A 121,896-nucleotide genomic window follows, 5' to 3' on the forward strand; every position below is an offset into this window, starting at 1 on the left:
CGAGAATCTTTTGACCGGCGTCGAGGTGTTTTGACTGCCGCCGTTCAGCACAGGTTTTTTTCCCGGAGCATTTTGCATGTACAGAAGGATCAATGAGGCGCTGCCTCTTCATCCTCAGTTCAGCTGGCTAACAGTTCCCTTTTGTGTCATTTAGGTGATTTCAATTTCAAACATTCCCTGTCTTCTCCAATAATCCCATTCTTTTGAGGATGTAGGTGCATGGTGGGGGGGCTTGGAAGAGCCGCCACCCACTCATTACCAGTACGGCTTATAACAATACATACGCGCCTGTCTCGTCTCGGGGGGAAACGATGGGGGGGGCCTCCGCGCTCACATGTAACGTAGACTTAATGGGGAGAGTGGGCGCTGTGTGGGAGGCTCATCTGAGATATGACGCTTTCATTTCAAATGAGCCCTACAGACACTTCAATGTAAATACACACGTGTCTCCATCAACGCTGTCTGCTTCCTCTCTGCTCTGTGGGATGTCAGTTACGTATCCTGTGCGATATGAGTCACATGCGTTCGAATGCAAGAGTTCATGGAGAGTGTGTTCATGCAAGCGTGAGGTGTCGGCGACTGGGCTTGGGGCAAGAGGAAGGTCATTTTTTCTTTTTCTTTTTATGAATATTCAAATCTTGTTTGTTGCAAAACTGCTGGGCACATGGTGTTTTGTCCACTAAAAGGGCCGGAACTCATTGTGCACTAGAGGCTTGAAGTTACCACCATGGTGCTGCATGTCGGACTGTGATCGCTCAGATTTAAGCTGACCTCATTCTGCACTGTGAAGGTCAAACATCTAAGTGAAGAAACTGGAAGCAAAAACACATTTCTGAGTGGAGCGAGAGTTAAGAACTCAACAGCCAATCGACCAATCGATCGTTTCAGCACCAAGTATTGTCCATCTGTTGAACAGTTGGAGTCAGTCATCCTGTCTTACAGACTTCCTATAGAACACTGTATCTCACCGCCGGTACAATGAAAACTATATCTTCAAAATTTGGCAGTTTTAAATTTGTCAGATAACTTGAAGAGAAAGAAAATTCTCCAAATTCGTATAAAATTCTTTAAAAAAAATCTCATCAAAAATGTTCCGGAAGTTCCTTGAAATGCTTCAATTCTTTTGAGAGGGCTTGTTTTTAAAAGAGCAGAAACAATCTGCTCAAAATAGCAGTGATTCGGCAAAAACATCGCTATTTGCATTGAAAAGCCCACATTAGTGAAGCCGTGAGTTGTGGGTGTTTTCACCGGTGAGCACCTGTGCGCACGAGTATTTCATGTGCGTGCTTTATTGAAGTCAGGTAGCCATGCGCTCCGTTTGAATTCATCACGGTGTCAGCTCTCAGCCTCGGGTTTGTAGGAATTCGTTAAAAAACAATCCGTACCTGGAGGTGGTGTGTAGAGCGGGATATCCAAGCTCCTTTGAAGAGAAGCAGAGAGGCAAGGAGAGGACTGGAGACGCAAGAAGAAAGAAAACCGAGAGGCAAGGACCCATGGATGAGGAAAAAGGAGCAGGGATGGAGAACTGGAGGGGGGGTGGAGGAAGCACAGAGGGAGGAGTGTTAAAATGAGGTCCTGAGAGGCGGTGACAGCAGAGAGTGCAGTATAACAAGGCAGTAAGAGTCTGAAGGAACCAAACAGAGCGGTGCAGAGACAGCGAGAGCTGCACAGTCATTGACAGCCACAGAGAGAAATTAGCACAGCTAGAGACTGAGAGGCACAGGGAAGTAGAAACAACCCCATCCAGTGCGACAAGCAGGTGGAAATGAAGAAAAATAAATAATAAAAAGGAGAGTTAAAACGGAGGAAAAAACACAACTTAGAGACGAGGAGGGAGGCAGCATGGCAACAACAAGACGGAATGAAGAAGTGAGAGCAGGGAGGGAAGACGAAAAACGACAAAAAAAGTGCTGCGGAGAGTCGATCAATTGTGCCGGGCGACGGGAAAAAAAAAAATATATATATAAACTGGCAGGAATATTACATGTAAATAAATAACACACCTCCCACCCGCAGCATTCCTCCCGCTGGATTCAGCCGCAGCGATCTCAAAGACAGAAACAAAACGTACAATTAGTATTTCAACGTGGCCTCCTCCATGCTGTTTTGTGTTGCTTTAATCCCTCTTCAAAGGCACCGAGAGAGGCAGAGAAATAGATTAGACCAGCATTGCTGCTATGGGTGAAATATTAAATGGAACTCAACACTCACGGGTTACATGCAGATTCATTTTTGAGTGCCTCGCAAGCTAAGTGGAACATGGATGGAGTATTTACAGATGCTGCAAGGCAGCGTGTCAGAATTCATCCGTAGAGCCAGCGGCATTGGCATGTTGTTTTTTTGTGTGTAAAAAGGTGCTCCAGTAAACTCCTCACACGATCCACCAACAACTAATGAAAAACAGGGAAGGTAGGCTACAGCTAATAGAATTAAAAACAAACAAAGCGTTAAATTGGCGCTAAGCTCCCCTTGAGTTTCCACCAAAAAAACAATACAGCCATGTTTTCAATTTTTTTGTGCGTGCATATGGGGTGTGTTGAAACTGAACATGCCCCGGCATCCATTTTACCGGAGTCAGAAGGCTTTCAAAGTGTGAAGATTTTTTTTTTCCAGAGGTGATATGTGTGGGGCCCCCTGAGAACCAAAGGATTTCTGAGCGGAACAATTTGTGTTGCCACAGAGTCGGCCTTGACCTTGCTGGCCATCTCTGCTGCTGCGGGCTGAATCTCTTTAACCGTTGATCTAACGATGTGCACACACACACACACACACACACACACACACATGCACACACATACAGGAGCAGACACACAGAGCGCAGACGCACACGTACACAGGCAGCAATAAACCTCAGAGAGAGAGAGAGAGAGAGAGATACAGACGCACACATCAATACAGCACACTTGACCTTGCGGCTCCGTGTTTAAACTGTGGGGAATGGAGGCAAAAGAGCTGCAAAGAGGCGGGATTGCACATTTTGAAGACGAAGCAGGGCGCTGCGGTGCCAGTCCTCACCTCAGAATGACGTGTCGGATGGGAGGCGGGTGGGAGACTGAGTCGAGGAGGCGGGGGGTGTTGGGTGGGGGGGTTTAACAGCAGATTAGGAAGAAATCGAGTCAACAGAGGGAGCTGGAGGAAGGCGTTAGGAGTTAGTTAAAAAGAGGCTGAGAGAGAATATGCGATTGCAAAATGGAGGAGAGGGCAGACAGAGGGAGGAGAACGTGCCGATGAACAGAGGGAGGGAGAGATAGAGAGAGGCGAGGGCGGGGACAGGCGAGGGAGAGACGCGCGGGTCGTTAGCAGCCTGCAAGTCGGGGTGCCGACTGAAGCAGCCAGCTGCTTATCACTGCTTATTTACTGTCAGTCCCACAGAGACCCCCAGCCATAAAAAAGATTTCCCTCCTTCTCCCATTCTCCCTCTATCTCCCGAACCCCCCCCTCCTCCTCCTCGGTCCACACCCTCACCCCTTCTCAACGTTAGCCGCTGCCTCTCTGCATTTCATTACTCTCTCTCTCTCTCTCTCTCTCAGTCTGATCTCCCCACACATGTCCAAATATGCAGGGCAGGGAGACACACAAGCTAAAACGCAAGTAGATGCAAACACATACACACACACACACACACACACATAGAGCCTCCCCAACCCTGTCCCCCGTCCGCCTCGCCTCGTCCTCGCTCTGGTTGGAGTCTGGAGGTCAGACGGTGTGTGTTTTGTTTGTCTGTGGCTCTGACTCAGACCCAGGTCTGCCTCATTCAAATTCTCACACAGACACACACGCACACACACACACACACACACACGCACACACGTGTGAAGACACACAGATATCCAGGAAGATACATGCACACATAGAGTGAGCCATATAGTAACACATTCATTTTCAATTGCTATGCTATTCTATGGTCTTTCGTTCTATTCTCCCCTCTATATACCCCCCCCAGCTCAGTTATTTACTCATTACCTATTGTTCATAATGAATGTACATATTGCTCCTAATGGATTTTTGATACAGCATGCGAGCAGGGCCACAGTGTAAGTAGCAGGTAATTGAAGAATTTGCATAACTCTCTCCAGCACAGGAGCTCCTCGACTCCACTCTGCAGCAGTGCCCCCTAACGGCCAGAGGCTAACGTTCATGGGAGCCCTAACTGGTGGCTGCAGGTCGAGCGTTCCTTGAAGTCAATCGGCTCGTCAAAAGCTTACCATCTGCTACAATGAGGGGCCAATTAGAAGAACAGGAAAAAAAGACGTCGAAAGTCTTGTCATCGGCTCGGCAAATCAGACGTGTGATGACTCAATGGAGGCTCGGTGTGTTTTGGTTTGCGAGAGCATTCATATAGCCACCGATGCGGCGAAGAAACTTTAAAAAACAAACTGCCATAATTCCCCGATTTCACAGCACCTCATTTCACATGTATACTGAATTTAATAGCACGGATATAATAAAGTTGGATCACCAGACGCAACACAAGGCATGTCACAACATCGTTAATAGGAATACAGCAGTATCCCCGATTCAGGAGGTTCCCCTTTTGAGGTCTGTTTTCAGGGCGCTGTGAGCTGTGTAAGCCTGCTATTTGTGCGCCGTTCATTCCTTCTCTTACCTGGGGGACAAGCGAGCTCGCGAATGTGTTAGTTTGCCGTTATTATTTCCATATGCTCTCACTTAAAACGGCTGGCTAATCCTCGGTCACACGCCAGCAGCGCGCCCAGGATTATCTGTGTTTGTTTTCTCACGCCGAGGAGAGATTGTGTTAATCTCCTCACAGGGAGAAAAAAGAGAGAGAGGGAGAGAGAGAGAAACCAATGTCTTGCTCATGAGTAGAAAAAAAAGGGAAGACATGGGACATCTGAGAGTGCAATAAGACAGAAGACAAGACAAGTGACAGAGGGAAGGGATGGCGGGCAGAGGAAGAACAAAGTCAAAAGGGAGATTTAGAGGAGTCTTTGTTCTCCCGACTCTGCAGTTGTGCTTGTTGGCAGAAATGTCCAAAGCTGCATTTGTCATCAGACAAATGTGATGTGTGATCTTGATTTAGAATGCACAAAATCAAGAAGAACTCGAGCTGCCAGGGACAGCAGGGTGCTGAACACACTCGAGCACGCTCACCACTCGCGCGCGCACACACACACACACACACACACACACACACAGACTCATACTCGTAGGTGAGCACAAGCATGCAATCTTCTTATTATACATTATGTATTGAAGAGTCACCACCTCTGTGATCTGAAGCCTCACCCTGCAGTAATGAGCATTTACTGTAATGCATGCACACACTCACACACACACACACTTTCTCAATAGAGCATGCATGCCTATGGGTCGGCCTCCCTGAGAAGAGATGTATTATGTATCGCCAGTCTAGCATGCAGGTTAGCTAATTAATTTCTGCTAACTGTGAAGCAAATTTGAAAGGGAAATTGTATCGAGAAATTTGAATTTCAAAAAGGACATTGGAAGCATCGCAGGACGGGAGAAGGTTACACTAGTAGAGTGCATGTGTGTAAGAGGAAGGCACCACTCAATAGAGATAAGGGAGTGTGTCAGTATGTACTGGGCTTTTTCTATAAATAATGTGTGTTTTTGATTTTGAATTATTTATGTCTGTAAAAAGGTTGGAAAACAGTGAAAACTAGAAAGGTGCAATCAGTGCAGTGCAGATCTTTCCCAGGTGTGTTTGCAAAGACCGCTGCTGTATTTTGTGATTAAATGAATACAACCTACAATTGGCTAACCCGCCCTTTAGACACCAATGGGCTGTAAGGTGTAAAGCACACCTTATTCATACTCAAAAACAGGCGGCTGAGATGTCGTTTAGGCATGTCATTGTAGCAGAGGCTGAGTGGCGGCGATTTACTCATCAGTGTGTGTACTAGTAGTCCGTTAGCTGTTAGCAGTTAGCCAAACACACAGTCCAAAACACTAAAAGTGAGCAAACTGCTTTCCCCGACTGTGTCTCTGGGCGCAATGGTGCAGCTGTTGGTCGGCGATGCACTCAGTTGTGTTATCACTAGCCGACCCTACCGGCTGGGGGCTGTTAAGAGTGGTGACAGAGGGGTCAGCAGGAAGTCAATGGATACAATGGAGTACAAAACAGGCAATAAAAGGTGTTTTGAGAAAGTGCAAGTCACCACAACCACGAGAGGTCCTAGAGCATGCAGCCATAAATGAGCACCCGAGATATTATGCGGTTTGCTGCAACAGGACGCGAGAGTAGCCGCGGACAGACACAGAGGTGCACACTCACTCACGAACACGCGCGACCGGTCGCATGATCCTCCTGGCTCAGGTTATAATAAAAATGCCCAGCACACTTTTCTAGATGGTTTGGGTCGCCCAAGTAAAACGTGGGCCGTTACCGGTCTATTCGTTCTTGACCATCAGATGTAATATCTACGCATCAAAGTGGCTGGATGTTGTCGGCGAGTTCAAATGCATTACATTTTTGAGAAAGCCTGTTTTCCTAATACCCAACTTATAGACTCGTGGTTGCAAATGTAGCAAGGCGCGCTAACACCAAGCGGAAGCTCGTTCCAAAACGACAGTGAATCTGGGGTTGGATTGGCGAGCACCCTAAACCGGTCTCCATGCGGTTTACAAACTGCAACTGACAAATCATACTCATTCTGCCCTTTAAGGTGTGTGTGTGTGTGTGTGTGTGTGTGTGTGTGTGTGTGTGTGTGTGTGTGTGTGTGTGTGTGTGTGTGTGTACAAGTTCCACACGAGCCGCCAGAGCACTTGTGTGCGTGTGAAAACGTTTTGTTCACACACGTGCATCGGACAGAAAACATAGAGAAACAATTGTGTCGCTGTGTGATAAGTGCTTCCTGTGTGAGGGAGAAAGATGGGTGTGTGCTTTGCGGTTTGTCAGAGCTGGACCCTGTCGCACACACACTAGGGGGGGAAAAAAAGGATGGTTGGGGGGATGGCTTAGGGGCGGGGAGGGAAGCTGGGTGATGGAGTGTGTGAGACGGCGGAGGAGGGGGAGCGCAGTGATGGAGTGCTGGAGGGAGGGCGGGTGGGGGTGATGAGTGTGTGCTCACAGTGTAAGTGACACCTCTCCTCCTCAGACAGATTGTCTCTCTCTTTCCCTGTAATGGGGACCCCGTTAAGGAACCCTTTCCCGCCGTCTACCCGCCTAAACCCCTCCATCTGCACACACACGCGTGCGCGCTCTCATCTCCACACACAATTCCTCTCGTTTATTTATCTTTCCTGCAGAGATATTCCCCCAAATTGCCAACATTTCGATGCCTTTCACTTCGCACCTTTTCTCCGCGTAATCTTTAATCAATCTTCTAAAACTGCTGATTTTCTGTAAAGCAGTTTACTCTGCTTTACAGCTCAGAGAAAAGGGAAGCAAAGAGACGAGGAAATAGAAAAAGGGAGATCAGAAACAGCGCGAGCGAGAGGATATCAATATTCCCAGTGCCGCTGGGAACCTCACAATGATTTTCTTTTCTTTTTTGTAATATTCTGCATAGCCTATTTATCCTCTGTCCAACACGGTTCTCTGTGCCAATCCCACTGAGGGGATTCATATGCACACTTACTGTAAGAGCACACGCACACTGACAGAGGATCTGAGGACACGCGGGCTCAAAAGAACCACTTGTACTTGTCCCCAAGCCCACACACCAAATACCTCAAACAAGTACCCAGACATGTTACATTTCTGAAATGTTATCAACAGAAGGTGTTTGCCAGTGTGTGTGTGTGTGTGTGTGTGTGAGACAGTGGATGCCGCTGCGTGTGCCTCTGCCCTCGCTAACAATCATCCAGGCAAACCCAATCAGAGGGTATCTTTTCGCTTCACAGGCGACCCGCTGGTGGGAGCGCAGCGCCGCAATCACACCTCAGACAAATAGGCTTCATAACTTCCCCGTAACAAACAATCACTGCGGCCTGAGCCTCTATCCCAAATGAAATCTCTTCCACCTGTGTAAATGCGAGGAGACAAAGGAATTTTTTAAGGCTTCTCGTAGCCAGGTACGAGTCTCCATGGTGATAGTAGAGTCTCCATGGTGATGGAGATGATGTTCTAAACAAGGGCTTTTTTCTTTTTCTTTTTTAATCTCTGTGGCTCTGTTTTCAGTTTCAACGTAGGAAAATCTATCGCTCACGGCAGCTGTGTGTCGACATCGAAGCTAGCGCCTGCACTACCTCCGAAAGATAAATCCGTCCTGTGTGTTCACAAAAACAAGTTTGTCCAGGTTTTACTCCCACGGTGTTTCTCAAGGTCTGAGACGACTCCTACCGACACGTTTGCAACATTAGAACAGAACACGCTACCTGCCAGGTATCCACCAACACGGTTCCAAGTGGGTTGCTGCCACTGCAGCCGCCGAACAATGCAGCGCGAGCTAGATGCGAATGCCCCAAGTACCCGCGGTGGTTACTTCCATCTGTGCTGCATGTAGATAGCAGGCACTAATCTTACACAACTCCTACGGAGACGGCAGCAACATTCAACTCCCCGGCAGGGAAACCCTACATTTAAATGCATCCTCCAGTCATTACGTGTCAAGAGTATCCCGACATCGACTCCGGGGCGATATCAAACCGACGTCCAATCATGGAGTAGCTTCATTGTCGGAGCTCAAAAGAATCTTTTCAACCTTTCTTGAGCGTCGGGGAATCTCATTGGCAATGCTGTAACATTTCCCTACTTCACACGAGCCCAGCATCTAAGCATCCATCCAGAACAACCTTCAAAGGATCACTTCAAAAACGCAACACCATGCATGGTAACCATGGGAGCCTTATTTACGCCATACTATTTTCGGCTGATTTTGGATGTGACCATTCTTGAGCCTCTGTGAGATCCTATCTGTTGGAATAATTCAATTTTTGCCATCCCTTTGCTTTTGATATGTAATTCCTCAGTCATCTGTGGAAATTGTAGTGTGAAGATTGGACCAAATGAAAGCACAACACAGTTCATTGGATTCAACATTTGCATAATTTCTTGCCACTAAAGATTTCCCAGTACTGTACCTAAACCTTTGACGATGATATACTTCTACATTAAATATCTTTAATCCTGCTAACTAGCCCTCCTCCGCTGTCCTCCCCAGGCGGTCGACTATGAGAGCCGGAGCTCCTACTCCTTCTCCGTGGAGGTCCTCAACCCCATAGTAGATCCTCGCTTCTTGCGTCGAGGCCCCTTCAAGGACCGGGCCTCCATCAGAGTAGCAGTGCTGGATGCAGACGAGCCTCCGAGATTCTCCCGAGCCCGATACCACATGGACGTGTCCGAAAACTGTCCGCCGGCCTGCACTGTGGGCCGGGTCAGCGCCGTCGACCCCGATACGGGTCTGACCAATAACATCAGGTACAGTAGCATCTTTCCTCATATAGCATGTAAGAGTTCAGTACTATTGTTATGTTTTTTATAAGTAGCTGAGATTTGAGGGTGAACTCAGATAAAGCTGGTCTACTTTACACTGCGTCCTCTATTATACTCTTACTGAGGTTTTTATTAATCAAATACTTTATGATAACTATGCTTATTTGCTTAATTGCTGAAAGTTAGCCAGCCAGCTAGCTTGGCTCTGTTTGTACAGGTTAAACAACGAGATAAAGTGTAAGTGAATGTGCTACAGAGGTGCTGGGAGGTGTTTTCTGTTGCCTTTGGACAGAGACAGGCTAAATGTTTGCAGTCTCTGTGCTAAGCTAAGCTAACCGGCTGCAGACATGTGACATCTACTATCTCTCAGGAAGAAAGTGCATTCCCCAAATGTTCCTTTAGTTATTGAAATAATCAATTCTGGCTTTGCCTACAAATATATAACAAAAATCAAGCACATGATGTCGCTGCGAGTTGAATGTCTTTGTTTATTTAATGTTTTACATGCTAGGATTTGGGTTTGTTTGTTTTTTAAATATTGATTGTTTTAAACAAGGCATATGTAGTTTTTGGGATTAAAATGCAAACTCAGCTCTTCAATTAAAAGAAACAAGACACGAGCGTAAGAGCTAACCAAATAAAAATAAGCCAACCAAATTCCCACTCAGTGTTCCCCCGAGCCGACAGTACCCACATACGTTTTTGTGGTCCAATCTTTCCACTGCTGTTTGCAGTAGGTTTTTTTTTTTGTCTGGGAGGCGAGTGATTTGCCTGTAACAAACCACACACAGCCGCGTCCCAATTAGCAGCGGTAAAAGTGCTAAGAGTGAGTGTGTGGGGAGGGATGATAGTTGGTATATTCATAGAGATATTTAGATAGTCGGTGGCACTTCAAAAGAGCTCCTATCAGCTGCGATAATCTCCCTATATTAATTCTTTGGCCATTTGAATTCAGACTTCCTTATCGCTCCCTCACACACTCGCCCCGTGTGCTTCTTTCACTCGGCACCCCACTGCCACCTCGGCTTGCTTCTTCCCTTCACTTATTCTTTTCTGTGCTTTTCTGTGCCCCCTTCCCCATTTCACTTTTATTCATCTCCCTTTTTCTCAACTATCTCCCTCCTCCCGCCCTACTTACCCTTCTCCAGGTTCTCCATTGATCCTCAGTCGGACCCGGAGGCTCTGTTCCGTATCACCCCAGACACAGGCCTCATCACCACAGCCATGGAGCTGGACCGGGAGCGCGACCACTGGCACAACATTACTGTCATCGCCACCCAGAGAGGTCAGAGGTCCCTCTTTGCACACCACTTAACACTGTCACTAGAACTCACCCATTGGATCAGTTCTCTTATTCACAGCTGAAACTCTTAAATGGGACCAGCATTTTACCAGCACCGACACCTGCTCCCCCTGATGAGCATGATGGTGTGAGAGGTTTAAGTAAGTGTAAACCGTACACGGCTCGGTATCTGAAAAGCAGAGTATCCAGTGTGTGATGCAGTCCGCTAAGCGGCTTAGCGTTCCAATCATCGAGCCGTGAGGGGAATGCTGTTTTGGCGCCACAAATTGTTTGTTACAGCTTGCCGGCGGATCAATTGATCCACGCGGCTTGAGTTATCTGATGCTGCGATAGGTCTGTTTAATAAGGATTCAACTGCAAACAAATAATTAAAGCAACAAATCGAATGCGACCGGCACACAAAGCGGTAGAGACTGCCTTATAGTTTCCGAGCGAGGAGTTTCAGCGAACGCCGAGGCACTTCACAGGCTGTATTTCAATCAGAGAGAAACCGCGAATGAGCAGATGAAAGGACAATCACAATGTCTGTTCAGTAGCTGTTCTGCAGCTTTCGACCATGGCCAAGGTGAGGTTGTTTTTGTCAGCTTTTATTTCCAGGGTCAAGGATGAACTTTGAAACTTTATATACTTTATAACAATAACTCAAGACGCGTTGGTGTTGACCCTGTCGAATAGATCAATTCATAGTGGTAAAACCCTATAGGAGCCATAGTTGTGGCCTTGATAGTACGGATGGGGGGGGTGGTAAAGAGCTTAGACTGCAGTGAAAGCATGGTTTTAATGATAAGGCTGGCAGTATTGTGTGGTTTTTTTTTTTTCATGAAAAGACCAAAACTAACAATGCGTAGGTGCATCTCCCAATACTCCTAATCTGTCTGTGGTACTCATTCTCGAGCCCATTGTTTTTGAACGGCTAAAACATCTCCTTAATCAGCTGGGAAATGTGTTTATTAGTAAACATCACTCAAACAAATGAAAATAGTGCGTTTGTTTGGGACTATTTTCAGGCTGCAGATTAACATACGTGGTGCTCTAGTGAGTATTTGGGGCAGCAAGTGTATGTGGGACTGACTAAAACTACACCCCAAGCTCCATGTTATGGACAGAACATATCAGCCAATGGAAAAACACAATGGACCGATATGGCACAGCGGAATATAATATATTAAGCTTTGAATACACAGACTATATTTGTTAGCAGGATCAATTCATTGTAGATTTTGGTCATTTCATGAGATTAGACGATGCCAGATCAGCAAATGCTCATCAATGGCAATAACAAACCTTTTTTTTCCTTTTCAGCCTGGTATGACTTTATTTAAAAATCAAGACCAGCCTCTAACAATTATTCTTGGCAGGCTCCAGGCCATTATTTGGATCATCTCAACTAGTTGGTGTAAAAGTGAAAGTTCTGCTTAAGAATGCAGTCCAGTGGCCGCTGTGTATGCGAGGAGAGGAAGTTGTCTTTCCTGCCAAGTCTTGCTCCGGACAAAGTTAATCTTTTCTTAAAATCTACTCCTTGTGGCAGCAAGTGTTGGTAGGACTCTGAGGGCAGCACAGCCTGTCTTGAATAATGAGCTCCAGCTAACAAACTACGCTGTCGGAGGCTGTGTTGACAAAGACCACAGTAGGAGCCCTGCCATGCCACGGGCAGGCCAGCTCACCCAGTGGCATTACAGCAAGAGCTCATTTTTCCGGTTGCTGGTTTGAGAACATGGTGTGGGCGTGTGGTCATTTACACAACAATGCCCCCCTGCTGTGTTGCAGGGTTGCCTGCTTAGATGCCTGAGTGAAGATGTGTGCTGGATTGTGTCCCCACACAAGAGCAGCCTCAGATGTTCCGGTGAATGTTCAGCTCAGAGTGTGACGTTTCAAGCGTGATGGAGATGACTTCACGCTCACAAGTGTGTATGTTTATATATATATATATATCCAAGCAAACGGAGTGTGGGAGACCCTCTGCCAATCCATTTAAACTACGCCCCGGTGTAACTGCATGCAGATTGACTGCTTTCTACATCCCTCTTCTGCTCCGTCTCTCTCTTTCTTAGAAAACACACACAGACACACAGACACACATGCTTTGGCGAGGAATGCAACAGTTTGATGTGGAGAAATCTGACCGATGTGGAAGCATCAGTTGCTCCTCAGCCGGGGAGCCTGTGAGCTGTAACACGAGCCAAATGAAACCAAATGTACGACTGTATTTTTAGCCGACTGTGTGCTCGCTAACCTGATCCGAGTGCCGTTGAAGTTTCTGGACAAAAACTGAAAAGCTCGACCTCGCCCATGAGGACAATCGACTGAGTTTGTTGGAGCGCACACACTCGGGTTCGTTGCATTTGGGGAATTGTATTCATGTGTGTTTTTTACAGTACAGCTGTCTGCCTGCTTCTCAGAGTGCTGTATTGTAAGCTGCCTGTTTTGTGATTGGCTCTTTCAGACAATCCCAGCCAGGTGTCCAGAGTTCTGGTTGCAATAGAGACATTGGACCTGAATGACAACGCACCCGAGCTGGACAGGCAATACACAACGGCCATGTGTGACTCATCCTCCATCGGGCAGGTCAGTATGTGTTTAAGAGGCCTCTGATGTCTGATAGATGGGTTGTGTTTGCATGAAGAGTTCCACTCCAAAAATACAGTTTAATACCGCTATTTGTAAAGAACAAAAAATATTCAAAGAGTGAAAATTGGTGCAGTCTATTTGTCCTCTTCCACTGCAGGAACATGACAAAACACAATTTGATGCATGTCCATTGTCCCAGGTTCTGCTTTTGTTTCCACTCGCCTTGGGGACAGGTCTCTGGAACTATAATATTATATAGTTTATATATTATTATATATTACTATATTTATATTATTATATTATATATATTATATTCGTTTTTCTCTCTATAACAAGGAGATGCTGCTATCATCTGACAAATGCTGCTGTTAAGTGCACTAAAACTTGATTTAGTTTACATTCATACGTTCTTTCTTTACAAAGTTTACTTTTTTGATTACCTCTAGGTGTTTATGTTTTTTTAATTTTCAAATATGTGCACTGTAGATTTACTTTAGTGAACAAAGACAATGCATCCAATAACAGTGTTAAATAAATCTTCATTTTAGTACAGCAAATTATTATAATTTGGATGCAAAAAATAGAAAAACAGCATTATATATTGTCTATTGGCCGCCCGGAAAACCCCCATATCGGTCGAACTCTAGGCGGCAGTGCTGGTGAGGATTGTGATTTGTCAAGAAGGCACAAGATATCACAGTACCGGATCCTCACACAGTTCTTAAAAAGTGCAAGTTGTCAAGTTCCTGAATTGGAAAAGGGCTGTAAGTGTTGCTGAAATATCTCAACTTTTGGATGGATGACATTTTGTACAGACATTCATGGTCCCCAGAGGACAAACTGTAATGTAAACCTTCTTGATCCCTTCACTTTTCATTTAACACCATCATCGGGTACTTGATCTGGTACATGATATTCCCATCAGCCTCAGCTGTAGTTCCCGTTTTCTGCCAGTCATCTAATGTTAGCATGCTAAGATGCTAAGCTAACAACAGTGACGTCTCCTATAAAAAAAACCTCACTTCAAAGCAGTTTTCATTCAATAAGAATGTTATACAAAACCATGGCTATTCAACTATAGGAGCATATGAAGTTCACTAGTACATCTATTCAGATACGGCAGCGTACGGCTACAGTGTTCCCATTCACCACTGAGGCAGGTCAATCCCCAATGGCCCGTTATCGGAACGCAGCAGCTATTCAGATTGTAATTAAACTCGAGTCTGCTCTCAGACTTTCTCCCTCCTTCCTGCCATCAATTTTTTTGTGTGCTTCTATTCCTCTGCATCATGGTGTTCTTACTTGATCGTCTCAATTATAGAAATCATCTCTGCGCTCCTCAATCTCTCCCTGGAAGCCATCCTTTGCTCCCCCCCTCCTCGTCCTCCATCCTCAGTATTCCACGCCGGCTCCATCGCCATCATTTGGTGTCTTGGCCCATCTGTTGTTTTTTTTTGTCTTTTGCTGGTGTTTGTTTTTTTCAGCGCTCCACTTGTGTCTTTGTTGTTTCTCGCCACTAAATCTGTGATTTGGTGGCAGCGACGTTGATTTGTTTTTTCCGTCTGTGACGTTGGTGTTTGTGTTTGTGCACGACGTGATGCACAGACAGTTCAAGGAACAGAGATTGTGATATCGTTGAATGTGTTTTGGGTTTGTGTGCGTGCACGTCTCTCTGTCTCTCTGCGTGACTTAGTCATTAGCCAACACGCGTTTGAATATTCACACCCAGCAACTGATAACATAATGTGACTGCACAGAACAAATGTTCCCCCGGCCTGCAGACACTGACTAACTCAACGAGCATGCGGCGCCCTTCATCCCCACGTTCAGTCTCGTAACTAGCACTCGAAAGCATTTCAGAGAGGACATCTTGCATAATGACGACCAGACTTTTTCATTAGAAATAAATTACCCATCAGCTTAGGCTCCGGGGGAGATTCTTCTTCATTTTTTTTTTTTCAGATTAATTTCGTTACGATCGCCACTGTAGGATTCCATTACCAAATTGAAAGCCACACTGCGTCGTATTTGTGAACGGCGGTTCACGTCGGACACAGTTATTTATTGGGTGTGAGTATCAGACCCGGTCCGCCTGTGTCTCTCGGCGGCTAATTGTTTGGATTCCTGCTGACGTCGGCTAATGCTTTGGAGCTAAAAGCACTCTCTGTGTAACTGTTTCTGCCATTACCTTCTTTTTCCCCCTCTACCACCCCACCCCCTCACACACACACACACTCACACCCTCCCCTCACCCTATCTCGTCTGCTCTCTCTATCTCTGGGTTTCAGGTGGTGCAGGTGTTGCGGGCGATTGATAGAGATGAGGGAGGGAATGACAGCACTGTGTATTTCAGCATCCCTCCGGAGTCCAGCTCTGCCCTCAACTTCAGCGTCAGGGACAGCGGTGGTAGGCACTCAATCTTCTCCTCTCTCTGTATATCTCTTAATACCCTTTTTTCCCACTCCCCTGACAGACACACACTGTTTCTCCCCTACTTTGTTAAGGCTCTTAATCCCACATTTTCTTTTCCGCCTTTGTCTTTCCATCTTTGTCTTTTCCCCTATACTCTCTTTCCTCTCCCCTCCTCTCAAACCCTCTGCCTCTTCCCTCCACCTCCCCCTTTCCCTATTTCTGTCTCTGCCTCTCTCTTCCACCATCCATCTCCCAACTCCGGTGGCCCAATTTTTTTGCTTTGTTATGCTCCTCTCTTTTATTCGTCCCTCCTGTTTGCCTTCCCATGCCCTCCACATCCATCTCCTCCTCCCCACGACCAGGTATACTTACTGTTTTACAAAGAAAGGCTTTTGAAGAAATCAGAGCTGCTTCATTTAATTCACTTCAGCTCAATTGAATTTAGCTACTTAGCGTTTGTTTCTAGTACATACTCGTTCTGTTCCGCTTTCTTTGGCCCATTTTCCTCCGCAAAGACACACACATACTGCATGTACAGTGCAAGTACACACTGACAGACATATAAAGTACAGCACAATCATGGAATCACAGGCGTTCTGGCTTCTTAATTCAAGGAAGTGATGTACTACTGATTTTTTTGCATCAAAGCACAGAGTTAGGGGTTATTTTTGCTGAAAGAAAACTATAAATAAAAAAGAAAATGACATTAAAGTTTCTGCATGCACCAACAAGTATGTACTGTGCTACATTTGCAACCCTTTTGTATCTTTGATCATATTCACATTCACATTGCTTGTGCATAAAGCGGAAATTATTTGTCCACAAATGTCTTTTTCTTTTTTCCCCTTTTGCTGTTTTGCTACACTTTCTGACACATTACAGGACTGTTGATCGGTGGAACACCGTGAAACTGAGGGAGGTCTCCAGCTCACCTGCACTACACAGTTGCATTACTGGCAGAAATGCCTGTCCGAACATTGCTCCAACAGTGGTCCTATTTATTTGGTAGAATGAATGTGTCAGGCAAGCTATAGATGTCAGTCCTTTATCAAGACGTATAGCAAGTCGATTAGTCCCGTAAACTGTATTTACCTCTCATAAAATCATTTAAAAAGATTCATTTTGAGTTTTGGGCCTCTTTGGGCCAGTGAACAAAACACTTAACACAATATTAACACATTATCATCTACCATTGGCATTTATCGGAAGTCAAGTCTCCGTTCACCTGATGAATGTTTGCTTTGTTTTGGTCTCCGCCATTTTCCAAGGGAAAGCTTTGGCTCTTTGGTAGCTAAATGCTGCGCCCCTTTCACCTGGGTGCCATGCCATTGTTCCGGCAGCCCATTATTCTAAATACCCAACAGTCCAAAAACTGTCCGGTTGGACCCAAAAAAAACATTTGTACGACAGCCCCATCATCCCAAAAACAAACGGACATTGCTCCAAAGGCCCATTGCTCCGAAAATACAAAATTTCTGTGCAAGAAATACAAGAACATTGCTAATTATTATGCATAATAAGAGGCAGAGTGGTGGGTCATGCGTTCGCCAGCAGAAAAAAAAAATCTGGAAGGTCTGTTGAGGTCATTCTGCATAATAATTAGCCATGAGCTTTTGTTTGTTCCTTTTTCGGAGTAATGGCCGTTTGTTTTTGAGATAACGGGCTGTTGGACAAAGGGGCTTTCGTTCCATTGGGACCTTTTTCAGACAATTTTGGAATAATGGGCCTTCGGAAAAATGGGCAGTCCCCGTAACCAGCTATTTGCTAACTGTGTTGTTCTTCCATTTTGGTGCTGAGCAGGTAGAGTGCAGTGAGTTTATCTGAGCTATTTCACTAAATGAGGTTGATGAGAGTGGTGGCAGCGAACCAAGCAATAAAGTTGCGGGCCACAAAACCAAAGCGCTTAGCTAAAATACGCAAAGCATTCCGGGGGAACAGCAGAGTTGGGTGGTGGGTTGGACAAGCGACCTCTTCTTCACACTACGCAAAGCTATTCGACCCATCTTTAAGATAAAGAGTATTGATTAATCACGTTAAGTTATCTTGATATGTGTATTCAGTCCCGTATCCTGACCTGCTCTGGTTAGACTGAGGATCTGGAGGATAAACTCGCTTGACATGCGGAATCAAAGGCCTCTTTGAAGTGTCATCCAACAGCAGAACAGAGAGAAACAAGAACACGCTCTGTTCTCATTTGGACAGCCCCTCTGACAAAGGCTTGCTGCAGCATTTGCTTTGTTAAAAAAACACTAATGACTCAATCTGTGATTCGGATCAGAGAAGATTGTTTTGATAACTGAGTCTGTTTTATATATATTTATACAAATTTGCAGCACCTTTCATGCCGATTAAATATTTTCCACATAACGTTTGTGAGCTCTCTTATCTGCCGCCTTATTTTTTTGTAGCTTTGTACATTTCATTTAGAGGGAATCTCTCTCCTTGGCAGACACGTCACTGCTCTTTTGTCAGACCAATAGAGACCAGAGCTTTGTTGTCGTTGCTGCTGTTGTGTGAGCCGTTATTGCTGAAATGATAATAGATGCATGGGCTTATGATGTGTTCCATGTGTGTAAACATACCTGCTTCCTTTGCGGTATAAATCAATCCCCTATTGATTGGACTCGCAAATTTGCAAACGCGAGCACAGTGATGTGTATCTATCACTTCACAATCGTGACCTCCCGCTGCCATTCAGCACAGGATAACAATGGGAAAATTGCACCGTGCAGTTATCAACGGATTCATTTTCTCCCTTCAGGCCCCACGGCGAGCCTGGTGCTGCTGTCCCAGCTCCAGCCGCTGTCCCGCTCCGGGTACTCCACCCTGACGCTCCACGTGCCGCTGGTCCTGAGGGACGGGACGTCGGGCCTCACCAGCACCGGGACAGTCACCGTGTCCGTCTGTCCCTGCCTGAGAGGAGGGGCACGGGCCGGGGAGAAGGAGAAGGACAAACAGACGGAGGGCGAGTGGGACTGGGAAAGAGAGGCGGTGTGTCTCCCTCAGCAGTCCACACTGCCGTCCCCCGGGCTCAGCACCGCCGCCCTGCTGGCCATCCTGGCTTGTGTCGCCACTCTACTGGGTAAATACTTTGATACATCTGACGTCACCATGAGACGATAACAACAGTGGAAATTTTAAAAAGTGTAATAATAATCATTTTCTGAACCCCTTACTTTTATAACCAACATCATGTTTTCACTACAGCATTATTCATGAAGTTATATCATTAAGATGTTCTGCCTATAAAGGAGTTTGATGCTAATCTAAAAAAATAAAACGATGAGTAAATAGTGTTTAGGGCTGTTTACCCTCCACTTCATCCCTGGGTGTTTAATCTGCATATAAAAATAATGGAGGCAGCAGCGTAAATATTTCCCTTGGTCACAGCTGCTGAATAGTGGGGTTTATTTTCCCTCGCAATTTTGGTCCAGTCATCTCCTCTGGCAAGGTCGGCACTAATCACTGCTAAAATAACAATTCTGAGTGATTATCCGGGCCCTCCGGTTTTTGATAGCGGCATAATAAAATGTCACTGCCACCTTTGCAGAAACTCTCAAATGCTCAATTGGATAATGTGGAGGTGCTGAGAAGGCTTTGGCTCGTGGCCAGCATCATTGTCATCTCTATTCAGCCTGTTGGATCACTACTCATGCCTTGTTGATGGGGGCATTATCATTCTGGAAGAGGCCAGTTCAATCAAGACGGAAACGCAACACGGCGTGAAGGTGATCATGCCGAGCGTGTCTTTTGGTGGGAGTTTAGACTTCAGTTCTCCAAGTGTCAAGGGCAACAACCACACCGGGAAACACACACAACTTTATAGCATTCGCCTCAAGTCTGTGGCCTTAAAACAGAGCTAGAGCTTTGTGCCAGGACGATTTTGTCTTTCACATCTAAAATAGGTTGATGCTAATCCCGAACAGTATAACTGGGCCCCTTCACAAAATGCCGAATGTTCTTACAGAAGCTCAGACAACAGCTCCGTCAGGATCCCAGCTGGTTATTAGAAAGGGGCTTGGCATACATAAGAGGGATATCGAGCCATTTGGTAACCACTCGTCGGGCCCCGACGAGGAGAGAAATACATGTTACTCATGGCGTAAAGGTGATCCCTCAGATTGTTGTGAACGATTAGAGATTTCCCACTCTTCACAGGAATCATCAGATCAGGTTCATGGAAACCTAATAATGCAAAGCTCCGACAATATTAAGGCCGTGGATTTACTTACTGCGGCAGCTTAACCACCTTTGGTGCATCCACAAGCATGGAGACGCAAGCACATTATTATCACAGTGTTTATAACGGTGGCAAGTGTGCAACACCCGTCCCTGAAAGCACAGTGAGGTAAAGAGAAGGTGAACTGAACACAGCGAGATACAATACGGCACACATTAAAAGCTCTCTTAAAGATGGTGAAGTGTGGAGCAGATTTCAAGTGGTCAGGCCTTCGAGTTCCAGGACTTTGTTCCTTTCACAGAAAAAGCAGTCTGAGCAAAATATGTTTTAGCAGAATGGAGCCTTAAAATTGCCACTTGAAGCTGCTCCATTGGATCTGCTGAAGCTCTGCAGTCTCTTGATGTGTTTTCAGAAAGGCTGAGGTCCATTTCAACATCACAAGCGTTACAGAACGCAAATCAATAGTTTTCATGGAGCTCTAATAAGAGACATAGGCCTACTCAGTACCTCAAGAAATTGGAGCATTGGCATTAACTTATATATAATAAATGATTTATATAGCACTTTTATGAAGTGCTTTTCAGAAACAAACAGATAAAAACCAAAGACAACATGAAAACAACAATAGAATGAAATACAAACAGCAGATCATAAAAACATGAGGGGATGAAATATATAAGTTCAAAAATATATCAAATGTATGGTTGTATAGAGGTCTATGAGAATTATTACTGATTATTACATCAGTAAACATTGCAAACATGAGTTTATGGTTTCAGTCCCTAGTTTCAAGTCTTTTTCAATACAGCACGATGCTCATTTTGTAAATTATGGTCCATTTAAAATCAGATTGGAGTTGGAGTTGTTTGCATTTTCGTCTTACTTTAACTTTACTCTCAAGTGTTTTAAGCTCATAAATGATTATTGTAACATTTTGATTGCCTAAAGAATTTGTATTCAGCAATGGCTTGTACTTAGCTCCACCCTCTAGTGTCACTTCTGGTTGCAAAAAACCAAGATGGCGACGGCCAAAATGCCAAACTGCTTATATACAGTCTATAAGTGAAACGTAAGGATCAGTTGATTATTCTCAGGTCTTTTTTGGGTAGGTCCTCAAGGCCCCTTTTTGATCAGGTGTCTTTTAAAAAAAACAACATTTCAGCAATTCCCTATATTGACTATATACAAGCAGAATATTTCCACATTTTATACACGATACACTTATTGGGTTTAACGAAAAATCTTGTCAAATAGCAGAAAGAAATCCATCTTTCAGGCTGGACTTCCATCACAGGTAGCCTTGTGGGACGAAAGCTTGCAGAGCTTGGTTCTTTGCCCGCAGTCCTTTGTCGAATGTAGCTCTCTGCTTTGGGAATATGGAATAAGAGTCGCCGAGTCATGGGAGAATAAAGCGTCCATTTGCCTGACTGGAGCTCAAAGTCGATTACACAGTGGAGGCATGTAGCCTGCTGATATGATACACCAGCCCTCTCACCCTAAGGCCTCTGCTCTATTTGTTTTTGTCTCTGTGTCTCACCTCTTTGTCTGACTGAATATGTCTCCCTTTGCTCACTCTCTCCTCTTCCTCCTTCCCTTTATTTCCCCGGCGACTTCTGCCCCCTCCTCCCTTGTTAATCATTTTCTTTTTCCAATTTCTCTCCTATGCCTCGGCATCCTTCATTCCCACCCCTCCGCAGCGGTGAGCGCCCTGTCATTGTCGCTGCGCCGGCAGAAGCGCGACTCCCTGTCACCGCTGGAGGAGGACGACGTACGTGAGAACATCATAACGTACGACGACGAAGGCGGGGGCGAGGCCGACACGGCCGCCTTCGACATTGCCGCGCTCCAGAGCGCCCCGCACAGCTCGCGCTCACGTGGCTATCGCACGCTGGACAGCAGGAATGTGTAAGTAGGCTGAGGGAATGTGTGTGTGTGTGTGTGTGTGTGTGTGTGTGTGTGTGTGTGTGTGTGTGTGTGTGTGTGTGTGTGTGTGTGTCTGCTACATCAGAGAGCGTGCTCACATGTACACATGTATAACAATTGTTGTTTGATTACATCAAACATCTTGGCTGGCCTCTTATCATGTGCTAAAAGGAAGTTAGGGAGGAAACAAATTTACCCCCTTCAGAGTAAAAGCTTTCATCCCAGTCCAGCACTTAATTGATCCACTTTAGTAACGGATCGAGTCTTAACTCCCAGATCTTAATCAGTCACCGATCAAAATGCTGAGACAGAAGGCTATCAAGCTCTGCAGTCCTGAGAGAACACTTTGTTGTGCTCATTTTGTTAAAGCTCGTTTACGCTCTGCTACATCAGAGGGCCGTTTGCACCCACTTTGATGTCTCTGCGAAACATTGTTATTGCCTTTGGACTAATAATTAGCTCCGAATTAGCAAGCCATATGGAAAGGCCATAAACAAGTACAAAGGCTGCATTAAGTTGATCGGAAATAGCTTCTTGCAATTCATGGAGGTGGACACAACAACGTGACAAAAAAAAACAACAACTTTAAATCTAACGCAATCCGTTGCAATGTCCCTGCAATAAACACTACCTTTGTGATGTTTTTAATGTGCTTCTTAACTCCCTGTCACGGAGGGACGGATAGTTAAACTTTATGGAAACTTTGAAGCTGCAGTTTGAGGTTCTGTTGTATGTGAGATCCTACAGAGACTTTCGAGCCACATTCACACAATGCATCTCTGTTTTCTTGGCGAGTTGCAACAGTTCTATAATGTCTCCTGTGGCTCTTGAGGAAGCTTTTGTTAAGACTGAGAAAGTAACCCTGATTGTCTTGGATTTGGTTGAGTGACTACAATTTCTAACAGAACCCCCGTGATACAACAGTTTGTAGCTTGGTCTTCATACTAGAGGCTAGAAGTCAAGATATCTTGGCCTTTGACTCTGCAAAAATATTCTCAAATTAACCAGAGATGGTGTGTTCTGGTGGGCCAGAAAGTTAAGACAATGTACAATGTACAATGTCCCAGGCCGATTCCCACCAGAGACCTTTTTTTTCCTGTCACTCTCTATTGTTCGCTGTCAAAATAAGTCAAAAATAGCAACCGACTTACCAAAAATAGACATGATAAATTAATTACAGATTCTGCCTTGTGTCTCACAGACGTTACGCCCATCAAAACCAAGAAAAAGCTCGCACCTACAGCTGGGCTCAGAATCCGGGCGTGGAGCACAACTACTCAGGACCGGGAGGGCCTCTCTACGGTCGCCTCTGTTACAGCAGCCACACGCTGCCCGTCCTCCGACGCACACCGGGCGGAGCATTTGAGCCGGGCCTGGCAGAGCTGGGGTACCGCTTTCCTGGAGGCCAGCCAGACCACTCTCTGGTCATCCAGAACCAGGGAGCCATGGTGGGGGCGATGGAGTCCGGCGCGATATACATAGCTCCCACAGACATCAGCACGGGCAGCCGAACCGGAAGCCGCGACGGGACCGCGCCCCAAAGTGGGGTGAGCACGTCGGACGGTGGGACTCCGAGGACCAGCGACAGCCAGGAGAGAGGAGGAGGGACGGGCACTGCGAGCAACTGCACTGACGGGAGCAGTGAGGACAAGGCGAACCACGGTCAAGATGTGGACTGGGTAAGGACCCCGCTTTCACACCAAACACACAAGTTGGGATCATAGTTAAACTGATCTAATTTGACCCCAAATATGCTCCATGATAAGCAGCCAAATGCGCTCTGGTTGATAGAAGGCTTGAATTTTGCTTCACGAAGTTAATTTCTTTGCAATTCAAGCAGTTATGTTATTTGACTCTTTGATCAAAGTCAGAAAATGGATGTCGTTGTTGTCTCCATAGCAATGTTGTCCGCAGCATCCAAGCTAGCTGTTTTGAATGATGTATCGCTTTCTGTGATGACGTTCTATATTCTACATACTTGTCTGGTGTGAAACCGGCCCTTGAAGGGATTCTGTGCTGCAACACAGTTTAGTGGAGGGGTGGATGCTTCGGGAAGGAGAAAGGGTGATAGACACTGCATCGAGTAATGAATTAAAACTAATTAAGCTATTTGATCAATGATCGATGGCCGCATCGGAGAAACCATTACATTTGAATGAATGACTAAATTATTAGATTAAATAAGCAAAGGAGTAAGTAAGAAACTGATTAAACAAATGGTAACGATGCATTCTTGCACGTTTTGTGTGAGACTGCTATATGAATGGACTCTGTACTAAAACACTGTTTAGTGGATGAATGGATGTTTCAGGAAGGAGGAAAGGTGATGGACGTTGCATCGAATAACGAATTAAAATTGAATGAATTACTTGATTAATGATAGATGGCTCCATTGGGAAAAACATTAAAGTCAGATGAAGAACTCAATTATTAAATTGAATAAGCAAACGAGTAAGTAAGAAAGTAATTAAGCGAATATGAAATAATTATTATGTTATTTTTCATCTCGGTACGATGGCAGAAATGTCCGGGACAATGCAGGAGGAAGTTGATGAATCAGAGATATCAGCACATTAATGTCCTGCTGTTCGTTATCTTTTCTATCTTTTGTTTTATTTATTGGGCCATAAAAAGGCTGTCCTGCCCTTACTTTAATTTTCAAATATTTTATCTCTCCATCACTTCCCTCTCCATTTCCCTCTCACAGTGCAGTGTTAGCTCATTCTAATGTTCAATTAATATCTCTGGCTTCTTCCAACTCTGCCTTTCTTCCACTTTGTTCGGCTCAATGTCTGTCTCTCCTTCGTCTCAATCATCTTCTTTTTTTTTTTTTTAATCATCTCGTTCTTTTCCTCTATTCGGGCCCTTTATCACCCCCCCCCCCCGTCTTTCTCCATGCCTCTCATTACATGGTCCCACATCCCATTTTGTGTTACTGTGACCAAACCTAACAGAGCCACCCCCTACCCCAGCCCCGAACTGAAACCCCTCGTGCTCGCATACGTTCCCTCCAGGTGCAGTCGGAGATGCTACCCAGGGAGCATCACCTCGTCATGACCCGATCCGGATCCGTGATGGGCCAGGGTCACGGCGCAGGAGGATGGGTGTGCGACTCGACTACCCTTCCCATGGCGGGACGCAGGACCTCCCGCGGGGGCCTGTCCCCGAAACGCACAGGCTCCGGTCAGGCCGAATGTGACTCCAGCGGCGGCGGAGGAGGAGGAGGAGGAGGAGGAGGGGCGGGAGGTGGGAATGGAAGTGGGGGTGCCTCCACAGATGGACAACAGCAACCTGCCCATGGACGCAACTACGCCACCGTCCTGCAGGGGGAGATGTGTGGACAGAGGGACTATCCCGGCAGCTTGGGGAGAGGAGGACTGGAGATGGGGAGCAACTTTATGGTGGCGAGGCCAGACAGGGAGGGCGGAAGGATATCATCTGTCTACCCGGAAGCGGCTGGCTTTATTGGGGACTGGCGTGATCGGATGGGTCTGGGGGGGTATGTTTTGGGCAGGAGGGATATCACCCCCCAGCTCTTTCCCTTCCCGGGGCAGCCTCGTGGAGCGTACGGCGGGGTGATGGGCTACGGGGGCGGCTGGGTTCCCGGAATGGAGGCCGCGAGAGGAGCCCCGGGGCCCGGCGGCCCCTCCCTGGCACTGAGGGTGGGTGAGTTCCTGCGTCTGCGTCTCGCCCAGGTCACTTTTGACCCATCACAGCCGCCGTACGACTCTGTGCAGGTGTACGGCCTGGAGGGCACAGGGTCCCGGGCTGGATCCCTCAGCTCCCTCGAGAGCGAAGGAGAGAAGGATGCAGAGAAAGAGGAGTGGGGGGCGGGGCTGGAGGAGTGGGGCCCCCAGTTCCAGAAATTAGCCCAACTCTTCAAAGACAGGGAGAAGGAAAAGGAAGAGGAGGAAAAATATGAAGTGGGTGCCAAAAAGGAGAATGAAAAGAAAGACGAGCCGGGGAAGACGGAGAAAAAAGAGGGAGGGGAGCCGGCCAGGGAGGAGGGGAAAGACTGAGGGATGATAAAAACGAAACAAATAGGGGCAAAGGGGGTGAGAGGGAATAGGGGGATGATGAAAAGGCAACCAGAGCTAGAATAATGTGAAGAGAAGTTAAAGGAGAGAAAGATGAAGAGGCAAAGTAATAAAAAGAGACAGAGAAAAATGAGCCTAGGGAGGGTGGAGAGTGCGAGGGCAGGGAGGGAGTGATTGATGTAATTTAAAGCAATAAGTGTTGAAACGCTGATATGGTTGAGCACAGATACTGAGACAATGCAGAGGCTGCTTCTGCTCGGGGCAGCAACAATTTGTTAAACGCTTTGGACAAAGAAAAACAACCCAAACATTCAAGACTCGATTTAATTCAACTCGCAACGTACATGGAATGAGAAACAGCGGGAAGCGAGAAGAAAGGCGTTTTCTCATCGTGTGTGTGTGTGCGTGTGTGTGTGTGTGTGTGTGTGTGTGTGTCGGTCTGCTCTTTGCGTCACCGTGTGTGTGTGCGGGGGAATACAGATGTGCGAGCAGGAGCACGTGTGTAGGCGTGGGTGCATACGTGTGCATATTTATCGAAGAGAGAGCGGATAGTGGCAGCGAGAAAATCACGATACCCAGAGACAATTTAAAGATGAGGACGGGGACAAGTATTAGTTTCCGGGACAACGTGCAAGAAAAAAAAACTTTCAACGAGGAAGTTTAGGAAACTAGGATAACACAGAAGTGGAAGGGGGGGGGGGGGGGGGAATGGTATATGTATTTAAATATGAAGTGAACGGGACATGGGATGGACGTATAGAGAGCGAAGCGGTCGGGGGACGTGAGACGATTGTACAGAAACTGTTACTTTTCATTCCGTCTGCAGCGGCAGAAAAGTGAATTATTCAGCTCACCACTTCATTCCAAATGAAAATGATGAATCATTTAAATCCTGCAAAAGATTCTCCCTCCGCTCAGCCCACAAGGAAAACAGACATTGTGAAATATTTAAGTGATTTAGGGATGTGATCCCCCCCCCCTCCCTCTCATCCCTCAAGCTTTTTGTCGAGTGTTGGTATGTTTACAGAGGTTCACACACAAACACACACAAAGACACAGAAGAACTTATGAACACTATAAGGCTTTGATTGTACTACAGTGAATTATAAAAGCGAAAGCGTACCGCCAGTGTTCCATCTGCTACGTGGAGTGATGACGTCTCTATTATTCATCTCTTAAATGTTTTTATGGAAGAAGTCTCCTATTTTCTATGCGTAACCCCACTGTAGTCCCACTTGACACGTCTTGAGGGAAGAGTATGCATGATTGTATGTATGAACCTAAAAAGTCAATCAACTCCATCTTGAACACTCGTCCTCCCCAAATGAAAAGGTCCACGGCTCTGTAATGAAGCTGCCACAGAGGCTCCCTCGACAGGCTTTTCTGTTTTTTTTCTGTTCCCGTTAAAGGTCAGGATGCAAATGAGCTGGAGTTTTCAGCTGGAATGCACTTTTTTTTACCGTGTGATGTTCAACAATAGATAACGAATTACGTCAAAGATAACAGTTGTTTTATAAGATGTCAATGAAACAAAACAAAAAAGATACAATGTTTGACTGTACGTAAAAGCATTTCAAATGTAAATACCACTGAATATTATTGCTAAAAGAGAGTATATAAAATGAATAAAGAGTGATAAAAAAATATCCCAAAAAAAAAATCTAAACTTGTCCAAATGGAGCACTGTCGGCACCGTGTGTTATGTACCGTAGATTAGAAATGGACTCACTGAGCTGGACTTCACAGCCTCCTGGACTGAAAACAACACCATGTATTCTACACCTGTGTAATAAGTGAGCAGGTTTGGTTTGCGCTCGCACTCGTCTGAGATGGACAAGCCAGGGATTCAATTATACATGAGCCCTCTGGCAGAAGTTTGTTCAGCAAAATATCAGTAAGAAGAAGCCTCAGAGCCTAGCCGGTCCCAGCGAGGATCCCAGTGGGATGAACATCTAATGGAGCGAGGGGGAAATTCCCCTGATGGGCACGCAACAAAATCTCTGTACCCCCCCCCCCCCCCTAAAATCTGGATTACTATTCTGTAAAAGTGGAATGAAACACTTAAACGGAATTTGTAATACGTTTCGAAGACAGCTCTGTGCTTAGTGTTGCACTGCCTGAGAGATATGGAACTTAAGTTTTATGGATCGTAACTTATCTCTAGAAATATAATAAACTGTACAGTTAAGAGTAAGATTTTTAATAAAAAATCGGGGGAAAGTGACTGTCCATCAAAAGTTGTCTTGTGCATTTCAGGCAATGCAACTCAATGACCGTAATAACATTGCATTTTGCTGTGCGTTGACCGCTGCATAGATCTAAAGTCAAGCGAATTCTCTAATTTTGTGGAATAATAACCCAACAGACTTTTTATTTTTGGAGCCCCCAGGGGAATTTCACCTCCTGCCCAAACCTGAATGTGGACGTCTTTGGTGTGCCATCGCAGAAATGTCACCGTTTGTCGCCGGTTCGTTGTAAAGCCACCCACTCATGTCAAGCTGTCTGCTTTGCTATTGTCCACCCATGAATCTTGTTGTGAAGGTCTGCTTCAGTCGACACTTGAACCAGTCAGGAAGTCAGTGCACGCTGACCGGAACGAGACCCATACACATACACTCTGTACCCTTTACCTGAGCCACAGGCTTGTCCATACAGTGCCACTGTGCAATCTGCATGGTATCAGGACCAATGTACAAATACTGCACAATAACCGGAGAAGAGTGGAGGGGAGGGGGGGGAGGGGAGGGGAGAGGGGGGGGGGCAGAACCTCAGCGGGGGATCTAATCTAAGTCTATTTAGCTGATCAGCAATACCTCAACATCCTAACGCTACCTAAACCTTTCATCAGCTATGAGCCACTGATCCAAAGTGACACGGCATGTGGCCCATTAGACACTTGCAGCAATACTGTGTGCCAAACTTGAAGGAAAATTCTGGTTTACTACAACTTGGGTCTTATTTTCTTCGTTGGAGCAAAAAACACAAGCTTACAGGTTTATAACAAACCCCAGACAAACGTATTCCTAATAACGCTCTGTTGTAAACATAGAAATAGAATAGGAGTAGAACGAGCGTGTTGATTATGCCATGCTTTAATGCTACACTGGTTACAGAAAATAGACACTCATCTGGAGAGAGCAATGTGCTTTCCAACACTGTGACAAAAGTGTGGAGATGAAGCATAAAGTTGTTCAATTTGACTCATTTACTCCGGCCCACTCCGCTTTGTAACGTTACTGCTCCACTGCTCTTTTTAGTGGTTACTGCAGAACCTCAGCTCAGTGAATCCGCCACTTGCCGTAAGTCTGTTTATTTTTTAAGGAGGTTAGCTACAAGGCTCTGACGTCTCTTGATCCAAGGTACTTGAATGAGGGATAATTACAAACATTTTACACTGAGTCGTGTCTTGGGCGAATTGGCACTAGATATCAAAAAAGCAACCACGCAGGAATGAAATCCGTCTGCTCGGCGCTCCAGCCGCGTGCTGAATTTGTATTTGCTAAGCACCAGTCGTCGTTCTCCCGTTCCCATTTCAGTGTGTTTATCTGAGCCTTCAACTGGTTTAGATCTCACTAAACTACCGACTTTTATGTACAACCTTCTGGGTTGTCTGACCTCTTACTTTCTATCTGACTCTGTTGTAGCAATGTTGCCATTTACTTAAAGAAATGATGGTCAAAACTACAAAAACAAGACCCAAATTGTAATAGACCAGAATTATCCTTTGAACCTTATTTTATTGGAGTTGAATGTCAAACGATTTAGAACGGACGGAACAAAAATGATAATGTTACACCTAAAAATGACTGCCAAAGAACTTGGAGCCATTCTGTTATGAGGACAAGTATCGTTCTGAAGAGCACTAATGTGTCGCTTTGCCAGTGCATCATCCGGGCCCTGTTTTCTTGAGCATTTTGGTCGAATGTGCCAACTTTCTGAGTCGCTTTTGTCTCTCGACACAGAAAAGCTCTCCTCATTTTCATAACAGTATCGCCAATTCTGGGACAGCCATTGCAAAAGCAATTAGCATGGTATACCAGTAAGTCACCTTTCTTGCCTTGCCAATTATGTGGTTCATTCCACAGTCCTGATTGGCTCCAGGTGCTTCATCTCCCCTGATTGGTCTAATTCAAAGATCTCCTCTGGCTGATTGGTCAAAATCAACGTGATGATTCTCCTGATTTGTCTTATTTCGGTGTTCTGGAGTGCTGCGCCGACTGAACCTCTTGACGGAGCTGATTATGCCCCCTCCTGAGCCCGGCGAATTGGTTCAATCAACAGCGTGATTAGTTGAATCAGTTCTTTTTAAATAGAATAAAAGCCTGCGGTCTCTGCAGCACTCCCCGCACAGATTTACTGACCCGGAGTGACTGATGAAAGCGGACCTGCCAGGCCATTTGTCAAGTCCTCTGTCCAAAAAAAAAAGAAAAAAACAAAACAATATACTGAGGATACTGAAGTCACTCTCAAAGGACGAGAGCAGCTATGTTAGCATTTAGATATGTTGACATGTAGCTTAAGGGTGCAGGTTGAAGGTCGGGACCTCTGGCTTCTAGAGTCCTCTCGACCGCTTCGGTTCTGTGCCCCCCCCCCCCCCCCCCCCCCCCCTTTCCCCCGGTCGACTTCATTGCTCCTGCACGATGTTGATACAATTTCCACAATTGCGTGCTGAACAAAGTGTATTTATTTCTGTTGTACTTTTTCTTTTTGTAAATTTGAATAAAAAAGGAACTATTTCAAAGAGATGAGTCAGACCCAATCTGTGCTCCTTTCTGCAGTCTCCCGAGTTTCTGGATAATCAGACTGCTTGCGTGTGTGTGTGTGTGTGTGTGTGTGTTTGTGTGTGTCTTTAAGAGAAAGAGACAGAGTGAGAGTGCGATTGAGACATGTTCTGTGCAGTGCATACAAATGCGTTCAGAACTTGCGAGCATGTGTGTTGTTGCGAGTAGGTGGGTGTACCTGCTCAAATTGGCCACTTTAAATTTCCAAACCACAGACTGTGTGTGTGTGTGTGTGTGTGTGTGTGTGTGTGTGTGTGTGTTTGTTTGTCTGACTGCAGGATGAAGGAACACCTTGTCTGGTCTGATCCAGCCCGGTGGGGGGATGTGAGGTCAGTAATAGAGGACAGACGGAGAGAGGACTGCAGAGCAATCACGCTTTCAGACAAAGGTGGGAGGGGGAGGGGGGGGGAGAGAAGTTCTCTGTTTCTTTGCCGGCAAAAAAAAAAAGGACATTTGGAACTCAAGAGCAGCAGCAAATAGAGCAGACCCGACAGCTGCGACCGAATAATACGAGGTCCCTTTACCAATCCTTGCAGCTCCCCTGTGCTCTGCAGCGCTTCGCCCCGGTTCAGTGATGGATCGGGGTGATGTGTGCCACCGCTGTGTGACTGAATGGCTGGTTAAAAAGATTTATTACAATAAATCAAATATGAAGGAGGGGATTATTTCTACATGATGGTTTAGACAATGATCGCGTTAGCTGGGTCTCCGCTTGATTACAATGATAATACCCGCCTCGAGTCAGGGAGAGGGAGAGGGAATGGATGGGGAGAACCGTATTAGCAGTTAATATGCGAGTCTGTTGCATTACATAAAACCGTATTTGTGATTGGGTTAGAGCTGATTCCGCTGAGCGCTGAGGAAAAAAAAAAAGCCCTCGCCATATCTTGTGTGTCTTGTGCGTTTCCATAATCCTGAGATTCATGGAGCTGACTTCCCCCCCACGGAAACTAACATCATGTATCATCAAGAGGACTCCAAGTCAGTTGGAGGCAAAACAGAGCTTTGAATGGTTTTAACCCCCCCCCCCCCCCCCCCGCCACCAAACTGATAAAACACATCAACTTGTAACCGACACGACGTTCTCATTGATTTGGAGCTCCTATATGTGCGTTCATCAGTCTGCCTGAAGCATCAACACCGCAATGCAGCATTCTAGGTGAGTTGCTGCTGTCATGGCACTGTCAATAATTACAGCATGCATAATTGATCATATAATGGCAGAGCTGGAGATAAAATGAGCTCTGTTAATGCCATACACCGAGGAATGACTAACTGCACTGTACTGGAGAGCTACGTACACACTCAACGTGCTGCAGGATTCCATCACAGGACACACAAGTTTGTGTGTGTGTGTGTGTGTGTGTGTGTGTGTGTGTGTGTGTGTGTGTGTGTGTGTGTGAGTGTGAATTCAAGTACATGGAGATTCCTCATTCTGTTTGAACCTTCCTGACACAGAATCCCTCTGGCTATTCAGCACAGTGCAAGTGCGCAAGACACAAGTTGGTGTGTGTGTGTGTGTGTGTAGCTACAGTGTGCGTTTGAGGTTGTGCCTGCATATCTTTGGATCTCAAGAACATAGTCTTTAACATATACAGCACGGAAACACATGAAACATGTATAGGAGGGTGACTTTCGACAGCCTTCCTGGCCCGTAGTTAAACATCTAACAGGCCCCAAATACCTCTTTCCACCAAATGTAGTGCTTTTATGTGGGGGTGGGTTTCAATACGGGGAAAACCCTCTCCGCGTGTGTGTGTGTTTTGCAATGATCAGTGTGATAAAACTACCGTTTCTTTCAATGGAGTAGGAGCAGCTTTGAGGAGCCCATATAACTCAGGTTTCTTTTCACATCTAATTCGGCGAATTCAGGGTTTATTTCAACCAAACCAGAGTTGGTGATTGTTGAAACAGTGGGAAGACGAGCCAGGATGGTTTTAGTCAGTGTGCGAAATACCCGGCTGCAATCAGGGAGTCCCATCTACCTTTTAAAAGACTTTTTAGTAACAATTGCAGGTGGCAAATAATTTTCTAATGATTTTAGAGACTCTCAAAATATTGCTGTTTCAAGGGGGCTTCAAGTGTCAATCAAGGGGTCACAGACCCCCCCAAGACCCCCCCCCCCCAGTGTATTTCACACACTGGTTTTGGCCAAGTTTTATTTTGTATCTGTTGAGTTTGAATGGAGTGGAGTCTGGTGGCTTTGTGGAGGGCGTATTAATTGCATGTTTGGTGCGTTAATGAATTATAGTAGTTGTCCGCATCCCTGTAGATTTTATTATCTCTCAATTAATGGCCAGAAGCCAAAACTTGTTGGTCAAAACAATAAAGTTCTATTTACCACAAGTGTTGCTGGAGTTTTGACCTCGTCAGATTTTATTATCTACACCAGGAGCAGATTGGTCTGGCGTGTGCGTGATTGTGCACCCCTGTGTCTGTCCACAGCTAATCTTGCATTCTGCTGCAGCAGAATACTATTTTGGGTGGACAGTTATGGCTGCATGCTCAAGGACCTCTTGTGGTTGCGGTTTCTCACACTGTCTCAAAACACCATTTATTGCCTGTTTTACGCTGCCATTGACTGCCTGCTGACACTGACACCTCTCAACTGGCCCCCCAGCCGGTAGGGGCCACTAGTGATAACACAGCGGAGTGCATCGCCCGTCCACTGCCGCTACTCTGCGCCCAGAGACACACTGAGAGGAAAACAGTTTGCTCACTTTTATTGTTTTGATTGGTGTGTTTGGCTAACAGCCAACAGAACTACTAGTACACACACTGATGAGGACATCGCCGCCACTCAGACGCTGCTATGCGGGCAGACAGCTTGGCGAGTTTGATTTTATTTCTAGCAAGATTGCATAAAGTGTGTTTTACGACACCTTACAGCCCATTAAGCGGGGTGAGCAAATTGTGGGTTGTGTTCATTCAATCACACAATGCAGCAGCGGTCGTTGCAGACACACCTGGCGGAGATCAGTACTCTACTGAGTGCACTTTGTTTATGATATTCACCTCAATGCACGTCACGTAGCATCACGGCAGAAAGCGGCAAAAATTACCGTCTCCACCGTGTGCCATGTTTCCATCACTGCCTAATGGAACTGGAGACGATTAATGCCGGTGAATACTGCACAGTCATTTGTCCCGGGAATGAATGCAGATTGTAACCTTTGCGAGTAAAGACAAAAGCCATAGTTAGGGTGTGAGTATTCTTTTTTTCGTCCAGTTGTAAAAGGGCTTAAGTAACATTAACTCCACCCGTCCCTGTGGCTTTTATACTGGGCCCATTCCTCTTCCTCGTCTCGCCTCTCATCTTTCTCTTTTCATCTCGCGCTCTCCCGCTCATGCGTTTCGCTCGGGACGCTCTCAGAGTTCACTGGCTCGTTCGGAGTGGAAAATTAAATCTTCATTAACAATCTTAATTAGAGTTCGATCTCCCCATAGTAAGCCGACAGGGAATCCATAGTGTAACAGGGGGAGACCTGCAGCAGGGGTTGGTTTCGGCCAGGTGGGGGGGGGGGGTTAGAGGGGGTAATTAGTGAGTGGGAAAGTCAGGGTAAATTACACAAGAGGTATTTACACTTCAGAGGCGGGGGGGACCGGTTGGAGGAGGCGGATGATTTAAGCGGCCTGCTGGCGGACGCTGGAACAAAAGTCCAACACGTGTGCGTGGCGTTGGTGACCGCGCAGTTCTCCTTTCTGCATTGTTGGCAAACTGCGGCTCAGTGGCAGCGAGGGAGGGGCGGGGCGGGGGGGTTAAAGGGGACAGTATTACTCAGGAATCTCCATCGGAATTGCTTCTTGTCTTGCTTTTTGGTGACATGGTGTTACGTGAGGCGACATAATCCCTTATCATGCTCCCATAAGCAGAGAGCATTTGCCTAATACCAGTCAGCAATCATTCAAAGACACGGCTGAGCATGCAGCATGTGCTTCCTCCTCTGATCCACATTTACATACTACAGCACACTATTTAGCCACTGTGTGGCTAAAACAATTATGTTCCAGCACAGTTCAAATATGCATGCCGCTGGTAAAAAAACAAAATGCAGGAAAACTCACTTTTCTTGCAGCGCCTCCTTTCAATTCCTTCAGTGGCGGATGTCTTTTCTCCCTCTAGCTATATTGCAGTTACCATCACAATCCTTCTGCAGTCCTCTCTGTGGAAGCAATGAGCTGAAGAGAGGAGGAATTTGCCGGAGGGGAACCAGGACTAGCCCAGGACCTAATCCCGTCACAGGAAGTCTAAAGAAGCAGCGCAGCAGCCTGGCCTATAAGTGAAACTGTATTTCCCCCCTGCAGAATAGATTATTTGTTCAGCTGTCCAGCTGTTGCCTTATTTTGCAGCGAACATACAGATACACGTGGCCGCGGAATATTTCTGAACGCTGAGGGCAGGAGATAGTGTCTGGACCTTCGTTTTTATTTATCTGCTCCGCGCGGTTTCCTGGGAACTGAGCTGGTCGACCGCTCCGAGCAGGGTGATCATATCTGCCGTAATGCTGCTATGGCGGCTCAAGACTCAGGAGAGAAGTCTGCAGATGTGTGTGTGTGTGTGTGTGTGTGAGTGTGACAGACTCTATTTACACACCCGATCATTACAGGCAAAAGGAAAGAACATGATAAGCAATTACAGATGCACAGACAGACAGAGAGAGAGAGAGAGAGAGAGAGAAAGAGTTAAGTGTGTTCATCAGCCCTCTGTGTCAGATTGGTTAATTGTTCATTGAAGTGAGTGGAATAATAAGTTGAGGGGGATGTTATGCCGTTAGTGGAATGTTCATGGGGATTTATTCTCATCAGCTGTGCCTCTTATTGTCCAACATAGATCATGGAGGGAAGTTAACAGCCGAGGGCTGCGGAAAAAACTGAGCCAGTGTTTGATAAACTGCCCACTCACTAAATACCAACAGACACTCAAACTGTGTGTCTGACCATGAAGAATTCTGGCTGAATGTTTCTGTGTAGTGCCAGAGCCATGCCGAATAAAACATATCTGTCCACCTTCAGGCTGTACTAATACACTGTTCGTAGTTATTCCTACGAAAAGTAATGCATCATTTATGACGTGGTATAAAGAGCGTCAAAGTCTACGTAGGGAGGGTGGATGGGTGGGTCTAAAAACACTTTCACCCAGGATGCTGCTGTTCGTGTGCCGTGTGAAACCCAGGAGCCAGCGTTGACTTAAAGGAGCAGTGTGTAGGATTTAGTGGCGTCTAGTGGTGAGGTTGCAGATTGCCACCAACTGAATACCCCTCCACTCACCCCTTCCTTTCTGACGCAAAAGCTCGTAAGTCTCTCGTTAGAGTCAGTGTTTGGTTTGTCCGTTCTTGGCTACCGTAGACACATGGCGGACTCAGTGAAGAAGACCTGCGTAGATTCGGAGGTCTCATTCTGAGCTAGCAAAAATACAAGTAACTTAGTTTCAGGTGATTATACACTAATAAACACTTGGTTATGAATGTAATATTCCATTTCTGCTCATGGAATATTTCTACCCCTACATACTGAACCTTTAAGTAACACAAATTCCGTAATTATTTAAACGCAAAACAAGATATTTTCCTGAACCGAACCAAAAGGTTGTATTGCTAAACACTGCATGGGCTTCGCGCGGACACATTGATCAGTCGTGTTGCTGGACTTTCAAATTAAAAGGAAAAGAAAAACCTTTGGAAGATATCATACGAGCCGCTTTATACATACGAGTCAACACAGTGCTTGAAATATATTGTCTGTAGTACAATGGTAACAATAATAAAAAATAAGACGATAAAAAGGCCCCGCACTGTGAATTGATTTATTCAGTGCAGTATAGTGTGACGCTTTAACATGAAGCAGTGGTTTAGTGTAAGGGCGAGACTTTTTTTTTTCACTCTGTATTTCTTCTTCTCTGGCTGTAATGATGTAGACTCGGAACTAATGCTTCCTAGAGCCAGCTCTCTGGTGGTGATGTCATGTGCTGCCCATTACTCCACTTGTATTACTATTAATTAGTACTATCGTACTTATTACAGGACCTGTCCTTTTTTTGTTTTTAGTTGACCGCTGACTGTAAACCCATACAGTAGTTCATCCTAAATGTTTGATACCAAGCATCACATAACTTATTTAATAGCATGCAGTATAATAAATCCATCTCGCTAAGAAAAGTATTACTCTGAAAAACTTGGACGCATACATCAATAGTCCTTAACGTCCCATTTCCTTCCATTTCCACTTTAAATAGCTTTAAGCGTGTTCAAATAATCTCCGTCTGATACAACCACACACATATATATATATATATACTGTGTAAAAGCTTCTCCAGCTCTTTACTGAAGCTACGGTATGTGAGTACAATATTTACTCCCAAGCCTCCATGGTGTTTATGCCTACAGCATTTATCCAATGGAAATATTTTAGATGTGTTGCGCATCATTTATACTAATTTCCCCCAAAATTCAACATGAAATATTTCGTTTATTGGGATCTCCACTAGAATTAAAACGTACAGTGATTGGCAGCACAGTAGGAGTTCGTACTAACATATAGTAGTACAAATAGTAACTGGAGATGCCTTCCTAATCGGTAAACAGAATAAGAAACTCATCAATGTCCTTCTATGCCAAGTAGCCTGTGTGCACAGTGGCAACATAGGAAGGCCTGTGTTTTCAATAAAAAACCAGCAAACATCACAAGTAATTATTATAGGCCGTCCATTGTCTTACCCTCAGAAGTGGTGAGTGTAAGTTAACAGGCCACATCATCTTTGTGTTCCTGAGTTGTCCTGTTCCTGTTTCTGTCAGGTGGTTAAAAGTATTGTCTCTTTGTTAGCGTATGGTTGTCCGTATGGAGTAATAGAGATGTGAAGGAGCAGAATGAAATCTGCTGAGCTGCATTCTGAACTAGTCTTGATTTGTTGGATGTGTGGCGCTGTCCATGGTGCTGATCAGGCAGCCGTCACCATGTTGCACTGTGTTAGTGACTTTGTTTTGCTCTAACGACTGAGGTAGGCCTCAAACTGTTTGTGTATGGATTGTAAGTTTAAAAGCAAGGCGAGACTACACGACTTTAGCATATTTGCCATTCTTGTAATTAATTCCTTCATTCATATCGGGCGAGCAAAAATGTAAGAGTCATTGTTAAAATATACAGTGAATAAAAATATAATTGCATGGTTGTCGTTTAACATATAAATCATATAATATTGAATTTATAATATATTATATATATTTTAAATTCATGTTTCGTGGTACTCTCCCCTGGTACTCGGGGCCTGGGACATAAACCTCAGAAAGTCTGTGCATTGAGGTGCAATTGCGTACAAAGTGTTCAACCAGCGGACAGATGCTGATACAAAGCTGAGGAAGCAATAACTACACAACGCTCCTCATCAATAAAATACCAAATAAGAATGATTGAAAATTACAATCGATCAAACTCCTGCACCCTCCTGCGGTGACGTAGAAGTGCACTCTGGGGCGTGTCAGTACACTGTGACATCACTGTTAGGTGTCGTCGCCAGTGACGTTGGGTTGTGGTCAGAGCTGCAACAGCCTTCAGTCAGACAGGTTAGTCTCGAATAAAGCTCATGTGTGTATGCATGGATGAGTGTGGGCTCCTCCAGCATCACGCTGTGTCCAAAATTCCTCTCAACTACAATAATAATGAAGCGACTCTGATCTGCCATGTTGTGGTGAATGTAGGGCACTTTATTAAAGCACGGACAGCTCCACTGAAACTGAAACCGCAGCACAACCGGCCACACTTACATAAACAGGGCCCAGGCAGCTCCTAGCGTTGATGTGTGTCTGCTGCCACCTGCTGGACTGGTATCCTCTGAAAAACAAACAAAAAAAGGTTGTAGCCTATTTCTCTCTCTGCTTACTGTATATTCATTCAGAGACTGTCAGGCTGCGGGGCCCATCCCAGCATGCAGAGGGAACACCCTTCACACATCATCTGTTCATTACAGCGCTAACTCACTTGTACAGACTATCACTCACATTCACACCTTTAGTCAATTAAGATCCTCCAGTCTGGCTGACCTGCATGCCTTTGGAATGTGAGGGGGGGGAAATGAGAAAATGCTTGGCCGAGAAATCAAACCTCCTTGTCGGGAGATTAACACAGCTCCAGAACACCTTGATGATAAGTATTCAATTTGGTTAAATAGCTTGTTAAAATGATTTATTACAATAATCAAATTAGATGTGAGTGAAGGGATTCTATCTGAATGATGCTTCGGATGATAAATTTGTTAGTCGGATCTTCTGCCATTGCAGTGTCAGTGTGAAACGGCATTTTTAAATGTTTAGTACAGCACAGTGTCCTCCAGCTGAACGAAACAGTTCGTGAAACTGGTGTCACTTCAGAAATCCTTAAATTAAGATAGATGTCAGGAGATGAAGAAGCCACCATCCTCCTTTGTCACTGTAAAACCCACTTGACGGTATTATATTTGTGCACGATGCCTGTATGACAGCGCTAATAAGATTATGCATGTTTTATTGGCTTTCTGTCACGTCCCTGACGAGCACCCGGTGTGGCCACCAACAAAAAGGGCATGAGTAAGGTAATGTCAAGTTTATTAAAAAAAACGAAACACGTATACTGTATGTGACTACGGCATCGTTCGGAAGCCTTATCTTTGTTACTTTGTGCATTCAGTACTGTGAGATCATTAGAAGGACAGCTGATGATAGCACGGAAATGCTATCATCAGCTGCCTGGAACAAAATGCTATTTGTGGATCCCCTGATAATATTTATTATGATTTTAGAACCACTGACTGTCTGCCATACGTAACAAGATGTAGCCGCAGTCAGCATTTATCAGTTTTGATTAACCCTATAGTCTTCGTTTAATGTGGTATATATTTGTAAAAAGAAAAAAGAAAACAACAGTTATGACTTTACTGAAACCTATTATGTAACTCCCTGTTATAAAACCCTGATCACAGCAATCTAACTGGACTTATTAGGTATTTGAGAGGAGCGGTAATGTGTAAAAACTATACTGTAAATGGATTGGTGTTGATGACAGATGCGCAGCAGAGCCTGTATGAAAATCCATTGTATTTAACGGCTCAGAGACTCCACACAGAAATAATGCATAATTTTCTGCAATGGACTTCTGAAATGATGTCGTTAGTTCAAAGTCATATATTTATAAGGAGTTCTCCTAAGATATCAAGCTGATAGGACTATGTTATGTATGTTTAATGAGCTGTTAAAAAGTGGAACATTATAGTTAAATCAGTCATGTTCGGTCAGGCATATTAACATTATTGAAGAGTGTGGCAAATTTTTTTGCTTGTCTTTGATCTTTTACTTCCAGTTAATTCAAATTACTGATATAATTAAGCCTTAAACGTCATCAGAACACATCGAGTTGAAGTCTTTTCATGACAAAAACCTGTTTTCAATCCTTAGATCGGTTTACATTTGGGTCGTGGACCTTTGACGCTTTCAGCACTTTTTCTTTTCTTTCTCTTTGCCCCCTGACTAAAATGTGGCCTCGGAAACAAACTGGTGTTTTGTGTCGAGTGTACTTTTTCCCCCTCATCCAGTAATTTTTTTGAACACCATGGTTTTTATTTTATTTTCTCTTCTCATGACTTCTTTCCCCAGAAGCCTCACAGTCAGAGATTGTTTTCTTTCATGTCCATCAATCTGCTCTACTCCAAACCTCTGCCATGCCTCTTACTTCTTGCCCCCTGGCTTTAGACATCATCTCAAACAATCACAGTCAATATTTGGTTCCAAACAACATAAACTGAGGCATGCTGAGAAGACTGCCGTGTGGGGGTTTCCTCGGGCATTTTGCAGCGTGACACAGAGAACCTATTTGCGCTGCTGCCATGTTTCTATTTATATGTTCGCTGCTGGAAGAAAACATGAAAAATGACAGTTGTTCAGATCAAGTAAGTTACTGACAGTGTCTCCTCTGTATGCAGAATAAAGATTGGCTTGGCATCTTTTATCTCTTTCTAGCTGCTTATAGGTTGCTCACTTTTCTCCAACTCCAATTACTTTTCCCATATTAAGCTCAATTCCCCATTGAGCAGCGGCTACAAGAGGTCAAGAGAAACTCCTACGAGGACTGCGGACCTGTTCAGTCTCAAGATAACAATTTCATATATTTCACAGACTTATAGACTTATAGGTTTTATAAGCCGGCTGTCTCAGATCCTTCTCTTATCGCTGTCGTCAGTCCCCTGCTGTTGCAGCGGTGGAGAATATAGACCACAGCTGCTTTCTTGATAGCCGCATGTGAAGGATGGGCAAACGGAGCTGTCAATAACATTAAGGGCAGGCAAGGAGGAAATTGTGAATGGGGGCACAGAGAGTTTAAATAAAGAACTGGCACAGATGAATAAAAGTGGAGCACTTAGTCCATAATTAGGGGCACAATAAATCTTTTCAAAGTGGATATTTAGAAGTGTTTCCTCCTAAAAGTGGGGAAAAGGGAACACTTAGGGATCCTTCGGTGAATTCCAGATGGTCCCCTGAAAATGTAGCACTCATTTAGTTTTAAGTCCCTCATTAGCACATATTTATTTATCAGGTTTTATCCTTCCAATCATTGTTTAACCAGTTATTGACTCCACATTATAGCATTCAAACAAAGTAATATGTGTTGGTAGAAATATCATTTTAAGCTTGAAGCAAAGCACATGAATGCAGGTCCAGTGTTAACACTGTAGCAACTGCTACTGTCTTCACTGTGTTTGAGTTTGTGTTTGTTTGTGGTCCACAGAAGATGTTTTCTGGTCATGTCAGTGACCTAGTGACCTTTGATCTGCTTACACCTCCACATTAAATTCTCCTTCTGGAACAACACTCTGGCCCATGATACATAAGTTTGAGAAGTAAACCAAAAATAACTTTCAAATTTCTATTGAATTTGCTCCTTTGGTTCCCAGAGGATGAGTCGTTTCTGCAGTTGAATGTGTTTAATGGCATAAATTTGCTACAAATCTTTATTCAGCACAATCTTTCTGGAGCCTTCCAACCATTCTTCTTGCACCAACGTCCATCCTTTACTAATATATTGGTCCACGATAGGGTATCCCAAGAACTAAAGTCTATTTATCCTTGACATTTGAAGAGAAATGTCATTGTCCCCAGAGGATGAGTCCTAATGTCAACAGGTGATGTTTTTCTCGAAAAGAAAAACTACGGTGATGACACCCATTGTCTGCAGATGGTGCTAAAATTGCAGCAGCTATTGTTTACTTGCCTGTATGATTTTTGTGGTCCCCGCAAGATGATTCCTAGTGATTTTTGGTGAGCTCCTGATCATTCCTCTTTAAAACCAGCGGGTCACAAATATGGCTGTGGCCAACGCTTTCACGACAAAGCATTTGCAACTTAGCAAATAATGGCTACTTTCCCCCTGCCATTTGCTCTGAATTCTCATTGTCCCCAGTGGATAAGTTTCACCGCCTTCAATGCCAAATCGTTTGCATTACCACAGTTACAATAAGGCTCTTAAATAGCAATATCTTTAGTACGGTGTTCGTTCCGTTGCAAACCACGGCGCTGTGGCTTTGTAGTGAATACTTCCTCAATTGCTCTTTTTCTTCCACCGCAGGTTTGAGATGTAGCTTGTGTCTTCTACATTCTACTGCCTGCCTTGGCGTCCATCCATCCACTCTCATTATTAATTAATACGCTACGCTGTCTAATGATGACTAGATTTAAGTAGAGGATTTCACACGCACACACAAAACATTACGAGAGAAATAGTTTATTTTTACATGTTGGTATTCGTCTCCAGGATACAACTAATTGCCCACGAACGTTTCATAAAACATATGTTTTCGGAAACATGCCGAAAGAATGTACACACATAATACTCGCTGTAGGAGATGAGTCCTTGAGTGAAGTAATCTTTTAAATAAACTTTTTGACAAAAAAAAAAGGGGGAAGTTCTGTCCTTTGTTGTCATTGTAAAGACAATGGATTGTCTTTTCCTTCTCTCCTGGACTTCTGCTAAAGCCAAGCACTCAAATAAAGAGAAGGGACATTTGTCACTTGGACAAAGCCTGAGAGAACAATTCCCCGCGTTGTTTGTTTTGTTGCCTGCTGGTTATTGAAAAGTAATTTGATTTGGAGGCTTGTGTGATTGATTCGCGACTTTGTCTTCAACCTGAGCTTCTGCTGCAAAGCATCAAAAGGTACAACTGTTTTGAAATGAACTCCGACACAGTAAGTGGTATTGCTGTTTATACTAGAAACCCTGCAACAGTGGTGGTGATACATCAACTACCCAAACTAGCTAACCCCTCGTCTAACATTTTTACTTTGATGCTGAAATGAGTGGCAAAGGCTGCGCCGCATATAAATCTTTACCTGAATAAATCATTAATCCCGTTTTAAGTCTGAAGCACTCCTGAGAAATATATCGAGAAATTCCAGTTTCAGTGCATATCAACTTGTTTCAGGAGCTTGTTTTGATTATTGTGAGTAAGACAGATGACTGATGATTGTACGCTGAGCTCCACTTGCGCTTACCGCACAGGAAACTCTATAAACATTCTCATAAAACGCTGAGAAACAGGTGTACTTGCAGCGTGACAGCTCTGTTGTACTCTCCAGCACCTCTCTCTTCCAGCTTGACCGGTCTGAACAGCATCCTAAAGAGACCCACTGTGTACTCGGCTCTTTCTGGGAAACAGACTAGCCTGAAGGGCAGATCGTGGCAGGGGGCTGCAGCAGGAAAAAAACATAATCTTTGATCATTTTTTATCATTACCACCTAGAGAGTTCTATCATAACCACTGGCGTCAATTGGATCAAATCCCGGTGTATGAGATCAGATCATAAAGGTCAGAAATCTGTTCTTGTTTTTCAACCAATATCCAAAAAAGAATCACAAGGTCTGTGGATATATATCAGCTGAAGGAACTATTTCTTGTCATTTTGTTAATGTTTTCTATATATATATATATATGTAGATATACAGTATATGTGTGTATATACCAAATGAACGACAGAAAGTTAGTAATTACCACTGGAGCATTTAGCATAGAGATAAATGCTTTGAAATGATAGGGATCATCGAGAGGCACCACCGGGCCCTGCAGTGGGCGGTGCGGTCAACTCAACACACCATCCGACGTGAACTCTCAGCCCTCCAAGCTGTTTACACCGGGAAGTGTAGGACGAGGATCAAAAGAGACCTCCATCACCCCAACAGGAGACTCTTCCCTCTGCTGCAGTCCGGGAGGTGCTACCTCTGCCTTCGAGGCCAAAGCAGAGTAGCAGTGTCTTCCCTCAGGTCATCTGGGTCCTCACCCACTGACTTTCACATCCAAAACTCACCACAGATAGAATCATTAGAATTCATGTTACAGGCTATGAACCGGAATATTGTTTCAGTTACATTTCTCTGACAATTGTTGAATCGTTTCTTTTTTTTATACAGTATTTGTTTCTATTTTATTTGTATTTATTTCTGGTTGCTCAATGGAGCTACAGGCACAACATAATTCCACTGCTCGGTGTACTGCGTGTGATTGTGTACGTGACAAATGCATGTGATTTGTTTTGGGGTTCTTCTGCTAAAGTCAATAAAGCCTTAATTCAAAGACACCTCCCTCTAATTTAAGATGAAGCTAGCCGCCTCACACGTCCTCCAACAGGATCTTTGATTCGTCCTTCGTTCTTCAGTGGAATGACCTGCTGGCTGCACGTCTTTAGAATAAAGAGAGAGATCTACATTAAAGACGGGGCATGACAGAAACTACGAGACAAATGAATTGTAAGATTTAATATGATAACAAAACAAATTAACTAATGAAATGAAAAAACCTCGGGGAAGTTATTTAATGCAGTCATATTGGTAGTTTTCATATCCATGAAAAAATGATTTAGTCCAATCTTAAAGGCAAAATAATGAAATAGAATTATTAATTGGCATACCACATTGGAATTGTTTTTTTGTATTTACTTCTATCTTTAATTGCATAATTTATGAAAAATGAATGAATCCGTTTTATATGCTGTTGACTTTCTGCTTAGAATTATCCACCGGAATTAAGGCTTAATTATTCAGCTCGTGTAATTCACACGTATTTGGATTCTAGTGATTTTATTTTAGAGTTATGATTTTTAAATAAGCCAGAGAAGGAGAAGGAGCGCATAGTCTGTGTGTAAACAAGGCTGAAGGTACTTTACTTGAGTTTTTCCACTTTAAGGGGCACATAATTCACAATGCTGTTAAAGTTTAGTGCTGTAAATGATTACAAATGTAATTTTCTGGCGTCTGGAGACAAACTGCTGCTGTTCTATTGAGAGAAGAGTAAACTGTTTTGGGCATTTACACACCGAATTAAGTTGTCATTGCAGCGCTATAGTTTGTTTTCTATGTTCAGGATGCACATCCGGATCCACGGAGAATCGAACTGCATTAACTATGCTCCACTCGTCTCGAACGGAACGGCGTTATGTTTCGCCTGATGCAATACATTTTGTGTTTGTTACCAGGAGTGCGCTCAGATGCACAAAACTACACTCAATTCTCCCAGATTACGGATCTAGTCCTGCTTCCCATCCAGTGCAGGCTGGGATGGGCTCCAGCCCCAGAGAAGGAACAGATGGGCAAAGAAAATTAATGAGTAAACGAATGAGGGACTGCAGGTATGCCTGACTGGGCTGGTCACAGATGTGAAGGAATACTGCCTTTCAATACTTAAGATTTCAAGTGTTTCCATCTTTGAATCTCATATCAAATTCATTGAAATCTTTCTAACTGCAATCATGAAAACATGTTTCAGAACTAGGGGTTGTTCTGACCAGTGTATATATGTTAAATCATCAAATAAAGCTTCGGTCCACACACAGACTCACTGCTTCTACTTTATACATGTTTCACTATTTGTGCGAGATATGAGTTTGCTGCAGCTTTCAATGAACATTGATGTTTTGCTGTTGCCCACGAGGTGTGTAATCTATTTAAATTCAAGGTGCCCATTCGGAAGTGCAGTGAAGGCCAAGAGCAAAGGCAGATGTGTATGTACTTATCGCCCCTTTTCTACGACTGCAACCGCATGCTCGTCGCACACATCTGAATGCTCCTATGTGGGGCTGAATGGACTACATGCAGACCGAGAGAGACTTTTAAATACTGCAGGTGTTGTAATAACCCACCGCGGTGGATGTGGTAATCATTCCAACGAGCGGTGCTGCAACAACCACTGATCACACACCCGTGAGTTCCTGTTCCGAAACGCATTAACATTTGCCCACTCTTCCACTTGAGCTATTTCTAAAGCCATGCTGTTGAATTAAATGGGGTGTGCTTAACTACTATGTGCCACTCTAAATCCCCCCCCACTCCCCCTCCCCCTCCCCCAACTAATGCAAGCTGTGCATATATTGTAACTTCACCGCCCGGGTGCTTGAATACATTTATTGACCTTTTAATCCCTTATAAACACCATTTACCAAAAGCCCTCCTCTATCACGCGAAGGACCAGGAAGTAATAATGTATATATATATATACATTTGCTTTTTAATACTTGCTGCTGAATGCCACAGACCTCTTCAGGGTCTTCTTGTGTCCACTGAAAGGATTTTAAAACATTCCAAAAGTGAAAATGTGTGCGTCACAACGGTTATATTAGCAAAATTTAGGTGACCATTGTTGTCAGCATTATCAGAAGATAAAATGCAAGTGAGGAACACCGTCATCAGTGTGATAGCATGCAGCTACACTAGCTACTACTTTCACAGTCCACACTGTACTGACATGTATGTAAGAGGAGCCGAGGTGCGGCCCGATGCTGGGGATTTCTGGTGGGAGTGTGAATGTACACAACAGATTTCATGCCAATTCGGCCACTAGCTTTTTAAAATATGTTGATTGCAGACATTGCAAACAAACCCAGATGGACAGAAATAATCAGATAACCTTATGGGGGGAGTAAAATTAATACAAATCATGAAGAGGAATATGATTTTGTATACCATAAAGGTAAAAACAAAAAGACAGACAATGCTGCTCTATTCAGTTAGCTATTCAGACTTTGCAAATACAATCAAGACTAAGCTTGTGCACCTTTTCTGGACGGTGGAAATCCACAGAACGCGCGCAAATCTGCAGGTTTCACTGGTGCTGTGGATACAAGCGCTTGTTTCAGTCCGGCTGCTGTGTGGTCATCTCAAGGAGCCGGCTCTCCGTCGCTCACTGGATGCAGCTGAGCTACAGCAAGGAGGACTGCAGATTTACTGAGCACTCTTATTCACCGTCTTCAAGGGAAATTTGCCCAGAAATGGATAGATTTGTCGCTATGGGCTGAAATGTTTTTTTTTTCAAAAAGGGGTCTTAACAGTTTTCACATGTAGTTATGCTAATGTCTTGGTTTGAAGTGTGCCACATTGGGTCGCCTGTTTCATATGTGACTGTATCTGTTTAGGGATATGTCACCTGGTCCTTTTAAAGGGCCAGTGTGCAGGATTTGGCGACATCTAGCGGTGAGGTTGCAGATGGCAACCAACTGACACTTCTCCTGTGTGCCAAGCGTGTAGGAGAACTACGGTGGACGATGCGGAAAACGTGACTGGCCCCATCTAAAGCTGCCGTTTGGTTGGTTCCTTCTTGGTTACTGTACATACATGACGGTGCAACATAGCAGACTCCGCGAAGAGGAACCGCTCTCTATGTAGATCTAAACGGCACATTCTGGAAACGAAAACAACTGCCAATAGATCTCCCTAAACAAACTAACAAAACAAACATTGGTGATACAATATGTAATATAATTGGATTATCATCAATTTTAAGGGAAATAACACAGGCACATGCTCAATCACGAACAGGAAAAGGCAGCAGTTTTAGGCTATATTGTCGCGTAAATTTGCAGATAAATATTGGACCTGAAAAATACAATGCAATTCTTTTAGGAGGGTACATTCTAGGCTTTATAGGGCAAAAGACATAGACATTATGCACTGATTCTGTTTTTCATTTAGATCTCTTAGCTTTCTGTCCCCTTAAGATGAAACATGATGTCATATTTAAACTGTTGTTTTCAATTAAAGATTTCAGTGTTCATGGCTTGTTTCTTCATATATTTGAAAGCATAATACACCGATGTGTAAATGTCCCGCCTTCATGTGGTGAAACATTATTAGAAATATACTGCACACAAAAAAGAAAGAAAGAAAGTGAACTAATCTTTAGCATTGTCCTGTCTTTAAGGCGCTCCAGGGTGCTGCAACAAATCACCCACATTGGGAACCACTGGTTTAGTCAAGAAGCCTACAATTTGTTTGACAAAAGAAAATCTAAACATCTCTCCACTTCCCAACTTTGTTTGCTGTGCTTTATACTATACGCTGTCCAGTCATGTATGACCACAACCTATATGTTTGGCTCTGATTCCTTCTGCAAACTCCCATGCTCAGCACTGATCCTTGCCACTGCACCACCTCTTTCTACCCCCATCCACCTCTCCAGCCTCCTCCTTCATTAGCATTTAGATTTGTGAGATTTCCGGACGTTTCTCTCAATGGGTTCATGTTCACTCTAAGGCAGCGCCGGAAGGTCTGTGAGCTCAGAGACGGTCTCTGTCACGTCTAAGATGGCAACTCAAAAAAAATGAATTGTTGCAGTAAAATGGTTAAAACCCTGATGTCTTGACTGAAGATTATTCAAGTGAAGGTCTCCCTCCCACCCCCGCTCCCATTCTGACATGATGTCAAATCCTGCCTGTTATGAGACATTTAAGATCTCAAAGACGTCTGTGGGAAGAAGGACAACGAAGCCCTTTAGGCATCATGTCCAATCAATACTCCTCTTTGCTGTTTGGTGTGTGACATTAACAGATCAGTGGAGCCGTGAGATAGAAAGCCGGAGAAGTTCGGCTCATGCTGTTATCCACTCTCCGGTCTTATAAGTGATCCTCCGCGTTCGTTCCAATAAGTCACCGACTCGCTATCTTTATTCCTTTTTCTTGAGGCGCCAATGCAGTGAAGAGGGGGATCGGACGAAATAAAGCCTCGTAACAGCAGGGGCCCTCAACAAAGGATGTGTAGCCTCTGGTGGAGTGCAGCACATGCAGGCAGTCAAGCTGTCTCCATGTAGCCAGCTGTTTCACACTCCCTCTTCATCTGTATGCCGGCTCGTTTAGCTACTGGCTGCTGTGGTTTCTCAAGAAGAGTCTGCGAAGGTCAACTAAAATGTGTGGCCTTGGGAAGCCCCAAAAATAGATGGGAGTCAAACCCTCGGGTCCATTTGAAAATAAGCTAGTGGGAAGCAACAAAGTACATGTACTGTTAGTACATCTTTATATGATTTAAATATTGGGATGACAGAACACTCTGTCAGACAGTCTCTCCTGGAAGACATTCATGGTGTTGCACACGGTCGCACAGAAGCAGTTGTGTTAGCGAGAGAAGTTGTTTTCTCACCTCCGCACAGCCGGCCAATCACAGCATAAAGGAGATGTAAATATCGGGTATTTTGGTTTTGGAAAGCCACATAAGCTGTTAGACGCAGCCCCTAGCCTGACATCAGAAAGGTGTGTGTTTCACAAGCACTTCTGTGTAGTGTATACACCAGAGAGACAGTCCCCTTATAAACCCCTTCCATGGTTTCATTTAAAGAACAGTTTGAGGCCTCAGGAGGCAAATTCGTCCAAGTTTAAAGAACAAAAAAAAATACAGTTTTGTGGAGCTGAGCTATATTTTTTCTTCTTCCCTGCTCTATTAATCGTCTAATGACCCCTCAGATTTATCTTGGGCCTGACCAATGTTGCCAGATTAGGCGGTTTCAATTCAAATTGGGCTACTTTTTCCTAGCTTGGGCCTGTATAAATGGTTTTGGGCGGCTTGTGATGATTGCACTACTGTTTGTGCAATTTGTCCAGTTTCCCCAGTGAGAGATACAGCTCTATTCCACTCCCTTTTCTATTGGGTATATACCTGTCATTGAGATTGATAGGCCATCTTATACCAGCTTTTTAAAAGAAAAGACAAGATGCATGTATTAAAGGACTTGTTTACACAGAATATATATATTCATACATATGTATGAAAAGAAACTGGGCTACTTTGTCTACATCATTTAGTGGGACAGTGCACATTAATCAACATGGACGTCAACAGCATCAGTGTAAATGTGCCGCTCGACAGCTAATTCTCCCTCGCGGTCCCGACACGATTAAAGATGACAAATGATAAAAAAACATTTTCTACAAAATTACAATGAAAACAAGAGCGGTAAGAAGGCTTTGTTCTACAGCAGTCTAAAACAAGCGATACAATCAGACAAAACGTACCACACTACACAGAAGTTAAATCATCTGATCGTTAATGAGTACATATTTAAGTAGATGCAAACCATATTTTCAGTTTGGTTTTAAAAATGCTGTATGATGTGCTGCTGCTTATTCCCATATATGATAATTGGATGGGTTTGAGGCACTGACCTCAGCGGCTTGATGTGATTCAGTCAAATCTGGCAACACTGGGCCCTGATGCCTGTAGGGAACCACTGGCCTAAACTACATCCAGTAAGTAGGGAAACTAGCTCCACCAAAAGAATGCAAAATGATGCATCAGTGACAATCTAAAACTGTCCTACATGATAACAGACACCAGAGCCATTTTTTCCCCACAGAACACTTTTGTTACTTGATGTATGATTTTGTTAACAAGGGTTTTACTGTAAAAAAAAGTATTTTTGACTTAAATAGAGAATCTGAGTACTTCTTCCACCAGTGTGATATGGTGATAGCTTTTTAAGATGTTAAACGGCAACAGAGTCAATGCACATCCGGATTGATACCAACTTGCAGTTGAGCAAATGTCAATACAGAGAGCAACAGTCTTGACATGAAATAAACGTGTGTTTATTCACTGCCGTGCTCAGTAAACTGTTAACCGTGTTCAACCAGACGAGGGCAGTGCACCACAGCTCTGCTGCCCAGCCTGAGAGCTGCGGTGCACTCCTCATTCTGTACACCGAGGAGAGCCCAGCCCGTGGTGAATGTTGGAGACGGATCAAAAAGCCTGCTTTGAAGCATCATCTTGAGTTATTACCGACATCAGGAAGAACTGTGATGTGGCAGCTGCTAACGCTTTTACATCCGCTGACTGTTATAGATGCGGTTGCCAGTGTGTTATGCACTCCTCTTCTTCTCCCTCTCTCTGAGTGCATCTGTGATATGGGAATCGTCTCACTTCTTCTGTGCACAGATTGTCTTGAGCAGTTATCTCATTGTTGTAGGTTGCAACTGCTGGGACAACAGTTGTTTTTCCTCTAGTCTGAAACATTCTATATACCTTCTCTCCCTTTCATGTATCCTATGTAGGGTTTTTTGTTCTCGCCGATGTCTTTTGGGAGAAATAAGGTTGAGCACAAACAGATTTTCAACAAACAAGTGTTCTTTGTTGTTTCACACACACAAGCTTTGTCCGCTTTAAACCCATTGCTGGCTGAGCAGTAAAAAGCTTTTATACCAGCATTGTTTTATGTAAGAGCAATGCAGGCACATACGGACTAGTAATTGAGGGCATATTGAGCATCTCGACTCCTGTCTATGAGATGCTGCACTGATGAATAAATAATGCAGCGTCCTTTCAAGTGCATCTTTGAACAGTGCTGAAGTTTATAACCCGATCCAATCTGGCTGCAGCCCCCCCCCTCCAACTATGAAGCTCCTATTCCTACTGTCTTGGTACTCCTTTGACGCCCCCACCCCCCCTCTTAATCTCTCTTTCTCTCTGGCATAATGCCCCCCCCCCCCCACCCCCCCCCTCCCCCCCCACTGGGTCTTCTTTCATCAGAGTGAAGTATCAGTGAGACGCAGACACAAAGATCTCTCACACTCATGCGCAAACTTACACAGACGCATGCATGCATTTGTACGTTTGTTGCTTATGAGGGCCAATTTTTTTTTGTTGGTGTAAATGACACGGGACACAGCTGCACCCTCCAACCACTCATTCTTCTGTGTCGTCATCAGCACATTTGTCATGTCAGGATGAGGACGTGTGGGACTAAAAGGGTTAAAAAAGAAATGCTGGTTTAATTCTGGCTGCCTCTATGAAAGAAAAAAAAAACACCAGCTGAACTGCATTGCATAAGCGATAACATTGACAATAGTAGCCACTCAGATGAGTGGGTGAATCATATATCATTGTTACTTACAGCTTGAGCTTCAACCTGGCCCAATTCTCCGTCCCAAATCCCATCACAGTCGTGAGTGGGGATCTCGCAACTCCAGAGGAGAACGGCACTGAATGAAACCGTTTGATATATGGCTCCATTCCCTCAATGTCTTCACATCGTTACAGAAATATTGCCATGAAAACACATTTATCAAAAAAGGCATCAAATCTCTGCTCCGACACAATAAAAACCATTACTTTTATGTGAAGAGCTATTTAAAATTCGTTCAAATAACTTATTTTCTGTCAAAAAAGAAGGCAGACACAGGGGAACACAGGCATGCACGTGAATGCTTCCACACTTTAAAGCCTTTTCTTTTGATCTAACCATGGATATTTTTCATGATTTTAAAGATTAAGTGTTTGGATTTTTCTCATTCAGACAATGCACGTTTACCTTTCTGCCTATCCGGCAGAACAATTTGGGGCCAGCATGACCAGACTGTCATCATTAGTCCAGAAGGAAATTAAAAAGCCAGTCTGACCTTTATTTATTGATCAGACTTGTAGCTCCATTAGAGAACAAGAGGTTTATAAATGCTGTTGAAGAAAATCTGCTCCTCTGGCTGCTGATGTTTTGGGGGTAATATAGAAATGTTGAGGCAATAACCTCATTGAATTACATTTTTTATTTTCATCTTTTATGGCTTTAGACAGCACTTGGGTTGTTTTAAGGTGCAATTTAGGTTGATTCTAGGATGAAAACTTTTGTAGGATTGCATTGAAAATATTATTCATGCTTTTGTAATTATATTGCATGTTTATTTCTGTTGCATATACTGTGTTATTTGGTCAAAGTTACATGTTGTACAATGTTAATCCTGCCTATTTTGGCCAGGACACTCTTTAGGATTTTCTGCAAATAACGGTTAAATAACATACAAAATATGGATACATAAAGTGTTTACTATTAGCAAAGAAGTGAAATATTCTGAAATGAATAATCCCATGAATGAATATAGTAAATCATATTACGACCAATGACTTATAAAAGAGTTACATTTAATTTTACAATATTTTCACATTGGCAGTGTTGTTAGAGTTCACTTTTATTTCAAAATACTGACTCTCAAAGGTCTTTTATTTGAATTCATGTCACCTTTCATGACAGTGGAGTCGTCATCAGTGACCGCCCCCCCTCACCTTTCAGCCAACCACATGTGCCCTCGGCCTCCCGGCGGACTAACCAATTACCATGGCACTAGCGTGTCCAATTTAGGTACAACAACCAAAGTAAAAGACTGAAGGTGCCCGAAATCATTCTCAAATAGGCGGAGTAGTGAATGGGTGAACGAGGTGGTGGTTTCGGGTAACGTTAGCCTATGTGTGTCTTTCTCTGAGAACATCTTTGGAACCACAGCGCTGCGAAGGTAACACTGAATTGACCAGCTAGCTGCTAATGTTATCACTTTATCTTCATTTTAATGCTGAGCGATAAACACAAGCTTACAAGCCAACCAAGCTAGTTATCTGACTGGTTAGGTAGCATGTGTAGCATTGTTAAGCTAAATAAAAGAAGACGTTAGTTATTGTACTGCACTGTGTTTTACTAACGCCACGGCCGCAGTGTGTGTGTGTGGCTGCTCGAGCCACAGCTAACGTTAGCTATCTAAATTTAGTAGGTGTTGGTGAGACTGCTCAGTGATTGGCTGACAGGTGAGGGGGGCGGGCCCCAGGTGAACAACTTCACTGTGATGAAAAGTAGCATTCTGGAAAAATGTGGCTATAAAACGATTTTAAGTTTTGAAAAAGTTGACTTAAAATAAATAATAACTAAATTAAAACATTCAATGTATTTGCTTTTTATTTAATTTTCAAAACATTTGATATTGTGTGTTTATTCATTCATTCATTTTAATTATTTATTTATTCATTCATTTATTTTGGGGATTCATAAACAAAGCTACTTGATCACTTTAAACCTCCAACTCTTAAAGTTACAGCCTGAAGTCTGGATCGATTTGGTCAATTAGTGTTGTCGGTAATATATTTGGATTTTTCATCAGGGATTACAAGACATCACGGGTAATAGCTCTTTCAGCTGAAACTCTCCTTGATTATTTTTTTGATCGATCATTCTCATTACTGCCATTCTGATTTACTAACTTGATCCGCCTGAGTTTCATTGCTGCTAATGGTTAACACTGTGTTGTTTAGTGCTTATCCCAGATCCCCTTTTAGCCAGTCATGCTGGGGTCCTCAAACTAATTTAGACCATTATCAATGAAACAGTCTCAGTGCTGTGTAAGTACCACATCTATCCAATGTTGTATCCATGATCCCTGAGACAAGGGTATGACAAGTAAGTCCGGACCACTAATCACTTTGTATTCAATTCAATGTTACCTGAAGGGACCCTCACCAAATAATTAAAGTACAATGGCACAACCTCTATTCCTTACACCCCAGCCATCCATCCATCCACCCCCCCCCCCCCCCCCCCCCCCCTCTCTGTCTCTCTCTCTCTCTCGCGCTCTCTCAATGTGCCTGAGCGCTGAAGTCGGAGGCGCTCCTCGGGTATTTGCCAGTGCGCGCTACAGTATCGCTGCACTCCACCACTCCGTCCGGACTGTTGCTGCGCTCGGAGCACCTGCAGGAGGATAACAGGGGAAGAAAAGAGGGCACGGGAGGAGAGGCATTCGCGAGCGGAGGAAAGAGCCGGACCTGCGGGAGGAGCGCACCATGGCCTCAAAGGAGACCTCAACGGCGGGCTTCTTCAACGTCAGCAGAGAAATCACAGGTGAGCTCGAGCATGAGTTTTTTTTTTTTCTTCTTCTTCCGGGAAGTGTCTTTGAACCTGCCGTTGAGAGGGGGTTGGAGTCTGAGGACGCGTGGGGTTTAGTTTTACTCAGCTGCTCTTATTACAATCTGCTTTCCAGCTCGTTTGATTGGAAAGGAGTTATCGCCGCAGGAAATGCCTCCCGAGACTAGATGGCCGTTGGAGCTCGCGGAACATTGTAATCCCATCGATCTCGCGGCGGAGAGTGTTCACTTTCCGATTGATTTGGCGTCGGCTAAAGCTCTGCCGTGGGGATTTATCGCGCTCAGGGGTCCCGTTGTGCTGTCGGAGTTATTTTTGTAAGTGTTACTACGCGCGTGCGCGTGTTCATTAGGAGTTTTCATCTCTTTTCTTTTTTCTTTTTCTTCCTCTCAGCGTGCGTGCGCGTGGGAGTTATTGTGCGACTGGGAGCGCTTTGCGTGCGGCGGACAGCATGCGCTCAGCTGTACAGACGCTGAGCCTCTGTCTGCGGAGGCAGTGCAGCACACACACACACCAACATGTTTGGATGACGTGGTGTTAAGAAGGTGTGTGTCTCTCACTGCTAATTAGCCAGACGTGGCGAGGAGTTAAATCCCGCTGTTTACCAGCTCAACCTGGTCAAGCTCCATCTGGCCTGGTGATAAGAGCACGGAGGGCTTTACACCATTAACACACCTGCCAGTGCAGGACAAGACGGGGAAGTGTGATCTGGGTTCATGAAGATGATGGGGGGGGGGTCATCAGATCCATCAAATTGTCAAAAAGGCAGTGGGGATATGAGAAGGAATTTAGGTGGAAAAGAGAGGGACTGACCCATCCTGCCTCCTTGTTTTCTTCTTCCTCACCTCTCTTGTCCCTCTTCACCCCTTTTTGGGAGCAGATGCCGAGGTCACACCGGCAGGCCTCGTGGGCACCGCAGAGTGTGTTAAAGGTTTAAGCGATTGGGTCTTACCCAGCTTAACGTCAATAACTCTCTGTTTGTCTTCGGCTGATCCCTCCTTCGATCTGCCGGTGTGATTTCCCCCCCACAGACACACACACACACCCCACTCCATCCTCAACATCGTCCTCCGTCTGCATCTGCTGCTGCTCACTCAACCGTGCGAGCCAACTTCACGGCTGTTGCCGGATGTCTGAAAGTGAGAACTGTGGGTGTGCAGCACTCGCGGTGAGAGAGTTGGTCAGATTGTGACACAATGGAGCGTCGTGACACAGCATGACGCGCAGTATCTCCATCTGGTGGGCTCACATTTAGCGTGGGGTGGGATGTGCCCCCCCCCGCCTGATATGTGGACTGAATATTCACACAGCCGGCAGGCATATGTGCGTGTTTGCAGTCTGAGGATATAGGCTGACATTGTGCTTGTGAATACAGGAGCAGGTTGCATTATGTTGGTTGTTGTTGAGGAAATGTAAATGGAGGAGGAGGCCTCCGGTGCGGTTCACTGAGCTTCAGTAGGACAATGTGGTGGGGTGGAGCAGAGGCCCCTACAGATTGCAGCGCTAGCTCTCCATTGGGATGAACCGGGCTGCTCATTTTTTTTTTTTTTTTTTCTCTCTGAGGCTAAAAATAACCCAGTCGTGTGTGTGTGTGTGTGTGTGTGTGTGTGTGTGTGTGTGTGTGTGTGTGTGTGTGTGTGTGTGTGTGTGTGTGTGTGTGTGTGTGTGTGTGTGTGTGTGTGTGTGTGTGTGTGTGTGTGTGTGTGTGTGTGTGTGTGTGTGTGTGTGTGTGTGTGCGCTCGTCCTCAAGTTTGTGTCTTTGTAGCCGTCTACTCGTCTCTGTGACTGTTCACCCCTCATTAAAGAAATAATCCACCAGCCCATCCCTAAAATGAAGATCAAAGACAAAACACAGCATCATCATCAACATGGCGACTTTACTGAGTTCTGGGCACATTGTCTGGATTTTTCCGAGCGACATTCAAATATTTGGATGTAAGATTTCAAACAAAAGCTCTCGGGTGACCTCGCCCCTAGCTCCTTCCACACAGCCCGTTCAACGGGGGAATGTTGCTGCGTTAGCTGAGTAAAAGGTACGAACACGGAATGGAGGGACACAGTCGTTCCGCCATTAGGCCGGCGGCGGAGGTTTTAGCAGAGCCGAATGGACGTCTGTATAAAAAGGTACAGCCGGCATGGCGGGACTTCACAAACACAAGACGCTGTTGTGTCACATGTCATGCCGGCATGCTATTTAAAACATCACAACACAACAGCATCTGGGGCAGCATGTCTGTGTTAAAAAAATAAAAAATAGAAGAAAGAAAGTAAAAATGATCGGCCCGGTCTGCTTAGTTATTCATTGCAGTTATGAAATTCAGTGATTCCACTTCTGCACAGTCACACTGAGCGTTAGACATAATTGTGAGGCACCATAGCAACACCCATTATTGTCCTATTTATCAATATTTGCTTGCAGTTACTATTCCTTAACACAGCAGGAGCGCCATTGTTTTCTGTATTGCTGCGTTCATTTGTTCGAGTGAGTCGCTTCATGAATAGTAATGGTTGTGTCCTCATGTGACCTCACACATGGAGGAATGACCTAATAGGCCATGTAGCGGTAGGTGTGAAGGGGAGCCCTGGTATCGCCTAATATCCTCAGTTAAGATATCCTCATCTTAATGATATCATAACCTTAATGTTTCTCTACTCATGCGTTCCTTTTGTTTCCCGCCTAATTCTTCACCCCGCTGTTTACCTGAATTTATGTTTTTCCACCGTAAAAGCTTTTTACAGTGTTTCTGAGTGCATCTCGGGGCGGCGCTCTTCATCCCGTTATGTGTTTTACATTATGTAATTTTTCTCTGCTCTCCTCTCCAGAGAGCATCAGGAAGGCGCTGGACAAGCAGACCATTAAGTTTGTGCGAGCCATCAAGCAGGAAACCAGGAGCGGCAAGACGGAGGACAGGATTCTGGTGAGAGACGCCAACACCCACAACACTCCCCCGTCCTCTATCGCCACAGGTCACCTGAAAGAATCACTCATTGTTAAAGTGAACGCGTCTCTTGCGTGCGAGGTGTTGCATACGGAGCGGAATGGCCCCGGCTCCCCTTGCAGGCAAAATAGAAATCGATGGAAGTTAATTGCGACAAATTGAAAGAGCCATAAGAAGTCACAGATTAGGCCTCCCCGGGACGCGCACAACAGACGCGTTTGAAAATCAGGCTTAAGACAGATGCTGCCTAAGCAGAGCGAAGTGGACGTGGCCTACTGAGTCCGTCCTCACAGTTTATTAGATGTGGCAGGGTGGCCTTAATGCCACAGGCAAGGTGTGTGTGTGTGTGTGTGTGTGTGTGTGTGTGTGTGTGTGTGTGTGTGTGTGTGTGTGTGTGTGTGTGTGTGTGTGTGTGTGTGTGTGTGTGTGTGTGTGTGTGTGTGTGTGTGTGTGTGTGTGTGTGTGTGTGTGTGTGTGTGTGTGTGTGAGGGTGTACATACAGGGTCATCATTTTTCTATATCGCTATAAATGTTTTATCTGAAGAAGAAGCTTTTATGCCAGAGGGTGTGTGGGCAGCCTGCGACGTGTTCGAGGAGCTCCTGCGAGCCAAGGCCACCTCTGTTACTGAGAAATTGTCAATTAGTCAGCCACATTAGTGACTGATCAGTTCCTCACGGGGAGCTGCTATGAGCGAGAGGAAGACGAGCTGATAAGAGAATCAAAACTATTAATCGGTGCTTCTCTCAGTTTTTACGTCTCTGCTATTGTTTCTCTTTTCCCCGTCTCCCTCCACGCCTCCATCCTTCTCCATCATTACCACCCCCCCTTCTGTTTTTGCCATCTCTCTTTGTTTCCTCTCTCCCTCCCTCCTTATCTGTCCATCTCGATTATTCTCTTCCCCGTCATCACCCCCCCCCCCCCCACGCCACTCGCCTCTCACTTTCTCTCTCGTCTCTCCCCTGTATGCCCTTCCCTCCTCCCTCCATATTTACTCAGACCTGTAGGAGGGTATCGAGCTCCTCTTTCCATCAGAAGCAATTCAATTAGGAGCTCTGCCTTATGAGTTTTTTTTACTATCCAAATGGGCCTTGGCTGCTGCTGCTGCTGCCACTGCTCCAAATTCCTTCAAGGGAAGGGAGGCGGCAGCGGGGGGGGGTTATTTAAGCATTCATTCTAGCTCCTTGTCAAGGTCTGCCCCTCTTAAAGGCAATCTCCTCACTCTAATGGATACATTTGTTTGGATGTATGAAGGGTGAACAGATGAAGGGGTTTGCGTCTACACTGTTTGTTTCAGTCTCTGGATACTGTGCACAGAACAATCACTCCTGCTTGAAAATGTCATACATGACAGTTGGAGGAAGCTGAGTATTTGGGGATTGCTTTCTAATACGGAGGTGAATTTCAGTCGTAGTTTTTCCGAGCCTGAAGGCTTCGGGCGATGCCTCCTTTTATCCTCCCTTTCATGTGGATCCTTGCTTCACTGCTGAAGTAGATTTAGCAGGTCAAATCTGAACAGGACCACAGCGTTCCTCTTGATTCCTCTTGTTTGTTTAGTTTAGTTTGTGGACAGGAGGAGTCCTTTTTTATTCATATTGACGGCATACAAGTCTTTGTTCTAGATCTTGCTCTTTCTTTTTCCCTCCGGAGGCTGCTGGTATCCAGCTGTCTGTGCGTGTTGACTGTACCAGCCGTCATGCTGCACGACACACACACACACACACACCCACACACTGGGTCCCTCCACCCATCTCAGACAGACACAGGGAGGGCTCAGCATGACATCCAAGCAGCACCCAGGGCAATGCGTAGGGGAGCATCAACATCCACGGTTCCATCACGCGCTATGAATGCACAAACACACTCTCACACACTTGTGCGTACTGTCTGACATGTGCAGGAGGCATCTACGCAGACACACACATGGTTCAGTGCATCAAATGTTGCCTGCATACACACACACACACACACACACTCTTAGGACCATTATTAGATCACCCTATTTGAAGATTAGCGGCAACTCGGAAAACAAAGCATCTTCAAAGGCAGAGAGGGGGAGAGAGACGGGGAGGGAGGTCGTGAGGGGAGGAGTGGGTGGTTGTGATGGAGGAGGAGGGGAGGCCATCCCTACAAGAGGAAAGGGGGAAGGGGGGGAGAGAGAGGGGGAAGGAAATCGCTGATGTGTTGTGATGCCCCAGTTGCCGATTTGGTTCTTCCGCCACTTATTTATCCCGATCGGCCGGCCGGCCAGTTTCATACTCTGTTGACTCTGCGGTTCCAGCGCTCCCACCTCATAATGACGGGCCTATTACTGGCTGAGATTGCCGCTGTTTGACAGTCCCGAGCCCACTCGGGCGCTTCAGACGCTTATTTCAGCTTAGGTTACGTCGCGGCCCCGCTCATGAGACTGTGGTAGGACCGAGGTTTGAGGTCGAGTTAGCGGTGCAGCGTTTAATGACTCGGTTGCGTGTCTCAGTGGGCGTGTCCGTTTGTGGATGTTTACGGCAGGGCTGTTATTTATGAAGTCGGTGGAAGACATAATGATTCATGTTCAGCAAACCTTCTTTTAAAGTTGCTTTATTCTGCACATGCTTTTTTTTTTTTTATGGAGTTCTTCCTTCTCTGAATTTGGAGTCTAAAGAATGGACGGCCTGTGTCGGGCCCTCTGAGATAAACTTGTGTTTGAGTGCTAAACTATAGATCAAATCAATGCAGTTGGCAGTGAATACCGTCGTCAAATGTGGATGCGTGTTCTGTCTAACCGAGCCTTTTGGGACTAAATGAATACAAGTAAATAAAAGTAGTGTGGAGAGCATCGGTTCCCAGATCTGCCTCTTGTTTGTAGTTAATCACCACCATCAATGTCTTTCTGTGAGATTTCTTCTCAACTCAACCTCATGAATCTAATTACCCTGAACAGAGTTGTCCGTGCTTGTTGTTTTTGCTGCCGTGGTTTCATTTTATTCCTTCATGTTTATCGTTTGCTCCTTGGGGTTGTTCACCCTCATCTGCATGAGTTAGTGTTTCCAATCTTCCCGCTGTGCCTCCTTTTTAATTATTGACTTCTATGAGCGGAGGCCTCCGAAGGCTGCACTGCTCACAGACTTGCGGCCGGACCCTGAAGGAGACAGTAGCCTCAAAACACCACCGTTTAGGGGGACAGCCTGCTTCTGTGGATTTTGAGCTCGTCGTGGTTAAATGTGGTGTGGGTGCTTTTTTTACTTGGAGAGGTCGGAAGAAGATATAAGTTTGTAAACCGTTAATCCTGTGGAGTTTTAAACATTAGCAGAGTACGTGAGCACATCATAAACTAGCTTCAGCTTCTATCTTTATTACCCGTTTTCACTGCTGAATCTGTTTGACATCCTGGATATATCTTTCAAACCCTTCTGTCTGCTCTCTCGCTCTCTTTGAAATCTCTTTTTTATTTTCCCGAAAATTAGAAAGTGAGTTTATTTTGGCGAGTGCAGTTAGTGTCAGTGTGGGCTCCGTGGTAGCTCTGACAGCTCGATGGAGTAGCAGCGTGGGCGGGGCTTTGCGAAGGCTCTGACTCGCATAATCAACTCGTACTGGCAGAGCTGGGCCTTGCTTTCAGCCCTGAAGATGCTTTGTTGCAGAGAGACTCCAGCTGTGCAAGCTGTGAAAGAAAGCCGAGTAAAGCCCGGACAGCCCCTTCTAGCAGCGCTAGTAGTTTTCTGTTCTTTCACTCTCTCAACAACACTTCCATTTTTTTCGTGTAATGGCAAACATTACCACTGCATCATCCACGATTTTCTCCTCATGGCTTTTCACCGCAACATGCTCAGCGTGGAGTCCTTCTCTCTGCAAGTGTGCAGGATTTATCTTCTCACTGTGGGCTCTGTGCTGTAATTAGGACTGCGCTTGCTTTTGATTATCACAACACATGTTGGTAGCCAATGGCGGACAGGCTATAAAGTGTGACTGCTGACCTTCTCTCTCCCCCCATGAGAGAGAGAGAGAGAGAGGGAGAGTGTGACTGAAAGTGTGAGTATCGTCAAGGCTGAGAGGCATCTCCAAGTATCTCTGCCTCTATTTTATCTCTCCATCCTTTTCATTTTCTTCCTCTCTTGATCTTGCTCGCTCTCATTGTCCTGGTCCCCCTCCCACCCCTCCTCTTCCTCTCTCCCTCTCTTCTCTCCTCTTCCATTTGGCCTCTCTCACACTCGCTGCTCCTCTCCATCTCATCCCACATTCTCACATTTGCTTTCGTAATTTTTTTTGTTGTATTCTTCTCGGCCCATCCACCCAGTCCTGGCCTTCAGCCCTTACTTCTCTCATCTCATCTCTTACTTCTATCTATGGCGCTGTACAGGCCCGCAACCCTCTTCCCATTATCTGTCTCCTTTTCTATCTGTCAATTCTACCTTTTCTATCTGTTTTCCAAGAGGTCCTTTTGGGTTTCAGACGGCTCTCTTTGATTTCGACACATTGGACTGGCTGGTTTTTATGAGGGAATCTGCAACAAGAAGTGTTTTTCAGCTTTGCATTTATTTCCTCTCATTTGGCTTCATCTCTCTCTCTCTAACTCTCCTTTTTCTTTCCTCAACCACTCTAAAGTCCACTTATAAAGCAGGACCTGGGGCGTCTTTGCTTTCAAAACCCCCTGTCACTTACACAGAAACACACACGCATGCACGTAAGCTGACAGATTGACTGATGGCAGGGTTGTGCTCTTGTGATGCTGAGTCCACTAGAACGATGGTAGCCGACTGTGTGTGCGTGTGCGTGTGTGTGTGTGTGTGTGCGCGTGTGTCAGTCAGTCACAGGGAGAGAGAGACGAGACAGGCGAGTGTAGTCCAAAGCCAGCTTAGCATGCTATTGTGCATCATTATACGTGCATGAGAGTCCAAATGGAGTGTGTGTGTGTGTGTATGCTGTACTAGCATGCCGGACTTATTCAAATGTCTGTATTGGAATGTTTCTGATTTTGTGCTGTGTGTTATAATGCGTGCGTGTGTGTCTGTGCGCGTGTGTGTGTTTTAAAATGCCCTTGTGGCCGAGCCAGAAATACCGCAGGCGACCAAATCTGGCACTGATCCTCAGCTTGTTCCCTCAGAGGCAACACACACACACACACACACACACACACACACACACACACACACACACACACACACACACACACACACACACAAAAAAAAACCCGGAGACACACTTTGATTTGCACCATCTCGTTTGAAGTGCAAGACCCAGAGCCTGACAGCTTATGATTAATATAAGCCTCTGCCCTGTCCGCCGCGTGCGGCTGCAAAACACGCACACCCAGAAAGAGATACATTTGTTGTTTTTCGTGCACGTACTGTACACACGCGCTCCCACCCGGCCCTCGCACTCTGCTTCGGGGGGCCGGCTGGCCGGCTCTTTGAACCAGTGCCTCTGACACCGTGCCGTCACAGCAAGGGCACCTCTGCACCCCCCCCCCCCCCACCTCATCTCATCTCCCCCCCCCCCCAACCCATCACCACCATCCACCAGTTCCTCTCTCATCACTTTCAGAGATTGTCGGCTGCCGTGTTCTCGGCTGACCGGGTCACAAAACGTCGACTATCTCATCTCTGAGGATTTCCTGTGCGGGAAGTTAATCTTTTTAGGGGCTTTCAGGGTTTCAGATTGATCTGTGGAGGCCACATGGGGCGGCTAGCGGGGCTTGGCTTTAGCTCTGGCTAATTCATATTAATGGGTAATTTATCCTTATGACTTGATGCTTCAGAAAGATGCAGTTATTGTAGCTTGAGTTGTTATATGACGTATTTAAAGAACTGAGGGAACACTTGATGATTTATTGACTCAGCAAAGAGACTTGATCCCTGCTTTTTACATGCCAATAGAGAGTTCCAAATGTATCTTTTGAGAGTGAAATTCCAGAGTATAAAGCCACTAGCTCGCAGTGCATGTTTACCAGATAACAGCGATAATTTACAGAATAAATGCTGATGCAGCTTATAAAATCTTAACAGCCGCGGGTTCCGTTCTCCGTCTACACAGGATGCGTTCAGGGAGTGTAGGTCACCAGCGTTCTGACAGCACTCAGAACCCAGCACACTGTCGTTGTGCATGTAAAATGGAAGAAAATAGTCCGTAAGTGGGTTTGGTTGAGTGAAATGTGAGCTGTCACGCCTGCTTTATGGTCACACCGTAAAAATGAGAAGCCTGCTAACATAATATATCCGGCCCTCGATATAACACTTGGGCGCAGGGAGGTCGTAGTGAAGTGACATTTTAAGTTTGAAGGGAGACATTGTCGCGACGTCGCGCTCTGGCTCAAACCCTGTATCTGGTATAAGATACCCGCTTTTTTACATTTTTCTTCACTGCTGCACACAACCCATCCAGGTAGGCAAAAATAACCGTCTTGAGTATTGATTGTCTCTAATGATACTTCAATGGACTGTAAATGATATATTAAGAGAGGACAAACCCTACGCAGGAGGCCTTGTTCAGCATCCGAGGATTAAATCGGCACCCGTCAGAGCGCCTGCATTATTGATGCTGCTGTTTGCATTCAGCTCTTCTGTCAGCTCGCAGAGGCTTTCCAAGGGAGAAGATCCTTCTGTCTCTCATTTTCTCACTACGTCTCACCTCTCTTTCTCTCTCCCCTCTATCTGTGCGCCTCAAGGTCTCATCACCCCCCCCCCCCCCCCGCTCCTTCCTGGATTTATGTAACAGAGTTTTCAAACTTGACATGGCGCTGTGATTGGACTAACAATCTTCTGCGAAGGCCTCTCCACCAGCTTAGTGCGAGTGAGATTTTTATTCTCTTGGCGGGGGTAGCCCTCCGTCTCCTCCTCTGCTGCTCTCTCGTTTGTCATTCCTCCGTCTCCTCTCTGTGGGAGTCTGTTACGGATGTCTATATAGTTAAGACACAGGGCTGATCTGCGGCACCGGGGAGTAGGTGTAGTATCTAAAGACTTCATTATCAGCAGGGAAAGCTGGTGTCTCTGTCCTTCTATCGCCTCCTCTGTCTCACCCTCTCTTCCCCTCTCTCTCGCTCTCTGTCTCTCTCTCTTTGTATGTTTCATTTTCTTTCTTCCTCTCACCGCCACACAGCGGGGCGCCATTAGCCATTCAGCACAGAGGGGCCTTCAGGAATTGAAAGCGACGGAGCAGAAAAAGAAAAGGGAAAAACTGAATCGGGGAAAGGAGACAGGGGAGTTTGGAGGAGGGAGGGAGGGGGGTGAGGGCAAGAGGGGATGGAGTGAGGTGTTAAGGCGAGAGCAAACCAGACAGGGAGATGGAGGGATTAGGGATTAAGGAAAATTATGGGGGGGGGGACAGATTTCCATGGAGATGAAGAGAAATGACAGAGGGAATTTGAAAGCCAGCTGAGAAAGAGCAAAACCAAAAGTGTGGCCAAGAACTGGAGTAAGAGCTAGCAAGGGATATAGATGCACGGGGCATGCTAATTATGGATATTTGAATTATGAATGAGATTAATTACATAGGCAGATGTGAATATATTCACATTTTCTGTCTCTTACTTTAGCCCAGAACCTTTTTAAATGGTAATGCCTTTCTCTTGGCAGAGGCACACCTCTCTTTTCGCTCTTCCTGTCTTCCTTGTCCTCTCTCTCTCTCGTCTCACCATTAGTTCCCTCTCCTGACGCAATGAGGCGTCCGTTGAACGAGTGCTGCTCGGTACCATCAACACAACTCGGCGCACGAATCTCAATCTCGCCGCAATAGTTCGTACACACACATACACATTCATTTATTAGCGAAGCTAATGTCCGGAGTGCTTAGCGTGACTTACGAGTCATCGGGACGAGCCGCAGAGATGATTTGCTCTCTTTATGGGGTGTTTGTGCTGTGCTATTTTTTGCTGCAATTTGCATTTCCTGCTCTGTGACAGAATAAAAAACTAAATGAATGTGTTCTCCCCTCAGGTCCTGGCAACATGGAGACTGTATCTCTTTGCTGTCAAAGTGCCCACCAAGGTAAATGTTCCCCCGGCTCTCAGTGGAATTGTATGGCTCTCACTTGCCAGCCTTGATCTTGTGGTGATTCACAAGAAGTGTGACAAAAAGGAAGTAGAAGACTTTCAGAGCAAGAGAGAAGAGATGATGATGATTGTTGTGATCGTGTTTTAGAATGATGACGAGATGGCATGGAACATGAAGTTAGCAGTTTAAATCAATAATCATTTGACATCATGGGAAATACGCTGATTCATTTACTTGCGGAGTGGTGGATGAGAAGTGAAACTATATTTATAATTGACCATCGACTAATACTCATTTTCACTGAATAGAGCTTGAACACATTATAAAGTGCACTAGCCGTTTTCAACAGGGATAGTGAGTTTACTGCGTCTTGTCAGTGTTTAGGTGCTGCTAGTCTTGAGCCCTGATCCCAGTGCCGGCAGTATTGTAGAAAAACAAGTGCAGTCACCTTTTCAGAATTTTATCATCGACTTGGTACTAAAGTATCTCGTTCTAGTGACATCCCCACTGCAGATTCCTATTTACTGGTATCTATCTTCTCACTTAATTCTTGGCAAGAAAGCAAATAGCGTATTTCCTAAAATGTCTGAAGGATAGTTCAAGTTTCTTATAACTTGGGTCTCACTCATGCAGTTCTCGCCATCACTTTTATCAGTCATCACCAGAGTAATTGCTGACATCTGCGACAGTGACACCATCACAACAACAAACTCTTAACGGGCAAGAAACGCAAGCTGTGAAATCAGACGGGCTGTAAATAAGTCAACTGTTCAAGTGTTTATTTTTCTTTTCTTTTGTTCAGAGTGGCTCCCTCCCAATTGATCTATCATGGCACGGCTTGCAGAGAGATTATGGGAAAGTATGGGAAAGTTTGGAAAAGCTTGTCTCTTCCCGACCCAGCAGTAGTCTCTTAATGTTGCCGGGAGTCGAGCAGTGTCCGGATCAGTCTCTGAAGGCACATGGAGCATTAATGGAGCTCGCATTTTCTCCATTCTCATTGTTCTGTTGCTCCTCTACACCAGCTTTTGGTTGACTGTCCCATCACAAGTAACTTACACAATATCCACATTTTATTAAAGCCTTAGTCAGGATTTAACAGAGCTCTCCTGAGTTGCTGCCCGCGTGTCATCAGCAAGCCAACAGTTGAAACTGAAACCAAGAGCACCCAGCATATTAATAATCCCCTTCATTCTTTTGTGAGCTCAACTACATCAAGCACAGTAGGTCCCAAGATTCATGAATTCATAAAAGGCCCAAACCATGAAAATAAGACCCAAGTTGTAAAAAGATGAAATGATCCTTTTACAGATGATGTAAAATAGGAATTTTGACAACGTCTCAGTGTCAAAACAATAATATTTTTCTGCTCTTTTCAGATGGAGGTCACCTTCAACTTCCTGGAAATCCGAGCAATGAACACCTATCCGGAACACCAGGTGACGCACTGAAATTCAAAGTGTTTTCCTGCAGTTTGGACTTTCACAGCTGCTTAAAGTGTTACTCTTGACTAACTGTCATGTCCATATATACACATACAGGTTGTCATCGACACAGACAAGACCACCTACTCGCTGAGACTACAGACCCAGGACCAGCTGGATCACATCGTCAGCCACATCAATTACGCCCTCTCCCGAGTCTTCAACAACTCCATTTATGCGTGAGCATCTCCGAGCACCCGCGCCTCGAGCAAAGAAACAAAGTCTTCCTGTTTTTGTGTTTTGTACGCGCTGAGGAGCGAAGACAAGTTGGCCGACGTTAACAGCACTCGACGTGTGCGTTGGCACAACTTGGCAGCCTCCCTTTCGTGCAGCTTCCCTCTTCGGCAGCCAAATGCATTCTTGTGTTGCTGGAGTTTGCATTCAACTCATTTCTGTGTCACAGGAGACGTTTAACACCCAGCAATCAGTGGGATTAAATAAACCAGCTGACACCGAGTAGGCAGTTACCTGAAGGCATTGTGTTGGCTTCTTTTTTTTCTTTTAGTACAAGCAATGAGGATGAGAACACACAGTCACTGACGGCGTGATAGGCTCCGGCCTCCAGTCAAAAAGCCATTCCTCCAGTTAAAAATGCTGAAGTTGGCTGTGTATGTCCTTTACACTTTCTAAGAGAGTGACGCACAGAGGACGCACACTAAAGCAAAGCCCGGATAGAGTGACGTTCAAGCCCTGGAAATGTTTTGTCCGATGGTCATGTGAATGCATGGGTGAGCAGGCAAGCAAGGCAGAGTGTATTATCCTCTCTCTCGGGTCTCATCTACAGTTTCTAAGAGCAATGGGATTGACTGCGATCCGACTATTGACCTGCACAAGGCTATCTCCGCACTCTATCATCTTTTTGGAATGTCTCTTTTCCATTAGGGCCGCGGCAGATGATTGCTTCCAGTGAGAACATTTAAGGAGAATAAAGAGGGAAGGGAGCACAGAGGGAGGGCAGTTGTTGTGGGTTTGATTGTGCAGCCTTGTAGCCGATTGGTGCCGCTGCATTGAGGTACACAATGCAGATGGCATCAAGATAACGGGCGCATACGCGCGCCAGGGGCGGGCGACGATTGTCGAGATAAGGTGGGGATTAAGGTCACAGATGTGGTTAGGTGTTGTGTGTGTGATTTGTTGACAAATGGGATTAAGGATGGTGTGTGTTGAATGGAGTGGTGTAATCCTATCAAAAAGCCAAAGCAGGTAGAGCACAGTGTTGTGTTCAAACACAGTATTTACTTGGTGATCTCCTTACTGTTTTCTGCTTACTGGATGCTTTTTCTCAGAGAAATGTTTGAAAGAAAACAACCAGTAAGCAGAGGAATACGTTTGTTTTTTCTTTTCTTTTAATATATAATTGCAGCGGGGAGCAACGGTATCTTTAAAATAAAAAAATAAAAAAGCATCCCAGGGATTTATTCACTACCAAAGCAATTGCATAAGCAGTTTTGACATTGCAGCTGCTACATTTCCATCCTGTCTCTGACTGGATAAATCAATGAGGAACAAGTGTGCTGCAAATTAGCATCTTGCCAATGCAAATAAGGCGGCGTTATCATTTTGACAATATTATGCAGCTGTTGTTCGTTAAGTAACACAGTTTGGATCTGAATCTGTGTAGGTCAGATCCCCTTTTCGCTATCCTTATTTACTAAGTCGTCTGAGGTTGTGTTTTTATTCATGACTACATCTCGCAGGAAGGTACGCTAGCAGGCAGCGGGACCGTTGTAGTCTTTAAATCATTCACACCTGGAAGCAGCCTTGCACCGTCTCTTGCGCACTGAAGTGCTCCACTTATGCAGCTGGGAGTTCGGTGCCTTGCTTAAGGGCACTTCAGCAATAGCAGCTGAGGGAGGGGCGAAGCATAATATTTACTCCCCCCCCCGCAACCCATAATTTGGACCAGATGCTTTCTAATCACAACACTGATTCTCAAAAGTGTAGATATTGAAGACAACTTTGTTGGAGACTGAAATATCAGGAAAGTCCTTCGGATGTATCCTCTGGGAACCCTGAATGTCTGTGCAAAGTGTCTGTCCAACTCGTCTGATAACTATTGAGATATTTCAGTCTGTAGACTCTTGTCTTATTTGAACCAGCTCTCTTCCTCTTTGTCCTCCAGTCCTCCTATTTGTCGAGCAGAGGAAGACGTGAGTGAAGGAAGTCACAAGTTTTCACCAAACTCTGAATCGTCATTGGAGGCCCAGAAAACATGCGGTGAGTTGTCTATTTTTCTGTCCATAGCGCATCAAGCGCACACACACACACACACACACACACACACACACAACCACACAGACATGTGCGGTTGCACTTCAGAGTCCATCTGCTCGCTGACTCACTGACTCGCCCCAAATCACGTTGGGAGACTCATCCTGAAGTGGGTCAGAGGACCAAAGCTGCTGGATGCATTCCCTTTTCTGCAAGTAATCTCATTAATCTACAAGAAGTGCTCCTTCATGCTGCAATACTTTCATCTCCCCACCAATATTTACAGCTAATCTCACTCACTCTCTGCTGACGATCTCCGTCTCGCTCTCTCCCACTCCCTCTTTCATCTCTGGCCTTTCCCGTTTTCACTCCTACCTGGCATCCTCTGCTCTGAGTTTATTCCATCCTTGCCCTTTTCTGATCCGTTACGGTCTGGTTTGGATTGATTTGTTGTCTCCTCTTCACCTTTTCAGGAGGTTTTTCTGAGACCTATGCGGCTCTTTGCGACTACAACGGGATCGGCTGCAAAGAAGAAGTGCAGTGGGTGAGGACACTATACAGGCTGCACAAAACCACTTCTGTCGCTTCAGATACTCTCGACTTTTGTACATTTATGAACACTAAACGTTTTCTTGAAGTTCTTGTCCCATATCGCTCTCACACTCTGTAACTCAGTAACATTTCTTTCTCCCTTATCTTCCTCCCCTCCTCCGGTCCAGGATGTTGACACCATCTACCACTCTCAGGACAACAGGGAGTTCAATTTACTGGATTTCAGCCATCTGGACAGCAGGTGACTTAGTTTATTGACATCTTAAACACGACCAGAACTGAATACAGTTGTCCAGTATGCACTGATTGGAAAGACACAAACTTATTCTGCAGCTGCCTACAGTGCAGTCAGTGTGTGTGTTGACTCTCCGAGACATTAGATCTGAAATGAAGCAGTGGAAATGAGAGCAAAGTGCTGACTTTCAGCATTAATTAGAGAATGTTTACAAACGCACCAGGTTGCCATTCGGGAACAGAAAGTAATTGGACAAGTTAACACAAACTCATTATATCTGATATTTTTAAGTACTGTCGCAGTCAATGTGTGGCTGTCTGTAATCCACAGACATCAGCCGACAGTTGGCATAATCCTTTGTGATGCGTTGTCAAAACTGCAGCCGTCCCTAAATGTTTCCTGTGTTTTAACTTCAGTCTGATCTCAAGAAAGTGAAGCGCCTACTTAGCTGCATTGTGGTTTTTGGTGCTTGACGTTGCCACTCAAGAACATTCCCCTGGTTGCCTCGATGTAGATGTTAAGTCCCTATCAAATTTAATGATGGGTATGAATATGCAAATGAGTATGTGATGCGAGTTGAATCTTGGACCGCGATTGGCTCCAAACTAGTTGCGAAGTCACAAAATCTTTCTGGTACGTCCACAGCTTTAAGGTGAGCTCTTCACACATCATTTTGCGAGGCGACCCGTTTTGGAAAAACAAACTAAATTGGCCTGTCTTTTTTAAGCTACAGCCAACCAATTCCACCTTTCCCAAACAGGTTCTTTCACAGCAAAAGAAGTTGGCCTACAGGTTGGTGCTCCGCTGTGCTTTTATTAATATAATGTCCCCGGTAGTGGGAAATAGCCTGCACCCTGTTGCTGCGAGGCTGGTGCCGGGGAAACCCATCGTTATCCACATCACTTTACAGGCACAGCTCCTTTTGAAATGAAACGGGTAATGGAGCAGTGTCATTTTCTTCACCCAGTCAGAGCTGAAAGTGTTGTAAAATCATCGGAGTTCAGTTCTACTTCAGTTTGCAAATGGTCTCTATGTGGTTGGTGACCCCCTCCTGTTTTAAGCATTCCCAAAACTCTTCACCTTCGTAAGTGTTTGTACGGATTGAAATACATCCTCACCTGTGGTATGCATCTATGCCAACGAGTTACTACGAGCAACCGCGGACACTTTTGGCCAAATGTCACCAGTTAACACGGCCACTCGTTAAACTGAAACACCTGTTGCTCTGAAACGGTCGGGATCCTGTCGGAATTCTGTGGCCCTTGCGTGCGACAACCAGACGTCTTGATTCTGCCGCTTTCGTTGCCAACATGCGCAAACTAATTCTTCCCTGGGAATTAATCAATTACAATTGTGCCCAAAGGCTTCGCTGCAGTGTGCACACAGTCCTGGAGCTACGCTTTTCTCTCGTGGCACAGTTCCAACTTTTCCAATCCGTCTGCATAGAGAGAGGAAGACATCACCTCCCAGACGATGGGCGAAAACATGTCTTTGTAATCTGTAAATTGAGTTAGAATTGTAGAAGATAAGTAAAGAGATTTTTATGTGAAGATATATATTTATTTCCCACTCCTACACACAAGGCATTGATCGTAAATGTGCGCGCACACTACTAGACATGTTATATAAGACGCCAAACCAATAGCGGTGTAACTTGCAATGTGATGCGCTTCATCCTCCTCCCCCCCTTTGTTTGGGTGCACTGTAAGCAGATACATGACACATGGTCTCCTACAGCACTTCTGACAGCAGAGTAGCTGCTTCAGGAGCGTCTGCTGCGACCGGTGGTCGATGCACATGCCGTGGGACACTGTAACTGAACATCGACATGGCGTCCCCTGCCAGTCAGCCGGGACCGAAATGTTTGGGATTGTAACTGAAGCCGAGATTCAGCACTTCAGTCGTCGTCTTTATTTCAAATCCGCTGTTCTGCAGCGCAGACCCGCAAAACAATAAAAACACATCATTGTCCCAATACCCTCTGACTACTCTGTAGTTTTGAAAGACAAGGCAAAAAATGTGTCCCAGACTCTCGTCTTATATGACAACAGAGCGTCTGTTGGTTGAACAAGACCCTCCCTCGCTCTGGCTCTCTAGCTCTCCTATGTCTCTGTTCAGTTGTGTTTAGAAGTTTGGGAAGATCACAGAGAAGGGGAACGCTGAGCTTGTCAGAGGCAGAATCCAGGGCGCGTTGAAACGGCTGTAAAATGCCATATGCCTCCGCCTCCACCTCCCCGCTGGTCTCTTTTTAAGACCCCCCCCCCCCCCCCCTCCACCCACCCATTTCCTTTCGCAGGCATATTGAGGAAGAGCGTACGTGTCGCATGAGCGCTGCCAATCATAAAAACATTTTTTGACAGCCGACGTGCAAATGGAGCGCTTGTCTTTCATTTGAGGAATGTTTTGTCCTCCGAAGAACCCAGAGGCCTATGGAACTCTCTCTACTTCCCCGTGTCGAGACAACAATCCCGACTGGAGAGGATGCGTTCACACTTTAAAAAAAGTGCATTCCTCATCAAAGGAGCGAAGCCTTGCCATGCTGCTAAATCAAAAAGCCATTCATAGAGGCATGATTGCAGCAGCAACTCATGAATATATTAATGTCTTTCACATCGAGTGCTAAAATCACTGCATCGGGGTTGTTTTTCCCTCCGATATTCTATATAGTTTGTGTTATTAAGAGAAAGTCTTTGCAGGGGAAGCTTGCTGTTTTTTTTTTTTTTTTTTTAAGATCCTCCTCTAACATATTGTTCCTTTGAGCCTACAATCCAATACTAAAGACTCTCTCTCTGCTATTCTAGAGAAGTTTTATCAAATCGAAATTGATACGGGCAGCAAAGATTTAACAAAAGAACGCGAGGGATCACAAAAAAAAAAGAAATCGATGCAGGGAAGCAATCAAGAAAGGGTGCGAATGACTGTAGAAAGGATCCAAGGGTTGTTCTTTCCATGATCATGTGCCAGAAGCTATTTGCGGCGCATTACTCCCTTCCTCCCCTCCTTGTCCTTCCACGTTCCCATCCTCTCGATTGAGCCCGTCTACCGTTACCACGAACGACGGGACAAGGCTTTTTTTCTGCTGACTGCTGTCGGTCCGAACATCGTCTCCACTCACTCCTCCTGGCTGAAAGCAGACACCTTTTCTGTTTTCTGGCCCCGTCTCATCCCGTTGTCATCCACTTCCTTTATTTTCCTCAGCTCTCTTGTTCCAGCTCTCTTTCTCTGAATCACTCCCCTCCACTCACTCACTCACTCACACACACACACACACACACACACACACACACACACACACACACACACACACACACACAACTCTTGCCTGTCGAATGGTTCTGTCTGGCCCACTGCAGGTTGATACCATGTTGCAGAGGAGACACTGTGTGTGTGTTGGGGCACCTCTTGGCTTGACAGTCCCTCCGCACGCACGCACGCATGCTTACTCACTAACAAGTCTGGATGCAGCGTCCAACTTTTCTCCAACTCTCTGTCTGGTTAGTTCTTCCCGTCACTGAAGCAGGACCGCAGCTCCACAGCTCACTGCTACCGTCCGCCTCAGTTGTCACTGGTACAGGACCTGAGTCACCGGCCTGTACGGGGTTAGACTGCGGCATTGATTTATTACCATACAGCGTATCGCTGCGCTTCAAACTCCAGCGGTCTTCCGACTTTTGTCCTACAGTCGGCCAGATTGCTGTCAAGTTTTTGTATGAATATTTATAATCCCCAGAGGATGAATCCTGAGGATTTTTAGTGCCTTCTGACCTTTCTGACTCTAGTGCCGCCACTCAGGTCAGTATATGCACCTTCCATGGCAAGGATATTCTCACAAAGTGCTATGCATATTCATTGTCCCCACAAGGTGAATATTAATTATTAATGTTTTTGATGACACCCCTCCCCCAGCCTCAGAACATTTGTCTCTTTATCACTCCAATAACAAAAATGATTCACAAGAAGTATGAAATCTAATGAGCACATAGCCATGATATTTACTGAGCAGTCAGGAGGAACCCTGTTCATTGTGGACCAGCTTTACCCACACAGTGTTAAATAATCTAATGGGCTTATTGCCGTTTGATAGTCTGAGCACAGCCATGCAGTCAGGGTGATCTTTTCCTCTGAACCATCTCAGGAGAAACTCTCTATCTTAACCCCAGTCCTGGTGAGGTCTAAGAACATCTGTGTGCATATCGTGGGCTGTAATAACTGCTGGAGCCTAAAGGGTTTGCTCCAAGGACGCATTTGGATAATTACGGACCCCATTTAGACCCCTTTGGATGTCTGCTCAGGTCGACATGTTCACACATGAGCAGGCAGTTTGTGTGGTTGTAGATCTGGGGCTGCATGCTGTTGACAGAATTTGAATCACACCTGGAATTTTGATCCGAAAGAAATCGGCAATTTCAATATAAGTTTATTTTTGAAATGCACTCATTCGCTTTTTTGCCAAGAGTTAGATGAGAAGATTCATACCTCATGTCTTATATATGAAGCTGCAGCCAGTTAGCTGAGCTTAGCATAAAGACTGGAACTAGAGGAAAACAGCTATTTCTGGTGTACTAGCACCTCTAAAGCTCAACAGTTACTTCCATGAGTCTTCTTATCCCACGAAGGTACTCAGTGTGAACTCTGCTGGCTCCGGGAAGGACGTCTCTGTGCCCGGCCAAGAAATAGTGCAGCACAGAACCCCCTAAAAAAAAAACCCATTCACCACTTCAGTTTTTGTACAGTTTAAAAAAACAAGATAGTCAATGTGCTGCTGCAGTGAGTTTGGGGAAAACACAGCTGTCTGTGGCGAGAAATTGTAAACACAACCAATCAAATAACCGCCGACAGCCACACATGATGTTGTGTGAATGAGGCCTGAGGGTCCTGGTAGGCGGATTCTTTTACGTTTTGGACAATGCCAGGCTAACTGTCCCTTCAGTTGTAGTTTTAGTCTTTAACATTCGATTCCACTCCCAAACCTAAATGGAAGACGTCGACGGATTGACCTGCTGCGGCCGACACGCCCTCGTGTACGAGTACAAGACGACGCATAAACGCCAACCACGCTGCATGACTGAGTGAGACATCATAGAGGTCGAACTACATGTCCCACTGTCAAAACGCCAATCAACAGCTGGTGCTGGTGATGAATCTTGACGTGTGCATCATCTGCTCTCTCTCACACACACACACACACTCACACTCACTGGGCTGCAGTCAGTCAGAGCGGACCGGTCTGATGGCAGGCATGGTAATGGAAAAGGAACACAGCCTGTAGCCGTTTTACTCCTCTGAGATCTACTGTAATGTCCTGGCTACTGCAGTTATTGGCACCAGGACCCACCCCGGCTGGATTACACTTTCTCTTCCTCTGTGTTTCCCCTCCGTCTCGCTATCCTCCTTTCTTCCTTTTCTTCGTCTCTCTGGGCTTATTCTGTCTCTCTCTCTCTCTCTCCCCCCCCCCCCCCCATCTCTCTGTGCTGCTGCTTGTTTGTCAGATCAGGTGTAGCGGCAGTGTGGCTTTAGTTGGACCTTAGAGGATTCTAAAACTCCCTCTTTCTCTCTTCCCTCTCTCCCTCTCCCCTCACAAACACACGGGCTGGTCTGTGGGCTGCGTGTCTGCTTGTGTAGCGGTGGATGTAGCGGTGTTCGAGGTCTGTAGCTGGGATGAAACGAGGGCTTTATTGAGTAATCCACTGACCCACGCATTGATTTTCACATCTTTCTTTCTTTTTGTTGTTGTTTTCTCTACGTCTCCTCCTCAGCAGGGCTGCAGTATCAGTCATCCTTTAGAAAGCGGCCCTGCCCACATAGTGTACTCTCTGTCACAGTGATGAACTGCTTTTTACTAAACGGGCGAGCAAAGAAAAAAGTTTGGCCCACGATAATGCGGATTTATGGATCAATGACATCAAATGGTTTGGACCAGATGGAGTTTGCTAATTTGTGTGTGTGTGTGTGTGTGTGTGTGTGTGTGTGTGTGTGTGTGTGTGTGTGTGTGTGTGTGTGTGTGTGTGTGTGTGTGTGTGTGTGTGTGTGTGTGTGTGTGTGTGTGTGTGTGTGTGTGTGTGTGTGTGTGTGTGTGTGTGTGTGTGTGTGTGTGTGTGTGTTAGGGACTTGGCGGTGATTGTGGCATCCATTGCGTACAACACCTGGTTCACCAAGCTGCACTGCAAGGACATGCGCATTGTAAGTATCTCTTTTTTTTTTTTTTTTTTCTTTTTTTTTTTATATTCTTCACTTATAAACCTTCGAGACTATAATTTTTTTTTTCACGTTTCCTTTGCTTTTACTGTGTGCTATCAGATTGCATTATTATATGGAATAAGCTTCTTCTTTTTTTATCTGCTCATTTGGCACACTGCAGTCCAAATGTGTATGAAGAAATCTCTTAATCTCTTTTATTAAATATTCATAATATGCATTAGAGTAAGTGGTATCCGTCCGTCTGAGGTGAGCTGCATGAAAACAGTCTGCTCCAAAAGTTCAACCGATACTTTTCTAAGTTTTACTGGACATTAGATTAAATGTGTTGATCATTGCAGTCCGGCAACACTTGGTTTCAAATTTTAAATATGCCCGGTTACGTTCTCCAAACAGACAAAACTCAAGAATTCATATGTAAATTCAGATACATCGCCTCATAGACTATGTATGGACCTAAAACCCCTTTACTATCTTCTCCTGCCTCTATTCTTCCTCTACGTGAAACCTCCGGTCACATGACCCTGTGTTTGTCTCCAGGGGTCGGAGGTGGTGGACCAGGTCCTGCACACCGTCAGCAAGTCCAACAGTTTGGAGGAGCTCACTCTGGAGAATGCAGGACTCAAATCGTAAGTTTCCTTTCACCAGCCCCGCCTGTCGGCTCTCTGTTAATCTAATTTCCTCTCCTCTTCTTCCCCTCTTCACACTTTGGCCTCTCAAACACACCTCCACCTCTCCTCTTTTGCCCTTTTCTTATTCGCTCCAGTCTCACATCTCCCCTCTCCTTTTTCTGCTTCGCTTGTGTTCTCTCTTCTCACTTCCATCTCTCACCTCTTCACCTCTGCTCGTCTCAGCTCTCCGCTCATCCTCACCTCGACACTCTCCAGTCTTAACCTTTCCAATTTTGTCTCCCCTCCTTTCTCTCTCTCTCCCTCACACCTCTCTTAACCTCCACTCTTTCATCCAATAAAGGTCCCTCCTGTCTGCCCATGGCAGGTGTATTGTTTCCCCATTAGTGAAATTTTGGGCTTTCACCTGGCAAGACTTTTCACCTTCTATGCACGGCTAGCGTCATTTAGAGGAGCGGTTTCCTTATTTGGTATTAATTGAGATGAATTGGCTGCCTTGAGGCAAGATGATTTACTGCAGCATTAATGATGAAGTTTTTATACTTTCTCTGTTAAATCACTTCCAGGAGAGAGAGGGCAATTAGTATTAGAGGCTCTCCACAAGCACTGCACCAAAACGCTACCAGCCAAGTGAAAAAGAGTAAGATACCTAAACACTACGGATGACTTAATAGACTCCAGCTGAAATGAACTTTTTGCAATGTAATTTGAAATATGTGCTTTTTAAGAGATTTCAAAGCAACTTGCAGGCACACAAAGTACAGCTCAGTAAGCATTTTATTCCAATCACTTGTTTACAAGAAGAAGAAAGTAGTTCCATTAATCCTGACTGCTCATGCTTGAAGGAGATGTTTGTGAACGGGGATTCCCACCAAATAAATCTCTTTGTCGACTACAGTAAATCACGTATTTGACGTGAAAAGGAGCCTTGATTCATTTAATTCTGATGACATAACGGTGACGTATTATCCTCATATTAGTGAACAATAGCCGATTACACATCCAACTGGCACTGAGCAACATTAGCATAGTGTTTCTGACCAATATTCACTCTCCACCGACTCCTGAAGGGAAAAATCTGACTGTTTAGCTGCTAAATGCTCCGATATGTTCAGCAGCCAGTCGCTCACTTTGTCTTTCTGTCATTAAGTGCTCGGCGGAAATGTGTGCAGTGGCTTTATCAGCGCTGTTTCACTGATAACGGCTGCCTGCTGTTGCTGGAACGAGGTTGATGAGATCGGTAAGAGTCAACCAAGACCGCAAATTTGGAGGATTGAAAAACTCAATCGATGCACTGAGAGACACTAAAGCCTCTTAATTAAAGCAGGTACAGAAAGCCTGCAATGCTCTTTTACCAACTCATTTAATATAACCGCCAATATGTTGAGACTGGCGTCAATGCGATATTTAAGTTATGATACTATTTCACCTCAAAAAATTGTGGGACAAAAACTTTACCTTAAAAAAGTTATTAAAATTATAACTTAAATCTGGAAATATAAAAAAAAAAAATAAGGTAATTTTTCCTTGTTTTTTAATAAGAAAAAAAAAAACTAGCTCAACTTTTTCCATATGTGTGCATTTAAAATCAACTTCCTTCACAGCACAAACCCACTTCAGTTCAATTAACATTTCTCCAAAGGAGCACCGCTGCTGCTGGAGCAGGATACTGTGCATCCATTACCGAGAGTAATGGGGAAACTTTACATTCAGTTAAAGCAGAGAAATCTCTGCGGCGCATTCACTCAGTCTTTGAAACGTATATCGAAATTGCAATTTTTTACAGAAAATCTAATTGTCCCTTTTTTCTTTAACGTTTTGTCTCCAGGGATTTTCCGCAGAAGATGGCGTCAGCGCTGTCTGAAAACCCAGCCTCTGTGATTCACTCCCTCAACCTGGCTCACAACACGCTCGACAACCAAGGTGCCGGCTTGACCTCCGTGAACCCTCTCTCTCTCTCTCTCCCTCTCTCTCTCTCTCTCCCTCCTACTGCCGTCTCTGTCGGGGCACCGCTCTTTGTTCTGTCACTTTGCTGCCGCTTTTGTTCGCTCTCAAAGAATTCCAAATCAATGTCTCATCGCAGGAACCCCTTACTTTCTGTTCCTCTCCTCTTCTCTCTCTCTCATCTATCTCTCATGCCACGTCTATGCGTGGTCCTCCTCTTTAGAGAAATGCTTTTCATTTTTCAGTCTCGCCCACATGGCGGCTCACAAACGGAACCTCTTTTTATACGGTTACACCACACACGCACGTACAGAAACTTACGTTTTAATTTTCTGTGCTTTAGTCAATATTGACCACTATACAGCGTTCTCCCTCCTTGTGCCTTTTTCCCAGTTGTACAACAGAAAGAAACCAGTGTGTACGTGTGTTTGTGTGCCGGCGCCAGGCTTGCACGGCAGTATCGCTCATTAGTTAATTTTCTGTACGCCAGTCTGACACATGTCACTTCCACTCGCTTCAATACATTCTTTGTGCTCACCCATGCCACCCAGTGTGTGTGTATTGACAGTGTGCAGACTTCATCGTGACACAAAAGTGCTTCAGCCTTAACCACCATCACAACAATCCCCATAATCACAGTAAAGAATGGCCTTCAGCGCTTACAATGTGTTTTTTTTTTTTACTCCTTAAATGCTAGTAAGAGTTCTTTACACACACATTGCTGCCATAACCAGGAAACCAAAAAAGCATTTCATTTTCAATAAAGTTAAGTCGAGGATTCAGGGATCATTTATTGTCATTATGCAACACAGGGATTCAGTTGTAGCCCGTTTTCAACACGATAAACAGAAAAACAGTAGGACATTCCTGTTGTGCAATGTAAACCGCAGCAATAAAACCATATTCTATCATATTATTATCAATATTCATGGCAGCAGTGTGTTTAATGAAATGGCTGAGCTGAAGCGAGGTGTGTTTTTATGGGTTTGTTGCTGCACCGGGCATGTGGGAGGAAGTGAGATGGTTAGTATGTTGGTGGGATGTTGTTTAGCTTTACTATACATGTGGGTATATAGCTATATGTGTGCTTTGGGGGCGATGTATTGAGAGAGGTTTTAATTTTGGCTTGGTAAGTGGTGAAGCTCTGTGTGGGCTCATAACTGTAAAAGTGGATGAGTGCAGGGCTAAGTACAAATAATTTTCATTATTGATTATGTCAGCTATTTCCTTGATTAGTTCATTCCTCGTCTGGTCTGTAAAATGTGTCCCGGAGCCCAGCGTGGTGTCTTGTTCTGTCCGACAACATTCCAAAATCGAAAGATTCACTTTTAATGCAGAATACTATTTAGATTAAAAAGGGCCGATGACCAATCATCAAAATAGTTGCCAATTTATTTACTGTTAATCAACTTATCAGTCAATCAAAACATAGTTTTTGTGTGATTTAAATGAGGCCTTTATCTTCTCTTCCTCTCTTTGTCCCCGTCCCCCCCCCCCCCCCTCTCCTCAAACCAGGAGTCTCCAACCTCATCCAACAAGTGTGTCGCCTCAACAAGGGACTGCGCCTCCTCAACCTCTCCAAGACCTCGCTGTCCTCCAAAGGTACGAGTGCTCCTCTCAGGCACAGCAGCCTCTAGTGGCTGACCCTGCACACAAACACTTAATGAATGTCTAATTACATTTTGGGGCTGGTGCTGAAATACAGTGTCTTGCTCAAAGACACTTCATCCAAATGCGTTTTTTTTTGGGCTAGTTTTTAACTCTCATGCATGTACTGTAAGACCATCTACCAAATGATAATCAGGTCACAATCATAAGCAGTTGATCTGTTTCCCACTGTCCCAGTTCTGTTGCTTTTATCCCAGACAACACAGCACGAGTGTTGCAGCAGAGTCAAAGGGATCATATTGTTGCAGATGTAAATCCATACATTAATAGCTGCATTATAATATCATTTTTGGTCATTATAGCGCATGTTGTGGAATTTTTGATCTATTACTCCATTCATGGGTGATGGTGTTCTCTGAATCATCTGATTAAGCTCATATAATGGTTTGAATTCTTACTGAGTTGCAGTAGAGTAGCACACTGCCCTAAAGAAATCTAACACAGCAACTAAATATCTGGACAAAATGAAGTTAAGCTCAGGACAGGAATGATTATGCCGTGGATGGTAACATTGTTTTTGTGAGAATACAGTACGAATGGGATTTTGATTGAATAAATCACTATTTTAAGGTTGGATTAGGTTATTTTTCCTGATCGAAGCATCCGTCACACGTGATTTGTTCAAAGATCGTTTGGAATATGAAAATCAGACAAGTTCTGTTTTCACAGTTTCTGGATATGATAAATGGTGTCAACAAAAACTCAACATACACCAAAGGTGTTCTGTGCTTTTAGAGGAGAGTACACTGCACTCTGGTTTGGTGATATCTGGGCTCTTGAAGCCACTATCACATTTATTGCACCGTCTGTCTCTGGGAGGATTATACAAAGCAGTATCTGCTTTTTATAGGTTCTATGGGAGTATTTTGAGGGCTAAAATAACCAGCCCGAAGTGGCATAAAACAGAGGCATTACAACCTCTCTATCTGTTACCCCCCCTCCCTCCCTCCTCTGCCTCTGTAGTGACTGCTCTCTGCCTTTGGTAAGGCTGAGGAGGCGTTGAAACATAATTATTGTGTACATGCCCAACACAACAACCACGATTGTGTACTTTATCAATGGGAAAACCACACTGGGGGGATTCCGGAGGAATGCGGTGATGGTGCTGACCTTGAATGGTGGGTGCAGGTATGACTTTGCAGGGGCTGAGCATTTTTTTTGTTGAATATTTATAGATCTCTTTGCCTCTCCCCTCTGTCTCCGAAACACCTACACACATGCCGACACAAGCTCTCACACACACACACACACACACACACACACACACACACACACACACACACACACACACACACACACACACACACACACGTCTCCGAGATGTAATCAGACATGCAAATAGGCCCGATACATCACCCTTGCTCCCACACACTTGACATTGTCACACGGACCGGATGGCTCCTAAAAGGCTGATGGATAGATGAAGTGGGGGATTAGACGCCCTGTCTCCTCTTCCCCTCATTTCGCTCCTAATCGCTACAAATTAGGGATGAAGAGCTTAGCGCCTTGCCAGCTTCAGTAGCTTCTCTCTCCCCAACACTTGAGAGCAGGAAAAAGTCACTTCCTACAACTGCTGTCTGTAATCGATGATGCAGCGTCGAGTGAATAGCAGAGAAGATTAACGGCGGTTGTAGACTTTTTATTTTTTATATATTTGTTGCCGCTGCCAGACATTTCTCCCGTGTTTCGTGTCTATATTTAATCCTCAACTTGCCACGGCGTGCTGTGCTTTGCATCAGTCTTGCAGGGTGAGGATTTTAATGAGGGGTTCCATTGGGCCCGGGGGTGTAATTGTGTTGTGATCTGATTTGAGAGAGTAATTTTCTTTTGTTTTGGCTTTCAGGGTCCACTTGGATGCTGGGAAAAAAAGTTGCTGGCTTCCCCCAAAAGCTTATTTGATACTAACCTGCCATATGAGCTCACTAGTCTCTGTTCAATTATTTTTTTTCCCCACACAGCTTGCCCATCCTCTTTCATTATGGAGTTTTGTATTCATTAGTTGCTAATAAGTTACGTCCAGAGCTTTAAATTGGCCCAGTGGGGGAAAAAAAGATGATTGTAAGATTATTAAATGACTCGAAGATGCATTTATCCAAACTCCTGATCCCTACCTCTCCATTTCTTCCTCTGGGTCCCCCCCCCCGTTAGGTGTGGTTACTCTGTCCCAGGCGTTGTGTTCAAGTGACGACTACTCCAATTCTCTGCTGCATCTGGATCTCAGCAAAAACCCCGGGGTTCTGTCCGGAGAAGATGCCACGGTGAGGGACACACACACACACACAGGAATAATTATTATACTAAGTGTGTCTTCATCCACCTGTTTAATGCACATTTCTGGTTTCCGTGAAACAAAACTTGGAGTGAATATGCCGGATATTCGATAAAATAATTCATGACGTACATTTAAAAAAAAATTAAATAAAAATAAGTGAAATTTGCTTGAGCTGAACCATCAGTTCTGTGTGGAGCGATGAGGAGACTAACCTTCCTAAATACTACACATCTACGTATTTCCATCATGGCTGTATTTGAGGTTTGACTGACGCTCTTCTGCAGTAGTTTAATGGAACACGACAGAAGAATTTACACCACCAGGACGGACACATTCGTAGTTTGTGCATAAAACCAGTGGATAGAAACATTTAGATGGAAAGCTGAGCGCTGTTTTACAACAATTAAATCATGGTTGAATTTAATGTGGCAACAGAAAAATACCGTTTAATGTCAAATTGAAAACCGATTAGTACAAAGTAATCTAAATGAATAACAAATATAAAATACATGGCTGCACAGGTATTGACCCCATTCTTCTTTGCCCAACTCGAGCTCTGTCGTGTTGCACAGGGATTGTGACCGAATGGCATTTTCAAATCCAGCCACAAATTCTGGATTGGATCAAACTGTGGACTCAGCCACTCCAGGACATTGAATTTGTTGTTTTTACCTGCGGAGCTTTTGCTTTACGCTTGTTTGCTGGGAAAAACATTTCTTTTTTTAAAGCCTGCATCAGGTTTTATCCAGGATATATATATATATATTTTTGTTCTTTCCTGCATTCATTTTACCCTCACAAGCCTTCCTGGACCTCCTGCAGAGAAGCGTCCCCACAGCATGATGCTTCCCACTGGGGATGCTGCAGTGTGTTTATGATGATATGATGGGTAAAAAGCTCTTATGCGACCACAGAAGCCCCCTTCCAGCTGACTTCAGTCTCCCACCTGCCTTCTGACAAACCGCCTAGATTTCGTGTGAGTTTTTTTTTCCCAGGGTGCTTTTCTCTTTGCCACCGTAAAGCTGCGGCAGGTGAAGCACCGTGGCTACCTGTTGGTGTCTGCACAGTCTCTCCAATCGGTGCCGCTAAAGACTGGAGCTCCTTCAGACCCTTTCTGTACACTTCAACTCAGTTTCTGAGGACATCCTACTCCAGGCAGATTCTCAGCTGTGCCATGAGCCTTCTGCTTCTTAATGATTGCTTTAACTGTCCTTCAAGGGATGTTCAGGGGCTGAATTTCTGTCTGTAATTCATAGGGCTGCACCGACTAGTTCAAAGCTTCGAAGCTTCATTCATATATTTTATTTGCATGTCTAATCCTTCTGTTTAAACCCAGTATTTCTTCACAGTTGCAGATAAAGATTAAGGTGACGTGGCCTTATAACTTTTTTTGAGCGCGAACACAAGAGTGCTTCGTGTGCAGCCGCTCCGAGCGCTTCTTTTTTGAAAATCTTTGAACTTTTCAGAGAGACGCTGGTGTCGTCACTGTGGATGAAGCGCTCCTCAGGGCCTTCCTGCCAGGAGACACCGCTATATGGACTCTCGGCATTAGCTTTATACCATGTGTAGGATCGTTTCCGACTTGTGCGATCCAAATATTTCCAATATCTCCAGAGCATGGTTAAGTCCAAAAGTCAGAATTTATTGAAAACAGATAGACTTCCCAAATCCACCACATGTTTTTATCTCACAAAGTCTCCGGCTTCAGTCCTTATTTATTGGTGTAAAACAACATTTTCACTGAGAAAGGATTTGGTCTCCTACTTGCCGCACGCACCTGTATTAACGGGCCGGTCTAGCCGCAATCTAATAGGACCATCAATTTAAATTATACAACCACAATAACAAAGGCTTTTTCCATTTTGTTCAGGGTGATGATGTCATAGAATATGACAAAAGACGTTCAAAGCTTCATTTGAAAACCTCAATATTAGTTTTGAATATATATGACGTTTGATACAGTCCTAGTAATTCATCCTGGATCTCCCTTTGACGTGAAAGAGTCTTTTTCTGTTGAACGGTGTCAAAACAGCCACATTAAATCGACTCTGCTGCAAAACATGAAAACACCCACAAGGGTCGATGAATATGTTTTATTTATAAGCACTGTATACACACACATGTATGTATGTATATGTCTCACATTCATCCTGTTCTTCCCGTGCAGAACCTCTACCTGTTCCTGGCCCAGCCCAACTGCCTGGTCCACTTGGACCTGTCTGGGACAGACTGCACCGTGGACTCGGTTTGTACTCATTGTCTCTGTGACGGTCACTATCCCACCCATCCCCGTCTGATCTCATCTCTTGGATGGGATTCAGGCCAGGAAACAGAAGGGGGGGGGGGGGGGGGGGTAGCGTCCTGAATATGAATGGCCCACCACACAAAAACAATGTTACCTCAGTAGACTCCCAGTCTGTCTTAGAGCTCATCTGTGCGTAATGTCTTGGGTGGTGGTAAGAGCACTTAGAAGGCTCTACAATAGAAATGTATAGCCTCTTGTGATGCATTGTATGACGAGCACACAGGAGCCTTTGGTTCATGCGTTTGTTCACATCTTTGTCCCTTCAGAAGGATGACTTTGTCTGTGTTGTTGGTGTGTCTGCAGCCATACTAACGGCTGAGAGGATCTCTCAAAGAATTTAGTCACCGCGCTTGAATTTTGTCTGCCCCTGCTGGTTACCGCTGAGATGGCAGTTCTTTCCGGTTCAGTGTTAATATACAAGACTCGGTGGAAATATGTTGAAAGTTACAACCAAGCACACAAGGTTTCTTTTAGTGTCTGTGTCCCCTCTGGAAGATGTAGAGGTTTGTGAATAGTGCTGGCCGAATAGGGGAGGTCACGTTCCGTGTTAATGTCCCGTCGCTCTGCTGCTTTGTCGGTGCTGCATTGCTGCTGACAGGATCACCTGCGATAGAACAGACATAAATATCTTATTTCATTGTGTTCCCTGCTGCTGAGAGGTCAGCTAGAGAGCTACCGAGACTTGTGCTGTAGCTCTCCGACGCTCAGCAGGACCGCTGCTTGCTGACATGGAGGAACTCCACACTCGCCACATCGCCGTGATGCGTCCTCATATCACAAATCAAGCATACTTGCTGGTCTGCAGGTTTTAGACCGACACTTTCACCTACTTGATTTAACCCCATTGCTGATTCAGTACAGTGTTCCTCTCAGTGGTGGGATGCAACTTAAGAACATTTATCCAGTAGTGTACTTAAGATAGCTTTGAGGTACTTGTGCTTTACTATTTCCTTATCATGCTTGTACTCCACTATATTTTAGAGGGACATTTTGCACTTTTTACTCTAACACATACTCTATATCCACAGCTGTAGTTTCTACTTGCCATATTTTAATTATTTAATAGAAAATATATAATTGTGTGCTAACTTCAGTGACAAAGACGATTTTGTTTCCTGTGACCGCCTCACAATAAAAGCCACCCTGTGTTTCGCCAGGTGCTGGGAGCTAGCAGCAGCAGTAAGAAATCTCCTGTTAGCATTAGCAGCACTCTGCTACAGCTCTTACACAGCTGTAGCAGAGTGAACAGTGAAAGAGTGAGGCTGATATCGCTTAGATGAAATTACAATCAGTAATGTGGGATTACATGCATCATATGTGAAGGAAATGTTGATCCAGCGTGGAAATGGCGGACTCCGCCACTTACAAGACAACTACCATATAAAGAGGTAATTATAGAATGTAAATCATAAAATAGTATAAAAAACATGGTGCTTTAAAGGTGCAGCCAGAGGTTTTCATACACGGCCACACAACACAATTCCAGCCAATCAGCAACAGGCGTTTGTGCTTGTTTACAGGACAAGGGAAAAGGCAACACATGTAAGAAGAGAGGGGGACGGTAAATATCATCAATCTTTCTCCAGAATTGCAAACTCCACCTTAAGTCAAGGATCCGAATACTTCTTATACTTACTTTTACCACAATGCTTTGCACTTTACTGCGCGTGTGTTTGCTTTCTTTCCTCGCTGCACTTCACTCGAGCAGTTTTAAACCCCAAGGAGCTGGCAGCTTGTCAGGCAGGAATCAGTTTCAGGAGGAAGTAGTCCACCCCGTGAAACTAATCCTCCTTCCTCCCCGTAAATGTGGGCCATCAATTCTGTATTGAATTATGTGCATGAGTGGAAGTCCTTGCATCTATTCTGCTTTCTTTGCAAGTTCTCGAACTTGGTCTCCCCTTATTTCTCCTTTAAAAATCCCCTTGAGACTGAAGGAGTGCTCTCTGTGATGGCTGCTTCATGACCTGCTTTGTCGTTCATCCTTTTAGAGAGGAACTGTCTGCGGGAGAATCTGTCTTTTTTAGTGTTGGGCTGTTGGATTGAATTATTAATAAGCTCCTGTTTTTAATCTGCGTTGATGTACCGACACCAGTCGATTAGTCAATTTCCGTGATGGATCACACTGCCAGGGGGGGGAAAATGGATTTGTTCCGATAGTTTAAACTCTCGCAAGCAGTGAGATGCTGCTAAAAGTCTTGCAAGAAATTGGTTTTTGATGCCGATCATATTTGCCTAGAGCTCTCTCCTGTCCAGCAAACGCGCATATCTCATCTTTATTTCAAGATTAAATGGATCACAGTCAGATTCCTGTATATTCAATTTTTGGTGCTTTGCAGAAGCTTGTAGTTTGACATCGAGCCATATCTTCATAAGACGAGAGCTTGATTGGATATGCACTTTGATGGAAGGTAGGTGGATGGCTGTAGAGCTGCATGATGTCACATTGATCTTATAACAAGGGGACATTTGATTGACACGGCACAATTCATTTCCTATGCAGGTTTTCATTCATTTTATTTATTTAGCTGGTTTGGTTTCAGCTTGATTCTGATTCAGTGTAATAGAATTACTCGTGTTATTGCCCGTTTGGTCGCACTGTCGGGAATTGGTAGACTTTCTCTGACTGATGAGCGCTTCTCGTACACACTTTGAAAGATTGGTGGAAACACAGCGTCTGCTGTTCGTTCAGCTGCTAGAGCTAAAGGGCATTAACCCTCCCCTCTCTCCCCAAATTTCAGATTTGTGATATTGGGCTATAAAAATATAATGGAATTGAGTAAAAGCTACTTTCCACCAGTGTACACAGCTAATCCCAAAGTGTAAGCATCAAGTCGATGACTCCCCGATCCAAATCCTGTGATCCTCCGGTTCTCCTCAGATCCTCCGGTTCTCCTCAGATCCTCTTCTTCTTCTCTTTTAGTCGTTCCACAGAGCCGAGTGGAAACATTTGGCGATGATGCTTTCAGAAATTACGCTCTAAGCAGCTGGAACAGCCTTGCAGAGGATCTGAGAGGAGCTGAAAATATTGATATTTTTATACATGAACTGAAAACCCATCTTTCTAGTCTGGCTTTTATGCAGTGTTTTATAGTCTTTGTGGTTTTATTATTTGTGCTTATTCAATTATCATTTTTTAAATCTTTTTTGCTCTACTTTGTGTTGTCAACATTTCACTGTTGATCATTATAATGTAGCTTCTATTTTATCACATTTTACTACTTTTAACATCCTAAGTTTTATCAATTGCTTGTAAAGCACCTTAAAGTTAATTTGACTCCCACTGAAACTGATGCACCACAATTGAGCCTCTCAGAGAGAAGCACACTTTTAAGTGCCTTGCTCAAGTGCACGCAGTAATAATGTGGCATCTTAGTTGGCACTCACAGCAGATAATGACGAAGCAGTTTTGTTTTGATCTGCAGAAAGTGCCATTTCAGAGAATATAACTTTCACCTCAGATGGTTCCATGTTACTTGTCTGTCACACTCTGTTGTGTGTGTGTGGCTGTATAAACTTTATGACAAAGGTTGTATTATTGTATAAACCCAAACCATATGGTACGAAAAGGATGAAACAAATCCTAAAACAACTGCTTTGTCCTGATTTGACCAGCAGTAACATCTCATTTGTGATATATATATTTTTTTTTTTTTCACGCACCAATTTGCAGAGTCGGACTTCTATGAAATCCTATTATTTAATGCCGTGTCTAATGCTAGCATGATGCATTTAGGGACCTTTTTATTGAAGAGGCTTCTGCCAAGAAGGACATACAGCAGCATCATTCTTTTTAGTGTGTTCAAATTGCATTTGTGTCAGCTTTAATCATTTGTGCAGCGCTCCAGAGCCAAGATAACCGTTCTACAACACACTCCCATTCTGCTGTAGTGAACATCTCGTTCATCACTGTGTCTCTGTCTCTCCTGTTTCTCTGCCAGCTGTTTGGGTCCTTGCTGCGAGGCTGCTGCGCTGACCTCTCCTACCTGAACCTCTCCAAGAACTCCTTCTCTCACAGGTGGGCGTTCACCTCGGGTGTAAATCCCCGTTAAGGTTTCTCTCCCCGTAAAGAAAGAACTTCGTTTTTCTTCCTTCTGACTCAGCCAAGCGGCTCTGGAGGAGCGGAGCATCCTCATTTATTTTCTGCTGTAGATTAGTGTTTAGCCCTAGACCTCACTGATGTAATTAGCGTGCACGCTCGGCTCGCCCCCTTAATTTGTTCTGGCTCGCAGTATGTGTGTATATATATATATTTATTTATTTATTTTTGTGTGTGTGCAGAATGTGTTCCCGTCTGTTTTTAATGTACACATGTCTCTGTTTGCTAACAAGTTTTCCATCTGTCAAGCACTTGTTTCTGTGCCCACAAGTCTTTTTTTTTTTTCGTGAAGTGTGTGTGTGTGTGTGTGTTTTTGTGTTGTTTACCGCGCTAGCGGCTCCGGCTCTCATCATGTCGTGTCCCCCAGGAGCCCAGGAGCTCCCCTGCTCAGCATATTGCATTACAGAATTACTGAGGAAGAAGTTGGTGAAAAATGAGGCTAATTTTAGAAGGGAATCATTGTTCCAGTCCCCAGGCTCCCACGCCTGCATCTCTCTCTCTCTCTCTCTTTGTCACTCGGCCCGTTTCTTTGTATCTGCTGCATCTCCCAATCCATCTTTTACTTTTTGCATCCGTCTGGCTGCACCTCTTGTTCTCCTCTCCACCAGTCTCCCTTCATTCTTTATTTTTTATGATGGGAGCTCTTGCTGGAGCTCTTGACCACACGGCTCTTTCATGATTAAGAGGAAGATTGAATTTCCCAGCATTCCACGCTCCTTTTACTGGACACATCCTCGCTCCATCTATCTTCTCTGTCTGGTTTTTATCTCTCCCTTTTCCATGGCTGTTTTCTCCTCTCTTATCCCTCGCTTCTTGCTTACTGCCTCCCTCACTCAATCATCTTGTTTACTTCCTTTTCTCCCCCTCTTTCCTTTCTCCTCTTCCTCTCTCCTTATCACTCCTCCTCCCTCTTCACATCCTCCAACTTTCATCCCCTTTACCGCTGCTCTTTCTCCTCGCATCCTCCCTCCTCTTCCCTTCTGCCTCCCTCCCTCCCTCCACAGTTCATCCCACCTCTTGCCGGCCGTGGGTCTTCTGCTATTAAATACTCTCCGGCTCAGTGCTGCGGGCAGACGGCCGCCATGTTGTGTTGACAACACAGAGCCACGGAGCTGAACCGGGCTGATAACCGCCCGGCTGCTGCTCATGAATATGGAACAGGCTGCCTCAGACCCCTCCATCTCTCACACACACACACACACACACACACACACACACACACACACACACACACACACACATAGAAGTAGTGCTTTCGAGCAGTTCATGTAGATCCAGCTACACACGTACACGTGTGGTAACAAATTGCTGATGCAGCTCCATGGAGAGCGTTTAGTGCTACAGACAGTGACACTATCTACTTATGCGACAGAGGCCTTTTCTGTATCAGCGGCGTCCTGACAGGCTGGTATGCTAATCGTTACACATGGGTCAAAGAGGAGCTGGCGTTCCACGCACTGGGAGGTTATCACAATAGCAATGACGGCAGCTTGTAATGCAGCTGCCGGGTTTTCCCCTCACTACTTTCTTAATGTCTTCATCTTGCTTATTTTTTTGTGCCTCCTACCATTGCTCACTCCCTTATGACCTTTTCCATTTTCTACCCTTCATAACTTGATTTTCTCCTGCTTTTTTTTTTTCCCTTGTCTCTGAGTCCCATTTTCTTTTATTCCTTTTCCTCTCGTTGCATTCCGTTTCATCTTTAAACCAAGCTAACGTGGTTTTGTCGGAGCATTATGAGAGACGTCATCGGGGCTGGTGTTATTGTCGATAGTCTCTTTAACAGTGCAATCATAACAGTCCGTGTACAGCGGTGGTTTTGGACAATGAGGGCTTCCGCTCACAGGTGCAATATGCACAAAGGAATGTGGTGAAGCGGAAACAGAAACTGGTGGGGTGTAGTGATTTCTTTTCATTGTATTCTCAGCCAGTCACATTACTGCTCTCATACCAATTAAACAGCTGCTCCAAACACATGGGCACGCAAGAAAGTTGGCTCGGTAATCGGAGAGGAGACGGCGGAGCAGCTCTTCAGTTGTGATGTCCTAGAGGTTCAGACATGACACAAATCTGCTGCTGACGACAGGTGATGTGTTGTTTTACACTGAACGGAGGTGTTGGAAGTCAGGCCATGATGTGGGCTTTTATTCTGAAGGCAACTCTCTGTGGATGTAACCTATAATAAATAAGATTAAATGATGATGATGATGAATACAAAAGGGCACATTTTCTGAGAAAGAATTTTGTGTCACAACTGGAAAAAATGTGCAGTTGAATCATTTGATATTTAAGTATCTTAAGTCGGGTCTTGAGTCATGGTGCGTATTTGTACGGGAGCAAGATGAAGCAGCTGAAGTGTCGGTTAAAGGAGGCACTGGTTGATGTACCACGAAGCGAGTTTAACACACCCAGGGTTTCTTTTGGCCGTCTGGCTTAAAGTCTACTGTCAGCAGAGCGGCATATTTTACAAACAAAGGGAAAACTATAATGTTAAGACAAATATGAAGAAGTTAAACCCTTAATCAAGTCTAAAAGTAACAGTTTAAACTGCCAAATGCAGGAAGGAGCTGCCAAGAGAAGCGCAGACTGTGTGAATGAGTAAATTAAGAGATTTATATCGCTGCCCATCGAGAGCTGGAGTAGAGCCGACTATAATCACATAAGTTAATGTGTTGCTTAGATGTATTCTTCTAGAATAGAAGATACTTTATTCATCCCCTTGTGGAAATAGTCAACACACTCAAATGAAGCTCGTAGTTAGGAGCTTATTTGAAGTGTCAGCAGGATTTAGAGGAGTAAAGGTCACTATCTCTGTGCTGTAACATACTGTACCAATCATCCTCGCATACATACAGAAATAGACTCCACAAACAGTGAGCTCATTTATCTCGCCCCACTAGCGGCGTTGCTTTAGCGTAATGTCTGTTTGTTGCTCCAGACTCAACAACTATTGGATGGATTGTCGTGGGACTTTGCTGAATATTGTCACTTTTCAGTTTCAACTTTGTCCAATACTTTTTATGACAAACTACCTGCAAAACTGAACAGCATTCCCATCAGCTGCTGTTGTACTTTGTGTTTATCGTTATTTTACAACTGTTGAGACGCTAACATGCTAGATAAAGAAAGGGAACATATGGTGAACATTACACCTGCTAGAAGTCCGTATCCCCCCATTGTCGTTGTGAGCGTGTAGCTCGAAGCGTTGTGGAGCCGCCGGCGTGGCGTTTCTTTTCTTAATTACTCCATTACTCTATGATGCGTGGCTTTGTTTGTGAAAGAGAACGAGCAACGATCAACCATCTGGTGTGAATTGGTTCTGTGGCAGAAGAAAATGAGTTTGTTCAAAGTAAAGAAAACACGTTTTTTTTTCCCGCGTTTGCAGACATTTCGACACGTCGTGGCAGGAAAACGCACAGCTGTAGCTCATAACGACCGCGTTCCATTTCTAGAGCGGAGCCCTCATTAGCGGAATTAGTTCCACCTGTGCTTTTCCTGCCTCCATCAGTCAAACTGTCAGCCGCGGGAAAAAAAGGTCGACATGAAACGCCGTAGAATAATTGTACATAAGTGGTTCTCTGTCTTCTTTTGCCGCTCTTAGATTTTCTGAAGAAAGTCACTTTTGCATCGTATATGAATAACTAAAATGAGTCGTATTAAACATTCTATTCAAAGTGCCTCGTCACAAACGACCGTACTTGTTGTTTATCGGGATGATGGTGGGAAACAAAACAATAAAAGGCTTTCTGTGCCGCACAAGTAAACAACACATCAGCTGAGGACAGGTAGCGGGTAATCTTTTCTTGAAAAACAAACCTCTGAAAGAAGAATTCATCCATCGCCCCCACACCTCCTCCCTCCCTCCCTTTCTCCCGCCGTCTCCCTCATCCTCCCCTGTGGTGAATTATTTGCGCCGCGAGGGGCTGAAATGGCAGATTGGCTGCTTTGACAAGTTCTAAACGTGGATCGTAACCAGTGTACTAACCCCGAGAATGCAGACGACCGGCCTCCTCATGTATCGCTGCTCTCGGAGGGATGTTGTACACACACACACGCACTGTGTCCTTCCCCCCCGATGAAAGGCTAATGCGCTGTATATGCCGAGCAGATGGTTGAATAATTGGTCAGCGTTACCTTTTTAAACTGTTGGCAGTTAATTAATGCCAACTTCACCTTTTCAGTGTCTGCTTGATATAATACTGACCTAAATGTCACCTGCCGGCATCTGTCTACTCTCCCCTTCTTCCCCTCCCTTTTTTCTCTCGCTCTTTTGACAGCTCTCTTCTCATCTGCCGCAAAATCTCTGTCACTTTCTGTCAGCGTTTCAGCTCCCTCTGTCATCCGCCGCCTTGTCTCGGTCGCTGTCCTTATCGGCTCCCATCATCTGTTCACCTCCTTTCCCTTTCTGTCCGTCCAACTGCCTCATTGATCGCGCTCCATCTTTTATGTCCCGCTCTTCCCTTCCACTCCTACACACTTTCCAAATCCTATCTTTTGTTTCTGTCCTCTGTTCTTTTCCAGGAAAGCGAGAGATTCTCTGCCAACTTTCCGCCAGTTCTTCAGCTCCGCATTCAGCCTGACCCACGTCAGCCTGGCCTCCGTGAAAGTCCCTCCTGATTCACTGAGGTGAGTTACTGCGCTCCTCTTGTTTCTTTATTTACGTGCCTCCTCGTCTCCGCCCTGCTAAATAATACCCTGACATAAATCTCAGCGGGCCATCTTGAAGGATGTCTCAATTCCTAAAAATGCTTCTCGAGGAGATGCTGCCTCGACCCCTCTCTCCTCGTCTCTCTCCTTCCTTGCCTCCTTCACCGCACCTCAGGTCGGAGGGACTAAGACGCGAGGAGGCAAGGAGGCGAGGATTTAGAGGGACCTTTGAAAGATGCTGTGTATGATGCAAATCAACTGCAAACAGACGATAAGGGAGCATCTGTACATCTTACAGTAACCTCCGTTCAGTTTGACCCCTTTTGCATTTGTCATCCTGTATATGAATAATTATAATTTCATACAGCAAAAAAAAAAAGAATACTATTCATATGCAAATGCGCCCAAAATGTGTTAAAGATGTTATCCCCCAAACAACCTTGGGAGGTAACAACAGATGCATATGGCCATGCTACTTACAAAATCCATCTCTTGGAGATATGAATAAATAAATGCAAAATGAACAAATCAATCCGAGAAGCGCATCAAAACAAACCTTCGAGAAGGTTTTTTTAAAGGCCAGTTTGGTTAGAGGAAGTGACCTGTGAAAAGTAAATTAGAAAAAAAAAAAAATGTAATTCAGTGCCAGGTGCAATTGTCACGAAGGTACCAAAGCCCCGTCTCAAACCAGAAGCATGTTCAGTCCACATCCAAAGGGAGTCAAGGGACATATCCAAGTGTAAAGAATCCAGCATTGGATGTGACGTTCCTGGTGTGGTCGTGTCATGAATATTCCACTGATGGTGATCAGCCTTGACTAGTGTGTCACCCTCTGTGACAGCCTATTGGCAAACTGTGGCTTCTTCTTTATTCAGAGAACCTCTAGACAGAATGAACACGCTGAGCTGGCAAAGTATGCTGCGATAAAAGCCAAGTGGATGCACCGAGACACACGTCAGACTATATTAAGCTGATGTATTGTGAGAAAGACGACTAAAGTCACTATTGTGGAAGCGAAAACAAAGTATGTCGCTGTGTGATACGTTAAATGAATAGGAAGTGACGGATGAAGTCAGATACAGATCTTACTAGATGCTGTCTAAGGCTATATTTAGGTATTATGAGAATGTTGGAAACAAATGTGTTGCTCACAAAAAACATTTTATTGAATAGTAACAAAACATCTTTCATCATTTCTATCATGAATTTGTCACGTACGTAGGAGTAAATGAAATGTAATAAGCCCATTAATAAATTAAATGCTGTATGTGAGCCAATGTGGAGGCGTAGGAGACATGTTGCTTCTCAGGTTACAGCTGCGCGCTCACATAAATGTGGAGATGTGTTCAGCAATGAAGAAGGTTCATGATATAAGTAGTTTGTACGGCGACTCATGTAGCCCATTATTTCTAACCGCTCAGCTCTTCGAGTGCGTTCCCGGCTGTTGTTAACTGATGCCGCCTCTCTGTGTCAACAAGCATTTGTGCTGCTGACGATATTTTGTCAAAACTTGAATATGGTGAGGAATAAACTGTGGCCACTCGTGCTAAAAATATGCCCACTCGTGATGCTGTGAGGCGCTTTAGTTTAAAGCACTGTCTAAATCACACCCAGCTAGGATCACTGCTGAAGCCCTTTTCCATTTTATATCCAAACCTTTTGCAAACAGTTACAGAAGAGACTCTTAAAATAAAATATTTTTTTATTGTGTCAGGCTTGAACACTAAAATAGCTCGTACCATACGGAGTGCAGTTTGCATCCAAACCGTCGGTGAGATTCAATCGTCAAGGCTTCAAGCGTTTGTCCTCGGCGGTGGACGGTTATGCTGGTCGACTGGCCTTCAATAAGAGGACACAGATTGAAGCCCCCGTATTGGCTGGCGTCCGCCCCGCTGACGTGTCTTTGTGCAGGACTCTGTATCCCGACCAGCTTCGGGAGATCTGACTGTAGCTAAACCAGGCTGAAAGAGCCAAACAAAAAGCGTGTTTCCCTCAGAGAATAGACGGAGTGCTGCTACATTACAGTCTCTGTTAGGTGCGTAGCCCGCTGTTAGCTGCTCCTAGCCAAGAAACACAATCAATAGCGGAGTAAACAAAGCAAACTCCCAACAACAAATAGAGATGATTGCGCGCCGCATGATGGATCTCAGCCAAACTGGACGGAGCGGACTCCCCACTTAGCACTCCTCCTCATTACCTCCTCATGGTGCATAACTCTTAAATGTGTATTCGTTGCACGAGATCAACCTCCAGCCGAACCTTGATGTGCAAATAGAGTCTTCCTTTTGTTTCCAGCTGGGCTGCGTGCATGAGCAACAATTGGCCACTTCCCCAGAATAAATATTGAAGATTTAGTTTTTGTTGTGTTTTTTTTTAGCTACTCCTCTGTAAGTCCTTTGAAGATGGCTCTAAAACTTTTAGGTGTGCAGAGGAGAACGTGGAGCAGGATGGGGGGGCGGAGGATCTGCTCAGGCTGCTAGAGGGAGGAAAAGAAGCAATTGGATTTATGTGGGATTGATCTTTTTCTCTGTCATTTTCGCCTTGCCTCTTTCCATTAATTGCCCTTTGTTTCTCCTCCTTTTCTTCTTATCCACCTATCTTTCTGCTCTCTCCACTCTCTCCTTATCTGATTTTCCCTTAATCTCTCCCCCCTCTCTCTCTCTCTTCTTTTTCCCTACGCTCCGTCTCTCTCTCTCTCTCTCTCTCTCTCTCTCTCTCTCTTCCCATCCTACCCTGCCTGTGTTTTCCTTCAGGGCTCTGTTCCTAGGTCTGTCCAATAACCCTCATATCTCTGATTTACACCTGGACATCAGCAGCTGTGAGGTATGCTCTGTTAGTCTGTGCTGTAAGTGCACTCGCTCATCTTCGTCATAGATAGGCGCTCGTGGCTATCCCGTCACATCTCACTCCACTCCGTCTTCCTCCCACAGTTGAGGTCAGCCGGCGCCGGGGTGATTCAGGAGCTGTTTCCTCGAGTTTCATGCGTGGGGACTTTAGACATCTCTGATAACGGTGAGACACACACACACACACACACACACACACACACACACACACACACACACACACACACACACACATAAAATAGACTCAGGCTTAATCTGAATTAGAGTTTCAGATTAAGGCACATTGCAGTGTTTGAAACCCTGTTGATCTATAGTGGTCTGGATACCGGCTTGTGCAGTTTTTCATTTTAAATGCATCTTTATGGAACAGACGTAGTGAATCAACCGTTTAAATTAAAGGGGAACTGCACAGATTTTCCACATGAAGTTCAGTCAGCTCATCCTGTGATAGCAGTCTGCGGTTATCTCGGATTTAAGTTAATTTAACATTTTTAACAGAAAGCCTGGGCTCTTAAAACCGCTATTAAAAAGCTAAAAAGCTTGGCGACACAAGCTAAAAAGAAAGCTTACCGAATTGCATTTTGGGAATTGTAGGATCCAGCTTTTTGGAGCTTGGCCCATTCCACAAACTAAATACGGATATCTGCCTCTGCCTCTACCGCACAGAACAGCAACATTCTGCCCACGGCTCCCTACAGACAACCATCATATAATCTTGCTGTCAAAATCTTATGAGTATTGGAATAATGTTCAAAATAACGTTTCATAGCAAAAGATGTCCTCAACATGTTTGATCTGATTGTTTGAAAGTAACGAATGACCAGATTAAAGAGGGATCCAACTTCTATTCAAACTCTCCCTCTCAAGGTACATGGAAAATGAAAAAGAGGTCCGACAACGATTGTCGTATATAGAACACACGTTGGTCTTATAATAGTTATTCTCTATACTACAAGTGTAGTATAGAGACTTTCTATACTACAACTTTCCAACAACCTTCGACGCTTAACCAGCCCTGCTCTGTCGTGTCACAGTTTCCTGTCATTGACACGAGAATGAACTCGCTTTTTTATTTAAACACAGATATTTTTGCTCTCTTTTAAGTCTTTTTGTTGCTGAAATATCTCGCCGTGGTAACCACTTCCCGTTAGCAGCATCCTCCATCCTTGAGCTTTTGAGAATGTGAGTGGGTGGGAGGGTAATTAGGAGTATTTTAGCATTTCAGTGGGCAATGCGATTTAGTTCTAAAACAGACCACGAGATGAAAAAAAATGAAATGTTAGCACCTGGCGGAGTAAATGATGAGTCACTGGTGTGACAGCCCAGCAATGTGTGTAGTAAAAACATGTATTTTTTTCAGTTTGATATGAAAGTTATCCTCTCATCTTGGTTTTGTTAAATATTAAAGGGATAGTTTGGATTTTTAGAATTGGGCTTATATGTATCTATGCTCTCTGGTGAATCCACACTAACCCTTTAAAACAACAATTGTCTGCGAGGTAAAATCCCTGTTTTTGTCAAAGGAGTCTAATGGCTTTGAAGAGAGCATGGATGGATATAACGGCTTCGGACCCGTTGGAAGTGGGTTTTTACAGATGTTACGGAGAGCACAGTATTCCTGGCGTTGCACTCGTACTCCAGTGAAGTGTGTGTGTTGTGTTGTGTTGTGTGCAGGTTTGGATGCTGACTTGCTGGCTGTCATCCCAGCGTTCTCGCGGCACCCCTCCCTCAAACACCTGATGCTGGGGAAGAACTTCAACATCAAGGGCAGGTACGGACCATGCGGGGGACCAGCGGTACAGATGGTTGCGAAGTGGATCCTGATGATGAATGCTTTCCTCTTCTCTCCGCCTCCTCAGGGTGCTGGATGAGACTCTGCAGAAACTGGTTCATTTGGTGCAAGAGGAAGAGTGTGTGAGTTGGATTGTTATGTAACATATTGTACACAAATCCTCAGCGGCGTTCCGCGCAGATGCACGCCTACGCACACGTACGCCTCGTGGATTTGTAGCCGCACGCACGAACGAACACACACTTGTCACCGTTTAAATTCCCGTGTCCTCATTCATGTGCATTTAAGCGCAGTTTCCCCACCTGCCACACACAAGGTGCGAACACGCACACGATGTCGCGTTGTCTATGGAGCCCCCGCACAAGATTCATTTGGTCTCGGTGTATTCGCGAGGCTCCCGGGGCTCCCTCTGCTCTCCGCTCTGCAAATCCAGCATGACAAGTTGCTTACTCAATTATTTACCACTGTTGATGGCGATAGCTCACAACAATGCTCTCTCGCGCTCAGTACGGTGGGATGTATGTGTGCAAGCACACTAACAGAAGCACAGATGTGGGTCAAAGTTTAAAGGAAGTACAACAAGGTACTGTTAGTTAAGTCGCCCGGTGAGTGATGACAACACGGACATCAGAAGCATCTGTGTGTGTGTGTGTGTGTGTGTGTGTGTGTGTGTGTGTGTGTGTGTGCGTCCTGCACAGATTTGATCCAGGGCTCCATGATAACACTTCAGTACATGAGTCACAGGAGGCTGCGAGCATCGAAAGTGAGAAAATGGGAACAAACCAAGAGATGGTTAGCTTAGCTTAGCTTAGAAAAAAGACTGGAAGCAGAGGGAAAGAGCGAGCCTGGCTCTGTCCGAGGGTAACACAATCCACCAATCTCTAAAGCTCATTAGATAACATTCTATTTAGTTTGTTTAAGTTGTACGAAGCCAATTCCTGCTTGTTTTTGATTCTTTATTCTAACCTAAGCTAACCAGCCGCTAGCTCCAGCTTCATACTAGGCATACAGACATGAGTGGGATAGCGTTTTTTTTGTTTGAAACGTATCATGGACTACAATTCCTGTTTCCATAAGAACTTAACATGATTGGTTATGGGAGACTTGATGAATATGTTGGTTCTCATCTTAAAAACTTTTGTAAATTCAAAAAAACGTGATTAGACTTTAATTTCACTGAAAAACTTGTTTTTTGAAATCATGTTTTAAACCAATTTGAACATGATTAGTATTATTTAAGACATGCAGCTTAGGTTATTTGGAGACTCGAAATTGCCCGTAGGTGTGAATGTGAGCGTGAATGTTTGTCTGTCTCTATATGTGCCCTGCGATGAACTGGCGACCTGTCCAGGGTGTACCCTGCCTTCGCCCAATGTTAGCTGGGATCGGCTCCAGCGCCCCGCGACCCTCAACAGGATAAGCGGTTTGGATAATGGATGGATGGATGGATAGTATTATTTGTGTTTAAAAGTTGTAATGTCTCTCCACTGGAAGAAGACACCGTTCACCACTTGTAGATAAAGTCCTAATGCATAAAGTGTCCCGCTCACAGAGTTCTGTGCACAGAAGCAGTTGATTATTATGCAATGGGTCTTTCTAGGCACGTACAAAAACAATCAATTATTCAACTGCTGAGGGTTTAAGCTTTTGAAAGTCTGATATTCATCCAGGTTTTTTTATTATTGATTTTCAAAACTCAATAATACAGGAACGTGGATGAAAATCAGGTTATACAATTTTTTGTCGTGATCATTAAAACACTGACATTTCCAGATATTTCAAAAAATAAAGGAAACCTCACATTTATTTCACCCGTGTTAAAGTTCATCGTCTTCCATCTTGTGTCCTCCGTGCTCGCTCCTCCTCCAGGCCCTGCAGTCCCTCTCCCTGGCTGACTCGAGGCTTCGCCAGCGGGGCACGGTGCTGGTCAACGCCTTGGGCTCCAACACCTGCCTGCGGAAGGTGGACCTGAGCGGCAACCTCCTGGAGGACTCCGGGGCCAAGATGCTCAGCAAAGCCCTGCAGATCAACACAACTCTCAGGTGTGTGTGTGTGTGTGTGTGTGTGTGTGTGTGTGTGTGTGTGTGTGTGTGTGTGTGTGTGTGTGTGTGTGTGTGTGTGTGTGTGTGTGTGTGTGTGTGTGTGTGTGTGTGTGTGTGTGTGTGTGTGTGTGTGTGTGTGTGTGTGTGTGTGTGTGTGTGTGTGTAAGTTTAATGGGCGCAAAGGAGGGATTTCCTTGCAGATCAGAGCCCACTGTTACACAGCAGGATGAGCTAAGAAAGAAAGGGGTGTTCGAGGAAAGATGAAAGAATAGGGTCGGAGAGAAAATTTCTATGTTGGGTATAGTATGAGGAGATCATATACTGAGGTTGCTGAGAGGCAGAACAGTGGGTTCAGTGCATTGCTTCAAAGATCAAGGAGGGGAAAAGTAAACCATGTTGGAGATAAGAAGGTAAGACTGAGCAGTTGGAGGGATAGAGGGGAGAATTGGTGCAGGGAGGGGAAATGGCCTTCAGGCATACAATGTATTGCACCAGAAAAGAAGAGACCGAGTGAAGATGTGTGTTTTTGGAGGTGGAGGAAAGTGAGGAGCAGGTGAAAGCGAGGAGGACAGAAGCGAGACGGGGGGAGGGGGTGTCGGAGGGAAGTATTAGGATGGTGGAAATGGTTGAATATGGACTGGAGATGGAGAGAAGTTACGAAGGGACGGGAGAGGGAGACCACCTAAGGAGCGGGATTTGGGTTGAGCTGATTGAATTTCTAGGACAGAGCGAGTCGAGGGAAGGAGAGGAGATGGAGGAGGAGGAGGATGGATGAGAGGAAAGAGGGGCCTAGCATGACTGATAAATTAGAAAGGAGTCAGACAGTGTGGAGTGTAGGTGGAGCATCTGCACTGTGAAATAGCAGAAGCTCATTAGCTGCAAGGCGGTTGTTCGTGCATTCTTAATGTTGCGATATGGACTCGTTCGATGCATGTAGCAAAAAAAAAAGTTCTAACAAATGTCTTGTTGATCTGTCTGTGATGTGTTTGTGCAGATAAGTAAGGCAACTGTGATGCTGTGTGTGTGTGTGTGTGTGTTTTAAGGAGGATCAGAAAGTGACTCATCTACTTCTTCTTCTTCCTCCTCCTCCTCCCCGTGTCGGTCTCCCCTCTTATTTCCCGCTGGTTTGATCTCTCTCAGGAGTGTGACGTGGGATCGCAACAACACCACGGCGACAGGCTTCCAAGATGTGGCGAGAGCGCTGGAGCAGTAAGATGAACACAACACGCGGCAAGAAGGGAAAAAAGGGTGGGGGGGTACACACATAAAACGGATCACTCACACACCCACATGAAAAGCAGACAACCATCTCTGTACAATGTTTACTATTGCACAGTGTTTCATCACTTCTTTGACGTGCATGCCAGTCAAACTGTCATGTTTTTTTTAGAGCGTGTGTGTGTGTGTGTGTGTGTGTGCGCTGTACACGGGTGTGTGGGTGTATTTGCGTATTAGGGAATTGGAGACAACTGTTATAAGTGCCCTGGGTGTTTCCTGTTTGTTCTCGTTAACATCACAGTTCTTCCTGTTTGTTATTGCAAGGGTAACATAATCTTTTCTTCCCTCTTCCTCTCCGCCTAATAGCAACTTCACCCTTCAGTACATGCCCCTCCCCCTCGGTGATGTCACTCAGGCGCACCGCAGCGCCCCGGAGAGGACGGACCAAGCCCTGACCAAGGTGAGAGGAGCTGTTGTTCCTTCACTTTGTGATGTCTGAATTTGCACCGTCATGTTCTCAAAATCCTAATGACCACTGGGACGATGATTCGTGGTGTTGATGAATGACTGTAATTTGCCTGTTCATTAGAAGTGATGATTTCATGCGGACGTTTTGATAGATTATTAAATAGCTGTTGTGGAAACCCTGCACGGGATGTGTGCCATAAATACGTTTGCATGAAAAGACAATTACTTTTCAGAGGCCTCTGAGTATTTGGGTTGCAACATCTAACCAGTGCGATGCAGAAGAGATTGCAAATGCTTCTGTATCCAGTGATCCACTGACGACTAAAGTTACAGTGGCTCAGTTTATGCTGTATTCAGAGAGCAGGCAAGCTTTTCAGTGTTTCTCCATTTTCAATAATGTGAAAGAGATGCTCTAGGTTAAGAGTGATTGATAAATGTAACATTCCCATGGGGAACAATATTATGAATAGCACAAATGTCATGACCTATTAGTGTAGATATACCTTTAACACCACCAATCAATGTGATGCACTTAGAACTGAAACAATTAGTAAATTGACAAAAAATTAATTGGCAACCAACTTGCTAATAAATCAAACATTACATCGATCAATCTTTTCAAATGTGAGTATTTGCTGCTTTTATTTGCCTAGTGTCATAATACTTTGGATGTCTTTGGGTTGTTGACTGTTGGTCAGACACAAAAAAAGAAGTAAGAAGATGGAAGCTTGAGGGTATTGTTCTGGGCATTTCTCACAATGTTCCAGAATTCTATAGACCAAACGATTAATCAAGAAAATAATCTGAAAATGAATCTATAATTAAAATAACTGTGTTGCACTGCAGGGCCCGTGTTCACTACCTGTTTGTGTGAAAGTTTAATGTGGTAAACTTGGGTTAATCATAGGTCATTAGTAAAACAAGGGTGTTAAGGCTTCTTTTTTTTCATAGAGGTGTTGATTCGGTCAGAGGTTAATCTCTGCTGATTCTGTGATGGCAGCTGCATGTTAGACGACAGGCAACAAGCAGGCCGTCTTTGTTCATTCCTCTTGATCATGTGACCTGGAGAACATCTGCGATTCAACCTTTGTGCATTCTCACCTGAAAATGTCACACTGGGAAGTGATGGATTTCTTTCACAGCTAACATGCCGCTACTTCCTGCTGCACCGCACACGTGCTCCGAATATCGAACATGTCCTCCCCGTGTCGAAGTGCACGTTCACATTTTTTTGTTTTTTTCGATCACATTGGGGCCGCCGTCTGTTCATGTGTCCATGTGCCGTTATCTGGCTGTGTACATCAGAGGTGCGCTTTTCATACAGCCAATCAAAACGCTTCATTTCAAGCAACATTTGCATAAAGCGTTGACCTCCTGTCATTTGCATGACAGTGACATTTACTGACAGCCAGACCGCCGCCTACGACAAAGACACACAAGAGAAAAAAGAGCGTGTGCAAACATTCGACTGGATACGTGTCTTATCTTGCACCATGACGTGTTCAGATCCATAAATAAGTCTCCATTAGTGTGCTTGCTATCACTCTAGATCCTGGATGGTGTGGTCCTTTCTGTCAGTACCACTGCTAACTAAATGCCGTTTGTCACCTGGCTCGTAAGCTGCAGTTAACAGAGCAAGTCTGTTGACATCGCACGTCAAACTCCCGTTTCTCTGAAGGCTCAGCTGTCAGTCACTCTCACACAACATCTCGCCTCCCCACAAGCTCGGAGGCTAAAGGAGCATTTGAGATAGATCTCCAGAAACAAAACAAAAATAAAAAATCAGTATATTTTTACTTCAGTCGAACATGTTTTGGCTTTAAGTTATTTCTAGCATTATAAATAGATCTGCTGTGGAAGTAACCTAATGTACCATTTTCTGGTTCTTATCTTAAGTGTGTGTATGAATATGTATGTGTGTGTATGAAGCTTACACTTGGGTTGAGGTTCTTGTTTGTCTGCACATTGTTTTGCAAAGCTCTTGAGTCCACCTTTCTTTGCATAAGATAATGAAGCAGGGAACACCACCTCTTGCTGAGTCAGGAAAATAAATCAAAGGCATCCCTTTTATTTCCGGGGATCAGAACTCTCCTCAGTCTCCTTATTACCATGCAAATAGCCCTTCCTCCCGTTTCCTGCGCACTGTGCTTGGTAAACACCTGTCATCACCAACACTCCTCTCTGTTTTTCGTGTGTGTGTGTGTGTGTGTGTGTGTGCGACAGATCCAGCGTGCCCTGCTTAGGAACAACCAGACTCAGCGTTTCTCCCAGAAACAGGCTCTCCGGCTGCACCAAGGCCTCGTCACCAGCACTGCCGAACAAGTGCGTGTCTGTATTTTGTGCACATACTGGTGGAAGAAGTTTGTGTTTTTAATGTTGGTGTGTACCGTTTGCATACGATTACGTGCATTCAAGTTTGTTTGATTTGCGTCTTACGTGTGCGCAGGTGATGGAGCGTCTGTGCGTGCGCGTGCAGCAGCAGTTGTGTGTCCTGAAAGGCAGCGAGGAAGGAGAGGAGGTCCAGACGGCCAGGCAGATCCTCAAAGAAGCCCGGGACTCGAGAGCTGTGAGTGGACTACCGCTTTATATCTCGTGTGTGTGTGTGTGTGTGTGACATCTAAACTCTGACTCGTTTTATATCTAAAGATGTGAGATACAGAAACTTAGGAAGTATGTAGTTTGTCTAGTCAATTGTCTAAAATTGTTAAAATATATAATTTATATTAGCAATGGATCACATGTCTACTTGTGAAAGGCTCGTGACAAACCCTCAGATATTTATCACCCGACTCTTTGCAGCTCCTGTCAGCTCTGCGGATCGTTAAAACATGTTTTTTTGGTTTTACAGCCCACAACTTTACTGTTTGGTTTCATTCTCACGGGTCTCACTGCTGTTGTTTTCAGCAACAAAGCTAATCAACCCACTGGATGCTCATCATCTGATGGCAGACAGACAATGTCAGCAACTAGCTTGAGAACATATTGGAGCATTTAGCAGCTAAAGAGCCAATTCTCTCAGAAGTTAAAAGGAGAGCTAATGTTGGACTTATTTTAGGGAGTTGTACTGCACTTGAGTGTTTCCATTTGAAGCTACTTTATACTTTACATATATTATATTGAAATATTGTAGACTTCACCCCATTCCGTATACGTGATCGCTTTCGTGACCAGTTATTTTGCAGAATAAGCTTTTTCCCTTTATAAGGGGTTAATAAGTTGTAACTGATGACTTTATTAATGGTTATATAATTATTCAATAATAATTGATATGATAATATTTATAGTAGATCCATTATAAGCAATCAGAATAACTTTTAGGTTGCCAGGTTGTGTTTTTCTTTAACGGTAGCCGCGGCGCCACCTCTTGAGCTAAACCACAGTTCACAGCTCAGTTTGTTTTGTATCCTGGTTTAAATTAGCGCAGCACACACATCTCCCTTTTCTTTATCCCTTGGATTAAACTCCTTGGATCCCGTCTCATTCACCAAATGAACTTTTCACCTGGGATAGTTCACAGAAGTGGAGAACTCTCCTTCTGTCAACTCTAATTAGACTAATGACTATTACTCACACATCAAAGGAGACTCCCAGGTGGAGCAGTGTTCCTATTTAGAGCCGTTTCTCTCTGTGATGGAGCTGAGCTGGAGCTAGATGGGCTACAATAAAGATAACCAAATGTAGGTAAAGAAACAACAGCAATGGGATATTTTTAAGAGCTGATGGCAATACAACTTAGCATAATTAGCACCTATTAGCTACAAATTCAAGATTTTGAGTTTCCTGTACCTTTAAGTTATAATAAGGGTCACAGGCTTCTCGCTGTCTAATGAGACAACATCAAAGGTTAGTGATCTAGAGAGATTTTCCACAACCTGGCAACCCAAAATGTGTTAATTTACATCAAAATAATTTACAAATTGGTCCACAAAACATATCAGCTCCTAGATTATGATGATTTTGTTATTGATTAAACCAACTGAATATAATGTCGTCAAATAAGCTCCACCTGTAACTGTTACTATAACAGCACTATAATAATAATCCAACCATATATTACATAGAATATAACTTTCAGAAGCGGGACATTCTGCTTAATGACAACATCCCCTTTGACACTCGATCGTTCCTCCACCGACGTTAACCTCTTCTCTTCCCTGTGTGTTTGTGTGTGCATCAGCTGTATCCCTCCCTGTGTGAGTTGGCCCATGTGTTGTCAGTGGACGGCCCCGTCAAGCAGCGGCTGGACGCTCTGGCTGGAGAACTAGCCAAGGCTGCCGACAAAGAGCTGCAGGTATGTCTGTGGGGGGGGGAACTGTGGCCGTAATCGCAGACACCAGCCATTCCCCGATGCATCCGTATTTTAAACAGTAGTGGAGCTCTGGACTAGTTGCATTTAAATTGCCCATTAATGGCGCGTGGCTGTGTGTGTGTGTGTGTGTGTGTGTGTATATAGTGCAGGTTTGCTGACTTCAAAAGAAATGTAGCATTTAAATTCACAGCAACAGTTTAACATTTCTTTTAGTTGCATTCTGTTCCCGTCGGGATTCAGCAGCACAGCGCAGTCGAAAAGATAAAAAAAGCAGCACACCCCGAGGAGGACTCTTGGATACTCTCTGTTGAATTTCAACTTACTTGAGAATAATTAGCATTTCTGTTTGTGCTTTCAAATGTTTGCCGTCACGCAGAAGGCTACATTTTTAATTGGCGAAGGTCAAGATCAATATGCAATAATTCACTTCATGCGCAAGTGTCCAACTTCGGCGTGAACTGACGAAGTTGGATCTGGAAGAAGGCGGACCGGATCGTCTGAATCGTTAGTAGTTGATACACGGATGAATGGATGCTGCAATGCACATAAATAAAAGATGACGACAAGTCAGAGCAAAGGAACTGGGTGAAAAACCTAAGCGAGCAGATAAAGAAACACCGTGCATGAATAATGAAATGCTTTGGAACCAGAGAATCCTGAATGTGTATGTATTAAGAATGTATTAGGAATGTGTGTGTGTGTGTGACACGCATGTCTCGGTTCAACCGTCTCCAGGTGGTGGTGGACTCGATGGTGTCCCTGTGCCACGAGCTGTGTCCAATGTCCTGCTCAGCTGCCGAGAGACTCAGCACGCCTCTCTCGTCCATCTCCGAGCAAGTATCGATCCCGCGCTCCGCCATCCGCAACGCCCTCATGGAGAGAGCGGCTGAGGATATCAACAGAGCGCTGGAGTAAGAAGGAGGATGAGTGAAGCCGTTCAAAGTCGAGCCAAGGTAGTGACTTTCATTCTCATTCCATCCTCTGTTTTCCTTCTCTCTCCTCTTTTCAGGGAGGTGAAGTTGTCTGTGGTCTCCTACCTGACCAACTCCATAGTGGATCAGATTCTACAAGAGCTGTACACCACCCATAAAACCCTGGTACTGGTAATGCCCCCTTTCTGCATGACTTCTTTGTAGAAACGTAGAGCAAACCAAGACTGCTAACCAAGCAAAGACGAGTATTTCACTAAATGTTGAACTATTCCTTAATGTTGCTCAACATAAATCTGCAATTCATAGTTTTGAGGGCAGAACAATGGGCCAACATGGCGGCTCGCACTGGACTCTCCATAGAGACGCAGCACAAGCCGGTCAAATTTCTAAGCCACTAATATTTGGATCAACTCTCAACTGAAGCAAAACAAAGATATGAGATCAAACTGCAGGTTTTTCGGCACTTGCGATCCATTTACAGCGTCCGCCGCCGTATTTCAGTCACTAAAATTCCGCCACATCCATGTCAGAGCTCCACTTCGGCGATGTTTACATCTATGTTGTGGAGCTTAGGCTTGTCTCCTTGTCAGTTAGTGCATCTGCATCAACCATCCGGCATTTTGGCAAAATCACTCACTTCGTAAGCAGAAGACAGCATTATTTTGCCCTCCAAAAACTATAAATGTCAGTCATTTTGGGAGGAAAGAGACCAAATCTGTATAAATGTACTCACAATCACAACCCTTACATTGATCCAAACTCCACCTCCAGAAGTGATTGACAGGATGCGGGCACGCCCTCTGACTTCTTTTCATTGGTTGGATGGTTTCCACACTTTGAGAGGATCCATCACCGTTTCCAAGTCTAATACCGTTCCTTGCTCCTCACCAAAAACAACTTATTTATGAATGATGATCCATGAGCAACCTACTGCCGCTTCTACAAAACCATTCTCTGGTTTGTGCGGTGTGTTTGTGTACGACATGATGATTCAGTACATTTTGTTAGGCAGTATCTTTGCAGAGTAAGATGAGTCACGGATTAATCCGAACACACTGAATCTTTAAAGCGTAAGCAGAAAACATCAGTATTCTAAAAAAAAGTGTTTATGATCACACGCACTATTGATCAAATGTTGCCAGATAAGTACAACTTTGCCTCCAGCTACTTCAGTGCAGTGCAGAGATTTAAGTGAGCGCCGTAGCGTCGACTAGGAAATGCCTCCAGATCACACTCAGAAGTCAAAGTCAGCACTCGAGAAAATTATAACATTTAAGATTCAATTTGGTGAGTTAAGAACCGGTAGCAGCAGAAGCTCGTTATTGGTCCCCTACAGTATGAAAGACCATCTGTAAAATGGAGCACCCATTCAAATCTGATGCCTTGAATGCTTGAGCTTTTTAGCATCTTCAAGCGAAGTAGGCACTCTTTTTTTTCAGCTGCTGTGTCATTACCATATCAGGGTGAAGGGTTGTAAGTATCGAGCAGCTTTTCTGGGAGAATATTGCACTCAGAGACAACAAGACAAGTGGATTTGTGTCCGTTAAGGACGTGATTGGACCCCTGCGGCTTCTCCTCTCCATAAAATTGAATTGTTTAAAATGAAGCCGGTGGAAAAAGATGCAAAAAAAATAGACTTCTGGCAATAACACTGCCTCGCCCTGCTCTGTTTTGCATTCCATTCAGCCCCTGTGTCGTCGATCTCATTTTCGTTTTCTCTGTTTTGCTGCAGTGCGAGTTTGTCCTCTATCATGCCTCACTTTGCTTTAATAAACAAGATATTGCATTTTATCCATATTCTTCATGGGCTTCGCAAAACTATAGCAAAGTATCCTCTGCTTTGATTGGGAGCTTCTTGTGTACAGCGGCGGACGCACTTGGCCTCTGAGATTGAGTCGAAGGATATTGTTCCTAGTGTCATCCTGGCGTGTGTGTGTGTGTGTACGTGCGTGTGTTGCATCAGCTGAGGCAGGTGTCTCAGGTGAAGCGCTGGGATGACGCCGGGACGGGGAGACGCACTGTCAGACAGTCCAGAATAATGGAGTCTCTGGATTTTCCTGATGAGGACTTTGGCGTCAACCTGGGAATAGTAAGTGACATGCTGATGATAATCCAGAGGTACACATGTGTAGGATTATTGATTATTACCTAGCAGTTGTTGGATGACAACAATTGTGATTATCAGCTGATAGTTTAGGTCGAGTGAATTCACTAGTTTCAGCTTCTGAAATGTGCATTGCTACTTTTCTACTGTAGCAAATCCTGTGAATTAAATACCATTTGGATTTGGGGCTATTGAATGGAGAAAGTAAGCAATTTCAAAATGTACACCAGGATGTCCTGCTGCATCAGGTCACATTTCTTGCGAGCCAGCATGGTTTTCTGGCTATTCTGACCCACAATCACCTGCACCGCAGATAAATGAGCAAGAAGGAAGTTCAAGGTGCAGAATTATGACAAAATAGTATATCCCAACTGAACGCATACTGCATGGGGCAGCAGCAGTGTGTACTAAAAGCAAAAAGAAAACATTATGCGATTTGGAACGCAGCTCACATTTCCCATAATCCCTGTAGCTTCCCACTGCAGAGAAGATGCTGATTTCCACTTCTTCGCACCGTCTCTCTCTTCTCTCTTTTACTGAAGAGGATAAACATGTTGGAAGTAATCTTCTCATCATCTTTGCTCCACTTTTTCAGGAGGAACAGTCCTTAAAGCAACCAAACCGATTTCCTCTGAAATACAATCACAGCATTCTTTTTTTTTTTGGTTGTTAAGGACAGTTATGGTTTAAAATATACTGGTAATTTATTAATGTCGAAATACAATACGTAACCCACTTATTCCCTTTGCTTGCTTTGTGCGTTGTTGTCCCGTCTGTGTTCAAATATTTAGATGTTGTCACGGGGTGTGGTGGAGGACTCAAATAGAGACAAGACTAGAAGTTGAGTGAAGCAGGTATTTAATGGATAAAGAGATCGGAACAGGAACTTACAGGAACACAAGAGGGAATCCACAGACGAGACAAGAGACGAGGGGGAATGAGGCAGGGCAGGCAGACGGGGAAACCCGGGAACAGGACGAGCCAAACGGGCGGGTAGACGTGACAATGATCTGGCAGTGAGTGGGTGTGTGACTGGGGTTTAAATAGTGGATGCAGCAGAGTGAGCCGGTGAGAGTAATGAGCTGACGAGGTGGGTGTGACTGGCAGGTGCACTGAATAAACTGATTAGGTGAGTGAGAGATGGACAAAACAGGATAATGGTGGCAGAGCTGTGACAGATACAGTGTTGGAAATAAAGTCACTGCTCATTATGCATTTATCTCCTTTGACAAAAGGACACAATGGCTATTAAGAAGAGGAGCTCCCGAACTAGAAGAATCCGTCCCGTCTCCACCCGACAGAGTGAGTTTTTGTGCCTCGACTCGCAGGCTCAGGGTCAAGTGGTGCTTTAACTTTTCTCAGTAGTGACTGTGTTATTAACCAGTGTATGCAATCTTGCATGTGATATCTTAATATTGGAGGATTAACCCTTTTTTAAGTGATAGCATGGCCTTCTCTGTGATACAGCCTTCAAGCCCAACTTGACATTTTTGCCCCACTAGTGGTGATGGTCTAAGAACAGCAGTGTCTTCTCCATTTCATCCATTTTCTGCCTCACAGGGCCACTAAACTAAAGGCCATGGACGGTTTTCACATTTGTCTTCTCATATTTGTCTATGTAATTGAACTCAACATGCTGTATATTAATATGCAGTCTACTGTAGGACAGAATGTGACCTATGAAATCATTTATTATTTTGTCTCGTTGTAGGTCTAGGTGATGAGCCCAGTCCCTCTCCTACCCCCTCAGCCCCACCCCACTCTGCCCCTCTTACCCACTCGGCATCATGGGAGTGTCTGTCCACCCTCCCGACCAACGGCTCGCCCTTGCGTCACGTGACCCACGTCAGGCCTCGCCCGCCGCGGAGACACAGAGCGGGTCACCCTCCCCCGGAATCTGTAAGTCGATGGCAAACGGCGTGGCAGTGACCTTTGACCTTACTCTGAGCTTCAGTTGGCAGGAAGCGGCTTTCCCTCGAGCTTCTTGTAACGGGGGAAACTCCAAAGGGCAGTTTCTCCCCCATGAACAGATTTGTAGCTCTTTTTTTTAACTGTATGGCATCTGGATCTTTTTATGGCACCTGGAAGGTAACGTTTTTACTGCGCTAGTGGCACCACTGTATATGTTTAACTGCCCAAATTGTGGATCTCACGCTGCAGCATGATGTTCAGTCCGTGTGTTTTCACTAACGAGCTTCAGAGGCGCGTTGAGGTGAGAAAGTAAACCCGAGATGTTTAGTTGTCAAGGGTTTTTTTTTATCTCTTGCATTCTTTGCGTGAACTGTTGTTATTTATCTCGTTTTCCGTGCCGGTGGCACTTTCCAAAAACAAGTTCCTTTTTAAAGTAGGAAGCTGTCGCATGCGTCTCTGTGACTCGATTGTTAATCATGCGCCGCCATGTCTCTGGGGCCGCCGGGCAGGCTCTAACTTAGCGGCTTGTTTGTTTTGAGACTTTGTAAAAGGGCTTATTCTAAATCTGTACAAACTCAGGGCGGCGTGATGAGGAGTCGTTTTACAAACAGACTTCTGTCGGCGCTGGATTTGGTTCTGCCAGCAAGCCATTTGAAATGATGATACCTTTTGTCAGCCTTTCAGTTTTTTGTCGACATGGCAGATTGATCATTGTTATCCTGTTGTTCTGTTTGTTTCCTGTTATGTGTGTGTGTGTGTGTAGCATAGTTCGGAGAACGGAGGAGTCAGTATGCTGGAGGATGGACTGCCTGATTTCTACAGCAAGAGAGTTCTACCCGACAGGTAGCTCACAACGTCAGCTTGCACATTCAGCCAGTGGTTTCAAACTATTCCACTGATGTACAGGTGGCGGTAACGCTCCAACAACACAATGAAGCAGCAAAGCATAGATAAAATAAATACTAACAAAAACTAAAATAAGATATATTCAGACTGAGTTATTACACATATGAAATAGGAAATATGGACTGTTGATACAAGGAGGATGCAGACTGCAAGCTAGCAAACATGGATGTAAATAAAGCACGTTTCAAGTTTATAAGAACAGCTGGCTTTGCAAATATTTTATAAAGAAGGAAAAGCATTCAGCATGATTGTTGGACAACTTAAGGATACACACATTGCGTTCTGGTGAGTAACACTGAATGTAGACAGAAGCTCTCTTTATTTACGAGAAAACAACAAAGGGCACAAAGTTAGCGACGAGCTGGTGGATATCGTGGAGAATTTAGCAACTAGTGGGAACGGTCAGCAGGTGGCCATGAACAGGAATCCAAACAAATGCCTGTGTTCCTCAGCATCCGCTAGATGTGTAAATGCACTGCTTGCCATGTCGAGTTAAAATATGACAATATCTCCCCACCGCTGCCACCAAGCAGGCAAAACAATCATTTGAATGCACGCTTTAAGTCTACGACTCCAATAACTTAGGATTCCGGGGCAATGTGTTGCCACTCAGTATGATTATTGCCCTGCAGTCAGTGACTGAATCAGTGTCTCCCAAAGCCTCCAACCATGAAGGAAAAAGGCAGGATCATCACGGCCTGTCTTCCTAAACCCTGACTGATCGTTTTAATCATAATTATGGGATCGTCTTCTCATAATTATCATATAAAAAATGTTTTAATTGCAATATGCTAAACTCTAATCACGAGACACTGAGTTAGAATTGTGATGAATACAATTCATATTTACGGGAGAACGCTTCTGAGTTTTTGTTTCTCCCTTCGGTGAACGTAAATGTGTTTCAGTAAAACCTCGACAGGTAAATGATATGTTAACGTTGTGTTTACAGCTTGTTTTCCCCCCCAAAAAAAAATCAATCATTGCAGGTTTGAAGCAGCACTTCTTCACGTTTAATTTTAGGATGTAACCAAAATAAGATCTATTATATCTTTTAGGAGAATTTTAAAACTGTATATCTTACAGCATAAATAAAAGTGAAACTATTAAAAAAAGACTAACATGAAATACTCCAACAAGTGTTTGCCAAAGAAACACAGTACACTGGGTTAAGACTTTTAGGTTGGTCTAATGATGAGAACACATTCAAGGTCGGTTTTAAGTTAGCCATTTATTAGCAACGTACTTTATTTGGCTCATAAAATCGTTGATTTTAGATTGTAATATAATCATACGTGGCTCAAAAAAGAAGTTGAAATTAAACAGCACTATGACTCCCCAAACCACATGGAAATAGTAGTTCCTAAATGGTTGGGTCACATGACGGTGTGTGGTTAATGCTCACCAGCAGTGCGTGAAAAAGAGTCATTGAGGCAGCATGAACTGTGCCATAATGCCTTCTGTCACATGTATTAAACCATCTGCACAGGCCCACTCAGAATGGGAAAAAAAACCAACATTATGGTCAAATGGGTCATTAAGATAAGTAACACTTATATAGGATGTACACTGGTCAATAATGGTTGATGGCTAATTGGCATTAATGCTACAACTGTCCTTTATCTGCCTGTTCTTTTACCAATAACTCTCTCTGATTTCCCCTCCTCTTTCTCTCCCCTTCAGTCAGTTGTCATCCCTCCATCAGGGCCAGTCGCTGAGGAGGAAGAAAAGACGCAGCGTCTTGTCCATTTTCTCCGGCTTCCGCAAGAACCGCAACTCCACCATCTCTAACCAGGACTCGGAGTGAGTACGCTGCACCGGGGGCCTGCAGGGGAAGGAGGGGGGTTGAGAGGAGCATTTAAGTGCACAGACCCAGAGAATGAGATGGCTGTTAAATGAATCCAGCGGCGGGCGTTAACGTCACTTCATTGCGTCATGAATATTTCAATGGAAGAAAATATTTCGCCCTTGCTTTTGAATTCTATGGCATTGCATGCATTCGAGCTGCCGTTGCATAACGGCACCGGGGAGGAGAAAGTACAAGGCGGAAGACTTCTTTAAAAATAAATGACACAGATTAATAACTGTGGGTGCAGAAATGCACTCTTTGTAAACGTCACCTTTTTAAAAGGAGTTAGAGTTGCAAAAGAACGGGGAGAAAGAGGCACTCAGTGAGAGCTGCGTGTGAGTTTCAACCGACTGAGGTGCTTACAGATTGAACTCAAAGGAAATGTGACTAAACACTGGTGGCACCGGTAATGTGTTCGCCTGTGCTGTTGATCCACCGTGCTGCGGCGCTGGAGTTACACTCTGTGTACACAGCTGTGTGAAAGAGGACTACAGAACAGATGTGTACGATGTCGTGTTCTACCTGCAGATTATTCACCTGGCCGCCTCCTGCACACATTCCTTTCGTCTTCCTTTGGATTGTATTTATATTATTTTTTATTTATTGTCTTTATGCCTCACAGGGATGCACGACGGAATGCAGTTGTGCTCCATTTGCAACTCAAGAAAAGCATGACAGACGAAGCAAAACACAAACGGTAGAGCATGTCTGTAGGGCATTGTTTTGAATTTGCTTCAGGAGGAATGTAGACGGCGGCAACGAAAACACTTCTCTGGGCAGATACTATGGCTGACATTTTAACATTTAAAAACTCGACATCAGGAAAACATTGTCCATCAGTTCTGCGCTTTCTTTCGCTCGCTGTCCTGCGGTTCGCCCATCAAGTGCTGCTTGAAACGGAAGGCCACGATTAGGCCCGTTCTCTGTAAAGATGTGGGCTCAACAGTCATCGACCTCCCGTTGCTGGGTTCGCCCTAAAGTCTTATTTTCTTATTTTCCAGCGACCGAACTTCAGACTGCCAGGAGTAGGCTGTGTAGCGGAGCAGCCTCGGGTCCTAGCTGGGTTAGCTTAGCTTCCATCTCAGCTCTTCTCCCTCTCATCCCTGCCGTCTTAATACAACAGCAAAGATTATTTAGTTTGTTAATAATTACAGATGAATGCACACTATATTCATAACATCGCAAGTAAGTCGGTTAAAGGGCAAGTTAGATCACCGAACACTTCCTCGCATCATCCCGTGCCTCTCGGGTCAAACCTCAAACTCATAAATACTCATCAAAATCTTTTTTTTTTTTTTTTTCTTTTTCCGCTCCAGCAGCACCTCAGAGAACGTCTACTCCATGATTCAGCACTCTAAGGAGGCTGGGAAGCCCGAGAACACTGTTCCTGGAGCAAACGGGACCATGCCTTCACCTCGGCCCGTGCAGGATGTGCCTGTGCATGGGATGAGGGCTGCCAGTCCCTCCTGCCTCATCCAAAGACAGGTGCAGTGTTCGGGACAGTCGTAGTGAGAAATCCAAACAAATTCACCACCGACGGTGAATCCTGAAGCAGCTCCGAGGATGCTGCGCTCCAGCCAACTGTGACCTTTGAACTCGTGGCGACACTACGCGAGCGTGTGTTTGATTTACAAATAGCCAAAACATTTTTGGCACACGTTGCATTGTTCCCCTGCGGAATAGTGCAGCAATCTGTTAGTAGTAAATGCAAATGTGCAACGATTTCATGACACAGTGCATCGCTGTTCCCAGTCTTTATCGGTGCGGGACGTGTGTCGCTTGTCAGAGATGTGGCCTATTTTAAATCTCTGCTCAAAGTCCACGGATCCTCTCTGAGCCTTGAGAGGGATAATTAAATTTTCGTATTAGTTGAATTCACTAGAATTACAAAATGTTAATCGTAGCCCTCACTCTTACCACTGCTACCACCAGACTAGTTAAATGGTTCAGTGCATCATTGACAACAGGGAATCCTAGACGGTATATTATAAGGTATGTGAAGTCGGATGACTTTTCTTCAGGTTTGAGGGCTCTTTTTTTTGTTTGTGGTTGTCCAGTCCACAGACCTGGTCAGCATGGTGTACAGCTGCATCGGGGCAGAAATCGAGGACTCTGATGGGAGCAGCTCCTGCGACATCAAAGTGATGGACCAAGATACTGACGGAACGACCGCCGTCTCTGACGCAGATCCTCGACCTAATGGCCACGTGGCGTCCTCCGAGCACCAGACGGACAGACAGATGGAGAAGGGCTGGCAGGAGAGGATCGTTCCCCTGACAGACCCGCGGACTGACACGGAGGACAGAGAGGACGGCGGCGGTGGGAGCAGGAGCGCGGTCCCCTGTGGGCCGAGGCCAGAGCCACCTCCACAGAGCATCAAGCCCAGTCTGGCTGTTATGAGGCAGAGACACCTGCAGGAGAGTTTAGGTACTGCAGCTGAGACCACAAGCAAAGTTGTATTGCAGTTGTTGTATGATTGTTCTGGCTCAGTTTGAACAACAGAGTTTCAATGTGCAAGACTCCTCATACAAACAGCCTAACGGACTTTCTAAATGTTACTTCAAGTACAAAACGCTGAACAAACACAAAATGTAAAAACATTAAATCATATTGCTCAAGCATATCTAGTTATTTTAGCAGCTTTGCAACATAATATTTACACACTGTACAAACATCACCACGGTGGCAAAACAAATCCCATTTATTTCCTTTAGTAACTGTCAAAGCTCTGCCATGGACTGAGTACCAGGAGTTTGAGTTGCAGGAGGGTAAATTGTGGTTTAATTGTACAGTATATTACATTAAAGTTGGAGCTCTCTCTATTTTACAGTAGTTGATTGCATTTTCAAGTAAAATTTAATTTCTTATGTTTGATAAACAGAAACGGTAAACTGATGCAGTGACGTTCAATCACATTTATTACATGAATATTAAAGCAGGATTAATGTAGTGTAAAGTCATAATACTGTCGGATAGATAGCGATGCTTTGGTTTAATTACTGTAAAATGAAGACAGCTGGCTGGCTCTGTGTAATTATACGCTTTTTTCAAAATCCATTTTCTGATGTTAAAATGCAGCATGTGGCACCTTTTTTAAATACCTCAACCGATTATAATTACGAGCAATAATATAACATTAATGATGAATTACCAGATCTGCATGTAGTACAAAGGAATGTATAGATGGCAGCTAACAATACTGGTTCACAGTGATACATTTTTGTAGCTCTGCTCTGTGAACAGTTAAAAAAACAACAGCTCTCTGGGGAAAGAAGCTCAGAAGAAGCCACATGAAGAAGTAAGGAAACCACTACGGTAAAATCAAAGATGGATCAGCGTCATTAAAAGAAGATTTGTTCAAGACAAGTCTGTCAAAGTGAGTTTAATGAGAGACAACAATACAAGCAGGCGGAGGTTTGATTGGCTCAGTCCCAAAGGTACGCTGTCGCAACCTATAAGGGCCTTTACAGAGAGACGGCCATTGTTAAGGGCTATTGTTGGTTTCAAGTCTAGACTTCGTAATGAGCAAAACTACAGACTACACTCTGGCTCAAAGGGAATTAAGAGATTAGTACAACAGCTCGAGGCCAGAGCAGGTCATCCCAAAACATCAATAAAAATAACCTTTAGATTGACAATAAAAATTGGGCTGTTGCCCAGAAGAGTACGCTTTCTGATTGATAAAAAGTGAATATATGATTGATAATGGCTGCTGCAATTTTTTTTTTTGACATCAAGGACAACCCGTCAGCGTGTAGCCATAGTATATGAGCATATGCACATGCGTAGTAACAAGGTGCCAGCATATTTTGCATATCCTTTTGTCTCAAAGTTGTAGAAATCTCTTAACATAGAAATGTAAAGCAACTCTCATACTTTTGGAGCTTTATTTTGTACTTATTCTATTGTTTTTGTTTGGAAATGTGAGCCCCGACTACACTGGGACTGAAGTCACAGCCATACGTATAAAGCACAATTACAGTGTGGACCTGCTCCTCAGTGTTGAGACTTGAGGGCTTTTAACTGTACAACAAATCTCTGTCGGGTCTTCGTACGGCCTGTGCTGACTGTGTTTTTGTCTCACCAGAAGAGGCGGGAAGGCTGCAAGGAGAAGAAGACCAGAGTGAAAGGAAGAATGACGAGAAGCCGAGAGCGCGAGGGCCAGAGGGACAGCGTCCTGTGCTGCCCAATAAGGTATGTGTACGGCATGTGAAACAGACGGAGGAAAGCATTCACTGCTGACTCTCTTTGACGCGTCACATAGCACACCAACGCTGCGTTCCTCCCGCAGCCCGGTCTCGACCTCTCAAGAGACGACGCCTCTCTGGAAAAAATGGCCATGGCCTCTCCCAAAGCCTCCCCCGTGAGTCCAGGTGAAGAATCGACCGATGACCAGAGGAGCTTGCCTCCTGCTCAGCCAATCATCGAAGAGGAGGGAAGTCAACCAGCATCGGCCAAGCCGGGGACAGAAGCAGCCGACCCCGTCAGTCAAGGTGCTGTAACAACTTTACTTGTGATGTGGTCGATAACGCATGATTAAAAAAAGTGGCGTGTAATCTTCTTGGATTTTTTTTAGTCTGAAAAAGTTTCAGGTCTGTTATTGCTCTGTATCGTCATTGTAGATGTAATACAAATATCTGAGTTCTACTAGTTAGAATAAAGTGGCAACATATAGAATACTGTTAGTTGATGATGACATCTTCAAGGCCATTTCGACAGAATATGATCAGATGATGATTTTTATGACCGTTCCCCCAACCAGATGAGGAAGAAGGTCATAATGGATTTCCAGCAACATCGCGTCCCACCAGGAAGTCCAACTCGTTTGACATAGGTATGTCTGACGCCGTGGTTACCCTAATCTGTTGTGCACACATTAAGATGAACACAACGTGCATGTTTAGTTCTACGCATGGATGTCTGACACAGATGCACATCTCGCTGTTTTTGTTCATAATTCATAACAATGGCGCAATGCCTTTTGTTGTTTATTATCAAAAGACGGCAGCGCGAGTCTCTTATTTGATGTGCTCCCATGCCCGTAGAGCTTCCTGGCTGCGTTACCGCATTGCTGCTTCACCCTGCAACCCCTATTCTGTTCCCACACCCCACTCTGTGTGTGTGTGTTCTCGTGCCATTTCCCCTCAGGCATGGAACGGGACAGCCCCTACGATCTGGAGAGGTCCTCAGATCACAGATTTTCTGTGAAAAAGACCCGTTTCCCCCAGCACAGAAACAGATCTCTGGACTACCCTGCTGGGACCAGGTGTATGTATCTGTTTCACTTCCTGTCAATATGTGGGGTGTGACAACCATGTAGCAGGAAGAGTTTGCACCCTTGAGTTTGAAAAGATTTTTAGCTGATATGTACAGTTTTAATTAAAAGTAGACTAAAGTCAGTGACAAATTCAGTTTCTGAAGTCAAATAAAAGCCAAATAAGAAGGTTTGTACAGCTTAATTTGATCATTTATTTTTTGAAAAAGCTCAACTCAACATGGATGAGTCATACCCAACATATTGAATGCATGCTTGTTCTGGTATTTTTTGAATGGCTGAAATCCTAAAACATCATTTAAAGATGTAATTTGGCTGTTTCCCAGAAATGTCTCATGGCAGCCGGATCTGACGCTGCCTGGATAAGCGTGCTATTAAACCAGAACCCTTAAACAGATAAATCACTCCTGAATTAATTCGAGCCGATTCCTTTTTGATACTATGTTGCATTATTGAGATAATTGGCAGCCAAGTTGAGCTGATTGGTCATCAGTTTCTAAACTGAGCTGTTATTGAAGATGAAACCCCCGTAGCAGTGGAACTCCAGGGGCACAAGCACTGCTAATTGCCTCTGTAATACAGAACTGTATATCAAAAATAATGCTGTATGGGACGAAATTACAATCACTATGAGAATCATAAAAAGGTCCACATGTCAGAAATGATGGCATAAAAGCCAGTTGTGTGGAAGCTGCGTGGTCCTCTGGGTCCTCTCTGGTTACATTTCAGACAGGCCGATGCATCGAGCAGAGACTTCATCATCTGGACAACAGGCACGTTGTCACATTTGTGTTTCCTGTACACCAGTGATTTCTTAAAGTGGGGTCTGGGGACCCCCAGGGATCCATGGCACTCTGCCAGGGGGTCCGTGAAAAGTTTACAGATTCATTCCTTTTAAGTTATGATATAAAGATGTGTATCTCTCTAATAACTTTCTCTTGTGGTGTTCCTTTGTATTTCTAAAACTATTCAAATAAAAAAATATATGCTGTCAAATAATTCCAAGGGACATGCATGAGAGGGTCTCGACAGTCCTTGGCTGACAAAATGTGAGAACCTTTCCTGTACACGGTGAAATCTAAAGACTTGAAGTGTACGGACAATTTATTTGTTGTGGCCACCTTGGGGCAGCAGAACAAGCTAAAAGCAAAGAAGTGGGCGTGGTCACCGTGACGTCACCCATTGGTTTGTGGACTACTGTTTTGAGGCCTTGAGTTCGGTATTTTGTCCGTCGCCATCTTGGTGTTTTTACAACCAGAAGTGAAACCCGAAAACATATTATTAGGTGACCAAAAAGGTACAATTAAGTTAGATAAACAGAACGTTAACCCTTTCACAGTCTGTTTTCAAAGACGAAAAAACAGGCGGACAAACCTGTCAATCACAGTAGCCCCGCCCTAAAGCACACCCTGCTTTATGGTCTATGTGACTCTAAATGGACCATAATTTACTAAATGAACATCATGTGTAAGAAGACTTGAAACTAGAGATTGAGACCATAAACTCATGTTTACAATGTTTACTGAGGTAATAAATCAAGAGAGAAGTAGAGTCATTTTCTCATAAACTTCTAAACATCCAGCAAACATAGAACAACATTAGTATTAGTATTACCTGATGAATGCAAAACCAATTTTCATTCCATTTTAGCATTTGCACCCAAATGCTCTGCTCACTAGCTAGCTCTGTCTTTCTGCTGTTTGGCACCAAGAAAGTAGAGTACAATAGGTTTATTTATTTAGAGTTGTTTGTTGTTGTTTTTGCTGCAGCTGTCTGCTCTGATTTAATAGAAGGTTGTCAAGAGCGGAGTTGCGTGCCAGAAATCCAACACAAAGATTCCAAATGGACCGAAAGGCTGTGCAGAGCTTATTAGGGCAACTGCATTAGTTGGGGGATTATTCTCTGTGGGTTTGGCACTGCGGATGACCCCCTCCACATAACACACAGTCATTTGATCTGTTGTTAATGTGAGATATTGATTGGTGCAGCTTTAATCCTGCTATATCTGGATTATTTAGAGTGAACAGAAAGGACCTTATTAAAGTTGATGTGGTGAACTTGTCAGGAAACGGTTGCCTATTTACAAATGGAGCACATACGCAGCAGCATTCTGATTCAGCCGGAGTCGCGTTTGTGTTCAACTGATGAATGCAGGTCCAATACTCGCCGTCCTTCTAGCTCTGCAGCTGTAAAGGAAGTGCAGCTTTGGGTGAATACTGTTTGTCTCTACTAGTGACACGTTGATAACGGAAAGACTGCTGTTGATTGGCTGAGCTTTGCAGTCGTGTAATGACACTGTATCTGCTCCTTCAGGTTATGAAAGCCCCCAGCTGGGTAACAGAGACGTGTTATGACGTTACCAGTGGACTAGAGGACATTTGCTGGGCAGAGACGACTGGAACAAGGAGGACTGGACGGAGACGAGCTTTTAAAACCGTGTGGACTGAAATGACAAAGCTTGCAACAGCTACTCTTTCTTTTTTTTTCTCCTTTTTAATCCATGTAAACATTTGTTGCTGAAAATGCATGTACTGGTGTGCTTTCTGTTCGGTTGCACTTTCTTTCCTCAGGCACAAGGAAAGCTCTGACCTGCAGTCCATACAGCACACAGTATTCAGTG

General features: G+C 44.6%; 1 protein-coding gene across 1 annotated transcript; it reads left to right on the forward strand.

Annotated features, from left to right (window-relative positions):
• The first annotated feature begins 54,415 nt into the window (after positions 1-54,415).
• On the forward strand, positions 54,416-121,630 carry carmil3 (capping protein regulator and myosin 1 linker 3). Its single transcript, XM_076097964.1, has 40 exons — positions 54,416-54,473; positions 57,318-57,412; positions 65,336-65,386; positions 66,769-66,828; positions 66,931-67,052; positions 68,996-69,090; positions 69,558-69,628; positions 69,804-69,877; positions 75,976-76,051; positions 76,607-76,695; positions 78,524-78,618; positions 80,155-80,241; positions 82,456-82,565; positions 84,747-84,824; positions 88,823-88,899; positions 93,502-93,606; positions 96,381-96,450; positions 96,558-96,639; positions 98,148-98,244; positions 98,333-98,387; positions 100,135-100,307; positions 101,448-101,516; positions 101,892-101,985; positions 104,217-104,315; positions 104,440-104,559; positions 106,171-106,284; positions 107,038-107,213; positions 107,312-107,405; positions 109,198-109,323; positions 110,574-110,640; positions 111,050-111,237; positions 112,013-112,092; positions 113,836-113,955; positions 115,318-115,486; positions 116,059-116,428; positions 118,089-118,195; positions 118,293-118,494; positions 118,764-118,835; positions 119,150-119,269; positions 121,590-121,630. Exons 1-40 carry the CDS (start codon positions 54,416-54,418, stop codon positions 121,628-121,630), a joined length of 4,248 nt encoding a protein of 1,415 aa, XP_075954079.1.
• Positions 121,631-121,896: the final 266 nt, after the last annotated feature.

This window comes from Anarhichas minor, unplaced genomic scaffold (genome assembly GCF_050575085.1).
Source record: "Anarhichas minor isolate MPS153535 unplaced genomic scaffold, ASM5057508v1 ptg000024l, whole genome shotgun sequence".
NCBI lineage: Eukaryota > Metazoa > Chordata > Actinopteri > Perciformes > Anarhichadidae > Anarhichas > Anarhichas minor.

Bases quoted from the DNA above. Each gene is read 5' to 3' on its own strand.
- carmil3 (XM_076097964.1), top strand. From the start codon at position 54,416: ATGGCCTCAAAGGAGACCTCAACGGCGGGCTTCTTCAACGTCAGCAGA. The intron at 78,619-80,154 runs GTGCCGGCTTGA...TCCTCAAACCAG, and splicing joins CAACACGCTCGACAACCAAG to GAGTCTCCAACCTCATCCAA. The intron at 110,641-111,049 runs GTGAGTTTTTGT...GTCTCGTTGTAG, and splicing joins TCCCGTCTCCACCCGACAGA to GTCTAGGTGATGAGCCCAGT.